This window comes from Anopheles merus, unplaced genomic scaffold (genome assembly GCF_017562075.2).
Source record: "Anopheles merus strain MAF unplaced genomic scaffold, AmerM5.1 LNR4000023, whole genome shotgun sequence".
Lineage (NCBI taxonomy): Eukaryota > Metazoa > Arthropoda > Insecta > Diptera > Culicidae > Anopheles > Anopheles merus.
Window position 1 is genome coordinate 23,897 of NW_024427603.1, and position 144,179 is coordinate 168,075.

General features: G+C 42.3%; 4 protein-coding genes and 1 pseudogene across 4 annotated transcripts; 2 read left to right on the forward strand and 3 right to left on the reverse strand.

Moving 5' to 3' along the window:
• Positions 1 to 18,603: 18,603 nt before the first annotated feature.
• LOC121601084 (pleckstrin homology domain-containing family F member 2-like) lies at positions 18,604 to 44,121 on the reverse strand. Its single transcript, XM_041929895.1, is given in 8 exon segments — positions 18,604 to 18,718; positions 19,990 to 20,103; positions 42,118 to 42,255; positions 42,397 to 42,428; positions 42,431 to 42,502; positions 42,567 to 42,692; positions 43,082 to 43,348; positions 43,867 to 44,121. Coding segments are annotated over 8 exon segments (801 nt in total). The 5' UTR covers positions 43,883 to 44,121; the 3' UTR covers positions 18,604 to 18,682.
• A 21,074-nt stretch (positions 44,122 to 65,195) lies between these two features.
• LOC121601088 lies at positions 65,196 to 80,256 on the reverse strand (annotated as a pseudogene).
• Positions 80,257 to 83,710: 3,454 nt separating this feature from the next.
• On the reverse strand, positions 83,711 to 86,070 carry LOC121601081. Its single transcript, XM_041929892.1, has 3 exons — positions 85,953 to 86,070; positions 84,206 to 84,798; positions 83,711 to 83,735 (listed from the first exon to the last, which is right to left on the reverse strand). Exons 1-3 carry the CDS (start codon positions 85,956 to 85,958, stop codon positions 83,711 to 83,713), a joined length of 624 nt encoding a protein of 207 aa, XP_041785826.1. The 5' UTR covers positions 85,959 to 86,070.
• Positions 86,071 to 87,879: 1,809 nt separating this feature from the next.
• LOC121601082 lies at positions 87,880 to 90,887 on the forward strand. Its single transcript, XM_041929893.1, has 3 exons — positions 87,880 to 88,201; positions 89,456 to 90,102; positions 90,213 to 90,887. The coding sequence occupies exons 1-3, from the start codon at positions 87,880 to 87,882 to the stop codon at positions 90,885 to 90,887; spliced, it is 1,644 nt and encodes a 547-aa protein (XP_041785827.1).
• Positions 90,888 to 105,593: 14,706 nt separating this feature from the next.
• On the forward strand, positions 105,594 to 107,699 carry LOC121601083. The gene has a single exon (XM_041929894.1). The coding sequence runs from the start codon at positions 105,594 to 105,596 to the stop codon at positions 107,697 to 107,699; it is 2,106 nt and encodes a 701-aa protein (XP_041785828.1).
• The last annotated feature ends 36,480 nt before the right edge of the window (positions 107,700 to 144,179 follow it).

Here is a 144,179-nt window from a genome sequence, read left to right on the forward strand (position 1 = left end):
CGCACACACACAGCGCGGGGAAAGTGACAGTTCACTCTATCATGTCGCGATTCCCCACCCCGCCCGGCGCTAGGGATGAGGATGCGCTACATGATAGCTGAACCAGCCTTTCTTCCGATAAGGTAGCCGTACTCGCTCGTGCGTGTGCGTGGGTTCGTAGGTGCGTTCTCGCGTGCGCGCGTTCGTAGGTGCATTATCGCGTGCGCGCGTTCATAGGTGCGTGCTCGGGTGCGCGCGTACGTGCATATGTGTGTGCGCGTATACGTTCATGTGTGTGTGTGTGTGTGTGTGTGTGTGTGTGTGTGTGTGTGTGTGTGTGTGTGTGTGTGTGTGTGTGTGTGTGTGTGGTGTGTGTGTGTGTGTGTGTGTGTGTGTGTGTGTGTGTGTGTGTGTATGAGTATGTGTGTGAGTTTGAGCGCGAGTGTTTGTGTGTTTGGGTGTGTGCGTGCGTTTGGAAACCCCAAAACTATTTGATCCTGATGCGTACATTTTCATCCGCTGCGTCTACAAAATACCACGCATTCTCGATCTCGCTACCTGAGACCTGAGAATACAACCATTGGCATTGGCATCTTTGCGATCGGCTCTGCTGTTGGGGGTATTAGAAAGACACACTGTAGCATCTAAGCAAACGTGCATGCGATATGTTGCACATTTATTTCTAAATCAGCTAGCGGACGCAAGTGGAAACAACATTTTGAATTGAATCCATACAAAAGAGGATTTTGGATTTGTTTATTACGGTGCGCGTATGGTGCTGCACCTGTCCGTCCAGAATCTGATGGCTTGTTGGTTTGGAGTAGTTATCATGACGCCTATTGACAGGCAATGCCTTGGAGTGGGTTCGGATCGGTACGTTCATGTTTTGGTCGAGTGCATTCCGTGCATTTGTCGCGCCACAGCGGTAGACCCTGCAGCACCAAAGTCAAAACAAAAACCTTCCCCGAGTGTGGACTGCTATGCTAAGTTCTTCTTCTTATTATTATTATTATTGGCGTAATAGCCAACGCGATCATGCCGACCTTTTCAAGTCTTGAGTAGCACGTAGCCGGATAGTCAGCCCTTGCTACGGCGGACGGTTCATACGCGGTTAGAACCCACGACGGGCATGCAGATGTGCGGAATGATGGCGTTGCCGCGGGACCGCTCCTATCCAGCGGGTAACTTGCATACTGCCACACTGTCATCTGCCCGGTGCATACGCATACGCGGGGGATGAACCTCCACAAAAACACCGTCATGAACCAGCGGCGGACCTTACGGTAGGCGGACTAGGCGGTCGCCGAAGATCTCTAGTCTGTAGTATGCTGTATGTTTACTGGTGGACAGACTATTAGCGACAAGGGCCCCCGGAAAGATGATCGTTAGGCCCCCTTGGCTGGAGAACCATTTGGAGACCCCTACACCCCCCCCCCCCCCTTTTCCATGCCGGCAATAGTTTTAGGGCCTGTGACTGATGATCGTAGGGGTCCATTTAATTTAATTAATTAATGCTAACATGCCGAAGCCCCCCGCCACCCTCCCTCACTCCGCTGGCAATTTAAGTATACTGTTCAATTTCCCAACAGCTGTGTGCCAGTACCCCCTCCTCCCAGTCATTAGTTACCATTTACAGGGGCCTCAATTCGTCTTTCCGCCTTTCCTGAACACCTTCCTTTTTTTGACCGAGGGATCATAACATTCCGGAAGAAAACACATTTGGCGACAGTTGTGCACACACACGCACGCTCATACCCTTGCGCAGACGGCACAGCATATATGTGTAATCTACAGCATACGAAAGCAAAACCTGGGGAAACAAAGTTATGCTTAATGCTTAACATGTTCAGTTCGATGGCAGGCCCCAGGAACTGCCAGTGAACTTTCCAGGATGCCGGTATCATAATCAGCTTGCGTTCTAGATGCCGGCAGAACGGAAAATTGATGAAAATCAGCGCCGGGCTGAACGTGTCAATGCGAATTAGAGTTCAGCGACTTGCACAGCAAACCCTCCACTTCATCGCCGCAATGTTTGTTAACGGCATTTTTAGGCGCCAAAACAGCTCGCGAGCATTGACCACACGCGAGAAAGAGATAGCGTTATGGAGGGAAAAAGCATGGACGACGGCTGACAGCGATTGGCCGTCTGACGCACCAACACATCCAAACCTTCGACAGCGCGCTCAGGCGAGGGGTATGAGGCGGAGCCAGGGACGGGCAGCTCGACGAGCTGCTCGCTTTGCCGTTGGAGAGAAAAGGAAGGCATGATAAAATTCTCAGAACGCCATAACGCCTTCCGTCGCTTTGCACAGCGGGTGCCATGGAAGCGTTACGCGCTAAGGAAAATTTATATTAAGAGATTTGTCTTCGGTTTCCCCTCCAACCAATATATTGTCCAGATAAGCAATTCCCGGGATATTAATTAATATCTGATTTATAATACTCTATAATCGCCCGCCCCCGCGCCAACGGGGGTGGAGAAAACACGCAGCCTCGGCTCAACACGGACTCTCTAAGGGACATTACTGTCCAACAGGAATTCAAAGCCGCTTTAGAAGAGTCTCTACTACCAGAAAACAGTTATGAAACTACGAGCGAGAGGTGGAACGCTCTAAAAACAAAAATAATAAACTGTGCAAGAAATATACTCCCACCACGTCGTGGCAACACCAAATCTGGCTGGTTCGACGATGAATGCAGACAAGTGACCGAACGTAAGAATACTGCATACCGAGCAATGCAGCAACGGCATAGAACGCGGGCATGCGCAGAGGAATATTCACGGCTCAGACGCGAAGAGAAAAGAGTTCACCGCTCCAAGAAGCATGCTTTGGAAGAGCAAAACATGCGGGAACTCGAGCAAACCAGAGAGGCGTACGGACCGACACGAAAGTTTTACCAAGCGATAGCAGGTCACCGAAACAACGTTGTACCTAAGGTAACCTGCTGTCGCAACAAAGATGGAGATCTGGTCAGTAACCAGCCAGAGGTCCTCTCGCGGTGGGCTCAGTACTTTGATGAACTACTCAATGACCAGTTTAGCGAACAGCTAGAAGCGCCACTAGCAGATAGTGACATGCTACTGCCACCTAGCATAGAAGAAACACGAAAGGCTATCCGTCGGCTGAAAAATAACAAGGCACCCGGAACCGACGGAATTGCAGCCGAACTGGTCAAGAACTGAGGTGCACGACTAGAAAACGAGATTCATCAAATTGTTACTGAGGTGTGGGATAGCGAATCGATGCCTTGTGATTGGAATCTCGGTATCATCTACCCCATATACAAGAAGGGAGATAGGTTGGACTGCAACAACTACAGGGGTATTACGGTGTTGAATACCGCCTATAAAATATTCTCCCTGATCCTTCAGGATCGCCTTGTCCCGCACGTCGAAGAGATAGTCGGAAACTATCAAAGAGGATTCCGAAACGGAAAATCAACCACTGATCAGATCTTTAGCATGCGGCAGATCTTGGAGAAGATGGCTGAATACAGGCACGACACATACCATCTCTTCATTGACTTCAAAGCCGCATATGATAGCATAGCCAGGGTAAAACTGTATGACGCTATGAGCTCTTTTGGAATCCCGGCCAAACTGATAAGGCTAGTTAGAATGACTATGACCAACGTCACATGCCAGATGAGGGTGGATGGAAAACTCTCAGGACCTTTTGCTACCACCAAGGGTCTGCGCCAGGGGGACGGGCTTGCTTGTCTCTTATTCAACCTGGCGCTAGAGAGGGCCATCCGTGACTCGAGGGTGGAGACTACGGGAACCATCTTCTATAAGTCCCAGATCCTGGCATACGCTGATGATATAGACATCATTGGTCTGCGGCTCTCGTATGTAGCAGAAGCCTACCAAGGGATCGAGCAGGCGGCAGAGAGCCTCGGATTGCAGATAAACGAGGCAAAGACCAAACTGATGGTGGCAACATCAGCGGGCCCACCAACAAATAATCAGAATCTACGTAGGCGTGACGTGCAGATAGGTGAACACACTTTTCAAGTCGTCCCACAATTCACCTTGGGTCAAAGGTCAGCAACGACAACAGCATGGAAGCTGAGTAGCGCGCAAGGATGCTGGCTGCCAACCGGTCATTCTACAGCCTGAAAAAGCAGTTTACCTCAAAGAACCTGTCGCGACGGACGAAGCTGGAACTATATAGTACCTATATAGTACCAGTACTCACATACGCCTCTGAGACATGGACACTGTCCAAATCTGACGAAGCCCTCTTAGCCGCGTTCGAGAGGAAGATGCTCAGAAGGATATTTGGCCCCGTATGTGTGGAAGGATAATGGAGGAGCCGCTATAATGACGAGCTATACGAGATGTACGGCGACCTCACTGTCGTACAGCGTATCAAGCTCGCCAGGCTCCGGTGGGCTGGCCATGTTATACGCATGGAAACGGACGACCCAGCCCGTAACGTCTTTTTAGGCCGTCCACAAGGACAGAGGAGGCGTGGTAGGCCCAAATTGAGGTGGCAAGATGGCTTGGCGTCCGCCATTAAGGCCGGGATAACGGACTGGCAGACGAAGGCGCGAGACCGTGAGCGGTTTCGGACACTCCTGAGGCAGGCCAAGACCGCAAAGCGGTTGTAGTGCCGGATAAGTAAGTAGTAAGTAAGTATAATTCTCTTGAATATGGCCGGCGCAGAACTAATGCCTAAAGGCATTCGAGTCCCGCTGCGCAAATTCGAGCAGTTTCCAGCGCAGAAAATGTGCCAAAATCTGCGCTGGCCAGCGCAGATTTTGGCTGGTCTCCCGCGCTGGACTTCAGCGATTCCTGCGCTGGGTCGCGCAGTTCGGGCAGTTCAGGCCAAGTTCGGGCGGCGGCGGAGCAAAACAAAAACGGTCAAAAAATTTAAAAAAAGATATTGGCGCCCATTTTTTCGTCCGCTTCTTCTCCCTCCCTCGCCCTGTCCTGCCTTACTTGCGCTTCTGCCCGTGCCTTCCGCCACCAGCTGATTGGCTGTTGCGGTGTATGCGTTGATACTCATATGTGCATTGCGGATGTGTATTGTTATTGGTGGGTGTTAGCATTTATTAATTTGTGTGTGACCTTGAGACGCCGTGGGAGAAGCTGGTTGGGTTGGTTTGGGATTTAAAGTGTTATCGGTGTATTGATGGTTTATTTTATTTCGTGCCGCTGCTGATGCGACCATTCGATGCCCCTGTCAATTGAGGGTGAAGAAGCCTATTTAAAACAAGCGTAGGAGAACGTCTAACACTAAACTAATATTTTTTATTAGAACATGTTTGATGCTTCAATGACCTTCTAAGCATCATGTAGCACGGCGTATAGTGGCAATATTTTTTTTTTTAATGTGCAGAAATCTGTCTCGAGTTTTGGGTCTCGACACACACATACACGCACACACACAGCGCGGGGAAATTGACCGTCCACTCTATCATGTCGCGATCCCCCACCCCACCCGGCGCTGGATGAGGATGCGCTACAAGATAGCTGAACCAGCCTTTCTTCCGAAAAGGTAGCCGTACTCGCTCGTGCGGGAGGGGGGGGGGGGATTGGTGGTGGGTGCGCGCTCGCCTGCGCGCTTTCGTGGGTGCGTGCTCGCGTGCGCGCATTCGTGGGTGCGCGCTCGCGTGCGCGCGCTCGTGCATGTGTGCGTGCATGCGTGTGTGTGTGTGTGTGCGTACGTGCGGAAACCTCACAACTGCTTCATTCTGATGCGTAAATTTTCATCCACTGCGGCAACAGAGTCCGTGCATTTTTGATCTCGCTACCTGAGAGACAACACAACCATTAGATTGGCACCACCATCTTTGCGATCGGTTCTGCTGTTGGGGGTGTTAAAAAGACACACGATCGAAGCAAACGTGCGTGTGATATGTAGCACGTTTCTTTCCAATTCAGCTAGCGGATGCAAGTGGAAACAACTTTATGAATTGAATTCATACAAAAGAGGATTCTGGATTTGTTTATTACGGTGCGCGTATGGTGCTGCACCTGTCCGTCCAGAATCTGGTGGATTTTTGGCTTGGAGTCGGTATCATGACGCTGTGCGGCCGGCACTGCCTTGGAACGGGTAAGGCTCGGTAGGTTCATGTCCTTTGGTCAAGTGTATTCCGTGCATTTGTCGCGCCACGGCCGCAGACCCGCAGCAACAAAGTCAAGACAATCTCTTCCCCGGTACGGATGGCGCTTCAAAGCTACGCGATCATGTTGGCCTTTTCAGGACTTGACGTACACGTAGCCGGATAGTCAGCCCTTGCTACGGCGGACGGTTCATACGCGGTTAGAACCCACGACGGGCATGCAGATGTGCGGAATGATGGCGGTGCCGCGGGCCCACTCCTATCCAACGTGCAACTTGCATACTGCCACACTGTCTCCTGCCCGGTGCATACGCAGCAGGCAGGAGGAAGTATGCACCTCCTCAACAAAAAAAACACCGTCATGAACCAGCGGCGGATCTAACGGTAGGCGGACTAGGCAGTCGCCGAAGATCTCTAGTCTGTAGTATGCCATATGTTTACAAGTGGACAGAGTATTAGCGACAAGGGCCCGCGGAAAGATGGTCGTTGGGGTCCGGTGGCTGGAGAATCATTTGAACTCATTGTGCTTTTTTGATTTGATTTGTGTAAATGCAACTTCTTCGCCGCAATGTTTGTTAACGGCTTGTTTAAGCACCACAACAGCTCGCGAGCATTGACCACACGCGAGAAAGAGATAGAGCTATGGAGGGAAAAGGCATTGACGACTGCTGACAGCGATTGGCCGTTTGACGCACTAACACATCCAAACCTTCATCAGCGTGCTCATCGAGGGGTATGAGGCGGAGCCAGGGACGGGTAGCTCGACGAGCTGCTTGACAAATTTGCCGTTGGAGAGAAAAGGAAAGCATGATGAAATTCTCCGAACGCCATGATTTCGCCTGCCGCTTTGCGCAGCGGGTTTCCTGCGCTGGAAACTGCTCGAATTTGCGCAGCGGGTTTGCACAGCGGGGTATATCTATACCATTCTTTATGAGTGTTAATTGTACAAACTTCTTGCGACGCTTTTGACAATAGCAGTTGCAAATATGCTCCCAATAAATCTAGCTTGCAGAAATATTTCCAACTTGCAATTTTTGCCAATATGTCATCTATTCGCGGTAACGGTTAATGATCGGTAGATATCATTCTATTAATTCCCCACTTGACAACTGACGTCTAACTGCTCGGTCCCATATCGATGTGCACCGCGTCATATCAATAATATTGAAGTGTATTTTCTAACATACCCAGTTAATACTCATCCAATCGACTACTAAACTGCTTCCTGTTACTGTTGCGTGTTAGTGTTTTATTTCATTGAACCGCGACTGTGTATTAACGTTTTTTGATGCGGGTTAACGGTGGTGTGATCACAACCGCGCATAATTTCGTGATGGCGGCTATCTGTTTCGCGTGTGCTGTGCCACTGGATGCTGCCGACTGTATCGTCGGCTGTGCGTACTGTGAGGCTACTTTTTACCGCGGTTGTTGCAGGCTGCCTCCCGAGCTGATTGATGCGGTCCTGACTCACATCGATCTGCACTGGAGCTGCACTGGGTGCACCAATATCCTAAAAAAATCCGCGCTGCCGATCAGTCAAAGAGATCGGGGCTCAGGTCGGTTTTCAAGCTGCTCTCACCTCAACTGTTGCGGCTGTAGGGAAGCTTATTGAACCGATTATCGCTGAGGTGCGCAGCGGATTTACTCTACTGCAAAATGCATCAATACCTCAGCTTTGCAATACCGATCCTCGGCCCGTTGCGGGTAGTAAGCGGAGGCGTATCATCGAGGATTCTATGTGCCCCGATGTCAACAAAAACGTTAACAATCGTCAAAATAACATTTATGCAGCGTCATCGCCAAGCGTGTACACTAACACTACAGTTGGCATCCCACCCCCATCTACGCTACTGGATGAACTCATGGGAACCGATTCGACATCGTCACCGCTTTGAGCAGCGTTTCCCCAGCCGGTCATAGACAAAATATCGATCCGACTATCTCGCTTGTCCACTGCCGTCACCGTGGAGCAAGTGGTCGCTTCTGTGAAACGCCGTTTAGCCACCGATGACGTCCTAGCATACTGCTTGCTGAGGAAGGGAGTCAGATGAGTTGACAGCGTAACACGTATCGTAGGCTTTCTTTCAAAGTTAGAGTACCGGCCGCCCTTCGTGACGCAGCACTCGCCCGATCATCCTGGCCTGTCGGTATTGCTCCATCCAGCTTCATCAGTTACAACGGGCGCAACGGCAACAATCCGTCTGCGGTATGCGATATTTTTGCCTCGCGCTTTGCCGCCACCTTTCTTCCTACGGTAACTGATTAGAGGCAGATAGCCGACGCATTATCAAACGTACCGGTGGATGCTATGGCCCCAAACTTGCCGATCATCGATGAGCATTCAGTCTCGAAAGCGATTGACAGGCTGAAACCTTCGTTTGCTCCAGGGTCTGACGGGATCCCGGCTTTCACTCTTAAGCGTTGTGGCACCATCATCGCGCCCATCCTGGCCTCGATTTTTCGCGACTCGCTGCGTTCGGGCATCTATCCTGCCTGCTGGAAAACTTCGTGGCTTGTTCCAGTGCACAAGAAGGGATACAAATCAAATGCATGTAATTACCGTGGCATTACATCGCTTTGTGCCTGCGCTAAGGTCTTCGAGCTCCTGGTGTACGAACCTCTCCTCGCAGCTGCCTCCAACTACATCAGCGCAGCTCAACATGGATTTGTCCCTCAGCGTTCAACCACCACCAATCTGGTTGAGTTCGTTAGCCTCTGCCACAGGACCATCGATGCCGGCTCGCAGATCGACGCAGTCTACACGGACATCAAAGCTGCTTTCAATAGCGTTCCACACGCCTTGCTGCTCACAAAGCTCGAAACGCTTGGCCTACCTTGGCTGCTGGCCTGGATGCGTTCCTATCTTGCTGGTCGCACATACTGCGTGAAGATGGGACCCCATACGTCGCGCCGTATCGATGCTTCTTCGGGGGTGCCGCAGGGGAGTAACCTTGGACCGCTGCTGTTTGTCATTTTCCTGAATGACGTAACACGGTTGCTCTCTCCTGACAGCCATCTACTGTATGCAGACGACGCGAAGCTGTTCCTACCTATCCGTGACCGGTCAGACCAACTCCGCCTTCAAGCCACTCTAAGTGCCTTCCAGTCATGGTGCTCTTTGAATGGTCTTGAATTGTGCGTCGAGTAGTGTGTTGTCGTTACGTTTGCGAGAAAGCGGTGCCCCCTAGTGTATGACTATGCGTTAAATGGATCTACCATTAGGCGCAAAAGCTGTGTCACGGATCTAGGAGTGCTCCTTGACGAATAGTTGAGCTTCCACGACCAGCTAGAGCACGTTGTCACTAAGGGCAACCAATTGATCGGCTTACTAAAACAAATAGCACGAGACATCACTGACCCGGTCTGCATCAAGACGCTATACTGCGCTTTGGTGCGGGCAGTGCTAGAATTCGCTTCGGTAGTATGGTGGCCTACAGCTGCTGGCCCCCTAGCTCGTTTTGAGTCGATCCAGCGCAAATTCACGCGGTTCGCTTTGCGCTCCTGGAGTGTCCAACTGGACTATGATGGAAGCTGTGCGTTGCTTGGCATCGAGACTTTGAAGCAACGGAACTGCAACGCTCAGATACTGTTTGTCCCGGGACTTCTTGACAATCGGATCGACTCGCCCGCGCTTCTTTCGAAGCTCAACGTGTATGTCCCGCCGAGATCGCTCCGAGCTAGATCGCGTCTTGACGTGAAGAAACGCCGCACTCGCTTTGGCTCCTCTGATCCGTTTATTCGTATGTGCCGTGAGTTTAATGTCATTTGTGATCGTCATCAACCTGACATGTCGCGCACCGCATTGCTAAATAGTATTCGTGTCGTGCGACCTTTTACGTGTTAATTATTTTACTTTAGACTGAGTGTGACAAATGGATGACCGAAACGTGACCATGATATAATGATTGTAAACGAATTCGCTTCAAGTGGGCCACTCGCGGTCCGTTCAATTTTAATTAATAAATAACAAATAACAAATAACAAATAGTCGCTTTACCGTCCAAACACAAGCGCACCGAACCATCTTTCTTCTTAACAACCACTACTGGGCTTGCCCATGGCGATGACCTGCAGGGAATTAATATCCCATCTTTCACTAACTTTTCTAAATTCTCCTCCACCGGATTTAGTAAGGAATACGGAACAGTGTATGCTTTGTGGAATATCGGCACTCCCGATTTAAGTACCAAATTTGCGGTAAATCCCTCTATTGTGTTGGCCGTATCTGACACTTGTAATATTCGCTTGATTTTTTCTTTTATCTCGTGAACACTATCACTTTCTATCAAATATAAGGCCAACGTTTTTCTCCACTGTAGAAAAATCCAATCTAGAGCATCTCTGCCCAATAAACAGCTAACTGCTTGTGTGGTTGGTACCACGACCGCTATCAAATTGTCTCTTACGCCAGACTCAGTTTCTACTTCGAACGCCATTTTACTAAGTGGTGTAATTCTTTGTCCTGATGTCGATACAAAACTTGGTGAACCTTTGTAACCTTTTTGTACGAATTTTTGTTACGTATACGTATTCCGGAATAACACTCGTGGCCGCTCCGCTGTCTACTTCAAATTCTAATCTGATTCCGCTACGATTCAACAGTTTTTGTGGTAAATTTGCATTTTGACTTGTTACCGTGTGTAAATATTCTATCTCGCCGTTTTCACTTTTGACGGACGCCTCATCAATTTCTTCTGTTGGCTCGATACAACGCATTCCTCGATAACGTAATGTTAAACGCTGTCTCATAATCTAGCGTTCTCTCCGCTAATAGCTTCCTTCTGAGCTCCTGGTCAGGGACCCCAGCTACTAACTGGTCTCGAAGTGCCTTTTGAAGAAATCCTTCAAAATTACACTGCTGTGCCGCCGCTTTCAATTCGATGATGTATTCCTTCATCGATAAATCCTTTTGGTACACCAAACGAAACTTGTTCCTTTCTGCAACCTCATTCACGTTGGCCTTAAGGTGCTTTTTCTGATAAGCACAACCGCTTTCATTTTCTTCGGGTTTTCTGGTGAGCACACCTTGCGGGCCATATCGAACAATTCCGCACCTTCTATCGTTAACAGGTAGCCCGTTTTTCTCGTCTTGTCCACTTCATTCACTTCGAGATACAGCTCCACACGTTCCAAATAGCACTCGATATCGTCACCCAAAACGTATGGTTGAACCGAGACGATCACTTGCCTTGCCATCTTAAAACTTTTATCCTCGTCGCCAACTTGTTGTAACATTACGTGTGTTCAACTTTACTCCTTTATTGCGACTGACCTTACACATATACTTAATTATAACCTATCCTAAACTTATACTACTACCAGTACACACTAGTAATAATACTAACTTATTGTCTACTTTTTTTACTAATACGTCCATAATACACTACAGGAGTAAAAGTGTAAGGGAGGTGATACATTAACACCCACCGCTTGTCCAACATTTACGAAGTCATAAATATCGAACAAATCGTGGGGCGATATGGTTCACTCCACGTCCAGATAACTCTTTTCAGATTAGATAGCGGAGCTGAAAGTTTTCCTGCGCTTCTCGACAGGTGGAGTAAGCGAGATAGTGTCTTTCAGTTTAATTGTTCAATTTATTTCCTTCTTAATTGACAATATTGGAGGCTCGCTTGGGCTTCGGCCGTGGTAGTGGACAGGACGTGGTTGGATTGAAGTGTGTAGTGTACCTCCCTAAGAAGCGTGTATTCTAAAAATTGATCAATGGATTACTGTTGTCACTTGGAGGTGTTATTACAGTGGCGGGTCTAGCCTCTCCGAGGCCCTAGGCGTTATGGTAGACGGGCCCCTTTACCAAATCCATCGAGGGGGGGGGGGGGTGTTAAATGGTGTACGAATCATGCACGGCAAATTTTCTAAGTTTGCTGCAGTAACATTTTTTACTGAAAGTTATTGAGTAATACATGGTTTTGTCGTTTCACTGAATATTTGTAAAACAAATTACTGAAAATGCATTTATTTATTCTGTCAAAACGACATGTAAGTCAGTTTGAGCCTCAAAAGAAAATATAATGCGATGCCCGCTTGCTCGTGATGAACAAAAATTTGATTTGGGTAAGCGGTTACTTCCAGACACCCCGATAAAATTTTAGGTGCATATTCGGCTTGCGGAATTAACGTTTTGGTTGAGAAAAATCTTCACACCACTTTGCTGTTCTTGCTGAAATTTCATGATTACCGTGAGTGCATACCAAATCAACAAACTTGTTTCGACAAAATACAGTTCACATCTGTATAAAACTTTATGAAACAGAAATGAATATGAGCAGAATGGACTGCCATCCAGCGCATCAATAAAAACCCCAATTTCTATACTTTTTTTCGCCAATTTTTAATCGATATCAATGACTAAACAATCAGTAATATCTTTGTGGTATGTTCAAATTTTGGGTACTGTGGATACTGTTTCGAAGCGGACTTTCGACACTTGATCGTCTAGGCGATCATATAAACCTTTAGGACGTTGGAGTTTAGAGGGCTTACCTTGGGTAGGAGGACATAAGTAAACTCCTTAAATGAGAAGTCGATAGATGATGGATGGGCTTAGTCCTATCCTGACAATCCGAACAAATCTGACCTGCCATGATCGGAGTTGGTTTTATTTATACTCAAAAGAAGTTAAAGGTCGGAAAGTTATCGTTTTCGCTAAGCTAGTTACGTTTGTCTTTTATTTTAATTTATTTTGCTTTTACTGTGGTGTTTACCTTTACAATGAATACTGAAGTACCGTCTTGCTTCGAATTACGGCCACTTCATTTTCAATCGGTCAGAGCGATAACTTCTTGCACGCGGGAAAACAATATTTTCATTCGAAAGTAACTGGAAATACCCTGTATTGCAGTATGTTTGTCTAAATTGATCCGCGGACCTCAGGTTGGAGGACACTGCTTTAGATAAGCTGCTTTCTAAATGATCGAGCGTTGAGGGCCAGGAGAATGCATTTTTTTACACATACTTTATTATATTATTACAGTTAATACACAAAATAACTGGTTTATGATATTAAACAATCCGATTGGTTATATTGTTGTTTTTCTTAAATTATTATATCATCCAAGCAAGTTTCAAATTCGTTTTATTAACTTACAATTACTAAAATTGATTGTAAAGATTTTTCAGCCAGGTCAGACAAAATGATAGCGCATTTCCTTAAAAAATACTCCTAGAAAATCGTTGCATCCTTAAAAAGCATTAGTGTGTAATCATTGTTCTCGTAAAATCAACAGTCAGGTTTTTATGGAATTATTCGTTTCTATTTTCTAATTTCTCCTCAAATTTGACCATATTGATTGGTCCGACAATCCATGTTATGGTGATCAAATTTGGAAGAGTTCAACGATATGAATTGTCATATTAAAATATGTTCAGTTAATTTTTAATGAATAGGATCTTCCTATCTTTCAAAATCGCGCCAATATTTTCAGACCGGACCTGACTGCATATTGTGGCGGGCCGAACTTTGCCGACCGCTGCCGACAGCTTAATTAGTTCAAATTTTACGCGATCATTCATATCGATATTTCCTTTCCGTCGACCCTTCCAATTTTGACCCAAACCCTTCAACAGCTTGCCTTTCTACCATCACTTCGTCCAGTCCACAATTTTGACTAAGGCCCCAAAGGTTAGCCGGGGCACGAGTTCTTAGTTTTTGCGAGATAACATAGACACAAGCCAAATTAAAAAGCGCACACATCGACATCGGAATCGATTCATGAATGAAACATCAACAGATAAAAAGAGCGTGCTTGGTGTCAGCCAATTTTTCTTGCTAATTTCTACGGCTACGAACCGTTGTGTTGAGATCGGTTTCGGAGCCTTTTAATGTCGTATGTGCATGTAGTTTGCGTGAGGCAGCTGTTGTAACGGATTTTCGCTTTACCCAACTCGTGCGTAGTGTTCAATGCATTCGATCCAACGCTTTGGGCCAACGATGATGAAATGATGATATTGTTTTGAGCTGTGGGCATGTATCGCAACGTTCTGCGCTTCCAACTAAGGTAAAAATAAATATTGCATATGTTAAAAAGGCAAATGTTTTCTGCTTCTGATAGTAAAATGCTTCTGATTAATAAAATAAATATGCTTCTGATAGGTCTGGTAGTAATAGTAAATCTGATTGTAAACATAACACCCGGAGGGAAATGGGGGTATATTGGGTTGACAACACCAAATGGAAGGGGCCCCTCAATCGACGGGATCATCAACGGGGCCCCCAAATGGCCGAGGCAATGGAGATTGTTCTTCATATTATGGCTGTATATGGCTGTATGTAGATGCAGCTGTAACGGTTTTTGGTCTTGTTGTATTCGCAAAAATTGAAATAGTCGATAAAAACCATATACAGGCGGTCCCCGAGATACACGGTTAATGGGGACCGAAAACGGCCGCAAAAAACCGCGTATCTCGAATTTCCGCGTAAGTCGAATCTCGTGATTTCTAGCCAAAATATCACTAATTTTCGTGTTAATTTGCAACTAGGGGGTGGTTTTAGCCACTTAATCAATCGTTTGATATGATTCTGAATGAAATAACAGTTTCAAACCTTTTGAAATAGTTTTTAACATCCGATCAAAACAGAAATTATTTGGCATTTTACAATAGATGTGTCAAATCAGTACAATTTGCTCAAAGAACTGTCAAATTTAGGAAACCGCGTATCTCTGAATCCGCGTATAAGAGGTACCGTGTATCTCGGGGACCGCCTGTATAAATGAACATGGTCCATAGGTTCCTTGAGTATTTTTATACCCTTCCCCCCTTCCTTCTAACTGAAACCTTTCCCATTTCCCCTTCTCTTCGGTCCACAAACTTGATGTGTTCGATTAGGATCAGAATGAAAATTTTAGTTTTTGCATTAAAAGACACACACAATCCACTATACCAGGCCAGGAATGTGAATACCATTTTTCGTGTGAAACAGCTGTCTGCTTTCGGCACACAATCGCATAGCGGTAGCAGGGGCCCCGTATACAAGAACAGGACACTTCATCCCAGCCAAGAGCGCACACAATGACATCGATTTAACCATTTCTCGAAAGAAACCTCAACCCACTGAAGCACTGTAGACCAAACGACTTTCGTAGGCTTTTTAAAGCGACGCGAGCTTGGTGTCAATTTTTCCTGCTAATTTCTCCGGCTACGAGCCGGTGTATTGAAATTTTGTGTAGGGGCCTTTAAATTTCTGTTGAGTGTGTTTTATGCTTGTGTTGTGTAACGGGTTTTCGGTGGTAGTTAAGCGCAGCGTTCTGTGCATTCCATTTTAGCAGCAAGTTGCTCTGCGTGGTTTTGGGTTTGGGTGTCTCGTGCACAGGCCACCCACACCAGCAAAAATTGACGGTTTCTCGCTCTGCCCAATACTTTGCGCCAACGATGATGAGGTATTGATTTGAGCTGTGCGCGCGTGTCGCAGCGTTCTTCGCTTGCGACTTTGATGCAAGTATTGGCAGATTTCTTAGATCATTTAATGTGCTGCTTTGAGTAGTATGGGGCCCCGGTATTCCGGTTCGGGGCCCTCGACAAAATATAGTGAGTGAAGCGATGGGAAAAATTAATTAATTAAAAAAAAGTCTTTTTGAAATAGATGGTCAAAGCCCCATCCAGGGGGGGGGGGTAGATTCGATACGAAGTCGAACATCCACAATGACGGGGCCCCCTAGATCGCCGGGGCCCCTGGCGGCCGCCCAGTCCGCCCACCGTACTGGCACACAGCTGTTGGGAGATTGAACAGTATACTTACTTACGCTTTCTGGTGGGGGGGGGAGGAGTGCGTGCTTGCGTTCGCGCTTTCGTGGGTGCGTGCTTGCGTTTCGCGGGTGCCTGCCCGCGTACACGCGTACGTGCATGTGTGCGTGTGTGTGTGCGTGCGTGTGGAAACCCCAAAACTATTTGATTCTGATGCGTACATTTTCATCCGCTGCGACTACAAAGTCCATGCATTTTCGATCTCGCTACCTGAGAGACAACACAACCATTGGCATTGGCATCTTTGCGATCGGCTCTGCTGTTGGGGGTGTTAAAAAGGCACACGATCGAAGCAATCGTGCATGTGATATGTAGCACATTTCTTTCCAATTCAGCTAGCGGACGCAAGTGGAATCAACACTTGAATTGAACTCATACAAAAGAGGATTCTGGATTGGTTTATTACGGTGCGCGTATGGTGCTGCACCTGTCCGTCCAGAATCTCGCGGCTTGTTGACTTAGAGTCGGTATCATGACGCCGTGCGACCGGCACTGCCTTGGAATGGGTAAGGCTCGGTAGGTTCATGTCCTTTGTTCAAGTGTATTCCGTGCATTTGTCGCGCCACGGCGGTAGACCCGGCAGCAACAAAGTCATAACAAACTCTTTCCCGGTACGGATGGCGCTTCAAAGTTCTTTTTCTTATTATTATTCTTGTCATTACGGCCTACGCGATCATGTTGGCCTTTTCAGGACTTGACGTACACGTAGCCGGATAGTTAGTTCTTGCTACGGCGGACGGTTCATACGCGGTTAGAACCCACGACGAGCATGCAGATGTGAGGAATGACGGCGGTGCTGCGGGACCGCTCCTATCCAGCGTGCAACTTGCATACTGCCACACTGTCTCCTGCCCGGTGCATACCCAGCAGGTAGGAGGAAGGATGCACCTCCTCAACAAAAAAAACACCGTCATGAACCAGCGGCGGATCTAACGGTAGACGGATTAGGCGGTCGCCGAAGATCTCTAGTATGTAGTATGGCGTATGTTTACAAGTGAACAGAGTATTAGCGACAAGGGCCCGCGGAAAAATGGTCGTTGGGGCCCTGTGGCGGAATAAGCATTTGTCCCCCCCCCCCTCACCCCTCATGCGGGCAATAATTGTAGGATCTGTGACTGATGATCGTAAAGGTCCCATGGCCTAAGCCCCCTCCCCCTCCCTCCCTCCGCTGGCAATTTAGATATACTGTTAAATCTCCCAACAGCTGTGTGCTAGTACCCCCTCCCCCGGTCATTAGTTTACAGGGGCTTCAACTCGTCTTTCAGCCTTTCATGAACACCTTCCTTTCCGATGGATCATAACATTCCGGAAGAGCATACATTCCGCGACAGTTTTGCACACACACGCACACTCACACCCTTGCGCAGACGGCTCAGCATATCTGTGTAATCTACACCATACGAAAGCAAAAGCTTAGTGTAACAAAGTTATGCTTAATGCTTAACACGTTCAGTTCAGTATACTGGTTTCACAATCAGCTTGCGTTCTTGAAGCCGGCGGAACAGAATGTTGATGAAAATCAGCGCCGGGTTGAATGTGTTAATGCGGACTAGGGTTCTGCGCGTTGCACAGCAAACCCTCCAGCGTGAGCTAGCGATTCCTTAGTCATTTTTACTTGACAGCGTTTGAACTCATTGCGCTTATTTGGTTTGATTTGTGAAAATTAAACTTCATCGTCGCAATGTTTGTTAACGGCTTTTTTAAGAGCCACAGCAACTCATGACCATTAACCATACGGGAGAAAGAGATAGCGCTATGGAGGGAAAAAGCACGGACGACGGCTGACAGCGATTGGCCGTCTGACGCACCAGCACAACCAAACCTTCGACAGCGCGTTCAGGCGAGGGGTATGAGGCGGAGCCAGGGACGGGTAGCTCGACAAGCTGCTTGACAAATTTGCCGTTAGAGGGAAAAAGATGGCATGATAAAATTCTCCGAACGGCATGATTTCTTCCGTCGCTTTGCGCAGCGGGAGTTTATTGATGTCCCCCTACCCAAGGTAGGGCGTATAAGGTCCAACATTTACAGAACGGGAAATCCCTTCAAGGTTTCTATAATCGCCAGGACAATCTAGTGTTCAAAAGAACGCTTCGAAACATTATCCACCTCAGTTCAGAAAGCCTCACTGACCAGGGAGTGATAGTTCTAAGTTACTAAATTGGTATTAAAACAAAACACATGATTTAATGACAAAAAGAGTATATTTAATGTTTCCAAAGCAGCATATATCTTATGGACAAAAATAAATGTGGTTATCATATATGTTTTTTTCTACTCATCACTGAAAAAAAAAAGTCTAATGATTCTTATGTTCAATTATTGCTAAGAGTTGATCGTAAATGAATATTCACTACATTTAAGTGAAGCCGTAAGCATTATAGGTCCCTAATCAATTTATCCATCATTCAAATGAAGATACACGTTTCCAGCTACGTTCAAATCTTTTGCCGTTTACGCGCGCCGCTACCATCGAATTGTTGACAGTTAGACGCTTTTGAGATAACTAACAAATTTAAAATTTATGGGATATTCCGAGGTGTCTTTGAGCTAGGTTTTGTTTAATTAATTAAAGGAGTATACGTAATAAAATAAAGTTTAAAAAACGTTTTGAATTAGTAAAAACTAGCCTTGATTTGCACTGTAAACAGAATATTGCTGTCAAAAATCTAATGGTATTGAATCCAATCCAATGGAGCTGCGATTCGATGCAAACGGAGTGAGATTCTTATGTAGCTGGAAACGAGTGTAAGAGTATACAATAAAAATGAAAAACGTGGCTCATACCAAACATACATTCTCCCGAGATAATTACTTTATTATAACAACTGCTGGTATTATATATGAACGGTACATTAAAGCATTCACAGTTCTATTTTTCAAGTTTACCATCAGCGTAAAATTTGGGCTGAAATAAAAGAAAAGAAACTAGAGTTAGAAATCATCCGTACCACTCCTAAGTAACATACAAATTACATTTAATTTGATTAACACACGAGATACGTAAAGATACGTCCTGGTCATCCTTTCGAAAAAAACTAAGTACAAGGATGTGTACATACAATTTAAGGTACATGAAATATTATTTAATTCATCAAATGTATGTATTCAAATATAAAAATACAGAAAAAGGAGTAGGTATAATATAAAATAAGGAATTTCCTTTTGGCCTAACATAGGTACCGGTCTGTAAATCAGAATTTAACATTTTCATTTCCAAATTGCTCACGAGAGCCAAGGTTTATATGTTAGTATGTTTAATGTATTGCTGATGTTGAACAAAAGCAAAGCAACAAAAGAAATTAATACATTAAATATTTAATGAATTAAATTTTTATTTCAACGATTTACTAATTTATTGATTTATTGATTTATTGATTTATTGATTTGATGATTTATTGATTTATTGATTTGTTGATTTATTGATTTATTGATTTATTGATTTATTGATTTATTGATTTATTGATTTATTGATTTATTGATTTATTGATTTATTGATTTATTGATTTATTGATTTATTGATTTATTGATTTATTGATTTATTGATTTATTGATTTATTGATTTATTGATTTATTGATTTATTGATTTATTGATTTATTGATTTATTGATTTATTGATTTATTGATTTATTGGTTTATTGATTTATTGATTTATTGATTTATTGATTTAATGATTTATTGATTTATTGATTTAATGATTTATTGATTTATTGATTTATTGATTTATTGATTGATTGATTTATTGATTTATTGATTTATTGATTTATTGATTTATTGATTTATTGATTTATTGATTTATTGATTTATTGATTTATTGATTTATTGATTTATTGATTTATTGATTTATTGATTTATTGATTTATTGATTTATTGATTTATTGATTTATTGATTTATTGATTTATTGATTTATTGATTTATTGATTTATTGTCAACGCCTACTTCCGAACAATTCTATATCTCGCTGAAAGAGTCTATTACATGCCTGAACGATTCTACAACTCGCTGAACATGTCTATGTAATCCTCGAAAACCCTGTAAGATACTTCTGAATTATACCATGGTATGGAAATGGTAAAAAATTATCGGTAGCAAGGTCGGTACAGCATAATTGTTTTGTTAGTTTTTTTAAATGATATTTAATTTATGAATTAAATGAATTGAAGAATTTGGATATATACCTCGTCGTGGGTCACGTTATCCTTAAGGGTTTCGTCATCATCTCCTGAATCATCTTCACCGGAGCTCTCAGTAGAGTTAGCTGGTTTGTTGTTGTTACCGGCAAGTGCTTTGTTCTGTAAAAAAATTAAAAAATTAACACACATACACACACACACACACACACACACACACACACACACACACACACACACACACACACACACACACACACACACACACACACACACACACACACACACACACACACACACACACACACACACACACACACACACACACACACACACACACACACACACACACACCACACACACACACACACACACACACACACACACACACACACACACACACACACACACATATATATATATATATATATATATATATATATATATATATATATATATATATATACATATACATATATATATATATATATATATATATATATATATACATATATACATATATATACATGTTTTTTTATATGCATATATGACAACCGCTCCACACTATGCTTGCAAAATTCCACAAAACAGTTGCAACACTTCATTTTATGATTGCAAACCCCCACATAATGGTTGCACGATTGGGCCGGTCTCGTGATACAGTCGTCAACTCGTACGACTTCATAATATAACCGTCATAGGTTCAAGCCCAGAATGGACCGCCCCCCGTAGCAAGGATTGACTATTCGGCTACGTGGTAATGAATTAAGTCTCGAAAGCCTGTACAGGCCCGCCTGTATGTCCGCGTAGTACGTTACGCCAAATAGAAGAAGAAGAAAAAGGTTCAAGCCCCGGATGGACCGTGCCCTATACCTAGAACTGACTATTCTCTAATTATAATACATAATTCACTGAAAGCCAAGCCCACTTGTGGTACAAGCAGGCCTTGACCGACAACGGTTGTTACGCCATAGAAGAAGAAGTTATCTTGCATCTTGTTTGGAGCACATTTCGGCTAGATATTTATGCGTCCTGAAGACCTAGCGAAGACCTAGCACAACATGTCTGTCATAATATAGACATGTTAATGAACTGAGTGTGGGGCATAGGTCTAGGCCTAATCTGTAAAATCTCACGCGGTCTTTTCAAGAAAAAGTTAAATAATTTTCGGTGTCGCGGATGGTCGCAGCTAATTTCAACGGTAAAACTGAAATCACTGCTGAAATCGAGTCGATTCATAAAAAATCCCTTTCCAAAAAAAAATAAAAAAAATCGGAAAAGATGTTTGGTTTTCGATCATTGATGAACTTAACAAACATTATTTGCAAAATATTCAGACATAACATAAAAGTATGGCAAAAATCCTTGCCAACGACACATTGTTTATCAATATATGACCATCATTTACTAAAATATGATAGTTTATGTTGGGTCAAAAAATAGCTCAAAAAGGGACAAAAAACACAAAGTTTGTATTTTTATGGCTTATATCTCAGTAAGTGTAAGATAAAAACGTGAAATATTTTGGTTTTAATTAAGTTTTAGTATCTATTTTAAGACATTTTTTATGATGTACATTTAGGTCTATATTGCGTTCATTCGCACGTTCATTATGTTCATTTTTCTATCGTTTTGGTAGCGACGTTTCCCATCGAAAAACCCGTCGGCAAATTCGAGTCGACGAAGTAAAAATCGGACCCGTATCGTTCGAACAGGAAGGTGCATTCAAGAGATTTTCTGCCGACAGCTCAAGCTGTCTGGAACGCGCAAATTTAACCCCACAACTAATTAAAGCCACTGTGTTACGTGTGTAATTCAGTTTAACATTAACTTATCAACACTCTGATCATTCATGTTCACCCCATTTCCAACAAAAATTATGGAAAAAGTAATTCTAAAGAAGTGCTTAATTCTTTTGTTTATACTTACTCCAACCGCCGGTTGCTTCGACCAACTGTCAAACACACAGATGTAAAAACAAAAATGTCGATGGAACCATCGTTGATTAGAATGGCGAAAACGATATCAATTTCTATCCCGCTCGACTCGAGTGCTTCCGACGGAATCGAATATCATTTGAGCAAAATAATAGGCCTGATACTTCCGCACTCCACCAGCCTTCCATACCCGTACACTCGTATCATTGTGGTGATGGGTAAATTTTCGTTCTGAGCGCGATTTTCACACCCGCCCTCTACTGAGCACAGCCTACCTGAAGCCAAAATGCCCCAAGTGCACCATGATAGGCCTGATATACGTCGAACGACTCTCGAATCCGTCGGAAGCCCCAGAATCGAACAGGAGAAAATTTGCCGTATCATATTCGCCATTCGAATCGATGAAGGTTTCGTCGACTTTTTGCTCTTGTTCTAGTGTGCTTGCCAGTTGATCGAAGCAACCGATGAACGGAGTAAGTGAAACAAAGTGATTGAGCACTTCTTTTAAATGAATAATTTCCATATTTTGGTCACGGATGGGTTAAATGAGAGCTAAAAAAGTGTCACTAGACTTGTGTTGAATATAATTACAAATGTAGACAGCGGTCACAACTCATTTAATGGTTGAATTTGCGTGTTTGCGATAGCTTGAACTATCGGTAGAAAATCACAAGATTCTACCTACCCGATCGATATTTATGATACCAATTTAAGCTTCGTCGACTTGAACTGGCGATGGAAAAGCAACTTCTCAAATGATAGCAAAATGAACAAAATGAACGTTCGAGTGAATTTTCTTGAATGCCGAACGCAATATGATAGGCCTGTAATTCGTGGTGAGATGAATGGAACTCGATGATGTGTAAACTGGAACTCTTATCAGCTATTGTTTAGAACTCTCCGTAAGTGTGCTGCCGTTTTTACTTTCATTCAAATCACTTCCTTTGTATCATATATTGCGAAGCAACGGTTTTGTTAGGAATAGATGACCTTCATATCTTGATATCAATCCAAAAACTGGCCATCAAGCAGGTTTTTGGCTTCTTTTTCTAACTATGGGGCCCTTTCCGTTTTAAGTTCGTAGGCTGAACGCTGAACACCTTATCCCAAGAATTAATTTTGTTTATTACTCGTTCAATGGATAACAATGGATCCGTGTGAATGTTCTTAAGTCTAAAATTAGATTAAAATAAGTAGTAAGATCATCTTAATAATTCGCTTCTAAGGCAGTTTTTAAAGGATTGCACTGAGGTTCCAAAATCAAACAAATGACGAACTTCGTTAAACACCCTAATCATGGAGTTGAGGGGGTCTCTAGATCCATATCCAGTTCGACTACGGTTCAGGGCAAGTAACGGACGAGAGCGAAGCTGAACAGCAGGCGCGTAAAAGTTTAACTGCTGGAGTAGGGAAGGACAGTCGATGTTACTTTGCAGTAAACCAGCCACAAATAGTTGTTGTGCGGTACGGCGTCGGATGTGGAGCGGTTGCAGTCCAAGGAGCAGAAGTCGCGTTTCATAAGGTGGTAACTGACTGCCAGGTGGCCAAGGTAACAAGCGTGTTGCGTATCGGGATAAGCGACGCTGTATCGATTCCATTCTCTCAGAAAGTCTTTTCTTCCAGGTTGTTGAGGTTGAGGTTGAGGGCTTCCAGACGACACAGGCGTATTCGAGTACCGGGCGGATAATACCACAGTATAACGCTTTGATGCAGACTGGGTCTTTGAAATCTCTTGTTATCCGAAACAACATGCCAAGCAATTGATTACCTCGGGTAATCACCTCGTCTGTTTGCTGGTCAAATGACAGCTTTGAATCAAGTATGACTCCGAGATCCTTCATAGCATTAGTGCGTTCTATTGGTAAACCGTTAACTGTGTAGCTGGTGTTCTTAAATTCTCGTGCTCGTGTGAATGAAATGACTCGGCATTTTTCAATGCAGAGGCTCAGGCGGTTTCGATTGCACCATTGGTGAAAATCGAGAAGGTATTGTTGTAGCTCGGAGTGGTCTGTGTCATTTTTTATCGTCATGTAGATTTTAATGTCATCTGCATACATTAAATGATTCGCTACTGGTACTACATACGATAGGTCGTTGATGAACAGTACGAACAGTAGTGGACCCAGGTTGCTACCTTGTGGCACACCAGATGATGCAATGAAAGACCTTGAATGGCACCGTGAGAAAGATACAGCTTACGATCGATTGACAAGGTACGATTCTAACCAGCATATTAAATTTCGCCCAAGTCCCAACTTATTCATCTTGGCTAAAAGGATGTTGTGATCGATGCTATCAAAAGCAGCCTTTAAATCCATATAAACTGCATCTGTTTGCATCCTGCTATCCATGTTACGGAGACATTGTGATGTAAAGTCAACAAGGTTAGTAATCGTCGACCGCTTTGGAACGAAACCGTGTTGTTGAGGGCTAATATAGTGATATGAAGCCGTGAGTAAACTTGTTTGGATCACTTTCTCAAAAACTTTGGCTCCAGCACTGAGTGATGTTATGCCTCTATAGTTGGCTGCATCTTCCTTGTCACCTTTTTTAAATATGGGGACAATCCATGAACTCTTCTAAATAGAGGGGAATTCTCCTCGTTTTTGCGTAGAAAAATTAAAAATTTTGGTGAAGATCGGCGCAATGGACTCCCAGCATCGGCTGAGAATGATGGCAGGAATACCATCTGGGCCAGGACTAGCTTTGGGCTTGACTGCTTTGAGCACATTTAGAACAGATTCTTGCGATATATTAGTTAAATTAAGGTCGATGACATCATTAGGAGTATTAATTAAAGCGTTGGTGATAATATTGTCGTCCGTAGTTGAGATTGTGTATGCCTCCTCGAATCTACACGCAAATATATCACAAATGTCTGAAGCAGTTGAACCAGCTCGGTCATTGTGGAAAATCAATTTAGGTGTCACATTTGTACTATTGTGTTTCTTACGAAAACTCCAGAGAGCTTTGGGCCTTTTGATGAAATTCTTCTCCAACCGAGACAAGTAGCCACCGTAGCGTATTTTATTGTAACTACGGTACAAGCGAGTTGTTTCATTTAATATGCTTTTGTTAACAGGTGATCTGTAGTTCGTATATTTTTTTAATGCAGCTTCCTTAGCTCTTTTAAGTTTTTTTAGGTGGCGGTCAGACCAAGCAGGGCCGCTCTTTGGTGTGATAATTAGTACACACGAATCAAACGAGGATAAAAGAAAGCGTATGAATATCGATAAGGCTTCATCAACAGAATTAAACTGGCTAATTCTGAACTGGCTATTAAAATTAGTTATGAGCTCATCAAGCCGAGTAAAATTGGTTTTATAAAAATTCATCCTAGGTCTACTTGCTTGAGTCAGTGTAGGGTTAGGCATTGTGCTTGGAATTCGAACCGTTAAATCGATGGCTGGATGGTACAGGTCAAGAGAGACTAGTGGTGTTGGGCAGGGGTGCAAATCGATGCAGTAAGTTGCGGCAATAAAATTTGCGAATACTAAGTCGAGCTGCCGGTTAAGCGAGTTTTTGATACAGCTTATTTGATAAAGATCGCTAGCGTTAATTTTATCAAAAAACTGGGATCTGACCGAAGATGATGAATTTGCTACATAGTGCGCGAACGATGATGAGTGACCAAATGTTTGTTGTGATAGTGACCACGATACTGCCGAAAAATTAAAATCTCCAAACAAAAATATTAGATCATTAGTTTTTGCATGGTTTACTATTGCACTTACACTTTCAATCACAGATGTAAGAGTATCTGTGTCGTTAGCTCGATTAGGAGGAATGTAAACAGTCCCGATGAATATCGTGCAAGAAGATAGGCGAACGGTAACCCACACTTGCTCAAGTGAGTTACGAGGTAGAGTGAGTTCACGGGTGTTCAATAAGGATGAGCATGCGATCAGTGCGCCACCACCACGAGTATGCATACTATTAGACAAGCTACGATCACATCTATACACCGAATAGCCCGGGTCAAACAGTAGCGATGATGGAATTGAATTGTCAAGCCGACGGTGAGTATTATTATCTGATATTTAGCGTCCAATGTGTTCAATCCGAATTCTGTGAGTTTGGTACGTAGTCCTCTAACATTTTGGTAGTGAAAATGTATATCACATGGTTTCAAAGCAGTGTCAGTCGGTTTGGCATGTGAAATGTTTTTAATATCGCCAACTGAAAACATTTTCAAGTGAGTTGCTGTGTTAGTGCGTGCGTGGTCATTACATGAAGTGTTAGTGTGCGAATAGCGACTGGCTGATGCTTCTTGTGTGCGTAAGCTTCATGAGCTGTGTTCGTGATGAACGTCATTGTTTTGAGCCGTACGATCAGCTGGGATAGGTGAATGCTCCATATCGCGCACTATTGGTTGTACATTACTAGGTGATGAACTATTTGGCTTTTCATTGATGGTTTGCTCGGCCGGTTTCGGAATATTATCAATAGGCACTGCATTGTTGCTTTGAAGTGGGGTTTCATGTGCATTCATCGGTGTGAGACAAGCCAAAGTATGGGATGAGACTGGACGGTTATCACGTAGTATAAATTCACGTACACGTAGATTAGAAGGCCAGACCGAGGACGATAACGCAGTTACACGAAGGTGAGCCGGGATGCGAACCTTAAACGACATCGGTCTAGCCAAAGTAGTGTCGAAATTTTTGCCCATCAAGCTAAATGCAATGACGTCGGTTGTGGCCAGCCGTCGTTTCACAGATTCCACGACTTGTTCACAGGAAGTGCCAGGAGCAATGTTAGCTAAATGAAGCCACATTTTGGGTACAAAGCGGTTTTGAACGGTTGGAGGGTTTGGAGAATCGTTATCCGTGCCATAAATAGCAATTGGCTGGCAAGAAGTGATGTTATTTGTGATGTTAATATTTTTGTGCTCAGCAAGTGACGGTACGGCTATGTTATTGTTGATATTGTTATTATAGATGTTTGTTGTTCTTTTGGCGACAAGCGAGATAGCAGGTGAAGTGTTTGTAGCACTGACCAACTCGGAGAATAATCTCTTCGCTGGTAAAACTCTGCGCAATTTGGCAGGAGGGTGACTGCTCAGTGGTGTTCTCTTCTGCGATTCATTAAGCTGCGATAGACCAGTACGAATTTCTTTTGCTAGAGGTTCAAGTGCAGATTTGAGACTATTGGCAACAGCATCCATTGTTGTTTGTATGCTCGACTGGGCCAAAGCTTGTTTGATGTATTTAGTGCGAGGATTAATAATCACATTGTTGCACGCCAGGCAGCACCAGTGGAGTTGTTGGTATTCGTTGGTTAGCTTCAGTGCATTCTCAGGAATGCGCGAACAGCGGATGTGGAACGGTGAGTTGCAAATATAACAGCTAATCAGGTCTTCGGTGATCTCGGTTGCGCAAGAGTTGCAAGTATGCTCCATTTTGAAAAGGAATCCACAGGTCGATGCCTTGACCGGTTAATAGACGCACTACGCGGGTGATGCGACCGACGAGCAACTGAAGAAGAACCAGCACAAATGCTAAAAGTATGGATAATACGTTGTGGGCAAGCCCACTACACAACTTTTTACTTAGACAAAACTGATTGTTTGTTAAAATAACCGAAATACGGAAAATAAATCACGGAGCTATACGTAAACACGTCGGACTATGCCGATTTGACAGCTCGTTAGAAGGCTTATTTTTATCGCTTCTGTTTCTGAATGAAGATTTTAAGAGTGTTTTATGTATTCGTCAAGTCTCCAGAAAGCTTGTTTGAACAAAAATTTTCATCCATCCTGCCAAAAAGTGATATTTAAATTTGGTTATAAAAAACATGCTATGAGACCACCTGGACTACATACACTTTGTATCTGGATTCCTTCACCAGACCTCTTTAATGCACCTTGGGATAAATGTAAACACTACCTTGTTTTGCCATTTTTCGAGCAGGTACTCGAATCAAATTCTAGCCCGCTGCGCAAATTCGAGCAGTTTCCTGCGCAGGAAATGTACCAAAAGCCTGCGCTGGCCAGCGCAGATTTTGACTGGTCTCCCGCGTGGGACTTCAGCGATTCCTGCGCTGGCCTGCGTAGGGTTAGCGCCATCTGTTGGCGAAATGGACGAACTATTTTTGGCAGCGGAGCAAACAAAAACGGTCAAAAAATTTAAAAATATTGGCGCCCATCCGCTTCTTCTCCCTCCCTCACCCTGCCTTGCCTTACTTGCGCTTCTGCCCGTGCCTTCCGCCGCCAGCTGATTGGCTGTTGTGGTGTATGCGTTGATACTCATACGTGCATTGCGGTTGTGTATTGTTATTGGTGGGTGTTAGTAGCATTTATTTATTTGTGTGTGACCTTGAGACGCTGTGGGAGAAGCTGGATTGGGATTCAAAGTGTTATCGGTGTATTGATGGATTATTTTATTTCGCGCCGCTGCTGATGAGACCATTCGATGCCCGTGCCAATGAGGGTGAAGAAGCCTATTTAAAACAAGCGTAGGAGAACGTCTAACACTAATCTAATATGTTTTTTAATTTGAACATGTTTGATGCTTCAACGACCTTCTAAGCATCATGTAGCACAGTGTATAATGGAAATAAAATAACTTTTTTTAAATGTGCAGAAATCTGTCTCGAGTTTTCGGGTCGCGATACACACACACACACAGCGCGGGGAAAGTGACCGTTCACTCTATCATGCCGCGATCCCCCACCCCGCCCGGCGCTTTGGATGAGGATGCGATACAAGAAAGCTGAACCAGCCGTTCTACTGATACGGTAGCCGTAATCGATCATGCGGGGGGGGGGGTGGTCTGGTGGGGGGGGGCGGGGCGGAGTGCGTGCTTGCGTTCGCGCTTTCGTGGGTGCGTGCTTGCGTTCGCGCTTTCGCGGGTGCGTGCCCGCGTGCACGCGTACGGCATGTGTGCGTGTGTGTGCGTGCGTGCATGTGTGCGTGCATGTGTGCGTGCGTACGTGTGTGCTCGTGTGTGTGTGTGTGTGTGTGTGTGTGTGTGTGTGTGTGTGTGTGTGGTGCGCGCGCGCGCGTGTGTGTGTGTGTGTGGTGTGTGTGTGTGTGGTGTGTGTGTGTGTGTGTGTGTGTGTGTGTGGGTGTGTGTGTGTGTGTGTGTGTGTGTGTGTGTGTGTGTGTGGTGTGTGTGTGTGTGTGTGTGTGTTTGTGTGTGTGTGTGTGTGTGGTGTGTGTGTGTGTGTGTAGAAACCCCAAAACTATTTGATTCTGATGCGTACATTTTCATCCACTGCGGCTACAAAGTCCATGCATTTTCGATTTCGCTACCTGAGAGACAACACAACTATCGGATTGGCACCACGATCTTTGCGATAGTTCTGCTGTTGGGGGTGTTAAAAAGACACACGATCGAAGCAATCGTGCATGTGATATGTAGCACATTTCTTTCCAATTCAGCTAGCGGACGCAAGTGGAATCAACACTTGAATTGAACTCATACAAAAGAGGATTCTGGATTGGTTTATTACGGTGCGCGTATGGTGCTGCACCTGTCCGTCCAGAATCTCGCGGCTTGTTGACTTAGAGTCGGTATCATGACGCCGTGCGACCGGCACTGCCTTGGAATGGGTAAGGCTCGGTAGGTTCATGTCCTTTGTTCAAGTGTATTCCGTGCATTTGTCGCGCCACGGCGGTAGACCCGGCAGCAACAAAGTCATAACAAACTCTTTCCCGGTACGGATGGCGCTTCAAAGTTCTTTTTCTTATTATTATTCTTGTCATTACGGCCTACGCGATCATGTTGGCCTTTTCAGGACTTGACGTACACGTAGCCGGATAGTTAGTTCTTGCTACGGCGGACGGTTCATACGCGGTTAGAACCCACGACGAGCATGCAGATGTGAGGAATGACGGCGGTGCTGCGGGACCGCTCCTATCCAGCGTGCAACTTGCATACTGCCACACTGTCTCCTGCCCGGTGCATACCCAGCAGGTAGGAGGAAGGATGCACCTCCTCAACAAAAAAAACACCGTCATGAACCAGCGGCGGATCTAACGGTAGACGGATTAGGCGGTCGCCGAAGATCTCTAGTATGTAGTATGGCGTATGTTTACAAGTGGACAGAGTATTAGCGACAAGGGCCCGCGGAAAAATGGTCGTTGGGGCCCTGTGGCGGAATAAGCATTTGTCCCCCCCCCCCCCTCACCCCTCATGCGGGCAATAATTGTAGGATCTGTGACTGATGATCGTAAAGGTCCCATGGCCTAAGCCCCCTCCCCCTCCCTCCCTCCGCTGGCAATTTAGATATACTGTTAAATCTCCCAACAGCTGTGTGCTAGTACCCCCTCCCCGGTCATCAGTTTACAGGGGCTTCAACTCGTCTTTCAGCCTTTCATGAACACCTTCCTTTCCGATGGATCATAACATTCCGGAAGAGCATACATTCCGCGACAGTTTTGCACACACACGCACACTCACACCCTTGCGCAGACGGCTCAGCATATCTGTGTAATCTACACCATACGAAAGCAAAAGCTTAGTGTAACAAAGTTATGCTTAATGCTTAACACGTTCAGTTCGATGGCAGGCCCCAGGGCGGTGCCAGTGAACTTTCCAGTATACTGGTTTCACAATCAGCTTGCGTTCTTGAAGCCGGCGGAACAGAATGTTGATGAAAATCAGCGCCGGGTTGAATGTGTTAATGCGGACTAGGGTTCTGCGCGTTGCACAGCAAACCCTCCAGCGTGAGCTAGCGATTCCTTAGTCATTTTTACTTGACAGCGTTTGAACTCATTGCGCTTATTTGGTTTGATTTGTGAAAATTAAACTTCATCGTCGCAATGTTTGTTAACGGCTTTTTTAAGCGCCACAGCAACTCATGACCATTAACCATACGGGAGAAAGAGATAGCGCTATGGAGGGAAAAAGCACGGACGACGGCTGACAGCGATTGGCCGTCTGACGCACCAACACAACCAAACCTTCGACAGCGCGTTCAGGCGAGGGGTATGAGGCGGAGCCAGGGAAGGGTAGCTCGACAAGCTGCTTGACAAATTGCCGTTGGAGGGAAAAAGATGGCATGATAAAATTCTCCGAACGGCATGATTTCTTCCGTCGCTTTGCGCAGCGGGTAGGATAATCTAAACTGAAAATTGCAGGCTACCCGCTGCGCAAATTCGAGCAGTTTCCAGCGCAGGAAATGTACCAAAAATTTTGGCCCGATCCCCGCGCTGGACTTCAGCGATTCCTGCGCAGGCCTGCGCAGGGTTAGCGCCATCTGTTGGCGAAATGGACGAACTATTTATGGCGGCGGAGCAAAAAAAACGGTCAAAAAATTTAAAAATATTGGCGCCCATTTTTTTGTCCGCTTCTTCTCCCTCCCTCGCCCTGTCCTGCCTTACTTGCGCTTCTGCCCGTGCCTTCCGCCACCAGCTGATTGGCTGTTGCGGTGTATGCGTTGATACTCATATGTGCATTGCGGATGTGTATTGTTATTGGTGGGTGTTAGCATTTATTAATTTGTGTGTGACCTTGAGACGCCGTGGGAGAAGCTGGTTGGGTTGGTTTGGGATTTAAAGTGTTATCGGTGTATTGATGGTTTATTTTATTTCGTGCCGCTGCTGATGAGACCATTCGATGCCCCTGTCAATTGAGGGTGAAGAAGCCTATTTCAAAAAAGCGTAGGAGAACGTCTAACACTAATCTAATATTTTTTTATTTGAACATGTTTGATGCTAAGTATGATGCAGCACGATGTATAGTGGCAATAAAATATGTTTTAAATGTGCCGAAATCTGTCTAGGGTTTTCGGGTCTCGATACACACACGCACACACACAGCGCGGGGAAAGTGACCGTTCACTCTATCATGTCGCGATTCCCCACCCCGCCCGGCGCTAGGGATGAGGATGCGCTACATGATAGCTGAACCAGCCTTTCTTCCGATAAGGTAGCCGTACTCGCTCGTGCGAGTGCGTGGGTTCGTAGGTGCGTTCTCGCGTGCGCGCGTTCGTAGGTGTGTTATCGCGTGCGCGCGTTCATAGGTGCGTTATCGCGTGCGCGCTTTCAAGGGTGCGTGCAGATGTGCGGAATGATGGCGTTGCCGCGCGACCGCTCCTATCCAGCGGGTAACTTGCATACTGCCACACTGTCATCTGCCCGGTGCATACGCATACGCGGGGGATGAACCTCCACAAAAACACCGTCATGAACCAGCGGCGGACCTTACGGTAGGCGGACTAGGCGGTCGCCGAAGATCTCTAGTCTGTAGTATGCTGTATGTTTACTGGTGGACAGACTATTAGCGACAAGGGCCCCGGAAAGATGATCGTTAAGGCCCCTTGGCTGGAGAACCATTTGGAGACCCCCACACCCGCCCCCCCCCTTTTCCATGCCGGCAATAGTTTTAGGGCCTGTGACTGATGATCGTAGGGGTCCATTTAATTTAATTAATTAATGCTAACATGCCGAAACCCCCCCCCCGCCACCCTCCTTCACTCCGCTGGCAATTTAAGTATACTGTTCAATTTCCCAACAGCTGTGTGCCACTACCCCCTCCTCCCAGTCATTAGTTACCATTTACAGGGGCCTCAATTCGTCTTTCCGCCTTTCCTGAACACCTTCCTTTCTTTGACCGATGGATCATAACATTCCGGAAGAAAACACATTTGGCGACAGTTGTGCACACACACGCACGCTCATACCCTTGCGCAGACGGCACAGCATATCTGTGTAATCTACAGCATACGAAAGCAAAAGCTTAGGGTAACAAAGTTATGCTTAATGCTTAACATGTTCAGTTCGATGGCAGGCCCCAGGGACTGCCAGTGAACTTTCTAGGATGCCGGTATCATAATCAGCTTGCGTTCTAGATGCCGGCAGAACGGAAAATTGATGAAAATCAGCGCCGGGCTGAACGTGTCAATGCGAATTAGAGTTCAGCGACTTGCACAGCAAACCCTCCAGCGTGAGCTAGCGATTCCTTGGTCATTTTTACATTGCAGCGTTTGAACTCATTGCGCTTTTTTGGTTTGATTTGTGAAATTCAACTTCATCGCCGCAATGTTTGTTAACGGCATTTTTAGGCGCCACAACAGCTCGCGAGCATTGACCACACGCGAGAATGAGATAGCGCTAGGGAGGGAAAGAGCACGGACGATGGCTGACAGCGATTGGCCGTCTGACGCACCAACACAACCAAACCTTCGACAGCGCGCTTAGGCGAGGGGTATGAGGCGGAGCCAGGGACAAATTTGCCGTTGGAGAGAAAGGAAGGCATGATAAAATTCTCAGAACGCCATAACGCCTTCCGTAGCTTTGCACAGCTGGTAGTTTTATGTGTGGTTTTGTATGGAGTATTTACATGATTTCAACCTCCAACTGTCAAACACCATACAAAAAAAAAAGCTGACTAGAATCGTGAAAGGCCCCTATTCCAGAGTAACACTATCTACCATTTATGCGATACACCGTTTTATCTTCAAGGCATAATAGACTTTGTTATGGAACGAATTGTCAAATCGTGTGTCGATGTATTTGCGACGAAGAATATCATAAACCCACCTGATAAATACACTAACTTGAGTCGTCTAGAAGCAGTGTAACACTTTCAGGCCTATTATTTCGCACGAATGACATTTGATTCCATCGGAAGCTCGAGTCGAGCGGAAGAAAAATTGGTATCATTTTCGCCATTCGAATCGATGAAGGTTTCGTCGACATTTTTGTTCTTGCATCTGTATTAGACATGGGCAAGGAGAGCGGGAATCATAAGGTTCGCTCGCTCCCATTAGTAAGCTCGCCGCTCTTCATTCCAGAAAAATATGATTCGCCCGCTCGCATAAAAATTAAAAAAAAGCTCGTTTGAAACAAGTTTCCCCGAGAAAAAAACCCAAATCTAAAAAAAATTCAAAAGATACTGTCGTCGAACCACACAACCTTTACGAAACACACGTATAAAACATCGTAGAGCGCGAGCGCATCGTATGTGCGGAACACACAGAGAAAACCGACCTGGCCAAGGTAGCTCGCAAGCGTATATGCTTAAAATCCATGCAGAAAAAAACAGCCTAGCTCGCAAGCGCACTGCCTGTCCAAAATCCATTCAGAAAAACAGCCTGGTTCGCGAGCGCACTGCCTATCCATACGTAGCAAGAACAGGGAAGCTCGCGAGCGTCCTTGGTCCAAAACCCATGCAGAAAAAACAGCCTAGCTCGCGAGCGCCAACATGCATAGTGAGAGTATCAAGCTAGCTCACGAGCGCGCTGCCTGCACAAAATAGGTAGTGAGAAGAGAAGGGGCGCTCCCGAGCTACCTTGTTCTTGATAGCTACAGTGGCCGGCAAAATAAAGTGGCCACTACTTACAATTTTACATTTTTTTATTTTTTTCTGGCAAAAATGAAGTTATTGTACTGCTTTATTTTTTTAAACATTGTTCTTCATATGCTTAAGAATGCGCCGTACCATAGCATGATAAAAATGAAAAGTTTGCTTCAAGACAAAATATTTTTTTCAAAATTGATCGAAATCATTGTGCCAAAATAAAGTGCCCACTTTATTCATTCTACAGAAAATATTTTTATGAACAAATATACCACCAAATTATATTTATATGCATTTCTCTCCCATTCTTTACATGCTCGAGGATCTTTGACGTAATTTATTTTGTTTTTATCTGCACATATTTGGCATTGGTTCTTCCTAAGAGTATTTCAGAGCTTTAACATATTTTGGTTTTCTTAATCACGTCACCACATTTGCATTAAAATGTGCACACTAAATCTCGATAAGATTAAAAGTACTAAGACTAAGTGAGAGCCATTAAAGGAGTTTTATTCGATTTGATTAAAAAAAAATCTTCGTGTATAACTTGAGTCGTCTTCTTGTTGTAACATCAATTTATTTACTAACTCCGTATTTTTCACAGAAAACAGATAAATTCACATAGTATGCTTATATAGGTATTAGCTTTCATTACGCCGTCGATTTAAAGCATGCTCCCCACTTCTCGTATAGGAATCCCCTCCCTGGTCATCACATTGCACATTTCATACATATTGGTTTGTTGGATCGCGTCTAGATATTTTTTGAACATCAGTTCTAATTTGGACTCATCTGTCCAAATATCAGTTTAACGATATATCTGCATGTTCTTGATCATATTGAAGCCAATTGGCTTTGTTAGTCTTGCTGTAGATCGGACGAGGACCTTGGAGGACGCCACATCTAACGGACAGTAAATTACGAAAATGGCAATGTGATAGCTAGGGGGTGTTAATCTTTAGGAGTAGCGGGAAAACTGGTATGAATCGAAAATACAACTATGGCTGATACCTATTTTAACATTCTTCATCAATACTTTGGGAAAAAATGGGTTTTGGAAACTAAAAACATGTTCCTACAGGCTAACATCTCAACACACATAATCAATACAAAAAACATTTCTCAACTAGTATCGTATAAAAAACACTTGCATGTCCTCCATAAAGTCTAAATCTTGGTGCCATCGAGAATTTGTGGCAGATTATAGGTGCGAAGGTGGATAAAACTGGTGTAACAAACAAATAAATTTAAATTTAATGCTCTTGATAACGCTTGAGAAGAATCAGATGCAAAAACTAGATGCAGAACTAGATAAACCTTTAGAAATTGAAAAAAAATACGCCAAAGATCCTCGAACATGTAAAGAATGCGAGAGGAACGCATGTAAATTATTAGTTGGGTGTTATATTTGTTCATAAAAATATTTTCTGTAGAATGAATAAAGTGGGCACTTTATTTTGGCATAGTGATTTTTATCAATTTTGGAAAAAATATTTTTTCTTGAAGCAAACTTCTCATTTTTGTTATGCTATGGTACTGCGCATTCTTAAGCATATCACAAACAATGTTTCAAAAAATAAAGCAGTACAATAACTTCATTTTTGCCAGAAAAAAATAAAAAAATGTAAAATTGTAAGTAGTGGCCACTTTATTTTGCCGGCCACTGTACGTATTTTTGATAGACAGTGCGCTCGCGAGCTAGGTTGTAGAGCCTTGCCATATTGCTTAAAGACTTACTATTATAATGATATGTGACCATTCGTTCACAGAGTGACATTTTGTTTTTTCTTCCTGCCTGATTATTGCTATTGTCTAAAAACATCATTATTTCATTAATGAAAGGATGCCATGGATGCAAAAAACGGGGAGCACAATTAATGAAAAGAAAACTCATTAGTGATTGTTTTGCTTTTACTCCCAGCGGACGCAGCGAGCGGACGAAAAGAGCCAGCTCGCTCCAATCGTCGTAAAGAATCAATTTGCCCATGTCTAATCTGTGTGTTTGACAGTTGGCCGAGGCAACTGGTAATTGGAGTATGTGTAAAAAAACGGATTCAGCACTTCTTTAGAATTATTTTCCATAATTTTATTAGAAATGGGGTAACTATGACTGATGAGAGTGTTGATAAACTAATTATAAACTTAATTACACACGTAACACAGTGGCTTAAACTCTTTGTGAGGTTAAATTTGCGCGTTTCTGACAGCTTTAGCTGTCGGTATAAATCTCTCTAATGCACCTTCCTGTTCGAACAATACGGTACCAATACAGTACGGGTTACTCGAAGGGGAACGTCGCTACCAAAACGATACGAAAATGAATATAATTAACGTGCGAGTGAATCTTCTCGAATGCCGAACGCAATATACTATGCCTGTTTGAGTGCCAGACCATTTTTGTTAATGTTTCTCTGGGTGCCAAGCACTTTTTGTTTACATTTTGTATGGCTATCATACATGATAGCCATGGCCCCCAGGAAAGTGATACACGGTTCACCAAGTCTATTTGCGATGTGAGCTGAACAATTCATCTCACTTAAGACGTATTTCTTTTCTGACGTGCTACTTCATTTGGCCCGAAATAATTTTCTATTCCGCCGCATTCATTTGCATCCATTATATGAAATCTTTTCGCTAGAGCCGTCCACGATGGTTACTTTTTTCATTATTTAGTGTTAGGGCTTTTAATGCTGGTTTGTGATACAATTATGATGTTTAACAAAAAATAGAAGTATATCTTTGCTCCGCTGTAGCATTCTAGCCGAAACATGGATAATTAATTGAGTTATTAGCACCTGCTCAGTCAAACGTTTCAACGGGGTGCTTCATTGAAAAGCGATTATGTAAACAAAGTATGTTGACGTTTAGATGATATTTTAACTAATATCTGCTGTTCATTAGACGGTTTGAAAACTCACATTATAACAAAAATACATGGGGCTGCATTATATTGATCTACAGAATTGTTATTTTGCATTTATATTCTCAACCATTTATGGGTATCAATGAATTATTCTATAAAAATTAAATAATAAAAATTTGCCACAACCGCATACATTACAAACTGGTTTAAAATTTGTTTTATGTTTTTGCAAAATTGATTGATGCCCTATCGGTTATACGACATTATGATTTAAAGTTAATTATTCCTGGCTATCATATATGATAGCCTAGCACCCCGGGAAACATAACTGGCTATCATATATAATAGGCATGACACTCAAAGTAAATATAATTTAAAATTTGCACCGATGTATGCCATCCTTCTGAGAAAAATACACTATGGGTTTATGGCAGTCGTGTACTGTAATCGTATTTCATGGACTGTAATTGTATTTAACAAACTGCTTGGTCGCATAGTTAGCATGCGAGTGAATCTTCTCGAATGGCGAACACAATATAATAGGCCTGATAGTGTCATTTACGTGTTTTTTCCTTTTTTTCTCTCATCCTGCGCTTAGAACGCTCGACAATCTTTACCAGAACGGATTTGAACTCTATTTGGAGATGTATAGTGCCATTTAGTGCGCTAAATTTAGTGTTAAGTATATTACTTAATTATATTACCTGTTCTCACTTTCCTCTGAATCTTTATCCGGTTGCTATGGATCGCATTCCATAAGAATGGATCGCAATCAACTACGTCTGAATCGTCTTCAACTACGTCTGAACCGCTTTCAGCTACGTTTGGATCGCTCTCAGTTACCTTTGGATTTAGCTACAGCTCGCGCAAATTTTGTTGTGGCGCAAAGTTTAGAGACCGCTCGGCGTACCTCACGATTCTCCTCATAACAGACGATTTGATAAGTAACAATTTCATATTGTTCTATGTTTGAACCCAATTGAGAATTGTGTTGAAACCCCATTTTTAAGCAATGAATAACATTTGACAGATTTGTCGGCTTCTACGCATCAGAATAGATTCCCAACCAGACCGTTCCTCCATAGCAAAGAAGGAATATCCGGCTAAATCTCGAAAGCCTAAACAGGACTAAAAGTCCACGAAGGTCGTTACGCCAAAAAGAAGAAGATTGTGCAGGATTGTTTGGAAAACTTAGTCAAATAATGAATAAAGTATGAATGATGATGTAAGATTCACATAAAAAATGTAAATAGATTTTACAATTTAATGAATTAATTATGTAATGCTTTCCTTGGGATGCAAATGTGTACCGCAGTCACTGAATAAACGGTTGCGCTGCAACGAAATTTGCGCGAGCTACCGCAAAATCCAAAGGTAGCTGAGAGCGATTCAAACGTAGCTGAAAACGATTCAGACGTAGCTGAAAACGATTCAGACGTAGTTGATTGCAATCCATTCTCATGTCATATAATGTAAGGCCGCGGGGCCATGGGGATTCTCAACGCTCATTTTCTCAACCACTCATGAGTGCTTTTGAGAAACCCTCGTTCTCAGCGTTTGTCGAATCGGAACAAAATCGGTTTTGAGAATCTTTGAGAATCTTTGAGAAAGTTGAGGATGCAGCGATTGGCTTATTGAAATAGGAGCAATTGTGCTATTCGTTTTTCGGTAATCACTTTGCACAATGTTTATGTTTATAATGTAAATGTTTATAATTAAAAAAGTAAAAAAAATGCGATAAAAACTTATTTTCTATTCAAAGCTTCAAACAAAGCTTGAGTGGCTATATCAGTTTCTCAGAGTGAGAAAAATAGACAACGGCCACGGGCTCGCGCCTGAGAACAAGTTTTGAGTGCTTGAGAAATTAAATGGGTGCTTGAGAATGTTTTCTCAGCTTGAGAAAGCCCCGTGGCCCCGCGGCCTAATAGTTCAACCGGTTAAAGTAAATGTTTCAAACGGGTAGAGGAATCGTGCTAGCATTCTGTGGAGGTTTGCAATCATAAAATGGAGTGTTGCAACTAGTAATGACTCAAGCAGCACTGTGGCACCACGCACACACAGCACAGTAAAATCACAGGCACACTTTTTGTGCTCCACACACTTTGTGTGACCCGCAAAGGTTTTTGTTCCACACAGTTATTGTGCGCGCACAGTACGCTCTATTTTAAGCGCAATGTACGCTCTGGCAACAATCGGACAAGACACCAGACATTAAATTGTTTGGAATTAGATACGTTTGAAACGATCGGCCGTATCGAGGAGCTCGTTTGTCGAAGAATGTTCGTCGCTCATAAGTGGACAGGGTTGTACCAGGGTTTTCTAATTTTTGATCATAGAGGGCTATGAAGTGAGTGAAAATGAGCGTCGCGGTGAACGTTCCCGGGAACGAACGAGCTCCCTGATACGGCCGGATGTCTGTCTTGTTTCTGCAAAATGGAAAATCAATACGCTTGTTCGAATCTAATATGCGGATTATACCAGCGACACAGGAAGCTCAAAAATTTTACGCTTGATTTGTATGAGAGAGCGTAAACCTCCCGTCAAAAGATAATAGGATTGTATGGCTGAAATCCAGGTTACGCCTCGTGTAACGTCCGTATGATAACTGGTGCGAGAGCGCGATGTAACTGTGCGCGCACAATAACTGTGCGTCAGTACAGTATCTGTGAGCTCACTAAAATTGTTCCTTAACACAGTAACTGTGTACGCGAACAAAAACTGTACGGCCGCTCAGTAACTGTGTGCGCGCGCGCAAACTGTGCGGGAACTCAATAACTGTGCGCCCACAAAAATTGTGCTGCCACATATTAAGTGTGGTACAGTGTCGGACAATAAGATAGGGCTTTTTTTCATCGCACCGTGCACTTGTTTACCACGTTACTGTGTTTGTGTGTGTGTGTGTGTGTGTGTGTGTGTGTGTGTGTGTGTGTGTGTGTGTGTGTGTGTGTGTGTGTGCGTGTGTGTGTGTCTGAGTGTGTGTGTGTGTGTGTGTGTGTGTGTGTGTGTGTGTGTGTGTGTGTGTGTGTGTGTGTGTGTGTGTGTGTGTGTGTGTGTGTGTGTGTGTGTGTGTGTGTGTGTGTTTTTTAATGTTCTTGTGCGTGCATCTTCGAGTGTGCGGGTTTGTGTCTGAAAAACGTAGCTTGCCATGATGTCATATTGCGTTGAAAGTATTCTGATAATGTGTGTTATCATGTGAAACAGCGTGCGTACACACTTAGATAAAAGCTAAAGTTTGCATCGGCAGCAGCGCTTGTTCTACGGACGAGAACGCAGGTGTGCTGATTGATGAATGTGCATGCGACAGCGATGCGAAATGGACACGCGCACAATAGCAATGAACTCGGCATTCCCTCACAGGTGTTTCTCCAGTGTACGCCATTGAAAGGCCTGCGTGCATCTCTGCGTTGAAGCTCGTGTGTGCATAGGAAACTTTGTGCGTGCATTGAGTAAGCGCGCAGTTGTTCTTTTCAATGGGCGTTTTGTTTCATGAGCGCGGCAGTATTCTGTTCTCGATTTAAATGGGTAAACGCTCACTCGCTTACTCATAGATAGTTTTTATCTTTACAGGTGTCCCCCGAGATACGTCTGTATTTGGGACCGAAAAAATGTCCCAAAGCGAGGCGTAAGTTGAAAAAGTCGTATGTCGAATATCTCTGAATATAAAGTTTATAACTGAAGTTGAAGAGTTGAAATTTATGATATCGTGTATTTTATTTAAAATAATGTTCGATAATGTAATAATTATATTTTAAAACCGTACACAATAAAGATATTCAAGATCGGGCAGTTTTGGAATCTTTGGAAATGTGTGTATAACGTTTATCAGCCCAGATATTCAAAACAATACATCAATTTATTGTCAATGACAACTTTTAACTGTCAAAATCAAAATCGTCGTATCTGCGAATCGTCGTAACTCGAGGGGGTCGTAACTCGGGGGACGCCTGTACACTGTTTTCGCTGCTCTACAACGATGTAAGTCATCACGTGTAGAAGCAGAACGCAGGAAGAGCACGGGATCAGCCGTGTCCAACTTTTTAACCAGCGCGTTCTTGACGGTCCAAGCAAGCAATGTTAGTAACAATGGGTCGAGGTAAACATTGTACCGATTATCAGCGCCATATCATAAAGCGAAAGACAGCTGCTGGCATTAAGCACAAAACGATCGAGTTCGTGATGGAACGATCGAGCACTTTTGTGGCAAACGCGCTTCGGACAACCGAAACGTGCAAGTCACCCGGACGTCCTAGGAAAACCACGGCGGAGGAATACCGTGAGATTGTTAATGTATTGAAGAAACACTGATCACGAAGGCGGTGGTCCTGCTAATAACAACAAAAACCTACTCCAAAACACACAAAAAACTACTTACAAATCGATCCGAAATGACATCTTTGTGCCACAAACACACACACAAATACACACTCAAAAATACACACACACATAAAAACATACAAACACACACATACAGACACACATGCACGCACACACAAAAACAAACAAATACAAACCACACATAAACCTGTCCCAACGGGTGCATGGTGCGTTGAAAAAAAAGGCCCTATCTTATTGTCCGATACTGTACCACGCACACACACCACAGTACACTGTGCGTTGTACCCCATAAAAAGTGCGAATTAACCCATCACTACCTTGAAGTTATTTTTTCCAGAACAGACGGGGCGATGATAAAACCAAAAACTAGTGTTTGTACAAACAGGCATTGTGTATGGAATTCAAATGTCCTCAAAATCGATCGATACATGATGTATTGAAAATATGACCGAAGCCGTAATAATATTAATTTAAATAAAAAAGGATTTGTGCTATCATATTGCTGTGGTGTTGATGTTGGAGTTCCGATCCAAATGAAAAGAAGACGGTAAAACAAAAACGTGTGACCATGTGCTGAACTGAATCAAGCATTTCTTTTGAGTATTTCTGGGAAGGATTCCACATAATATTGACAAATTCAAGAACTGGGCAAACAATAGAACAATACAGGAGTTTCACATTAAAAGAATTTCTAAAGTCATTAGAAATAGCCGAGCACTCGAAATACTTCAAATAATGTATGAGTAATAATGTTGCCTACTGTGCAACAAATATTTTTAGTATCAATACTTACTCCGTCACGCTTCATTGATGTCAGATTGTCATAGCAATCCAGACATACTCGCAGAGGTTTATTGCTCTGACCTGGTAGAATAAATTTTTTCGACGAACAAGGACCACATACTACTGCTCCACAATTTCGACAATGATGCTAAAATAATTTAAAAAAAAAATTACCAAGTGCTCAATGTTCTTAAAATCCCGTATCTTAAGTGTTGTGCAAGTGACTTTTCAATTAAATGAATTGATAATTTACATGTTTGATAACTGGCTATTTCTGTAATAAACGTACCCGTCTGTTAATCATGGTAAAATGAGTTTTTTACAATGCATGCAGATGTTAGCTTCACTATCCGGAACCCATACAGCAGCATGTGTTTCAACTGGTTTCTTGCCGCCTGTTTAATAAAAAAATCTTGATAAGGGAATGTGTCATTTACTGAAATCCAACCTTCACCATACTCTTGCGCAATAAATCTTCTATACACTTGTTGATGTGTGCCATCCATTCCTGCTTCTCTGTTTGTGTCGCAGCATACACAGCAAACGACTTAGTGGCTGTACGTATCAACCATCCATTCCGGTACTCTGTGTGGAGCAGAATATTTGACGAACAAAAATGGGTGAATCACAATATTTGCTACTATAAAAAATATCCTATATGATATCGACTATGGCAGCGATCTCCAACCTGTGGTCCGTGGCGATAACAGACGTAATCCGCGAAAGATTTGGGTTTTTTTTAAAAGAAAAGCTTATTACAATAAACATTGTAATTTTTCCTCCACAATCCAGATTAAATTTGCAACAGGCATGTCTAGAATAATATTTATCATATTTTTTATCAAAAGGCTTAGAACTTAGTCTACTAAACATAAGTACTTAATGTATCTGGGTCGCGGCAAATCTATTTTCAAACACAAATGGTCCATTATCCTAAAAAATGTTGGAGAGCACTGGCCCATAGTATTACTTACGACCATTATCTTCCAGTGCTTGCAGTTGGACTTCTTCGAGCGGTATTAAGTGTTGTTTGTTGTACTTCTTCTTGCCAATAACAATATTGCCATACACCAAAATATCATTAAATAGGAAAAATTGACGAGCTTTCGGTCGTTTACGACACATCTTTGTAAGAACACCTTCACCTACGAGGACCCGCCCGGGAAGAAACAATGGTTGGCCAGATGTTCCGAAACAGTTTTCCACCATCTGTATTCGGCGAGCATTGGCTTCGCTGTTAACTGAAAACAAAGAAAAATGAAATATTAATTAAATTGAATAAATGTTTCAATATTGGTTTCCTAATATCAAGAAAGATTGTTTTGTAATTTGCTATACTTGCTGTTTAAATGTTTTAATTTTTAGTTGGACTGTATTTGGTCCAGTGAAGTGAAGATCAAATGGCAGTGTTGAAAAACATGGCTTGAACGGTCTTGTTATTGTACTAAGGCATTTAAAATTCGTTCGGTGAATGCATTTGTTGACAATAACAAAAGTTAACCAAAGACCGAATGCGGCTGATACAGCTAAACATGGATGAGTCATATTCATACCTCATCATAACTTGATCAAGTATTAAGAATGTTAATTTATATATAAATATCATAGATGCGCACGACTTTTTATAAATACTATATTTTTTTAATACTCAATTAAACGTTCATGAATGACTTAAGCAAGCTAATACGTTTTAAAAACATTGACATTGGCGCACAAAGAACAATTCATGACGATATTAAATGCAACAAAGTCGACTCACCTAATTTGTCAACCATATTTGAGCAGCAATAATTTCAATGTTTTTAAAACAATGCAAAACACACACCCCAACTATATTTCAAATTGCCAAGAGAATCCACTGTATAATAAAATGAAAACGCGCACAGTATTTAAGCAGTATGATTTGATAAATATCCTTTTCGCTCTTTTCCAGCTCTCTGTTTTGCTAATTGATCAGTCGCTGCTGTTGCTGACACAAGAGTGCTGCATATTATACGGACGTCATACGAAGCTTAAACTTTGGCGTAAACCAAGGTGGAATTAAAAATATCAGGTGGTGGAATCTAGTGCATTTTGACAATTCGTCACTTAGCGTTAGGTCCCCAGGATTCAAACATTGTTTACATTTTTTAAAATTGTTCATTTAATTTATCTACCACATTTTTTCGATATAATGTTTTTTAAATATATATTTTGGGCTTTGCGAGTTCGCATTTAACATTAAAACATAGATTTAAGTGTGTTCTTTCTTGTTATTCCGTAAATTTATTCTATAATTCATTGTTTTTTTTTCTACATTTTTGAGGATAAAAACTAAGAAATTATTGTTTTTGCAATTTTCACGTTAATTACTCATTATATACGAGCAGCATGGACAATTTACGTAAGATTCGAACTCTTACTCACATGATTTTACATTTCGTGCATAAACAAATCATCAAATCTTTTGTTAATACATCTGTTTTTTCAATAAAATCAATAGAAACAATAAATTGCACTTAGTAACAAATCAATCTTTTCTATTTGCTATGCTTTGTGTGCGGAAACCATTGGTTAACGGTTTTATAATGACGTAAAATCCCTCAACTATGGCGACCCCCCAAAGGCCCTTATCAACCACCTGATATTTTTAATCCACCTTGGGCGTAAACCAAGGTAGATTACACATACCATGTTAGGCCCATGTCTGCACTCCATCGGATGCGATTTTATCGGAAGGCCCAAAGTGGGTTTATTATACAGGTGGGCTTATCCCGAACAAATTGACAGCATTGCTGTAAAAAAATGAAAACGAAATGACAGGAGGGGATTCGATCATTTGTTGATGTATGCGTGTGAATTCCAATGGCTATTTTGGTTGATGTGTCGTAGTGTGGGTGAAGAACTACGTATCCCAATCGAATCCCCTCCTGTCATTCGTTCGTCCAATTTGGCCTTCCCGCCAAACCTATAAGCTCACCTAGTCCCTATACCCACTTAGGGAAGGCCTGTCAAAATGTTATAGGAGATTTGACAAATAACGTCGGACGTGCGATTTCGTCGTACGACGGAATAAAAAAAATGATTCCGTCGGACGCCGCATCCAATGATATCTTTCAGACTAAGGCCCGTGACAGCGCTCATCCGATGCGATTTTGTCGGACGAGATTTATATGGAATTTGACAGATAACGTCGGGCGTACGATTTCGTCGTACGTCGTACGATTTTAAAGAATATTTAATCGAAACAATGATGTAAAAAAATAAATGAACCAATTCAAAATATGTAAACAAAGTTTGAATCCTGGGGACCTTATGTCAAGTGACAAATTGTCAAAATGCACTAGATTCCACCACCTTTTATTTTTAATCCACCTTGGGTAAACCAACTCGTGTGGCGTTCCTATTACAGGTATCCCCCAAGATACCCCTACAAACAACGAGCGGGATATTTTATCATGGGGTGTGTAAAAACCTAGAGTTAAGCGGAGAATCGGTGTGAAATACACGGAGGCGAGAGCGCGTTTTGGTTTCGACACAGTTTTGGCACTAATACAGTTACACATGTGGAAATGTGTGCGTTCATTTTCGGCCAGCTCGCTCAGTTTGATCTGCTCGCAGCGCTGTGCTGATGTCGGTGTCTCGCTTGCACTGTTGTACCGAAAGTTCCCCTGTGTGCTCTCGTTCTTGCTACCACACTAAATCGTCAGTACAGCTCAAGGATCGGCAGCGAGCGGCCGCACGTGCGTCAGCCTAAGTCCTGGACGGTTGATGTTATGATTTTGTAAAGTGTTCAAGTGTTCAAGTGTTGTGCGAATTCAAATGAAGCTGCGCGAATGATTCGTAATGCATGTTATGTACATCGCGCAGCTTCATTTCGTACCTTTTTTACAGTAATCAACGTGTACAAAAGGATCTACGCAGATATTCGGCCATTTTAACGTTTGCATCGATGGAGCGATCAATTTTATTTTAGTCAAATATTGTGTATCAACTTACGTAAATTTGTGAAATCGTGTAAAGTTAAAATGTAAATGTTTCAATAAAGTGATGAAAAAAAATCTACGCGTGTTTACTTTTTTGTTTAGCTTTAGGCCCGTGTCTGTGCTCCATCGGATGCGATTTTATCGGAAGGCCTGTCAAAATTTTATATGGGATTTGACAGATAACGTCGGACGTGCGATTTCGTCGTACGACGGAATCAAAAAAAATTGATTTCGTCGGACGCCGCATCCGATTTTATCGGTCAAACTAAATGTGTGGTGTTTGTAGGAACAATCTCAACTTAATTTTTCATAATCGTTATATTATTAAAATCATCCAAATAATCGCAATATTATACGAAAAAGCGTTTGACAGCACGTGCGATAAAATCGCATGCGATGGAGCACAGACACGGGCCTTAGATAACAAAAAAATACGCAGCGAGTGTGAGCGATCGCTGAACGAAAGAAACGCACACAGCGCAACACGAAAGAAACTAACACCAGCACACGAAAGGATGCTCGCGTATGGGCGCGAGCATTGAGAGAGCGCACCGTGTATTTTACATGGGAGCGGGAGAGAACCGTGGTACCCGTTCCCGCCCCCTTTTTTAAGCCCAGAAAATTTTCCATCGGCTTAACTCTAGGTTTTTACGCACACCATGATAAAAATTACCCGCTCTTTGTCCGTAGGGACGACTGTATTTGGGACCGAAAAAATGTCCCAAAGCAACGCGTAAGACGAAATAGTCGTATATCGAATATCTGTGAGTATAAAGTTTATAACCAAATTTGAAGAGTTGGAAATTATGTAATCGTTTATTTTATTTAATACTACAAATAATGTAAAATAATGTATTAATTTTCCTCCAAAATCAGTTTACACGATATAGATATTCAAGATCGGATAGTTGTGCAATCTTCAGGAATGTGTGCATAACAGTAAATTAAAAAAAATACATCAATTTCTTGTCAATGACAACATTAAACCACCGACAAACCGACGTGACACTGGCGTTACAAAAGTGTCCCACACGAAAGTACTGTCATTTGCTAGTGAGGCGATCACTTCTGTCAAAGTAAGCTCTGTTCACGGCATCTTAAATTTAAACAACTTTTCTAAATACAAATTGCAAAGGAAGTGTTAGGCAAGATTTTGTGAGAATTATTGGACAAAGCCCATATAACCAAGATACCGAAAACGCCACCAATTTCTTGTACTAAAAATCCAGTTCCATCAAACAAAGCTAATAAACTATCAGTTTGGTGGGTTAAGCCACATGGCCACAGAAGCAGCCACTTCAATGTTGTTGAAGTCAGATTTTTATGCACGGGCAATTTATTTGCTCAACATGTTTCACCTGTGTTTAAATGTTATTTAATTTTGCAAAGGAAGCAATTAAACGTGTGTGTTTAAGTTGGTTTGTTGTAAAACAAACATATTTTATGTATATGTGTATATGTGTGTTTGTTTACTTGCGAATGAGCTTTTCCATTTCGCTGGTCAGTGCATAGTTTATAGACTAATAATATTGCTGGAGTTGAAGTGCAGTGATGTAAGTGAATGAATTTAATCAACCTAGGAGTTAAAATCCTGTCCAGCATATTGACCTAAGCCAACCTTTGATCAAACTTTTCCTCAAAGCATTTTTGGAAAAGGTGGCTTAAGGGTGGGCAAGATAAATACATCGGATCGGAACTGGCAGCTCCGATTATTCTAAAATTTGGTGGGTTAACGACTGAATCGACTGAACCCACGTGGGTTTGAAGTGGTTTTACAGTGGGTTAAGGACGATTTGGTTATATGGGGATTTAATATTCAAATTGAAAACAATATGATTTCTTAGTTTTTATCCTAAAAATGTCGAAAAAACAGTATATTACAGACTAAATTCACAGAATAACGCGAAATAACACACTTTAATCTATGTTTTAATGTTAAATACGAGCGCTTATCGCCCAAAATCTATTTTGAAATAATATTTAATCAAAAAATGAGATAGATTAATCATACAAATTATCATTCAATACATGTAAACAAAGTTTGAATCATGGGGACCTTACGTCAAGTGACAAAATGTCAAAATGCACTAGATTCCACCACCTAATATTTTGAGGTTCAGGATACAAGAGAGCGTTTATTCGTTATTTTCACATCGAGGCGCATAAGGACAAGTATCTTATGCGCCTTGTTTACGCCCACGACTAGGGAGAATATATTATAATCCCGCTGCGCAAATTCGAGCAGTTTCCTGCGCAGGAAATGTACCAAAAGCCTGCGCTGGCTAGCGCAGATTTTGATTGGTCTCCCGCGCTGGACTTCAGCGATTCCTGCGCTGGCCTGCGCAGGGTTAGCGCCATCTGTTGGCGAAATGGACGAACTATTTATGGCGGCGGAGCAAACAAAAACGGTCAAAAAATTTAAAAATATTGGCGCCCATTTTTTCGTCCGCTTCTTCTCCCTCCCTCACCCTGCCTTGCCTTACTTGCGCTTCTGCCCGTGCCTTCCGCCGCCAGCTGATTGGCTGTTGCGGTGTATGCGTTGATACTCATATGTGCATTGCGGTTGTGTATTGTTATTGGTGGGTGTTAGCATTTATTAATTTGTGTGTGACCTTGAGACGCTGTGGGAGAAGCTGGATTGGGATTCAAAGTGTTATCGGTGTATTGATTGTATATTTTATTTCGCGCCGCTGCTGATGAGACCATTCGATGCCCGTGCCAATTGAGGGTGCCCGTGCCCGAACGTCTAACACTAATCTAATATGTTTTTTAATTTGAACATGTTTGATTCTTCAACGACCTTCTAAGCATCATGTAGCACAGTGTATAATGGAAATAAAATAACTTTTTTTAAATGTGCAGAAATCTGTCTCGAGTTTTCGGGTCGCGACACACACACACACACAGCGCGGGAAAAGTGACCGTTAACTCTATCATGTCGCGATCCCCCACCCCGCCCGGCGCTTTGGATGAGGATGCGATACAAGAAAGCTGAACCAGCCGTTCTACTGATACGGTAGCCGTAATCGATCATGCGGGGGGGGGGGAGGGTGGTCTGGTGGGGGGGGGGGCGGAGTGCGTGCTTGCGCTCGCGCTTTCGTGGGTGCGTGCTTGCGTTCGCGCTTTCGCGGGTGCGTGCCCGCGTGCACGCGTACGTGCATGTGTGCGTGTGTGTGTGCGTGCGTGCATGTGTGCGTGCATGTGTGCGTGCGTACGTGTGTGCTCGTGTGTGTGTGTGTGTGTGTGTGTGTGTGTGTGTGTGTGTGTGTGTGTGTGTGTGTGTGTGTGTGTGAGTGTGCGTGTGGAAACCCCAAAACTATTTGATTCTGATGCGTACATTTTCATCCACTGCGGCTACAAAGTCCATGCATTTTCGATTTCGCTACCTGAGAGACAACACAACTATCGGATTGGCACCACGATCTTTGCGATCGGTTCTGCAGTTGGGGGTGTTAAAAAGGCACACGATCGAAGCAATCGTGCATGTGATATGTAGCACATTTCTTTCCAATTCAGCTAGCGGACGCAAGTGGAATCAACACTTGAATTGAACTCATACAAAAGAGGATTATGGATTGGTTTATTACGGTGCGCGTATGGTGCTGCACCTGTCCGTCCAGAATCTGGCGGCTTGTTGGCTTAGAGTCGGTATCATGACGCCGTGCGGCCGGCACTGCCTTGGAATGGGTAAGGCTCGGTAGGTTCATGTCCTTTGTTCAAGTGTATTCCGTGCATTTGTCGCGCCACGGCGATAGACCCGGCAGCAACAAAGTCATAACAAACTCTTCCCGGTACGGATGGCGCTTCAAAGTTCTTTTTCTTGTTATTATTCTTGTCATTACGGCCTACGCGATCATGTTGGCCTTTTCAGGACTTGACGTACACGTAGCCGGATAGTTAGTTCTTGCTACGGCGGACGGTTCATACGCGGTTAGAACCCACGACGAGCATGCAGATGTGAGGAATGACGGCGGTGCTGCGGGACCGCTCCTATCCAGCGTGCAACTTGCATACTGCCACACTGTCTCCTGCCCGGTGCATACGCAGCAGGCAGGAGGAAGGATGCACCTCCTCAACAAAAAAACACCGTCATGAACCAGCGGCGGATCTAACGGTAGACGGACTAGGCGGTCGCCGAAGATCTCTATTATGGCGTATGTTTACAAGTGGACAGAGTATTAGCGACAAGGGCCCGCGGAAAAATGGTCGTTGGGGCCCTGTGGCTGGAGAACCATTTGCCCCCCCCCCCTCACCCTTCATGCCGGCAATAATTGTAGGATCTGTGACTGATGATCGTAAAGGTCCCATGGCCTAAGCCCCCTCCCCCTCCCTCCCTCCGCTGGCAATTTAGATATACTGTTAAATCTCCCAACAGCTGTGAGCAGGGGCTTCAACTCGTCTTTCAGCCTTTCATGAACACCTTCCTTTCCGATGGATCATAACATTCCGGAAGAGCATACATTCCGCGACAGTTTTGCACACACACGCACACTCACACCCTTGCGCAGACGGCTCAGCATATCTGTGTAATCTACACCATACGAAAGCAAAAGCTTAGTGTAACAAAGTTATGCTTAATGCTTAACACGTTCAGTTCGATGGCAGGCCCCAGGGACTGCCAGTGAACTTTCCAGTATACAGGATTCACAATCAGCTTGCGTTCTAGATGCCGTCGGAACAGAATGTTGATGAAAATCAGTTTCGGACTGAACGTGTTAATGCGCATTAGGGTTTTGCGCGTTGCACAGCAAACCCTCCAGCGTGACCTAGCTATTCCGTAGTCAATTTTACATTGCGGCGTTTAAACTCATTGCGCTTTTTTGGTTTGATTTGTGAAAATGCAACTTCATCGCCGCAATGTTTGTTAACGGCGTTTTTAAGCGCCACAGCAGCTCATGAGCATTAAACATACGCGAGAAAGAGATAGCGCTATGGAGGGAAAAAGCACGGATGACGGCTGACAGCGATTGGCCGTCTGACACACCAACACATCAATAGCTGTCACAGCGTGCTCAAGTGAGAGGAATGAGGCGGAGCCAGGGACGGGCAGCTCGACTGGCTGCTTGACAAATTTGCCGTTGGAGAGAAAAGGAAGGCATGATAAAATTCTCCGAACGGCATGATTTCTTCCGTCGCTTTGCGCAGCGGGTAGTCCCGCCCCGCTGTGCAAAGCCATGGTGTATGGAAAGTAGGTGGTGAAGGGCGGTGGCAACGCTCATCGGATGCGATTTTATCGGACGCGATTTATTTGGAATTTGACAGATAACGTCGGACGTGCGATTTCGTCGTCCGACGTTATCTGTCAAATCCAAGGATAATGTTATTAGAAGGTTGATTTTTATCGCTTTTGCTGGGCGACATTGTGGGGGACATCTGTCACTCACGCATACAAATTTCATTACCCCGCAACAGCCCACCACGATTTTTATACCTGAGCCACCGGAAGAGATATGTCAAGTCGAGAAATGTCATTTTCCTCTGAACAACTTCACCTCGTCATTTATAAGACCTTGGTCAAATCCCATATGAATCTCGTCCGATAAAATCGCATCCGATAAGCGTTGCCACCGCCCGAAGTGCTTATTAGCAAATTGACATTTCACGACTTGACATAACAATACTGGTGGCTCCGGTATTAAAATCGGGAAGGGCTGGAGGAGGGTATAGTAAATAGCAAAGTGGATAGAAAGGAGGTTTCGTCATGTAGAACAATTGGGCATCGAGGCTTTAGAAAAAAGCACAAAACCAGGATCGACGGCAGTTGTCAAATGCGACGAATGTTGCTGGTATTTAGATATGATATATGAATTGTTTTCGTTTAATACACATGTTTTTAGCATTAAAAATTCGTATTTTGCATCCACACTCCATAAATCGACATTTTACACGTTATAATGTAGCTGCTGCTTGTAAACAAATATCGACGGCTGTTGTCAAACTGAATATTAAAATGGCAACATGCCAAACGCTAAGAAGACACCTCCTCTATATTCCACCTTGAGTAAATTGTATGCGATTTGACATTACAATACTCAATGATGGCGCCCGGAAAACGCGCTAATATTCACCTTCTTAATAAACACACCTTGGTGCAAAGCCAAAGTGGGCAGAAAGGAGGTGTCGTCATACAGATTATTTGGCCATCAAGGCTTTAGGAAAAAGCACAAAACCAGGATCGACGGCAGTTGTCAAATGCAACGAATGTTGCTGGTATACGGGTATGATAAATGAATTGTTTTCGTTTAACAAATATTTGTATAGCTCTAAAAACTTGTATTTTGCATCTACACTTTATAAATCGGCATTTTCAACGTGATATTGCGGCTGCTGCCTGTATACGAATATCGACGGCTGTTGTCAAACTGAATCTCAAAATGGCAACATGCCAAACGCTAAGAATACACCTCCTCTATATTCCACCTTGGTGCAAAGCGACATTTATCATGCCTTCCTTTTCTCTCCAACGGCAAATTTGTCGAGCAGCTCGTCGAGCTGCCCGTCCCTGGCTCCGCCTCATACCCCTCGCCAGAGCGCGCTGTCGAAGGTTTGGATGTGTTGGTGCGTCAGACCAAGGTCCTTGAAAGAGAACAGGTCGAAGCGCTTAGAGTAAATTGACAGAAAGCCATGGGAAAATTTTGACAGTTAAAGTGAACATTGTTTATGTTTAGCGATGGACGTTGCTATGGAGTGAATGAGAGTTTTGTTCAGCATTCTACATTCAATTCCAGTTAGAATATTTGATGAATTAGAATCTAATTAGAATATTACATGACTGATACAATCCAAGGATCTCATTAATCATTCGTAGCCGGATTATAAGTAAATGACGGTATGCATATTGTGCCAGTGTGTGTCGATTGGATGTTTCATTTTACTCACAGTGTTCAATTGAAAGTAAAAAGGACTTCTTTAACCCAGTTGAACATGTTAAACATTTCGTTTTTCCAGCAGGACCGTTGCAAACGGTAGTGGTTTGTGGTCACGGAATGGCAAACAATGAAAAAGGTTATCAATGTTTCTGAACACAGAGTAGACTGCAATTACTTCTCCTTTATTGTCCAGAAGTGATTGACCGCCAGAAATTTAACCAATATAACCTTCCTAATAGTAAATTCGTCCACTTTTGCGCGTTAACTATTAGCCGTTTGTTTGCAAACACTTTTTCATGAAACTGTCCAAAGCGTGATAAAAATGGCAACCTAGCAACGGGCTTTGCATCGACCTGTTCTCCTTAATAGATCTTGCGTCAGACGGCCAATCGCTGTCAGCCGTCGTCCGTGCTTTTCCGTGCTGTTAGCGCCATCTCTTTCTCGCATGTGGTCCATGCTCGCGAGTTGCTATGGCGCTTAAAAACGCCGTTAACAAACATTGCGGCGCTGAAGTTGCATTTTCACCAAGCAAACCAAAAAAGCGCAATGAGTTCAAACGCTGCATTGTAAAATTGACTACGGAATCGCTAGCTCACGCTGGAGGGTTTGCTGTGCAACGCGCAAAACCCTAATGCGCATTAACACGTTCAGTCCGAAACTGATTTTCATCAACATTCTGTTCCGCCGGCATCTAGAACGCAACCTGATTGTGAATCCTGTATACTGGAAAGTTCACTGGCAGTCCCTGGGGCCTGCCATCGAACTGAACGTGTTAAGCATTAAGCATAACTTTGTTACACTAAGCTTTTTTGCTTTTGTATGGTGTAGATTACACAGATATGCTGAGCCGTCTGCGCAAGGGTGTGAGTGTGCGTGTATGTGCAAAACTGTCGCGGAATGTATGCTCTTCCGGAATGTTATTATCCATCAGAAAGGAAGGTGTTCATGAAAGGCAGAAAAACGAGTTGAGGCCCCTGTAAATGGTAACTGATGACCGGTGGGAGGGGCTACTGGCACACAGCTGTTGGGAGATTGAACAGTATACTTAAATTCCCGGCGGGGTACGGGAGGGGGGAGTGTGGCCATGGGACCCCTATGATCATCAGTCACAGGCCCTAAAATTGATATTGGCATGGGGAGGGGTGGAGGGGGGAGTGCAAATGATTCTCCAGCCACGGGGCCCCTAAAGATCATCTTTCCGGGGCCCTTGTCGCTAATACTCTGTCCACTTGTAGACATACGGCATACTACGGCATAGACTAGAGATTTTCGGAGACCGACTAGTCCGCTTACCGTTACATCCGCCGCTGGTTCATGACGGTGTTTTGTATTGTGGAGGTGCATTCTTCCCCCTGGGTGCAGCGTATGCATCAGGCAGAAGACAGTGTGGCAGTATGCAAATTGCCCGCTGGATAGGCACCGCCATCATTCCGCACATCTTAACAGCATACCCGTCGTGGGTTCTAACTGCGTACGAACCGCCCGCCGTAGTAAGAACTGACTATCCGGCTACGTGGTACTCAAGGCCTGAAAAGACCAACATGATCGCATAGGCCGTAATGACAAGAATAATCATAAGAAAAAGAACTTTGAAGCGCCATCCGTACCAGGGAAGGGTTTGTCTTGACTTTGTTGCTGCCGGGTCTGCCGCCGTGGCGCGACAAATGCACGGAATACACTTGAACAAAGGACATGAACCTACCGAGCCTTACCCATTCCAAGGCAGTGCCGGCCGCACGGCGTCATGATACCGACTCTAAGCCAACAAGCCGCCAGATTCTGGACGGACAGGTGCAGCACCATACGCGCACCGTAATAAACAAATCCAGAATCCTCTTTTGTATGAATTCAAGTCAAAATGTTGTTCCCATATACGTTCGCTAGCTGAATTGGAAAGAAATATGCTACAGATCACATGCACGTTTTGTTCGATCGTATGTCTTTTAAACACTCCCAACAGCAGAGCCGGTCGCAAAGATGGTGATGGCAATCTTATCATTTAACACAGCGTATAGTGGCAATAACTTTTATTTTTTTAATGTGCCGAAATCTGTCTCGCGTTTTCGGGTCTCGACACACACACAAGCATACACACAGCGCAGGGAAAGTTACCGTTAACTCTATCATGCCGCGATTCCCAACCCCGCCCGGCGCTTTGAATGAGGATGCGATACAAGAAAGCTGAACCAGCCGTTACCGTTGGCCGTTGGTTGTGTTTTCTCTAAGATAGCGAGGTCAAAAATGCATGGACTTTGTAGCCGCAGTGGATGAAAATGTACTCATCAGAATCAAACAGTTTTGGGGTTTCCACACGCACGCACACCCCCGCCCCCCCCTCTTGCACGAGCGAGAACGGCTACTTTATCGGTAGAACGGCTGGTTCAGCTATCTCGTAACGCATCCTCATTCAAAGCGCCGGGCGGAGTTGGGAATTACAGGAAACGGGCACAGAATAAAGCAAGTCGGAAAAACCTTGCTCCGTAAAAAACTCGTTTGGAATAAAACCTTAGTTTACATCTCAGAAGTGGGATTAATCTACAAGTATGCCTACAACAGAAGAAATAAAATGGCTATTAGACGCAGCTGGTATTGAATACCCAGAGACGGCAAAGGCGACGCAGCTATGACAATTGTTTGCAGACAACGTGAAGAAGACACCAAGTCAGGAAATGGCGGCTGATAAAACACGCAGAGATGGTGATGACATAACCACAAATGATGAAGCCGCTGCTATAGCCTCACTCGAAATGAAAGTAAAACGCCTGGAACTAGAAAAAAAAACTTTTATCTTTGGAAAAAGAAATAGCTGAGCTTCAACCAACTCACCTTAAACCGATATCAATGAATACTATTCAATATATAGAAACAAATGTGCCAAAATTCACTGGGGAAGGCGGTGAAGATGTGTGTGCTTGGATAAGTTCCCTTGAGGACATTTTCGTCATGACAAACGTCCCAGAGCCTCAAAAACTGCCGCTTTTGCGTCGATCGTTAACGAGCACAGCTGTTTTATTGGCACAAACTTCTCTTCTTCTTTGGCTCAACAACCGATGACGGTCAAGGCCTGCCAACACACTTGTGGGGTTGGCTTTCAGTGACTTATTGATTTCCCCCCATAGCAGGATAGTCAGTCCTACGTATGGCGGCACGGTCTATTCGGGGCTTGAACCCATGACGGGCATGTTGTTAAGTCGTACGAGTTGACGACTGTACCATGAGACCGGCTCAACTACTAACCCAAAAACTTACGAAGAGTTGAAGGGCGAATTGCTAAATGAATTTAACAACAAGCCTTCTAAAGAAGTCATCTATAAAAATCTTAGAGCACGCCATCTGAACGCTAACGAAACAACACTAAGATATTTGTTAGACATGCAACATCATGTTAGACATGCAGCTTCAATTCCGGAAACTGAACTGGTGCATATCATCATTGACGGTCTCGGTGACCCCATACATACTGAATCCATGCGATTCATGGCAAAATCGATCGAGATGCTGAAACCTTTATTGAAAGAGTATGAATATATACGAACGCGTGTACAGACAACGGTCCAGAAATCGTCTGTTCAACAACCACGAGTCCATGTTGCGCGAGCTGAACCAAACCAGTCGGCTCCCAGATGCCTTAATTGCCGGAAATATGGACATTCGGAAAACTTCTGCCGCATGCCGATTCGACTTCCGGGGTCCTGTTTCAAGTGCGGTCAGACTGATCATGTCTATCGAAATTGTCCTCAACGGGTTCAGCAGATTGCTGTTACTACAAATGGTCCTAAACATCTAGAAACAACGCCTGTGACGGAACCAGTTTTTACTCTTAACGCCAACCAAGAGGTAAGTGTTGCCTATAAGAGTCAAGATGTATGGAGCAAATCACTAAAATTAGTTTCTCTTTTGGATAGTGGTAGCCCTAAAAGCTTTGTTAATGAAAACGTTCTCCCTAAATCTCTTGTTGGAAAACCTAGGACGTCCATGTTGCGAGGAATAGGAGGCCCAAATTTGTTAACGTTAGGATTTGTGGAGATGCGAGTACAACTTGCCAAGACCACGATACGTCACACCTTTATCGTCCTTCCAAAAATATACATGGAATGGCCAATGATCCTTGGTAGAGATGCATTATCCATGTTAAATATTCAACTTCATCAAATACAAAACGCGTACACTATAAACACTTTATTGAACTTCAATAATATGAAAAAGCTGCCTTTAATAAAAACGAATTTATATCTAAAGCTCCATACACTTGACATTGTAAAGAAATCAATCGCACGCCGGGAGGGAGATTGTTCATTTTCTGCTTTAGCTCATGAGTCGATCGATGTGTTTACCGATGCGTTTTCTTCTTTGTGTATGATAGATGTTGTTGATCAAACAAATCCCATTGATATTGGTAAAAACCTTACAAAATACCAAAGTGAAGGCGTAATTGAATCGATAACAAAACATTATTTAGAATTTCCTACAAATGAAATCGTACCCTCAACTTATTCTATGAAAATAAATCTTTTACATGACACTCCTATTTCTACCAAACCAAGACGGTTATCATTTGCCGAAAGAGAAAAAGTAAAAGTAATAGTAAAGGACCTGCTAGAAAAAAATATCATACGCCCAAGTAATTCACCATACGCATCTGTCTTAGTCCTGGTTCGAAAGAAAAATGGCGAAGTTAGAAAATGTGTTGATTACAGACCATTAAATAAAGTAACCGTTCGTGATAATTTTCCATTGCCTCTTATAGACACTTGCCTAGAACATTTGGAACATAAACAATACTTTACGTTATTAGATCTCAAAAGCGGATTTCATCAGTTAGTTATGCATGAAGAATCGATTAAATATACGGCGTTCGTTACTCCTGATGGGCAGTACGAATATACTCGCATGCCATTCGGATTGATAAATGCTCCGGCTGAGTTCCAACGCTTTATTAATTCGATACTTAGAGAATTTATAGATCGAGGGGAATTGGTAGTGTATATAGACGACATTTTGATTGCTTCAAAAGATTTCGACCAACATCTCGAACTGATCGGACAAGTGTTAAGCGCGATACGCAAGAATGGTCTGGAATTACGACTCGACAAATGCAAAATTGCCCAAAGGGAACTAGAATACCTTGGTTATACTGCAAACTGTTTAGGAATACGTCCGAGTGAACATCATATAAAATCAATTAAAAACTACTTTCCTTTCCTCATAACAAGAAACAAGTTCAACAGTGCTTAGGCTTATTTTCATTTTTTCGACGGTTAGTTCCATCTTTTTCAAGTATTGCAAAACCGCTAACAAACCTATTAAAAGAAAAAGTATCATTTGAGTTTACTAATGAATGCATTCAATCATTCGAGACTTTACGAAATAAACTTATTCAATCACCTGTGCTGTCAATTTACGACCCTAGTAGAGAAACGGAACTACATTGCGATGCAAGTTCTACTGGTTTTGGATCGGTTTTACTACAAAAACAAGACGATGATAAGTTTCACCCAATTGCTTACTTTTCTAAAACAACATCAGACGATGAAGCCAAATTACATAGTTATGAGCTAGAGACACTTTCAGTAATTTATGCACTCAAAAGATTTCACACTTACGTCCATGGCATTCCCATAAAAATAGTGACAGATTGTAACTCACTGGTCCAAACACTGCAGAACCGCAATTTATCAGCAAAAATTGCTCGTTGGTCATTATTCCTAGAAAATTATGACTATTCAATGCAACATAGGCCGGGATCATCTATGCCTCATGTAGATGCGTTAAGTCGAAAAGAACACGTAGCAGTGATAGACGATCTTGATATAGATTTCCAATTACGGATTGCACAAGCTCGTGATGTAAATATTCAAAAATTAAAAACTGAACTACAATTAAGGTCAGTAAGTGATTTCACTCTTCGTGATGGAGTAGTATACAAAGAGTCTTCACCTGGTCGATTTAAATACTATGTTCCATCATAAATGATTAACAATGTAATTCGCTATATTCATGAAAAAATAGGACATCTGGCAGTAGATAAATGCTATTTATAAGTCAATAAGAATTATGATTTTCCACAAATGAAAACTAGAATTCACAATTACATTAAAAACTATATGAAATGTGTAATATATTCTGCCCCCGTAAAAACCAATAACAAAAACTTATACTTCTTCTTCTTTGGCACAACAACCGTTATCGGTCAAGGCCTGCCTTGTACCCACAGGTAAAGTGAGCATGGCTTTCTTTGACTTATTATAACCATAGCAGGATAGTCAGTCCTACTTACGTATGGGGGCACGGTCTATTCGGGACTTGAAGCCATGACGGGCATGTTGTTACGTCGTACGAGTTGACGACTGTACCACCAGACCGGCCCCAAAAACTTATACACTATACCTAAAATTGCCAATCCCTTTGATACATTACATATCGATTTCATAGGTCCTCTTCCTTCAATAGATTCAAAGAAGAAACATTTGCTAGTAATTATAGATAGTTTCACAAAGTTTACAAAGTTATACCCAACAATATCTACAAGCATTCGTGAAGTGTGCAATGCTCTTAAATTATACATGTCATATTACAGTCGCCCTAAGCGAATATTTAGCGATAGAGCTACATGTTTTACGTCCGACGATTTTTCAAATTTTGTATCATCACGAGGAATTACACATATACTTAACGCAACAGGATTACCTCAGGCAAATGGGCAAGTAGAACGGGTCAACCGCGTCCTACGACCTATTTTAAGCAAACATACGAATCCGACTAATCATGCTGATTGGACAGTTCAAATTCCATCGGTCGAATATGCGCTCAATAATACAATTCACGCATCTACTCACTTCTCTCCATCCGTACTTTTATTTGGAACAGAACAACGAGGACCGATTCTAGATTAACTGACAGAATACCTAAATGATCAAAATCAAGCTTCACTTAGGGATTTCAATACAATACGAACCATAGCATCGAATAATATTACCAAGCATCAGGGGATTAATGAACGACAACATGCAATCAAATCTAAACCAGCACCTGTGTTTAGTGAAGGGGAATTTGTGGTCATACGCAATATAGAAAACACCGTTAATTCAAACAAAAAATTTATTGCTCGATACAAGGGCCCCTATGTCATATACAAAAGACTTCCAAACGACCGGTATGTCGTCCGTGACATTCGTGGGTGTCAAATGACTCAAATAGCTTATGACGGAATCTTGGAAACTGATAAAATAAGACGATGGATAGTCCCTCTCCCTGGTAGCAATTGACTCTTTACAAACAATCTTGGGCAACACTAATAGCATAGGAATTGAGGGTAATTAATGAAGTCCGGAAAGGCCGAGCTGTAGACGTATCATAAATATTAACCTTGGTCAACCTCACCTCAAAATGTACACCTTATCGTTAGCTGTCAAAAGGACATGACAACGGCTATCATTCGAAAACGGGCACAGAATAAAACAAGTTAGCGCGTGGCCACGGAGCTGAAAAATGTTGAAAAAATTTTCAACTTTGTCAAAATTGCCTGTCAACTGCAAAAAAGAGCTCTTCTCGTGGCCGCACCAAAAACATACACAAGAGCGACAAAAAGCTCCAACATCTGAATATTATCGATATTTTGTTTAAGAAGTACTAAATAGGTACATAAATCAATTAGAATCATGCATTTTAGCATTATTATCATAACAATGGCTCACAACTGCGTCAAATAGCTGTTTGTTTACGCTTTTTCACGAACGTCAAATTTTGTCACTTTTTGTCAACTTTTGTCAACTTTTTTTCCTGACTGCTCCAGGTAACAAAATTTTGACAAAAGCTCAAAAAAGTGACAAAAGCTCACGTTTTGAAAAAAAATTCAGCATTTTGTCACTCCCATGGCCTTCCGCTTAGTCGGAAGAACCTTAGTTTACATCTCAGAAGTGGGATTAATCTACAAGTATGCCTACAACAGAAGAAATAAAATGGCCATTAGACGCAGCTGGTATTGAATACCCAGAGACGGCAAAGGCGACGCAGCTACGACAATTGTTTGCAGACAACGTGAAGAAGACACCAAGTCAGGAAATGGCGGCTGATAAAACACGCGGAGATGGTGATGACATAACCACAAATGATGAAGCCGCTGCTATAGCCTCACTCGAAATGAAAGTAAAACGCCTGGAGCTAGAAAAAAAACTTTTATCTTTGGAAGAAAAAATAGCTGAGCATCAACCAACTCACCTTAAACCGATATCAATGAATACTATTCAATATATAGAAACAAATGTGCCAAAATTCACTGGGGAAGGCGGTGAAGATGTGTGTGCTTGGATAAGTTCCCTTGAGGACATTTTCGTCATGACAAACGTCCCAGAGCCTCAAAAACTGCCGCTTTTGCGTCGATCGTTAACGAGCACAGCTGTTTTATTGGCACAAACTACTAACCCAAAAAATTACGAAGAGTTGAAGGGCGAATTGCTAAATGAATTTAACAACAAGCCTTCTAAAGAAGTCATCTATAAAAATCTTAGAGCACGCCATCTGAACGCTAACGAAACAACACTAAGATATTTGTTAGACATGCAACATCATGTTAGACATGCAGCTTCAATTCCGGAAACTGAACTGGTGCATATCATCATTGTCGGTCTCGGTGACCCCATACATACTGAATCCATGCGATTCATGGCAAAATCGATCGAGACGCTGAAACCTTTATTGAAAGAGTATGAATATATATGAACGCGTGTACAGACAACGGTCCAGAAATCGTCTGTTCAACAACCACGAGTCCATGTTGCGCGAGCTGAACCAAACCAGTCGGCTCCCAGATGCCTTAATTGCCGGAAATATGGACATTCGGAAAACTTCTGCCGCATGCCGATTCGACTTCCGGGGTCCTGTTTCAAGTGCGGTCAGACTGATCATGTCTATCGAAATTGTCCTCAACGGGTTCAGCAGATTGCTGTTACTACAAATGGTCCTGAACATCTAGAAACAACGCCTGTGACGGAATCAGTTTTTACTCTTAACGCCAACCAAGAGGTAAGTGTTGCCTATAAGGGTCAAGATGTATGGAGCAAATCACTAAAATTAGTTTAGTTAAGAACATATGCGTTCGAATTGTATTAAAAAAATATTTTTTTTTTCAATTTGTCGCGTACATATTCTGAGTTCAAGATGTTGATTTGAACTGCCTAACCTTTCCTGATTTCATGTTATATATGTTCGGTTCCCTACTTTACATTGTTTATGCTATGGTTATTATGTTTATGCTACGGTTATTAATTTATGTTAGATTTGGCCAGATGTTGGTGCGTGGTGCTGGTTCTGATGATTACTTTGTTGATCATAGCATATTATGCCATGAATGGTGTTCCATTGTTTCGGTGCTGTGATGTCGTGTTAACTGTTTCTCTTTTGGATAGTGGTAGCCCTAAAAGCTTTGTTAATGAAAACGTTCTCCCTAAATCTCTTGTTGGAGAACCTAGGACGTCCATGTTGCGAGGAATAGGAGGCCCAAATTTGTTAACGTTAGGATTTGTAGAGATGCGAGTACAACTTGCCAAGACCACGATACGTCACACCTTTATCGTCCTTCCAAAAATATACATGGAATAGCCAATGATCCTTGGTAGAGATGCATTATCCATGTTAAATATTCAACTCCATCAGATACAAAATACGTACACTATAAACACTTTATTGAACTTCAATAATATGAAAAAGCTGCCTTTAATAAAAACGAATTTATATCTAAAGCTCCATACACTTGACATTGTAAAGAAATCAATCGCACGCCGGGAGGGAGATTGTTCATTTTCTGCTTTAGCTCATGAGTCGATCGATGTGTTTACCGATGCGTTTTCTTCTTTGTGTATGATAGATGTTGTTGATCAAACAAATCCCATTGATATTGGTAAAAACCTTACAAAATACCAAAGTGAAGGCGTAATTGAATCGATAACAAAACATTATTTAGAATTTCCTACAAATGAAATCGTACCCTCAACTTATTCTATGAAAATAAATCTTTTACATGACACTCCTATTTCTACCAAACCAAGACGGTTATCATTTGCCGAAAGAGAAAAAGTAAAAGTAATAGTAAAGGACCTGCTAGAAAAAAATATCATACGCCCAAGTAATTCACCATACGCATCTGTCTTAGTCCTGGTTCGAAAGAAAAATGGCGAAGTTAGAAAATGTGTTGATTACAGACCATTAAATAAAGTAACCGTTCGTGATAATTTTCCATTGCCTCTTATAGACACTTGCCTAGAACATTTGGAACATAAACAATACTTTACGTTATTAGATCTCAAAAGCGGATTTCATCAGTTAGTTATGCATGAAGAATCGATTAAATATACGGCGTTCGTTACTCCTGATGGGCAGTACGAATATACTCGCATGCCATTCGGATTGATAAATGCTCCGGCTGAGTTCCAACGCTTTATTAATTCGATACTTAGAGAATTTATAGATCGAGGGGAATTGGTAGTGTATATAGACGACATTTTGATTGCTTCAAAAGATTTCGACCAACATCTCGAACTGATCGGACAAGTGTTAAGCGCGATACGCAAGAATGGTCTGGAATTACGACTCGACAAATGCAAAATTGCCCAAAGGGAACTAGAATACCTTGGTTATACTGCAAACTGTTTAGGAATACGTCCGAGTGAACATCATATAAAATCAATTAAAAACTACTTTCCTTTCCTCATAACAAGAAACAAGTTCAACAGTGCTTAGGCTTATTTTCATTTTTTCGACGGTTCGTTCCATCTTTTTCAAGTATTGCAAAACCGCTAACAAACCTATTAAAAGAAAAAGTATCATTTGAGTTTACTAATGAATGCATTCAATCATTCGAGACTTTACGAAATAAACTTATTCAATCACCTGTGCTGTCAATTTACGACCCTAGTAGAGAAACGGAACTACATTGCGATGCAAGTTCTACTGGTTTTGGATCGGTTTTACTACAAAAACAAGACGATGATAAGTTTCACCCAATTGCTTACTTTTCTAAAACAACATCAGACGATGAAGCCAAATTACATAGTTATGAGCTAGAGACACTTTCAGTAATTTATGCACTCAAAAGATTTCACACTTACGTCCATGGCATTCCCATAAAAATAGTGACAGATTGTAACTCACTGGTCCAAACACTGCAGAACCGCAATTTATCAGCAAAAATTGCTCGTTGGTCATTATTCCTAGAAAATTATGACTATTCAATGCAACATAGGCCGGGATCATCTATGCCTCATGTAGATGCGTTAAGTCGAATAGAACACGTAGCAGTGATAGATGATCTTGATATAGATTTCCAATTACGGATTGCACAAGCTCGTGATGTAAATATTCAAAAATTAAAAACTGAACTACAATTAAGGTCAGTAAGTGATTTCACTCTTCGTGATGGAGTAGTATACAAAGAGTCTTCACCAGGTCGATTTAAATTCTATGTTCCATCATAAATGATTAACAATGTAATTCGCTATATTCATGAAAAAATAGGACATCTGGCAGTCGATAAATGCTATTTGCAAATGAATAAGAATTATTATTTTCCACAAATGAAATTAATTATATTAAATTAATTAAATTCAACAAATTAATTAACACAATCACATTAAAAACTGTATGTGTAATATATTCTGCCCCCGTGAAAACTAATCATAAAAACTTATACACTATACCTAAAATTGCCAATCCCTTTGATACATTACATATCGATTTCATAGGTCCTCTTCCTTCAATAGATTCAAAGAAGAAACATTTGCTAGTAGTTATAGATAGTTTCACAAAGTTTACAAAGTTTTACTTAAATAAGCGAATATTTAGAGATAGAGCTTCATGTTTTACGTCCGACGATTTTTCAAATTTTGTATCATCACGAGGAATTACACATATACTTAACGCAACAGGATCACCTCAGGCAAATGGGCAAGTAGAACGGGTCAACCGCGTCCTACGACCTATTTTAAGCAAACATACGAATCCGACTAATCATGCTGATTGGACAGTTCAAATTCCATCGGTCGAATATGCGCTCAATAATACAATTCACGCATCTACTCACTTCTCTCCATCCGTACTTTTATTTGGAACAGAACAACGAGGACCGATTCTAGATGAACTGACAGAATACCTAAATGATCAAAATCAAGCTTCACTTAGGGATTTCAATACAATACGAACCATAGCATCGAATAATATTACCAAGCATCAGGGGATTAATGAACGACAACATGCAATCAAATCTACACCAGCACCTGTGTTTAGTGAAGGGGAATTTGTGGTCATACGCAATATAGATAACACCGTTAATTCAAACAAAAAATTTATTGCTCGATACAAGGGCCCCTATGTCATACACAAAAGACTTCCAAACGACCGGTACGTCGTCCGTGACATTGATGGGTGTCAAATGACTCAAATAGCTTATGACGGAATCTTGGAAGCTGATAAAATAAGACGATGGATAGTCCCTCTCCCTGGTAGCAATTGACTCTTTACAAACAATCTTGGGCAACACTAATAGCATAGGAATTGAGGGTAATTAATGAAGTCAGGAAAGGCCGAGCTGTAGACGTATCATAAATATTAACCTTGGTCAACCTCACCTCAAAATGTACACCTTATCGTTAGCTGTCAAAAGGACATGACAACGGCTGTCATTCGAAAACGGGCACAGAATAAAACAAGTTGGAAGAACCTTAGTTTACATCTCAGTAGTGGGATTAATCTACAAGTATGCCTACAACAGAAGAAATAAAATGGCCATTAGACGCAGCTGGTATTGAATACCCAGAGACGGCAAAGGCGACGCAGCTACGACAATTGTTTGCAGACAACGTGAAGAAGACACCAAGTCAGGAAATGGCGGCTGATAAAACACGCGGAGATGGTGATGACATAACCACAAATGATGAAGCCGCTGCTATAGCCTCACTCGAAATGAAAGTAAAACGCCTGGAGCTAGAAAAAAAAACTTTTATCTTTGGAAGAAGAAATAGCTGAGCTTCAACCAACTCACCTTAAACCGATATCAATGAATACTATTCAATATATAGAAACAAATGTGCCAAAATTCACTGGGGAAGGCGGTGAAGATGTGTGAGCTTGGATAAGTTCCCTTGAGGACATTTTCGTCATGACAAACGTCCCAGAGCCTCAAAAACTGCCGCTTTTGCGTCGATCGTTAACGAGCACAGCTGTTTTATTGGCACAAACTACTAACCCAAAAAATTACGAAGAGTTGAAGGGCGAATTGCTAAATGAATTTAACAACAAGCCTTCTAAAGAAGTCATCTATAAAAATCTTAGAGCACGCCATCTGAACGCTAACGAAACAACACTAAGATATTTGTTAGACATGCAACATCATGTTAGACATGCAGTTTCAATTCCGGAAACTGAACTGGTGCATATCATCATTGACGGTCTCGGTGACCCCATACATACTGAATCCATGCGATTCATGGCAAAATCGATCGAGACGCTGAAACCTTTATTGAAAGAGTATGAATATATACGAACGCGTGTACAGACAACGGTCCAGAAATCGTCTGTTCAACAACCACGAGTCCATGTTGCGCGAGCTGAACCAAACCAGTCGACTCCCAGATGCCTTAATTGCCGGAAATATGGACATTCGGAAAACTTCTGCCGCATGCCGATTCGACTTCCGGGGTCCTGTTTCAAGTGCGGTCAGACTGATCATGTCTATCGAAATTGTCCTCAACGGGTTCTACAAATGGTCCTAAACATCTAGAAACAACGCCTGTGACGGAACCAGTTTTTACTCTTAACGCCAACCAAGAGGTAAGTGTTGCCTATAAGAGTCAAGATGTATGGAGCAAATCACTAAAATTAGTTTAGTTAAGAACACATGCGTTCGAATTGTAATAAAAACATTTTTTTTCAATTTGTTGCGCACATATTCTGAGTTCAAGATGTTGATTAGAACTGCCTAACCTTTCCTGATTTTATGTGATATATGTTCGGTTCCCTACTTTACATTGTTTATGCTATGGTTATTATGTTTATGCTACGGTTATTGATTTATGTTAGATTTGGCCAGATGTTGGTGCGTGGTGCTGGTTCTGATGATTACTTTGTTGATCATAGCATATTATGTACCATTGTTTCGGTGCTGGTGTTTTGCTTTCGGTGCTGTGATTTCGTCCTCTTAAATGACTTTGTCCTCGAAGTTTCCAGATGCTCTCGTTGACTTTATGTTGTTTCCCTTGATGCAGATGGTAATATAAACCAAATGCTTAGATATCTGTAAATATTTATCAATACGGCTATTACGATAAACACAATGAATACAATTGAACCACTTATTGATCCAAAAAAATAACTTTCCATGACAAAGATTTGTTCTCGAGTTTGTTTTTTTTCAATATTTCTCTATGCGCAATGGTTAGATTGTTTAGATATTTTGATGGTGGTATGTCGATGACGTCGGTTTCGGTTGCTATTAACCCCAGTGTTGGTTGAAATGCTTTGTTTGGTATTGTTACTTCCAGATTTGGAAATTCTTCTCCGTTGATTTAGATGTTGCATTTTTCAAAATGTATTATATATGAGCCTGTGAGAAATTATGTGTCATTGTTGCAACTCGATGAAATTCTGACTGTGGCATTGTTAATGAGTATAACGGCATCATGAATAGGTTTAATTATTCCATCGGAATATACTTTTTCAAAAGTACAATCGGAATGATATCCATGTACTAGTTTTTGAATACACTTACTTGATGGTTCTAGGTGTATGCTGTCACAAAGATAATTACCATTATCTATTTGTTCGCAGAGCTGTGATGATTCAAATACTTGAGTGTTGTTCTTCAGTATATAGTTGTGATGCAAGAGAATTCTTTTGTCATTCTTTATAATTGAATCAATATAATTGTATTCAAAAGTATCTTTGGATTCAAATGGGTATTTCAACATATATATGATATGTGTTTTGTTCATTCTTACCTGGGCTGTGGATCTTATCAACATTTCTTCGGTTGATGATACATGTATGTTGTGCTCAGCTAAAAACTTAACCATTTGGTTCAGGTCGTCAAGAGATAATAGGTTGCTGCTGGGTATTCCATGTTTTGCTAGTAAAATAGCATCTTCCAGTGTTTCTAAATAGTTTTGCAGAGTATTTCGAGATTTGCGATGGTAATTAGTTGGAGGATTTCATTCGATCTTTGATGAAATCTTTCTTCTTCCAGTTGGAGTACGCTGTTTGCAATTCAGGTTATATCATACAAGCGTTTATCAATTTCTTCGTTAATCAGTACTTGTTGATTATTTTGCTCAATCAAAGAGTTAATAGTGGAGTTTATAACACGTAAATCTTCAGCATCAGGTGTTCCTGCGATTCACTTCCATATGGTGCCAATAGTATCCCATCGTCGTTCTCTGTTCGTGTTTGGCCTAATCTTGTTAAATATTTCATGCAATTTATTAACCTTTAATTTTATAATATTGTAAAGAGGATTATCGTTCACATGGTGTTTTAATTCTGCATCATTGTTTATGAGAACTTGTTCTAAATGATCAATCTTGATGGGGTGTATGATTCTTATGTTTCCTGTCTTGACTCGTGCTTGACCTAATGGAATTACTGCTAAAGGGTTGTTGGTTATATCATGTATTCCTATGTTAGCATAAACAATTGTAAATGACACGCAAATGGCGAGTATAAGTTTCATTTTAGGGGATACCTCCAAATGATTATGAAAATTCCGCCTCGTGCCTCTTACGGTGATGGTCTGGAATTCTCTGCGAAGAAAATCAGTATCTATCCTCTTACGACGATGTTTCTGAAATTCTTATGACGACTGCTGCTCCTGTCCTCTTACGGTGAAAGTCATTCAGTCGTGGCGTTGACCGGATAATGTTGCGGTACTTCTCGATTCGTAGATAATGGCTCCTTTTTTCAACAAGATGAGCTTTTAACCACTTGTTGATGTAGAATCCACTGTTTATTCTGTCGCTTATCCAACACTTGTATAATTCACCGCTGAAGCACACACGTCCGTTGCGCTCGATCGCTCACGCTTGTCTGCCCCGTTTGCTCTGTCTCCGAACTATCTCCTGTCAAGTACGTCTCGATCTCCCTCTCTCTATATCCTCTCTCTCTATTCATATTCCTACATCCCTTCCCTGTCCGCAAATGTGAAATGAAAATCATGTGAAAAAAAATCTATTCTATGATGTTTTGCGTAAAGTCCACTATGCATCGCTTTCACTTAATTTGAGTGCAACTTATTACTACTAGTTCCAGTCCGGGCCGTCCTTCATCTATACCGCCGTTATTTGATTTAGTTTTTCTCTCTCTTTCCTTGTGGGTCAAATCTAGAACGAGAAAAAAAAGGATTTATTGGTATCTGGATGGTAGTTTAGTCGTTCTTTTTGGGCGTGAATGTTCGCCCAAATTGTTATCCTGATTTTGTCTGCTCTGAGTAGGAGTACTGCTTGTGGGAGTTTCTCCTAGCATCGATGTTCCACTATGTTGATATTTATTATCCGCGTAATCCGTTTTTGGATGTATCTTCTTTAAATGGGACACTGGTCTTCGGAATTTGATGCCCTGTTCGTTGACTATTATTGTGTCATTCCCCGAGTGCTTTAGGACAATGTATTCATCATTGCGGAACTTGGGTGCACATTTGTCAGGTTCGTAGTTCTTTATGAGAACTTTGTCACCAATGACGATGTTGGAAGGTCTTGCATGCCTTCGATTTTCTGCATAGATTTTCCCTTTTTGTTTCTTAATAGCGTCTTCGTCTTTTGTTGCCTCGTCCCGATTCCAGAAGGGTTCAGTTCTGAGCGATGGTAGCAAGTCTTTCACGGGTCTATTTGTTAATAGTTCTAGTGGGGCTTTACCTGTTATGGTATGCGGTGTTGTATTATACGAGTAAACATATTGTTTAATGTCCTCTCTCCAGTCGGTTTTCTGTGATTTGGCTATACGTAGGGATCTTAAGATGCCGCGGTTCGCTCTTTCAACAAGGCCATTCATTTGAGGCCAGTACGGAATTGTGTGTACGAGGCGAATATTCTTTTTTGTACAGTATTTTTTAAATTCTTCACTAGCGAATGGAGGGCCATTATCACAACGGATTGTCTCTGGGTATGTGTGTTCCGAAAATACTGATTCTAGCGCTTCTATAGTTTTTGCTGCATTTGTTAGCTTCATCTCGATTACTTTTGTAAAGCGGCTATAGTAGTCAATGACTACAAGAAATGTAGCAAACTCTTTCGCGGAGAAAAAATCGATGGCGAGGTCTTGCCACGCTCGGTCAGGCATTTCTTTCCTTAGCATAGGTTCGGCTGGAGTTTGGGAACTAACGGCAGTGCAACCCGCGCATTCTTGTATTCGTTCGGTGACATCACGGTCCATGTAAGGCCACCAAACATTTTCCCTAAGGTATCGACGCATACTCACGACTCCAGGATGTCCTCTATGTGCTATGTCCAGGGCCTTTTTACGCAGGATGGCAGGAAGAACTATCCTGTCGTTTCTAACTACGATGCCATTGATCACACCTAACTCTTTAGAGAATGCTTGGTATCTAACAAGCGTTGGAGGCCAGTTATTGTTCTCTATAGCTTGCATAACATCTTTCAATGTATCATCGCAGAGTGTTGCTTCTCGGATTTCTTTTAAGGTAATTGCTGACGCCCCTTCACTAATATTGCAAAGGTAGTGTTCTGAATCCTCGTCAAACGGTTTTTCTGTGTCTGGAGATTGGAAGCATAAACGGGATAAACTATCAGCTATATTAATTTTGCCGGGAATGTATTTCACATGAAATTTGTAAGCGAAGTGCCCACCCTTCAGCTCTCGAGCACGCTCTTTTCCCATCTTGATATTTCCCTTCGAATATGTACTCAAGGCTTTTATGGTCTGAAAATATTGTGAATTCTGTGCCAAATAGGTATAGATAAAATCTTTCTACGGCCCACACTACTGCTAAGGCTTCTCGCTGAGTTTGGGGGTAAACTCTTTCAATTTTTGTAAGTACTTTGGACGCGATGCTTATTATTCGGGGTATATTCGAAGGGTTTCTTTGGCATAGTACTGCTCCAAGTCCCACAGGTGAAGCATCAACGTAAAGTTCTATCGAGTCCTTTGGGTCGAAGAAGCCTAACCGATGGACGTTTTCCGAAAGTTCATTTTGAAGGCTAATGAATGCCTCTTTTTGTTCTTTACCGAATATTTCAACGTCTCCTCTTATAAACTCGCGCAAAGGTTCTGAACGAGTGGATAAATCGGGAATAAATTGCCCCACGAAATTTATCAAACCCAAGAAGCTACGAACCTCTTCCTTAGTTGCCGGAGTTCTAAAATTATTTATCGCTTCTATTTTCGAGTTTGAGGGGCTAATACCATCAGCACTTACATTGTATCCCAGAATATTGAGGTAATTAGTTTACTCTTCGGTCATGTTCTTCTTCGGTTTCACCTGCGATTATTATGTCGTCAATGTATATGATAACTCCGCTTATGCCCTCCAACATTCTCAAGAACTCTGGAATATTTTGGGTGCGCAGTTAATGCCAAATATGAGCCTAGTAAACCTCATGAGCCCTCTACTTGTCATGAATGTAGTTATGCTGCGAGATTTGGGGTGTAACTCTATATGATAGAATGCTGATGTAATGTCCAATTTTGAGAAGAACTTTGACCCTTTTAGTTTGTTCAGAAGCGTGTCGATCATGGGTAACGGGTGGTGTTCCCTTTGTATGGCCTGATTCGGGTATTTCATGTTTATGCAAAGTCTGATGTTGTCCTTCCCTTTTGGGACCACCACCATGGGCGAAATCCATTCTGGTGGTCCTGTAACGGGTTCTATAATTTCTTGTTCCAACATTTCTTGAATTTTTGCATCTACTTTCTCTTCCATAGCCGCTGGGATTCGGAGATAAGCAATTTTTTTTGGAGTAATAGATGTATCAATGCAAAGTTTTACTTGTATGCCTGGAAATTTGGGGAAAGGGTTACACTTGCTGTGTAAGCTGTTGACGTTTAGACCGACTTTAAGAATTTTTAGTTCTTCCGCTGTTCGTTTACTTAACAGAGACTTGTGCGCCCCTTTTACTACAAAAAACTCTGCATAAGCTGTAGGTTTTGCTTCATTAACAGAAATGACTGCTTCGAAGACGAGAATGACCTCCAAGGGTTTATGACTGGCGTAAGCAGTTATTTGGCGATCGCAGCCATATTTCTTTTTGTAAATTGTGATGCCAGCAGTAAGAAGGGATTTCCATACGATTTCCGTAACCGTATTGATTGCTGCTCCAGAGTCAATAAGGAATTCTACTGGGTAAGTATCAATTTTTTCAAGTTATTATACAGCTGTCACTGCGATTAGCCTGTGGTGGGGTATAAGTCATTTCCATATAATTAGTGAATTCATCAAGCTCAGTCGTGCCGAAACTCAGGTTAACATATTAATATGATTCTACTAGCCCTCGTATGATCATTTCTACTTATCCAATTATCTTATCAGATATTCCCCCTCCATCAAGTACTTACGTTATCATGTTGTGCGTTTACCTCTCTTGTAGGACGCGTCTCTCGTGCAGTAGAACGATCCATCTCTCGTATGTTGTTTGTTGATCTTGGTTGCTTCCAAACATAGGGAGAATAAGGCTGTCGTCGTTTGTTGCTGCATTTCCGGGCAAAATGTCCTATCTTTCCACATTCGTTACATTGGGCTTTCCGGGCAAAACAACCGGTGGGTTCTCTTGTGTGCTCACAAGATCCGCACCGATCACATTCCGGTGACATTGCGGACGGCCTTTTGTTTCCTGTGCGATCGTGTCTAATGTGTGACACAGACGCTGCTTCGTGCTCATTATTAGAAATTGCTTTCTGCTTTGCAAGGATTTCCCTGTTGAGAGCGAAATTGGCTAATTCGTCCAACTTCATGACATTTTCAAGCCCTTTATCTCGGACTTTAATGTCTCTAGCACCTGCCGTAATTTGATGAAGGATTTCTTTCTCTTCGCGCATTCCGAAATCGCATTTCTTCGCCTGAGTGCGTAGTTTCAGCATGAACCGATTGAAGGGCTCATCTGCCTGCTTAATATTTCTAAACATCTCCAACTCTTTGCGTTCGTTTCGTTTTCCTACGAAGAATTTGTTTAGGCGTTTGATGGCGTTGTCAAATTCAGGTGTTTCTTGAGCCGCAAATGGCACCTGCGTCTGTGATGGGATGATCTCGTCCTCAGCTTGGCCTAGGTTGAAATATATGCGTTGAAGATCTCTTCCTCCTCGGGCCAGCATATACACAAATTTCTCATGCTGTGAAAGTGGCCCTTTTAGCTCCAATATTAGGAGAAGAGCTCGCAACCACTCTTCCCATTCCGTACGTAAATCAGAACAGTTTACGTCGGAATTGAAGGGTTCTAGCGGAAATTTTTCAGGATCCATCTGGAAAAGCATTATTAAATATATGTACTGTTGAAACCTTTGGTACGATCGACGTACGATTGTGTTAGGCCATTTATTTGATTATCAAAATTTTAACTAGTTTCATCTCAACAACATTATAGGGGTTAATTGATTACATGGGCTTGTTTCTTAAGCTGAGGTTAAGCCGGTCTCACTATTTCTGTGTTACTTCCATCTCACTTCGACGCTGCGGGTACATCCGGACTCCTCTTGTGCATTTCAATCATGCCGTTCTCACTCGTGAATACTCGTTCTCACTTCTAAATAATCCTTCTCACTTCTACGCTGCGGCTATCGCCGGGCTCGTCTGTTTTACTTTGATAGTATCGGGCTCACTTGTGAGTGAGCTTTCTCACGTCGACGCTACGGCTACCACCGGGCCCATCCTTTGTGCTTCGGTTGACCCGGACTCACTTCTCGAGAATCGTTTTTTCTGACACTACGGGTACGTTCCACCGGTCTTGTCTTTTGTAGTATTAGTATGATTGTTCTTTTTTTCCCCTTGCACGCTACGGGTACCACCGGGCTCGTCTCTTGGTGGGTTGGTTTTATCTGCTTCTTATTTACCTTCTTCTTTTCCTCGTTTGCTTCGACGCTACGGTTACCACCAGGCTCGTCCTTTGTGCTTCGGTTGAACCGGACTCATTTCTCGAGAAACGTTTTTTTTTCTCTAACACTACGGGTACGTACCACCGGTCTTGTCTTTTGGAGTATTAGTATCATTGTTTTTTTTTTCCACTTGCACGCTACGGGTACCACCGGGCTCGTCTTTTGTGCTTCTGTCATACCGGGCTCACTTCTCGAAATTCGTTACCTTTTTTCCCCGACGCTACGGCTATCACCGGGCTCGTCTTTTGTGCGCGCTCACATTCACCTATACAAAGCTCACTCAGAGCATTTATTTTTTTTGCTGCGAGTAATACCGGACTAATCGCATGTGCTACGGCCAAGCCGGTCTCACTATTACGATGTTACTGCTTTCCAAAGCCTTAACTTACCCGTTTGAACAATTTACGAATGCAAAGCAAACTTTCCTAATTTCCGTTTTCCTAGCAACCATTGTCACTTTGTACATGTATACTCTATTTCTAGCTATTTCACCGGTGATTAGGATGATTACGATCATGCGTTACTTACTTTCATACCTCGCCGGGGTTCTATGTATGTGTATATAAAAAAGGAATACCGGCTGCGCCAATTGTAGAATCCACTGTTTATTCTGTCGCTTATCCAACACTTGTATAATTCACCGCTGAAGCACACACGTCCGTTGCGCTCGATCGCTCACGCTTGTCTGCCACGTTTGGTCTGTCTCCGAACTATCTCCTGTCAAGTACGTCTCGATCTCCCTCTCTCTATATCCTCTCTCTCTATTCATATTCCTACATCCCTTCCTTGTCCGCAAATGTGAAATGAAAATCATGTGAAAAAAATCTATTCTATGATGTTTTGCGTAAAGTCCACTATGCATCGCTTTCACTTAATTTGAGTGCAACTTATTACTACTAGTTCCATTCCGGGCCGTCCTTCATCTATACCGCCGTTATTTGATTTAGTTTTTCTCTCTCTTTCCTTGTGGGTCAAATCTAGAACGAGAAAAAAAGGATTTATTGGTATCTGGATGGTAGTTTAGTCGTTCTTTTTGGGCGTGAATGTTCGCCCAAATTGTTATCCTGATTTTGTCTGCTCTGAGTAGGAGTACTGCTTGTGGGAGTTTCTCCTAGCATCGATGTTCCACTATGTTGATGTTAAATGGGACACTGGTCTTCGGAATTTGATGCCCTGTTCGTTGACTATTATTGTGTCATTCCCCGAGTGCTTTAGGACAATGTATTCATCATTGCGGAACTTGGGTGCACATTTGTCAGGTTCGTAGTTCTTTATGAGAACTTTGTCACCAATAACGATGATGGAAGGTCTTGCATGCCTTCGATTTTCTGCATAGATTTTCCCTTTTTGTTTCTTAATAGCGTCTTCGTCTTTTGTTGCCTCGTCCCGATTCCAGAAGGGTTCAGTTCTGAGCGATGGTAGCAAGTCTTTCACGGGTCTATTTGTTAATAGTTCTAGTGGGGCTTTACCTGTTATGGTATGCGGTGTTGTATTATACGAGTAAACATATTGTTTAATGTCCTCTCTCCAGTCGGTTTTCTGTGATTTGGCTATACGTAGGGATCTTAAGATGCCGCGGTTCGCTCTTTCAACGAGGCCATTCATTTGAGGCCAGTGCGGAATTGTGTGTACGAGGCGAATATTCTTTTTTGTACAGTATTTTTTAAATTCTTCACTAGCGAATGGAGGGCCATTATCACAACGGATTGTCTCTGGGTATGTGTGTTCCGAAAATACTGATTCTAGCGCTTCTATAGTTTTTGCTGCATTTGTTAGCTTCATCTCGATTACTTTTGTAAAGCGGCTATAGTAGTCAATGACTACAAGAAATGTAGCTAACTCTTTCGCGGAGAAAAAATCGATGGTGAGGTCTTGCCACGCTCGGTCAGGCATTTCTTTCCTTAGCATAGGTTCGGCTGGAGTTTGGGAACTAACGGCAGTGCAACCCGCGCATTCTTGTATTCGTTCGGTGACATCACGGTCCATGTAAGGCCACCAAACATTTTCCCTAAGGTATCGACGCATACTCACGACTCCAGGATGTCCTCTATGTGCTATGTCCAGGGCCTTTTTACGCAGGATGACAGGAAGAACTATCCTGTCGTTTCTAACTACGATGCCATTGATCACACCTAACTCTTTAGAGAATGCTTGGTATCTAACAAGCGTTGGAGGCCAGTTATTGTTCTCTATAGCTTGCATAACATCTTTCAATGTATCATCGCAGAGTGTTGCTTCTCGGATTTCTTTTAAGGTAATTGCTGACGCCCCTTCACTAATATTGCAAAGGTAGTGTTCTGAATCCTCGTCAAACGGTGTTTCTGTGTCTGGAGATTGGAAGCATAAACGGGATAAACTATCAGCTATATTAATTTTGCCGGGAATGTATTTCACATGAAATTTGTAAGCGAAGTGCCCACCCTTCAGCTCTCGAGCACGCTCTTTTCCCATCTTGATATTTCCCTTCGAATATGTACTCAAGGCTTTTATGGTCTGAAAATATTGTGAATTATGTGCCAAATAGGTATAGATAAAATCTTTCTACGGCCCACACTACTGCTAAGGCTTCTCGCTGAGTTTGGGGGTAAACTCTTTCAATTTTTGTAAGTACTTTGGACGCGATGCTTATTATTCGGGGTATATTCGAAGGGTTTCTTTGACATAGTACTGCTCCAAGTCCCACAGGTGAAGCATCAACGTAAAGTTCTATCGAGTCCTTTGGGTCGAAGAAGCCTAACCGATGGACGTTTTCCGAAAGTTCATTTTGAAGGCTAATGAATGCCTCTTTTTGTTCTTTACCGAATATTTCAACGTCTCCTCTTATAAACTCGCGCAAAGGTTCTGAACGAGTGGATAAATCGGGAATAAATTGCCCCACGAAATTTATCAAACCCAAGAAGCTACGAACCTCTTCCTTGGTTGCCGGAGTTCTAAAATTATTTATCGCTTCTATTTTCGAGTTTGAGGGGCTAATACCATCAGCACTTACATTGTATCCCAGAATATCGAGGTAATTAGTTTTGAAAACGCATTTCTCTTTGTTGAGGGTCGCGTTGTTTTCCTTTAATATCGACAACACTTCCGATACTCTTCGGTCATGTTCTTCTTCGGATTCACCTGCGATTATTATGTCGTCAATGTATATGATAACTCCGCTTATGCCCTCCAACATTTGGCACATCACTCTCTGGAATATTTCGGGTGCGCAGTTAATGCCAAATATGAGCCTAGTAAACCTCATGAGCCCTCTACTTGTCATGAATGTAGTTATGCTGCGAGATTTGGGGTGTAACTCTATATGATAGAATGCTGATGTAATGTCCAATTTTGAGAAGAACTTTGACCCTTTTAGTTTGTTCAGAAGCGTGTCGATCATGGGTAACGGGTGGTGTTCCCTTTGTATGGCCTGATTCGGGTATTTCATGTTTATGCAAAGTCTGATGTTGTCCTTCCCTTTTGGGACCACCACCATGGGCGAAATCCATTCTGGTGGTCCTGTAACGGGTTCTATAATTTCTTGTTCCAACATTTCTTGAATTTTTGCATCTACTTTCTCTTCCATAGCCGCTGGGATTCGGAGATAAGCAATTTTTTTTGGAGTAATAGATGTATCAATGCAAAGTTTTACTTGTATGCCTGGAAATTTGGGGAAAGGGTTACACTTGCTGTGTAAGCTGTTGACGTTTAGACCGACTTTAAGAATTTTTAGTTCTTCCGCTGTTCGTTTACTTAACAGAGACTTGTGCGCCCCTTTTACTACAAAAAACTCTGCATAAGCTGTAGGTTTTGCTTCATTAACAGAAATGACTGCTTCGAAGACGAGAATGACCTCCAAGGGTTTATGACTGGCGTAAGCAGTTATTTGGCGATCGCAGCCATATTTCTTTTTGTAAATTGTGATGCCAGCAGTAAGAAGGGATTTCCATACGATTTCCGTAACCGTATTGATTGCTGCTCCAGAGTCAATAAGGAATTCTACTGGGTAAGTATCAATTTTTCAAGTTATTATACAGCTGTCACTGCGATTAGCCTGTGGTGGGGTATAAGTCATTTCCATATAATTAGTGAATTCATCAAGCTCAGTCGTGCCGAAACTCAGGTTAACATATTAATATGATTCTACTAGCCCTCGTATGATCATTTCTACTTATCCAATTATCTTATCAGATATTCCCCCTCCATCAAGTACTTACGTTATCATGTTGTGCGTTTACCTCTCTTGTAGGACGCGTCTCTCGTGCAGTAGAACGATCCATCTCTCGTATGTTGTTTGTTGATCTTGGTTGCTTCCAAACATAGGGAGAATAAGGCTGTCGTCGTTTGTTGCTGCATTTCCGGGCAAAATGTCCTATCTTTCCACATTCGTTACATTGGGCTTTCCGGGCAAAACAACCGATGGGTTCTCTTGTGTGCTCACAAGATCCGCACCGATCACATTCCGGTGACATTGCGGACGGCCTTTTGTTTCCTGTGCGATCGTGTCTAATGTGTGACACAGACGCTGCTTCGTGCTCATTATTAGAAATTGCTTTCTGCTTTGCAAGGATTTCCCTGTTGAGAGCGAAATTGGCTAATTCGTCCAACTTCATGACATTTTCAAGCCCTTTATCTCGGACTTTAATGTCTCTAGCACCTGCCGTAATTTGATGAAGGATTTCTTTCTCTTCGCGCATTCCGAAATCGCATTTCTTCGCCTGAGTGCGTAGTTTCAGCATGAACCGATTGAAGGGCTCATCTGCCTGCTTAATATTTCTAAACATCTCCAACTCTTTGCGTTCGTTTCGTTTTCCTACGAAGAATTTGTTTAGGCGTTTGATGGCGTTGTCAAATTCAGGTGTTTCTTGAGCCGCAAATGGCACCTGCGTCTGTGATGGGATGATCTCGTCCTCAGCTTGGCCTAGGTTGAAATATATGCGTTGAAGATCTCTTCCTCCTCGGGCCAGCATATACACAAATTTCTCATGCTGTGAAAGTGGCCCTTTTAGCTCCAATATTAGGAGAAGAGCTCGCAACCACTCTTCCCATTCCGTACGTAAATCAGAACAGTTTACGTCGGAATTGAAGGGTTCTAGCGGAAATTTTTCAGGATCCATCTGGAAAAGCATTATTAAATATATGTACTGTTGAAACCTTTGGTACGATCGACGTACGATTGTGTTAGGCCATTTATTTGATTATCAAAATTTTAACTAGTTTCATCTCAACAACATTATAGGGGTTAATTGATTACATGGGCTTGTTTCTTAAGCTGAGGTTAAGCCGGTCTCACTATTTCTGTGTTACTTCCATCTCACTTCGACGCTGCGGGTACATCCGGACTCCTCTTGTGCATTTTAATCATGCCGTTCTCACTCGTGAATACTCGTTCTCACTTCTAAATAATCCTTCTCACTTCTACGCTGCGGCTATCGCCGGGCTCGTCTGTTTTACTTTGATAGTATCGGGCTCACTTGTGAGTGAGCTTTCTCACGTCGACGCTACGGCTACCACCGGGCCCATCCTTTGTGCTTCGGTTGACCCGGACTCACTTCTCGAGAATCGTTTTTTCTGACACTACGGGTACGTTCCACCGGTCTTGTCTTTTGTAGTATTAGTATGATTGTTCTTTTTTTCCCCTTGCACGCTACGGGTACCACCGGGCTCGTCTCTTGGTGGGTTGGTTTTATCTGCTTCTTATTTACCTTCTTCTTTTCCTCGTTTGCTTCGACGCTACGGTTACCACCAGGCTTTTTTTTTTTCTAACACTACGGGTACGTACCACCGGTCTTGTCTTTTGGAGTATTAGTATCATTGTTTTTTTTTCCACTTGCACGCTACGGGTACCACCGGGCTCGTCTTTTGTGCTTCTGTCATACCGGGCTCACTTCTCGAAATTCGTTACCTTTTTTCCCCGACGATTTCCCCCGATAGCCGTAGTATCACCGGGCTCGTCTTTTGTGCGCGCTCACATTCACCTATACAAAGCTCACTCAGAGCATTTATTTTTTTTGCTGCGAGTAATACCGGACTAATCGCATGTGCTACGGCCAAGCCGGTCTCACTATTACGATGTTACTGCTTTCCAAAGCCTTAACTTACCCGTTTGAACAATTTACGAATGCAAAGCAAACTTTCCTAATTTCCGTTTTCCTAGCAACCATTGTCACTTTGTACATGTATACTCTATTTCTAGCTATTTCACCGGTGATTAGGATGATTACGATCATGCGTTACTTACTTTCATACCTCGCCGGGGTTCTATGTATGTGTATATAAAAAAGGAATACCGGCTGCGCCAATTGTAGAATCCACTGTTTATTCTGTCGCTTATCCAACACTTGTATAATTCACCGCTGAAGCACACACGTCCGTTGCGCTCGATCGCTCACGCTTGTCTGCCACGTTTGGTCTGTCTCCGAACTATCTCCTGTCAAGTACGTCTCGATCTCCCTCTCTCTATATCCTCTCTCTCTATTCATATTCCTACATCCCTTCCTTGTCCGCAAATGTGAAATGAAAATCATGTGAAAAAAATCTATTCTATGATGTTTTGCGTAAAGTCCACTATGCATCGCTTTCACTTAATTTGAGTGCAACTTATTACTACTAGTTCCATTCCGGGCCGTCCTTCATCTATACCGCCGTTATTTGATTTAGTTTTTCTCTCTCTTTCCTTGTGGGTCAAATCTAGAACGAGAAAAAAAGGATTTATTGGTATCTGGATGGTAGTTTAGTCGTTCTTTTTGGGCGTGAATGTTCGCCCAAATTGTTATCCTGATTTTGTCTGCTCTGAGTAGGAGTACTGCTTGTGGGAGTTTCTCCTAGCATCGATGTTCCACTATGTTGATGTTAAATGGGACACTGGTCTTCGGAATTTGATGCCCTGTTCGTTGACTATTATTGTGTCATTCCCCGAGTGCTTTAGGACAATGTATTCATCATTGCGGAACTTGGGTGCACATTTGTCAGGTTCGTAGTTCTTTATGAGAACTTTGTCACCAATAACGATGATGGAAGGTCTTGCATGCCTTCGATTTTCTGCATAGATTTTCCCTTTTTGTTTCTTAATAGCGTCTTCGTCTTTTGTTGCCTCGTCCCGATTCCAGAAGGGTTCAGTTCTGAGCGATGGTAGCAAGTCTTTCACGGGTCTATTTGTTAATAGTTCTAGTGGGGCTTTACCTGTTATGGTATGCGGTGTTGTATTATACGAGTAAACATATTGTTTAATGTCCTCTCTCCAGTCGGTTTTCTGTGATTTGGCTATACGTAGGGATCTTAAGATGCCGCGGTTCGCTCTTTCAACGAGGCCATTCATTTGAGGCCAGTGCGGAATTGTGTGTACGAGGCGAATATTCTTTTTTGTACAGTATTTTTTAAATTCTTCACTAGCGAATGGAGGGCCATTATCACAACGGATTGTCTCTGGGTATGTGTGTTCCGAAAATACTGATTCTAGCGCTTCTATAGTTTTTGCTGCATTTGTTAGCTTCATCTCGATTACTTTTGTAAAGCGGCTATAGTAGTCAATGACTACAAGAAATGTAGCTAACTCTTTCGCGGAGAAAAAATCGATGGTGAGGTCTTGCCACGCTCGGTCAGGCATTTCTTTCCTTAGCATAGGTTCGGCTGGAGTTTGGGAACTAACGGCAGTGCAACCCGCGCATTCTTGTATTCGTTCGGTGACATCACGGTCCATGTAAGGCCACCAAACATTTTCCCTAAGGTATCGACGCATACTCACGACTCCAGGATGTCCTCTATGTGCTATGTCCAGGGCCTTTTTACGCAGGATGACAGGAAGAACTATCCTGTCGTTTCTAACTACGATGCCATTGATCACACCTAACTCTTTAGAGAATGCTTGGTATCTAACAAGCGTTGGAGGCCAGTTATTGTTCTCTATAGCTTGCATAACATCTTTCAATGTATCATCGCAGAGTGTTGCTTCTCGGATTTCTTTTAAGGTAATTGCTGACGCCCCTTCACTAATATTGCAAAGGTAGTGTTCTGAATCCTCGTCAAACGGTGTTTCTGTGTCTGGAGATTGGAAGCATAAACGGGATAAACTATCAGCTATATTAATTTTGCCGGGAATGTATTTCACATGAAATTTGTAAGCGAAGTGCCCACCCTTCAGCTCTCGAGCACGCTCTTTTCCCATCTTGATATTTCCCTTCGAATATGTACTCAAGGCTTTTATGGTCTGAAAATATTGTGAATTATGTGCCAAATAGGTATAGATAAAATCTTTCTACGGCCCACACTACTGCTAAGGCTTCTCGCTGAGTTTGGGGGTAAACTCTTTCAATTTTTGTAAGTACTTTGGACGCGATGCTTATTATTCGGGGTATATTCGAAGGGTTTCTTTGACATAGTACTGCTCCAAGTCCCACAGGTGAAGCATCAACGTAAAGTTCTATCGAGTCCTTTGGGTCGAAGAAGCCTAACCGATGGACGTTTTCCGAAAGTTCATTTTGAAGGCTAATGAATGCCTCTTTTTGTTCTTTACCGAATATTTCAACGTCTCCTCTTATAAACTCGCGCAAAGGTTCTGAACGAGTGGATAAATCGGGAATAAATTGCCCCACGAAATTTATCAAACCCAAGAAGCTACGAACCTCTTCCTTGGTTGCCGGAGTTCTAAAATTATTTATCGCTTCTATTTTCGAGTTTGAGGGGCTAATACCATCAGCACTTACATTGTATCCCAGAATATCGAGGTAATTAGTTTTGAAAACGCATTTCTCTTTGTTGAGGGTCGCGTTGTTTTCCTTTAATATCGACAACACTTCCGATACTCTTCGGTCATGTTCTTCTTCGGATTCACCTGCGATTATTATGTCGTCAATGTATATGATAACTCCGCTTATGCCCTCCAACATTTGGCACATCACTCTCTGGAATATTTCGGGTGCGCAGTTAATGCCAAATATGAGCCTAGTAAACCTCATGAGCCCTCTACTTGTCATGAATGTAGTTATGCTGCGAGATTTGGGGTGTAACTCTATATGATAGAATGCTGATGTAATGTCCAATTTTGAGAAGAACTTTGACCCTTTTAGTTTGTTCAGAAGCGTGTCGATCATGGGTAACGGGTGGTGTTCCCTTTGTATGGCCTGATTCGGGTATTTCATGTTTATGCAAAGTCTGATGTTGTCCTTCCCTTTTGGGACCACCACCATGGGCGAAATCCATTCTGGTGGGCCTGTAACGGGTTCTATAATTTCTTGTTCCAACATTTCTTGAATTTTTGCATCTACTTTCTCTTCCATAGCCGCTGGGATTCGGAGATAAGCAATTTTTTTTGGAGTAATAGATGTATCAATGCAAAGTTTTACTTGTATGCCTGGAAATTTGGGAAAGGGTTACACTTGCTGTGTAAGCTGTTGACGTTTAGACCGAATTTAAGAATTTTTAGTTCTTCCGCTGTTCGTTTACTTAACAGAGACTTGTGCGCCCCTTTTACTACAAAAAACTCTGCATAAGCTGTAGGTTTTGCTTCATTAACAGAAATGACTGTTTCGAAGATGAGAATGACCTCCAAGGGTTTATGACTGGCGTAAGCAGTTATTTGGCGATCGCAGCCATATTTCTTTTTGTAAATTGTGATGCCAGCAGTAAGAAGGGATTTCCATACGATTTCCGTAACCGTATTGATTGCTGCTCCAGAGTCAATAAGGAATTCTACTGGGTAAGTATCAATTTTTTCAAGTTATTATACAGCTGTCACTGCGATTAGCCTGTGGTGGGGTATAAGTCATTTCCATATAATTAGTGAATTCATCAAGCTCAGTCGTGCCGAAACTCAGGTTAACATATTAATATGATTCTACTAGCCCTCGTATGATCATTTCTACTTATCCAATTATCTTATCAGATATTCCCCCTCCATCAAGTACTTACGTTATCATGTTGTGCGTTTACCTCTCTTGTAGGACGCGTCTCTCGTGCAGTAGAACGATCCATCTCTCGTATGTTGTTTGTTGATCTTGGTTGCTTCCAAACATAGGGAGAATAAGGCTGTCGTCGTTTGTTGCTGCATTTCCGGGCAAAATGTCCTATCTTTCCACATTCGTTACATTGGGCTTTCCGGGCAAAACAACCGGTGGATTCTCTTGTGTGCTCACAAGATCCGCACCGATCACATTCCGGTGACATTGCGGACGGCCTTTTGTTTCCTGTGCGATCGTGTCTAATGTGTGACACAGACGCTGCTTCGTGCTCATTATTAGAAATTGCTTTCTGCTTTGCAAGGATTTCCCTGTTGAGAGCGAAATTGGCTAATTCGTCCAACTTCATGACATTTTCAAGCCCTTTATCTCGGACTTTAATGTCTCTAGCACCTGCCGTAATTTGATGAAGGATTTCTTTCTCTTCGCGCATTCCGAAATCGCATTTCTTCGCCTGAGTGCGTAGTTTCAGCATGAACCGATTGAAGGGCTCATCTGCCTGCTTAATATTTCTAAACACCTCCAACTCTTTGCGTTCGTTTCGTTTTCCTACGAAGAATTTGTTTAGGCGTTTGATGGCGTTGTCAAATTCAGGTGTTTCTTGAGCCGCAAATGGCACCTGCGTCTGTGATGGGATGATCTCGTCCTCAGCTTGGCCTAGGTTGAAATATATGCGTTGAAGATCTCTTCCTCCTCGGGCCAGCATATACACAAATTTCTCATGCTGTGAAAGTGGCCCTTTTAGCTCCAATATTAGGAGAAGAGCTCGCAACCACTCTTCCCATTCCGTACGTAAATCAGAACAGTTTACGTCGGAATTGAAGGGTTCTAGCGGAAATTTTTCAGGATCCATCTGGAAAAGCATTATTAAATATATGTACTGTTGAAACCTTTGGTACGATCGACGTACGATTGTGTTAGGCCATTTATTTGATTATCAAAATTTCAACTAGTTTCATCTCAACAACATTATAGGGGTTAATTGATTACATGGGCTTGTTTCTTAAGCTGAGGTTAAGCCGGTCTCACTATTTCTGTGTTACTTCCATCTCACTTCGACGCTGCGGGTACATCCGGACTCCTCTTGTGCATTTCAATCATGCCGTTCTCACTCGTGAATACTCGTTCTCACTTCTAAATAATCCTTCTCACTTCTACGCTGCGGCTATCGCCGGGCTCGTCTGTTTTACTTTGATAGTACCGGGCTCACTTGTGAGTGAGCTTTCTCACGTCGACGCTACGGCTACCACCGGGCCCGTCCTTTGTGCTTCGGTCCTTTGTTACTCACTTCTCGAGAATCGTTTTTTCTGACACTACGGGTACGTTCCACCGGTCTTGTCTTTTGTAGTATTAGTATGATTGTTCTTTTTTTCCCCTTGCACGCTACGGGTACCACCGGGCTTGTCTCTTGGTGGATTTGTTTTATCTGCTTCTTATTTACCTTCTTCTTTTCCTTGTTTGCTTCGACGCTACGGTTACCACCAGGCTCGTCCTTTGTGCTTCGGTTGAACCGGACTCATTTCTCGAGAAACGTTTTTTTTTCTAACACTACGGGTACGTACCACCGGTCTTGTCTTTTGGAGTATTAGTATCATTGTTTTTTTCCACTTGCACGCTACGGGTACCACCGGGCTCGTCTTTTGTGCTTCGGTCATACCGGGCTCACTTCTCGAAATTCGTTACCTTTTTTCCCCGACGCTACGGCTATCACCGGGCTCGTCTTTTGTGCGCGCTCACATTCACCTATACAAAGCTCACTCAGAGCATTTATTTTTTTTTGCTGCGAGTAATACCGGACTAATCGCATGTGCTACGGCCAAGCCGGTCTCACCATTACGATGTTACTGCTTTCCAAAGCCTTAACTTACCCGTTTGAACAATTTACGAATGCAAAGCAAACTTTCCTAATTTCCGTTTTCCTAGCAACCATTGTCACTTTGTACATGTATACTCTATTTCTAGCTATTTCACCGGTGATTAGGATGATTACGATCATGCGTTACTTACTTTCATACCTCGCCGGGGTTCTATGTATGTGTATATAAAAAAGGAATACCGGCTGCGCCAATTGTAGAATCCACTGTTTATTCTGTCGCTTATCCAACACTTGTATAATTCACCGCTAAAGGACACACGTCCGTTGCGCTCGATCGCTCACGCTTGTCTGCCCCGTTTGGTCTGTCTCCGAACTATCTCCTGTCAAGTACGTCTCGATCTCCCTCTCTCTATATCCTCTCACTCTATTCATATTCCTACAGTTGATACTACGGTATCACACGAACTGCTGCCACTGAAAAATGTCACTTTTTTGCGGGGCGATAGGTAACACTCGTTTTTAACAAACTGTCCTGTTGCAACATTACTCTTACGTAGTCACTTCACAAAACAATTTTATAAAAACTTCACAATATCGGGTCCCTATTCGGGCGCCAGTTAAGAACATATGCGTTTGAATTGTATTAAAAAATATTTTTTTTTCAATTTGTCGCGCACATATTCTGAGTTCAAGATGTTGATTAGAACTGCCTAACCTTTCCTGATTTCATGTTATATATGTTCGGTTCCCTACTTTACATTGTTTATGCTATGGTTATTATGTTTATGCTACGGTAATTGATTTATGTTAAATTTGGCCAGATGTTGGTGCGTGGTGCTGGTTCTGATGATTACTTTGTTGATCATAGCATATTATGCTATGAATGGTATTCCATTGTTTCGGTACTGGTGTTTTGCTTTCTTTTCTGTGGTGTCGTGTTAACTGTTTCTCTTTTGGATAGTGGTAGCCCTAAAAGCTTTGTTAATGAAAACGTTCTCCCTAAATCTCTTGTTGGAGAACCTAGGACGTCCATGTTGCGAGGAATAGGAGGCCCAAATTTGTTAACGTTAGGATTTGTAGAGATGCGAGTACAACTTGCCAAGACCACGATACGTCACACCTTTATCGTCCTTCCAAAAATATACATGGAATGGCCAATGATCCTTGGTAGAGATGCATTATCCATGTTAAATATTCAACTCCATCAGATACAAAATACGTACACTATAAACACTTTATTGAACTTCAATAATATGGAAAAGCTGCCTTTAATAAAAACGAATTTATATCTAGAGCTCCATACACTTGACATTGTAAAGAAATCAATCGCACGCCGGGAGGGAGATTGTTCATTTTCTGCTTTAGCTCATGAGTCGATCGATGTGTTTACCGATGCGTTTTCTTCTTTGTGTATGATAGATGTTGTTGATCAAACAAATCCCATTGATATTGGTAAAAACCTTACAAAATACCAAAGTGAAGGCGTAATTGAATCGATAACAAAACATTATTTAGAATTTCCTACAAATGAAATCGTACCCTCAACTTATACTATGAAAATAAATCTCTTACATGACACTCCTATTTCTACCAAACCAAGACGGTTATCATTTGCCGAAAGAGAAAAGTAAAAGTAATAGTAAAGGACCTGCTAGAAAAAAATATCATACGCCCAAGTAATTCACCATACGCATCTGCCTTAGTCCTGGTTCGAAAGAGAAATGGCGAAGTTGGAAAATGTGTTTGTTCGAGCAGCTACGCGAATCGTGCAGATTTGAACTGCGGATCGGATCACATCCGCGCCCGTTGATGTACACATCTCTATCGATGTTAAATTAATAAATAGAGGGCGAAAAGGCTTTTTCTCTCTCTTCATCACCAGCAATTTCTTACAACGGCTTCGGTAATTATTAGCAGCAAAAACCAAAGAAAGAAAAGGAAACTTTATCCGAAAACTATTCGCGACGAAACATTTGTGCCGTGATCAGGATTGTGCCGATATCCTGAATATTCGCAATTTTTTCGATAAAGTGCTAAACGCCCTTGCTTTTCACTGCCCGACCGTTACACTGCACTTTACACTACACTCACGTAAACGATAATCGCAGTTTTAGTAAGATGCCAGCTCAACCGCTTATTTTGTCGTCGACACGAACGATTTTGATTGCCATTTTGGCCCGTTACGAAGAGTTTCTTCAAAACTACCAGCCCGATAGGGATTCTATCGAGGTGGAAACTCGTATGGCCAAATTTGACCAAATATGCAAGGATTTGGAGAGCCTTCAACAGCAGCTGGAGGACAGTGCAACCACTGCTGAAGAGATGACACACAATGCCGCCCTTAGGGAGGATTTTGAACGGCGCTTGATTCGCGTTCAATCGGCATTGAAAGCGAAATATAGAGAAATTCCGCGCAGCGAAGTGTCGCAGCAAGGAGCCGGTAGGAACCCGCTACAAGGCATAAAACTGCCCACCATCGCTCTGCCGGAGTTTGACGGCGATTATATGCAATGGCTGACCTTTAGGGATACCTTTGAGTGTTTGATTCACGATAATGTTGATTTGCCGCCAATTCAAAAATTCCATTATCTACGCGCAGCCCTAAAAGGTGAAGCAGCGCAAGTGATCGAGGCGATTACAATAAGCGCCTCCAGCTATGAATTAGCTTGGAAAACACTCGCTGAGCGATATTCGAATGAATATCTGCTGAAAAAACGCCACTTGCAAGCGATGTTCGGCATCACACCAGCGAAGAGGGAAAGTGTGACAACCCTGCACCAGTTAGTGGACGAGTTCGAGCGTCACAAAAAAACCCTAAATCACTTGGGAGAGAAAACTGACGGCTGGAGCAGCATATTAGAGCATTTACTTTGCACAAAATTGCCCTCTAACACATTGCGCGATTGGGAAGAATTTGCTTCGACCAATGACAATCCGAGCTACGATTCGTTGATTGCCTTTTTGCACCGCCGTATGCGCGTACTCGAGACGCTATTAGTAAACAAACCCGAACCATCACCTATAGACGCACCGATACCACCAAGACGCACTAATTTTCCGCGCACTGCTACCACTGACCGCGATGTTAATAAATGCCCGTTGTGCAATATGCCGCACACCATAACAAAATGCCAGCGATTTAATGCCATGAATCCTGCCCAGCGGTACCGTAAGGTACTTGATGCCCGCTTGTGTTTGAATTGTCTGCGAGACAATCACCGTGCTCGCGATTGCTCCTCACAGTACAAGTGTCGTCATTGTAACTTGGCGCATCACACAATGATTCACACTGAAAGCACTCCAGGCACATCTTCCACTACATTTCCAATGCTAGCTGCGCAAGATGAACCTTCACACACACCACACGCCACTGATGATCACACGGCTAACATACAACGCAGCTACGCAGCTGCAATAAAACAAGCACCTTCACAAATATTACTACAAACTGCACTTCTAAATGTAACCGATGCACACGGCATCCTGCATCCTGTGCGTGCACTCTTAGACAGCGCATCACAGCCCAATTTGATGAGCAATCGCCTTGCTCAGAGGTTGGCTTTGAAAGGTAGCTCGGTTAACATAACCCTCAAAGGAGCAGGACTATCCACCAGAACGGTGAGGAGGTCTGTTCGAGCTCAAATTGCTTCACGTGTTGAACATTTTGACTTGGATGTCGATTTTCTGATAGTAGACAAGGTGATCGCTGATCTGCCGGCGCATGATGTTTCCACTCGTGGCTGGAACATTCCTTCGGAATTTGTTTTGGCTAACCCGCAGTTCGATAAATCAGCCCCGATTGATATCATCCTTGGTGCTCGTCATTACGCTTCCTTCTTTACGAACGTAAAATCGCACGAGCTTGCTCCGAACCTTCCAACTATGCTGAACAGCGTGTTTGGGTGGGTCATGATTGGTCCCACCTCTCCTCAGAATCCTGCATCTACGACCGATTGCACCGCCGCGTCCACAATCGTCTGCATGGCATCCCTGGAGGAGTCTCTCGAACGCTTTTGGAAGCTGGAAGAGTTAAGCGTCAATGATTCGTACTCACCTGATGAGCGGCGATGCGAAACATTGTATAAAGAAACCACTCAGCGCGACGAGTCGGGTCGCTATATTGTACGATTGCCCAAACAGACCGACTTCACGGAAAAGCTTGGCCTGTCTAAAACTACTGCTTTGAGACGCTTCGAGCTGCTGGAGAGGAGGCTAGAACGCAACCCACAGCTCAAGGAAGACTATCATACCTTCATGAAGGAGTATTTGGAGCTGGGGCACATGTCGCTCATGAACAAAGATAGTGGGGATGAACAGGCGTACTACCTACCGCACCATCCCGTAAAGCCTCCAGTACCACCACGAAAGTAAGGGTCGTGTTCGACGGATCTGCAAAAACAAGCACCGGTTATTCCTTGAATGACATTCTATGTGTTGGTCCAATCGTGCAGGACGAGCTGCTTGATATTGTGTTGCGATTCCGCACCTACCAAATAGCACTTGTGGGAGATATAGCTAAAATGTACCGACAAATATTGCTGCATTCTGATGATCGTCGATTGGTGCGCATATTCTTTCGATTTTCGCCGCAAGCTCCGATCCAAGTATATGAGCTCAACACCGTTACATACGGACTAGCACCTTCCTCGTTTCTGGCTACACGCACACTTATCCAACTAGCAGATGATGAAGGGACTGAGTATGCGCTTGCACCTGCGGCCCTGAAACGAAACTTTTACGTGGACGACTTCATTGGTGGTGCCAATAACGTTCGCGAAGCTGTTCAGCTGCGTAAGGAGTTATCAGCGCTACTTGCCAAAGGTGGGTTTGAGTTGCGCAAGTGGACATCAAACAATCTGAGCGTGCTCTCCGGCTTAAGCACCGAGTATATCGGCACACACTCATCGCTGCATTTTATACCCAACGAGACGGTCAAAGCACTCGGCATCTCGTGGAAGCCGGAATCGGATGAGCTGTGTTTTGAATCCAACACTGAGGCTGATGAAGCCACGTCGACCAAGCGATCTATTTTGTCGAGCATTGCCAAAATGTACGATCCGCTCGGATTGATAGCACCGGTGATCGTGCGTGCTAAGATGCTGATGCAGGAGCTATGGCTACTGTAATAACTCGGACCTTTGTGATATTTATGGTAAACGCGGAACAGAACCTTCTCGTTTGTTTCTTGGTTCATCACTGTCTTAGTTCCGGACATGATGCGTTCTATTTATTAGTTTCATTAGTTTCACGTCAGGCGAGATACCTGAAGCCGTTTTGCCGATGTTGCATTTTGTTGTGGGAACCGAAATTGTCATCGGTTCCCTGTTATTTTGTAAGGTGGCAAAATGTGAGAACCATTCGATAGAGTCGCGGACACGCGTCTCTTATTGCACACTGCAACCGCAGTCCGTTTTGGCGTTAGCTATTCCGGTACTGGGCAGTGCGTGTGCGTATCGAAATTAGACCTGTCTAGACGGTGTGGAATGTTCGTCACACCTCACCCCTTTTTAAAGACAAATTTTTGATTTTGAAAATTTGGCTTCAGATACCTTTCCTTGTTTCTGGAATGTATACTTAAGTATATAAGTACATTATATTGTTATGTTTATTTTATGGTTTTCTTATCTCTTAACTATTCTAGATATGTGTACTACTTGTTCTTTGCTATTTTTACCTTTTATAGTGGCGTTAGCTTGATTTATGTTTGTTACTATGTAGGGTCCACTATAGACTGGTTCTAATTTATGTCTATTTTCTATCTTAAGATATACTATATCGTTTATTTCTACGCTTATGTTCCTTTCATCTAGTAGACTGTTTAATAGTATTGTTCTTTTTATTTTTTCTTGTTCTAAAGTTTTTCTTACTGTATCATGGGCAATTTGAAGGCGATATTTCAACTCTTTTTCATATGCATCTATGTTGTATAATGGTTCCGTTTTGTTAATATTGCAAAATTCAAATGCATTCAGCTTTTTCCCGAAAACAAGTTCAAATGGCGTATAATCATGTAGGTTATTTGGTGTGGTATTATAGCAAAAACAGTAAAAAGATAGCCACTCATCCCAATCATTACTACGCTCGTTTCCAAAATTTCTTAAATACTCATTAAGGCACTTGTGGTTTCGCTCTAAGGCTCCGATCGTTTGAGGGTGGTAAGCTGTTGAACATTTGCGATCAATTTTAAGCAATTTACAAACCTCGTCAAAAACACCTTTATATTCTGTTCCTTGATCAGTTTTAATACATTTCATGGGTCCATATATAAGTATGCATTTATTCACAATTTCTTTAGCGATTGTAGAAGCTGATTTGTCTGGTACTGGAAGAGCCATAACATATTTTGAAAGATCGCATTGCAGGGTAATAGCGTAGCGATTTCCTGATTCTGTTATAGGAAAAAGTCCTATAGTGTCTATAGATACTACATCGAATGGTTTATTTGGCGTTGTTGTAACGATTGCAGGGGTTCTCAATGGTATGGCATGTTTGTTTATTTTGCAGCTTAAACATTGTTTAACATAGTCTGTAATTTTTTTTTCATGTTCGGCCATGAATAAATCGATTTTAGTTTTTTATATAGTTTGTTGATTCCGACGTGACCTCCCGTAGGCATGTCGTGGTATCTTTTAATTAACATGTCGATATCATTTTTCTTATAAACCTCGACGGGTTTGTCATAGATTATTACGGCAGTGTTCTGAAGAACAGCGTTGCCAATGTTTTTAAAATCTTCTTTACTAACGTATTTAAAAATGTCATCATTAGCTTGTATTGCGACATATGTTTTACCTCTCGAAGGGTTATCTTTTTCATTATTCTTGCATCTTTCAGCGATTTTAATTTTTTGGGCAGGCCTGCCATCAATGATTTTTAATACCCTTTCTAATTCTTCTTTCATGTTCGTATTTATTGCGAGTACTTCCTCTTCGGCAAGTCTGTTACGAAATCTTTTATCGTAGATATTCAAAAATAGGGGTTTTCTATTTTTGTCCAGGTGAAACGTTAGTTTAGGTAGATCGAATGCTTCTAAACTATTTGTTGCATCATATACATGGAGTTGATCAGGCTCCTTGATGTGAATTAACTCAGTTTCTTGTTTCTTTTGTTTCATAGCCCTGGTAACTATGTGCATAGCGTTCAATCTTTCCGATGTGACCGGAATTCTTGATAAAGCATCTGATACAACGTTTGATTTACCCGGGACGTATTCAACTTCGTAATCGTACTCCTCTAGATCCCATCTCATTCGTGTTGGGTTTGATGAGGGGTTTTTCATTGAGAATAAGTACACCAACGGGCGATGGTCTGTACGAATTTTAAATTTCCTACCATATATGTATGGTCTGAAATGCTGAACTGCCCAATGTATCGCAGTTAGCTCTTGTTCTATAGTTGACTTGTTGGATTCTCCTTTCGTGAAAGCTTTGCTAGCGAAACCTATGGGGAGTTCCATATCATCGTATTTTTGGGCTAGTACGGCTCCATAAGCTATTTTAGAGGCGTCGGTTATAATAACAAAGTTTTTAGTATAATCCGGAAATTTTAAAATGTGTGGTGATAGTAATTAGTTCTTAAGGGTATCGAAAGCTTGTTGACAAATTTCGTTCCAGTGGAAAGTGGCGTTTTTTCTTAACAGTTGATTTAAAGGGTGTGTTATTTCTGCGAAGTTTTTGATAAATCGGCGGTAGTAATTACAAAAAGCGACAAATCTTCGTACTTCGTCACTATTTTGTGGCACAGGATATTTTAGGATTATCGAGTACTTTTCCTTGTCTGGTTGTATACCTTCCTTCGAAATGTTGTGTCCTAAAAATGTCACTTCGTTTTTGAAAAAGTTGTATTTGGAGGGGTTAAGCTTTAGATTATAATCACGCATTGTTTCAAACACCTTGCGTAAATTTTCTATATGTTGATTAACAGAGCACCCCACGACGATGATATCGTCTATGTACAAGAAAGCACATTGTGGTGGTAGTCCGCTTAAAGCGATGGACATCATACGTTGAAAAGAATTTGGACTAATATTGAGCCCGAAAGGTAGCCTATTAAATTCGTAGTGCCCTGTATCTGTTGAAAATGCAGTTTATTTTTTTGAATCCTTGTTTAACGGAATTTGGTGGAATCCTGATTTTAGGTCTAACGTTGAGAAGTATTTTGCACGGCCCAATTTATCTAAAATATCATCTATGCGTGGTAAAGGAAATTTATCGGGGCTAATTATTTTGTTCAGCTGACGATAGTCTATGACCAATCTCCATTTGTTGTCGTTACCGGTTCTTTTTGGTACTAAAAGGATAGGCGAATTATATGGTGAAACAGAATTTTGAATTATGTTTTCATCAACCATTGATTTTATCTGTTTGTTTATTTCCTCTTTTTGAGATTCTGGTGTTCTGTAATTTTTTACATAAATTTGTTTATTGTCATTTACCGTTATATTCTGTTCATAAAAATTATTGCAAGTTAAAACGTCATCTTTTAAGCAAAAAATGTCATTATACTGTGAGCAAAGCTCTATTAGTTTTTTAGCTACATCAGTATCTTTAGTGTTGATGGTTATTTGCTCTTGAAGCTTTTGAATTCTGTTGTTGTTGCTGTGATTGTTGTTGTTATTGTTAGCCTCTTTAATGGAAACGTAATAAAAATTCTTCAGTGGTTCAAAACTGGGGAGAAATGATTTAGGTAATACAAAATCATTTTCGGTTGTATTGATGAACTTTACGAATGGACGGTTTATATTTATGATTGAATTAGCACATAAAATTCCGGGAGCTATCTCTTGAGATAGTATTACACTATCCTCATCTATTTTGATTTTATTTATGTATTTTATGCTTTCACATCTAGCAGGGATGATTATTTTATTTCTTTTGTTGTTCGCGATAGGAATAGAAATTCTTTCAAAATTTATCTTAATGTGAAGAAGCCATGATTCATAGTCTATGTGAGAATTATTATTTTCAAAAAAATCTTTGCCAAGTATGCCATCTACCTGTATTGGAAAATTTTCGTCAACTATATGAAAAGTTTCAGCAATGTTATATCCTCCTATTTGAAGAAAGCCGTTTGTTGTTCCTATTGTTGTAAACGACCCTTTTCCAATGCCTTGTATGTAGCTTTGTTCGTTAGGGTTGTATGCTTTGTTGTTTTTTATACTGTTAATTTTGATTATTGATATATCTGAACCACTGTCTACCATCAGTGATAGCGCGCTCGTCGACATATCACTCCTGAGTAATACGTAGTTGTCAGTTGTTCCGTTTATGGTGTATACTGTTTTGGTGTGGCTTCTAAAAAATTATTCGTGTCATTTTGTTGGTTTGGGGCTTCAACTTGCCTTGATTCTTGTAGGTAAGCGTTGAACTGTGGTCTGTTGTTCAGACTCGTACCTCTATAGCCCTGATTTCTTTGGAATCTCTGGCTTTGATACTGGCCGTTGTTTTGGTATTGGTTTCTTTGGGAATTTCCTCGAAAATTTCCGCGATAATTTCCTCGAAAATTTCCTCTATTATTGTTTCCTCTTCCGTTGTATCGGCTGTTGTACCTGCCTCTCTGCTGAAAGTTTTGGTTGAAGTATTGTGGCTTTGCGTAGAGCACCTGCGCTGGTGTGTAATTAATCTCGTTTTCCTGAAATTTTGTTACTGCTTCGCTTAGCTTCGAGAAGGATCCTGCTTTTAGGATTATTTTTGTTTCATTGTTTCTTGATTTATTTATTAAAGTTTCTATCCCTGCTTTTGTGGCCATTCGATTTGCAGTCTCTACAGGAATGTTTTCGGTGATATATAGGGATCGTAGTTGGTTTGTTATTTTGCTAATATTGTCGCAAAGTTCGGCTACGTTCCCTTTCGACTGTATTGATTTAAGATTGGAAATTAATTGGTCAGTTGTGACCGTAGATACGCAATGTTGCTTGAGTGTTGTTATAATTTCTGAGAGATTTTGGTTATCGTTTACTATTTGTCTAACCGTACCCGAGAGTCGTGTCTTGACTAAACGCGAAATTATATTTTCTGCCATGTTTTTTTGTTCCTGGGTAGCTGATGCAAATTCATCGTTAGTGATAGAATTGAATAGTTCAATTGCGTCGATGAAGGAATGCAGTGTTTCTGGGGACCCATCATACATCGGTATGAGGGTTGTTCCTAATTTAATGTCTACTTTAGCCATTTTGGTATTGATTTTCGCCTTTAATTTTGATGTAAATTGTAATGCATACACAATAGCTGGTAAACTAATTTTATGTGCATATGCTCGTTCTAATTTTGTTGCTATGATTGTGTGGATCTCTCCAAAAATATTCCTTGAACAGTTTAGGAAGAATTTTATTTCTTCGCTTGAAATTGTATGCTCCAAAATTGCCAAATTATCTGTTATATTTTTATAGATTGATTTAGTCTGCTCTAATTTGTTAAGCAGTGTATCCTTTTTATATCTCCTATTTGGGGCCTTTTTTAAATTTTTTAAGACATTATTAAGGTTTTTGACATATAATTCTATTTCTTCTCTTATTACTGATGCTGACATTTCCTATTCATTTTTATTGATGACGTTTGAGTACGTTTGCGACTCATTTTAGTATTACTTATTATTGATATGTCGTTATTACTTAACAATATTGTTAATAATTATTAACGTTAGATTCGATCTGTCGGTGTTATCTACCGTGATTCCCGACAGAGCGCGGTACAAACGCGTAGTGTGGGAAGCATCCAATACCGATCGAGCCGAATATTCCCGATCGCTCAAAGGCTCCCGAACAGCGTGGCTAAGGCAATGACCGAAGGACTCTTTCGCGGTAGCCCGAGTCAAGCGATTGATTTTTAGCGTCGCAATAAAATAATAATATAGACTGCTTAAGAAAACGCTTGTTTTTTAATACCAAATACTACTACGGGCGAAAGAAAGAGTGCTGTTGCAATAGTTTGCAACATTCTAAAAATCAATCGACGAATTAAAAGTTCCTTTTACTTAAAACAGTTTCTCTTTCAACAATTTCACCCGTTGCCAGCTTAGAAAAGTTCCTGAGGTAATTCGGAATTGCTGTGCTGAAGTGAGGAACAGAAAAAGTTACTAGTTGAGGAATTGTTTTATAGCGGTTGTGCGTGTGTTAGTAGAAATGCTAGGAAAAGAAATCAGTTATTGTGTCGGTTCCCTGTTCATCTCATCCGTTGCCGGTGCCTAATAGTTCCTGAGGAAAATCGGAACAAGCCGTGCTGAAGTGCAGTGTATTAGGAAAGCTGATACAAACAAGTGATCTTTTTCGAGGTGTTATTACAATACATGCCAAACGTTAGTATTTCGTGCAATGAACATAGAATATTTATCGGCATTATTTACGTTAGCACAATTGACAACGCTCAGCGATGCAATCTGTTCAGTGAGAAGTGTAACGCCATTTTCTCCAAGGGAGCAAATCCTATAGGCAGGGCAGAGCAACTATGCAGGGCAGAGCAATCAGTCAGGACGTAATAATACGATGCAAAATTCAACAAACTATTATTCAGCCAAATTTCGTAAGCCAGTATTGCGTTCGTATAGAAATAGGAAGCACCGACTGTTAAGATCGAACCAAACCAGGAAGAGTGTTCGTAGGGCTCACAAACACTGGGGGGTAATGTTAATAATTATTAACGTTAGATTCGATCTGTCGGTGTTATCTACCGTGATTCCCGACAGAGCGCGGTACAAACGCGTAGTGTGGGAAGCATCCAATACCGATCGAGCCGAATATTCCCGATCGCTCAAAGGCTCCCGAACAGCGTGGCTAAGGCAACGACCGAAGGACTCTTTCGCGGTAGCCCGAGTCAAGCGATTGATTTTTAGCGTCGCAATAAAATAATAATATAGACTGCTTAAGAAAACGCTTGTTTTTTAATACCAAATACTACTACGGGCGAAAGAAAGAGTGCTGTTGCAATAGTTTGCAACAAATATATTGTTATATTGTCATTAACCTGTATATATTACTCTACTGTTATTATGTATTTGTTGTTATACTGTTGTTGAGTAGCGTTACGATGCGGAAAGTAAATATTTTTGCAAAACCTTTTTTACATGCACTTTTGAAAAGATCGCATAAAAAATTAGTTTATTTGCTTCCGTATCATTCGACTTTCTTTTTGCTACTGACCTTTCTTCCTCTCTCTCTCTCTTTCTATCTCTCACGCTCTCTCGTTTGTCGCTCTCATTTCTATTTTTCTCGCAAATCGTACTTTTTGCGGAAGCAGTTTACCGCGTTCTAGAAAGGCCTATTTACCTCGTCTATAGACCGATATCGGATTCTGCGGTCGTACCTTACACCCCCACCCGTAATCCTGGTCTAGTATCACAGGCCAGTGTTACTTTATATCAACGACCGCTAAATTACATGTCCCTCTTTTGAATATTCCACTTGCAGTTCTTACTAATGCTTGACGGCACCTAGCATCTTTAGAAAGTATAACCTCCTCTATCACTCCTCGTATCCATTGTTTTCTGTTTTTTCCTTCTGCTATGAACACTATATCTCCTTTCTTTAAAGGGTTCGACTCGGCGAACCATTTCGATCTGTTATTTATGCCTGGCAAATATTCGTGTATCCACTTCTGCCACAACTGTTCTACGTATAATTGTGATAGCTTATATTTATCGCGAAGCGCTTCTGCTGTATTAGGGCTTGCTGAGACCAAATGTGGTTCATTTGGAGATACTCCTCTTAAAAAATTGTTCGGACTTAGCGCGTCCGACGATTCATCCGCCACATACGTTAAAGGTCGCGAGTTTACCAGGTCTTCAGCTTCCGTGATCGACGTAAGAAGGACTTCATCTGTCAATCGCTTTCCTTCTTGTAGAACCTCTAAAGCAGCCTTAACAGTCCGCACCATTCGCTCCCATGAGCCGCCCATATGCGGTGTACCGGGTGGAATGAATCGCCAAGAAGTTCGCGCGTTAGTCAGCTCGTTGGCGCATTCTTCGTCGACCGCCTGCATCCGTTCCACTAGTTCCTTACTGGCTGCCTTCAAATTCGTCCCATTGTCTGAAATAAATTCTGAAGGAGGGCCTCGACGGCAGATAAATCTTCTAATAGCCATTAAACATGATGATGCACTCAAATCGTAGGCTACTTCTAAGTGCACCGCACGTACTACTAGACATGTGAACAGGACAATCCACCTTTTTTGACGACTGCGACCTACCGTCACCTCGATTGGGCCGAAATAATCGATTCCGACACTGCTGAATGGGCGTTGCGTGTTGCTGATCCTTTCAGGAGGTAATGGCGCCATTCTGGGAACTGCCGGCCGACTTCGCTTGACTTTACACCAAACGCAACCGCTTACGGTTTTTCTCACTGCTGCATTCATATTTATAATGAAGTAACGTTGCTTAAGATCGTTTTTCACTGCCTCTCGAAAAGCATGTCCATGCTTTTCATGGTACCACTGAATGATTTTTCCGGTGATGGGGTGGTGCCTGTGCAGAATGATTGGAAATCTTAAATCAAAAGGAAGTACTTCTTCATTAATGGTGCGCCCTTCCATGCGAATAATTCCATCGCCGTCGATCAATGGGGTTAGGCGATATAACATGCTCGACTTCTCAAGAGGAATCCAATCTTCTGCTGACAAATTCATGTTATGTCTCAACACCTTTAGTTCATCTCCGAAACATTCCGCCTGAGCCATTTTTAAAAGAATACACTCTGCTTTATAATGCTCTTCTTTAGTTAAAGGAACGTTTACCTTTTTCCAATTTACCGAGATTATTTTCTTCCGCTGTAGTTTGGTCGCTTTAACTGTTTCTAGCTCTTTCCCATCTCGTCTACGTTTACAATTGGATATAAATCTAATCACGCATGCCATAGTGCGAATTAGTATAGTCCATTTCGAGATACGTGTCACATCAATGAGGGGTTTCTGGAGATCTACCTCATGGTACAGGTGAATTGCGCGTAATCCTTCTTCAGTGTTTGCGCCAATACTTGGTTGATCTGGCCATTCTAATTCGTTTTTGTAAAAAAATGCAGGTCCTTTGAGCCATACTGCTTCCGGATCAAAACACCATTCTTTACAACGTTTCGTCAGTTTATCTGCTACATTTTCATTCGAAGGAATCCAGCGCCAATCCATCACACTTGACGTTTCCAAGATTTCACCAATCCGGAAAGCAACAAAGGGTTTGTATCGATGTTGGTCGGATCGTATCCACGATAATACGGTACGAGAATCGCACCAGAGAAATTGCTTCGTAATTGCCAATCTATGCATTTTCTTCACTGTGTTCACTAACCTTGCGCCTAGAACTGCTGCGCATAGCTCCAACTGTGGAATCGTACGTTCTTTGATAGGTGCTACCTTTGATTTGCTCATCACCAAAGCACACTGGATGCTATCAAAGAACACGGCTCTGAAGTACGCTACACACCCATATGCAGATTGACTAGCATCGACAAACACATGCAATTGAAGCTCTTTGATCTGTTTTGTAGAAAATCCACCAAAATATGCTCGTGGGATTTTAATAGCTTCGATTTTTGGCATCAATTGTCTCCAATTTTCCCAATTTTTTAGCGTCGAATAGTCGATGGGGTCATCCCAATCGCATCCAGTTCTCCATAACTCTTGAACGAGCATTTTCCCTAACACTGTGAATGGTGTCAGGTATCCCATTGGGTCAAACAGCGACATCACGCAACTGACAACTATTCTCTTCGAAGGGTGATCATTTTCATAAGCTTTAGAAGGTGCGAATTGAAATGTGTCATCCTTTACATTCCACATTATGCCCAGAACTCGATCAACTTTCGTAATACACTCTGAACATTTTTCTTTAAATTGGATTGATAGCGCAGGATTTTGTTCTCCCATTTCCTCGCTAAATCCTTTTCCATTACTTACCCAATTTCGTATATGGAAACCACCTTTTGAGTGTACATATGTTACTTGCTTTGCCAATCGTACTGCTTGTTCTATTGAATCCGCACTATCATAATTGTCATCAACGTAGTGTCGGTTCTTTATTGCATCGCAAGCTTCAGGATATGTCTCACTATACTCGTCGGCATTCTTATTTTTTACAAACTGTGCCGAACATGGTGAGCATGTTGATCCGAAGGTGGCAACATCCATAACGTATGTTATTGGTTTCTCATTTTCTGGGTCAGGGAACAAGAATCTTTGAGCTTGTTTATCTTCCTTTCTAATTGCAATTTGGTGGTACATCTCTTTTATATCTCCACCAAATCCAATTGGACCTTCTCTGAATGGACATATAACCGATGGCAGAGAGCAAAGCATATCAGGGCCCTTTAGCAATTCCGTGTTTAAAGACACACCTCTAACGGTTGCAGCTGCATCCCAAACTAATCTGAGTTTTCCTGGTTTGTTTGGGTTTTTACCACATTAAGTGGGAGATACCATACTGAAGCAGGGTCCGTTTCATCTAACTCTTTTTTAGTCACCTTATGAGCATAATTCTTTAATTCATACTCTTCTATCATCTTATGTATGGCTTCTTCCAGTTCCTTGTCCTTCGCCATTTTTCGTTTCAAACCATCTAAACGCCCTTTTGCCATTTGGAAACTGTCAGGAAACTTTCGTTCATCTGATTTCCATAGAAGTCCCGTCTCAAATCTGTCACCTATACGCACCGTGGTCGCTTGCAAGATATCGTTCGCTCTGCGATCTTCTTTGGCTACTGGCAGCTTGGCTCCAAGAACGTCAGAATTCTCTAAAGTGTATTGCATTCTTAAAACGTCGTACAGCTCTTCGTTGGTAACTGGAACGATAGTATGGTAATTAATGCGTTCATTTGGTATATTGCTTACCGTACTCTTCGGGCCATAAATTGACCAACCGATCTTGCTTTTCACGGCGATTGGCTCTCCTGGCTTGCCAATTTTCGACTCCATCGGGGCAAATAAATGCAGGTTGTCTAGTCCTAGCAGTATCCTCACAGGCTCATTTGCCGCTTCTTCAATTGGCACACCTTTCAGGTGTGGGTATTGCTGCTGTAGATAACGATAGGACTCTCTTTGAGAAGGAAGCACAAGCTTTTCCACGGTTCGTGCTCCCTTTAGTAGAAAGCTCTCTGATGATCCTCTTGTGGATAAGACGACATCGATTTTCCTTGACTTATCTTCCCGTCGTTCGACGTCTGCACTCCAGCTCACCACTAGCGGCTCATTCACGCCTTGAATGCCAAGCGCATCAGCAACTTCATCCTCAATAAATGTTCCCGAAGCCCCTTCGTCCAGAAAGGCCACCGTATCATAAGTACGATCACCCGCCGATAACGTAACTGGCATCGTTCGAAAAACCGTGGAAGGATATTTTCCACGATGTGCGTTGCACGCAGCTTCCACTAGGGTAGACGTCTGATGCAGCAAAGGATGGTGGTGATCGTTGCATCCCTCAAACCCGCATGCACGCCTAAACCGACACACAGCTCTTCCGTGATTGTTCAGACAGTTCTCGCACAACGAATTTTTCCTTACGTAGTCCAGCCGGCTTAGTACTGAAAGATTCTTAAATTCGTTACATTCTCTCACCTTGTGCGAAATGCTGTTGCAAACGTAACACTTTTTGACGTCCCTGTTTTCGATTGCATGATGATTTAGGTTTGCACGGGTCCCGGAACGGAAATTTCCTCTGTTGGTCTTGTGGCTTCCAAAATCCTTCACTTCCGTGATATCCTCCGTAAGGGCAGTCAGGTAGCTTTAAAACACTTGTAGAGATTTTCCACGCCTATGTCGTTTATATCTTACCCAATCCAACTGGTAACCTGGAGGGAGCTTCTCCTCCAGCTCTTCGACGAGCAACGGATTGCTTAAATGCTCCGTCAGCTTCGCACCCACGATGTGTCCGACCAATTGTTTCACTGCGAGTCCGAACGTTATAAACGTCTCCAGTCGATCAGCATCCGGAGCAGGTACAGCTCGAACCTTGCGTAACAGCGCCTTCAGGATACGACGAGGTTTCTCAAATAAATTTCGCAGCTCCTTTATTATATCCGGAACAGCATCCGCGAGCATCAACGTTCCATTTACCGCTTCCAATGCGTCTCCACTTAGGCTTTGTCTCAATCGTTGTAAGTTTTCGAGGTTAGAAAAGCCACATGCTTTTGTCGTGTCCTCGAAACAGCTAATAAACGCCGGCCAATCCTCGGGGGCACCACTAAACGGGGGTAATGGCATCGATAAACGTTTACGTGCCGATTCTTGACGACGCGTAAGGGGTTTTTCTTCAACCTCCGTTTCCATATCACTTTCAACGAGCTCACGATCACCGCTAGATAAATCCTCACTCGCCGTGCTGCTCTCATCCTCGTCCATCCCCTTTGTTGCACTACGACTTGTCACGCAAGGGTTATCAACGGGACGACGCTGATTGCGTTTCAATTTGGATACCTCCAAACGCAAATTCTCAATCTCGTTATCTTTCACTCGCATCTCTGCGTCGTATTTGGCTACAAGCGCATTGATGCTTTTCTCCTTGCTCGATTTCGTTTTACTTCTTTTCTCACCGTTTAGCTTCAGTTGCTGCGCACCACGTGTCTGCTTAGTGGTGTGCGTCTGCTGCGCCGATTCTCGTTCCTCGATCATCTCCACTCTCGCTGCAACGGCCAATACGGCATCCACAACGTCGCCGGTCTCGTTCTTACTTTCGGGAATACGCTGCGTCGTCGGCTTCGATTCCCGTGACGGTCCAGCCTCTTCGTCGTGCTTCGTTTTGCGTTCCATCATCTGGCAGAACAAGCACTCGATGCAGGTAGAGATTCACGATCACTTTTAGTATTGTGTTAACAAACTAATTTTTTATTGTTGAGTAGCGTTACGATGCGGAAAGTAAATATTTTTGCAAAACCTTTTTTACATGCACTTTTGAAAAGATCGCATAAAAAAATAGTTTATTTGCTTCCGTATCATTCGACTTTCTTTTTGCTACTGACCTTTCTTCCTCTCTCTCTCTCTTCTATCTCTCACGCTCTCTCGTTTGTCGCTCTCATTTCTATTTTTCTCGCAAATCGTACTTTTTGCGGAAGCAGTTTACCGCGTTCTAGAAAGGCCTATTTACCTCGTCTATAGACCGATATCGGATTCTGCGGTCGTACCTTACAACTGTATATTAGTGTATTTTGTATTTATATATTATATAGTAAATATAGTTCACTTACAGTACCTTTATTATGCATCGATGTATTCAGGAATGCTTCTTGGAGTCAGGAATTTTTTTTTCGCACTTCCGTTGCAGTCGGGGATGGTTTCTTAACTTCCGTTGCAGTCAGGAATGGATTGGAACTTCCGTTGCAGTCAGGAATGGTTTAAAACTTCCGTTGCAGTCGGGAATGGTTTGAAACTTCCGTTGCAGTCGGGAATTGTTTCATCATATTTGTCACTCATTACAACTTTGACACTTTTCATCACATCACTTTTCGTTTTAAATGTTTAAATATTTTGCGTACTTGTTCTTAGGTTCACTGCACGTATTGCTTGCCTTCTCATTGCTGCCTTGTACTCTTTCCAGAGTATTATTACGAGCTTAACAACAATGAGTGCAAGTATTAGCCAGAGCTTCCAATCATGCTCTTCGTGATCATGGCTATGTTTTTCAAGCGTGTTAATTACGTTAACTTGGGCATCACCTGTAACGGCGGTGTGCCTGTTATATGACCGACACATTTTAAACGTCAGGGAACCGTTTTCTGACACGATCACTGTTTTTGATTTCATTCCCTTCACAGATAACTATTTTTCACAGGTTTTCAACATTGTTTTTCAAGATAACTATTTTTCACAAATTTTCCACATCGAAATAAAAGTTTATCGTCATACTTATTTCTTGGATGACGTCCGTTGTGGCTTCTTCTATATCAAAGTCTGATTAGTACCGTTGCCACCGCTCTTTTTCACTCGCGTCACTAATTTCTTGGATTCTTACCAATATATCGTTCAATTCGTTCTCCATTTCTGCGCGCGTCATTTTCATTCACTAAGTTTTTACACGTCTTTTTATTCACATCTATATTGTTTTTTTTTGTTTTTAATTATAATCACTATTCTTCCATTGACATGTTCTTGGCGTTACCATTAATCAATTTCACAACACTTGACCACAGTAAATGTGCTCGCACTAGTTGGTGTTGCACTTCTTCTAGTGGCAAGTTATTCTCCATGGAGCTTACCAAGATTGAAATTGCGGTTTCGTGGAGCTCATCTTTAACCTCCTCTTCGAGCTCAGATTTATCGATTCTATTCTTTACTATGTGAAGTACCCAATTGATACTTTTGACTAAATCTGACTCGATAGAGTCACTCATTATGTATGGTTTTTTTTTTTTGCACTTTTCCCCTATACTCAGATTTAAAATCAGCGAACAACATATATTCAACTCAGCTATGCTATAAAAATTTCCGATTACTGAGGAGAGCACATTGCGTACTGTTTCACTTTTTACGTTTCACTTTTCACTGTGTTCACTGTTTCACTGTTCTACAACATCACGTTTACGCGTATGTCCTGTCACGGTCGCCATGTAATAACTCGGACCTTTTTGATATTTATATGATCTTAGTTCCGGACATGATGCGTTCTATTTATTAGTTTCATTAGTTTCACGTCAGGCGAGATACCTGAAGCCGTTTTGCCAATGTTGCATTTTGTTGTGGGAACCGAAATTGTCATCGGTTCCCTGTTATTTTGTAAGGTGGCAAAATGTGGGAACCATTCGATAGAGTCGCGGACACGCGTCTCTTATTGCACACTGCAACCGCAGTCCGTTTTGGCGTTAGCTATTCCGGTACTGGGCAGTGCGTGTGCGTATCGAAATTAGACCTGTCTAGACGGTGTGGAATGTTACCAGATGCAACAGTAGAATTTCACACATTTACCGATGCTTCTGAGGCCGCCTACGGAGCATGTGTCTACGCTCGTTGTGAAAACGCGGCGGGAGAAGTCCGCATCAGCCTATTAGCTTCGAAGTCTCGAGTGGCACCACTGAAGCGCGTCACGTTGCCGAGGCTTGAACTAAGCGCAGCTGTCCTGGGCGCCCATCTGCATCATCGCGTCAAGGAGGCAATGCAGATCGTGTGCGCCGAATCGTTTTTCTGGTCCGACTCAACAGTTACGCTAAAATGGATTGCGTCACCTCCCAACTCCTGGAAGACGTTCGTGGCAAATCGCGTAGCTGAGGTGCAACACTACTCTCATCCAAGGCAATGGAGGCACGTTCCTGGCACATCCAATCCTGCTGACTTGGTTTCCCGAGGCATGTCGGCAGCACACTTCACGCAGAATCAGCTTTGGAATAACGGTCCAGATTGGCTTGTGCAACCTTCGTCCCATTGGCCCAGCTCAGATCCAGAACCAAGCGATGAGGCGGACCTAGAAACACGCCAGGTGAGTGCCGCTTTAGTTTGTACACAAACTCATCCATGGTTTGGCATTTCTGCATCCTTCACTAGAATGGTACGCATCATTGCATACTGCATACGGTTTGTGCGCAACACCAAGCAGAAGGCGCGATCACAGCGACCGATACCGCACACCAATGCATCCAAAACGATCACGCCCAAGTACGTGGATGCTGCAAAAACTGTGCTTTGCAGACTAGCCCAGCAAGATGCATTTTCCGCGGAAATCAAGCAGCTAAAAAAGGGAGAAGCATTGATGAAACAATCACCTTTACGAAAACTTACCTCATTCCTGGATACAGAAGAGGTAATACGGGTGGGAGGACGATTGAACTTGTCGCAACTACCGTATCAGTCCAAGCATCCAGCTGTTCTACCGACGAACCACAAATTCACTCGTCTACTTGCGGAAGATTATCATGAAGAGATGAAACATGCTAGTGGAAGGCTATTGCTATCCCGCATTAGAGAGCTGTATTGGCCACTGGACGGACGTCGCTTGGTAAAAAGCATCGCAAGGAACTGCTTCCGCTGTATTCGGCAAGATCCCATACTCGCCCGGCAGCCGGTTGGCCAGCTTCCACCATCCCGCATCACACCGAGCCGACCTTTTTCTGTAACCGGAGTGGATTACGCCGGTCCATTCTACTTGAAGCCAGCGCACCGGAAGGCAGCAGCTATTAAGAGCTATCTGTGCGTTTTCGTGTGTTTCGCTACGAAAGCTGTGCACTTGGAACTCGTAGGAGACCTCACAACGGCGGGATTCTTAGCAGCGCTACGCCGATTCACATCACGACGCGGATTGCCAGCCCACATCCATTCTGATAATGGGAAAAACTTCGAAGGCGCAGAACGTGAACTGAAGGAGTTTTTTGAGCTGTTCAACGACGAACAACACCGCAACACCGTGGCTACCAGATGCGCTGACCGGGGAATCACTTGGCATTTCAACCCACCAAAGGCTCCACACTTCGGCGGATTATGGGAAGCAGCAGTAAAAACGGCGAAGCGACACCTCTATCGTCACCTGGGCAATACGCGGCTGTCGTACGAAGGCTACTGCACTGTGCTCCACCAAATCGAAGCAGCGATGAATTCCCGTCCGCTGTTGCCTTTGTCCGACGATCCCAACGAGCTAGCTGCACTCACACCGGCACACTTCCTTATTGGTACATCGATGTTCGCCGTGCCTGAACCGGACTACACCCAGCTGAAATCCTGCACGCTGGATGATCTTCAGAAGTGGCAGCTTTTGGTTCAGCGTTTTTGGAAGCATTGGGCCACTGAGTATCTACAAGAAATGCAAAAAAGTTATGCAAGTGGTGGCAGCAACAACAGCAACATACTTCCCGGCAGGTTAGTGATCCTCATGGACGAATCGTTACCCACCACCCGTTGGCCTCTCGCGCGTATCGTTGAAATCCATCCCGGTGAAGACGAGATAGTACGCGTCGTTACGCTTAAGACAGTTAAGGGAATAATTACGCGACCGATCACGAAAATATGCGTTTTACCGCTCAGAACTGATAGCGAAAACCACGTGTAGTCTAGAAAGCAACTTTTTGTTGACATTGGTCAAGGTGGGGAGGATGTTCGAGCAGCTACGCGAATCGTGCAGATTTGAACTGCGGATCGGATCACATCCGCGCCCGTTGATGTACACATCTCTATCGATGTTAAATTAATAAATAGAGGGCGAAAAGGCTTTTTCTCTCTCTTCATCACCAGCAATTTCTTACAACGGCTTCGGTAATTATTAGCAGCAAAAACCAAAGAAAGAAAAGGAAACTTTATCCGAAAACTATTCGCGACGAAACAGTGTTGATTACAGACCATTAAATAAAGTAACCGTTCGTGATAATTTTCCATTGCCTCTTATAGACACTTGCCTAGAACATTTGGAACATAAACAATACTTTACGTTATTAGACCTCAAAAGCGGATTTCATCAGTTAGTTATGCATGAAGAATCGATTAAATATACGGCGTTCGTTACTCCTGATGGGCAGTACGAATATACTCGCATGCCCTTCGGATTGAAAAATGCTCCGGCTGAGTTCCAACGCTTTATTAATTCGGTACTTAGAGAATTTATAGATCGAGGGGAATTGGTAGTGTATATAGACGACATTTTGATTGCTTCAAAAGATTTCGACCAACATCTCGAACTGATCGGACAAGTGTTAAGCGCGATACGCAAGAATGGTCTGGAATTACGACTCGACAAATGCAAATTTGCCCAAAGGGAACTAGAATACCTTGGTTATACTGCAAACTGTTTAGGAATACGTCCGAGTGAACATCATATAAAATCAATTAAAAACTACCCCTTTCTTCATAACAAGAAACAAGTTCAACAGTGCTTAGGCTTATTTTCATTTTTTCGACGGTTCGTTCCATCTTTTTCAAGTATTGCAAAACCGCTAACAAACCTATTAAAAGAAAAAGTATCATTTGAGTTTACTAATGAATGCATTCAATCATTCGAGACTTTACGAAATAAACTTATTCAATCACCTGTGCTGTCAATTTACGACCCTAGTAGAGAAACGGAACTACATTGCGATGCAAGTTCTACTGGTTTTGGATCGGTTTTACTACAAAAACAAGACGATGATAAGTTTCACCCAATTGCTTAATTTTCTAAAACAACATCAGACGATGAAGCCAAATTACATAGTTATGAGCTAGAGACACTTTCAGTAATTTATGCACTCAAAAGATTTCACACTTACGTCCATGGCATTCCCATAAAAATAGTGACAGATTGTAACTCACTGGTCCAAACACTGCAGAACCGCAATGTATCAGCAAAAATCGCTCGTTGGTCATTATTCCTAGAAAATTATGACTATTCAATGCAACATAGGCCGGGATCATCTATGCCTCATGTAGATGCGTTAAGTCGAATAGAACACGTAGCAGTGATAGATGATCTTGATATAGATTTCCAATTACGGATTGCACAAGCTCGTGATGTAAATATTCAAAAATTAAAAACTGAACTACAATTAAGGTCAGTAAGTGATTTCACTCTTCGTGATGGAGTAGTATACAAAGAGTCTTCACCAGGTCGATTTAAATTCTATGTTCCATCATAAATGATTAACAATGTAATTCGCTATATTCATGAAAAAATAGGACATCTGGCAGTAGATAAATGCTATTTATAAGTCAATAAGAATTATGATTTTCCACAAATGAAAACTAGAATTCACAACTACATTAAAACTGTATGAAATGTGTAATATATTCAGCCCCCGTGAAAACTAATCATAAAAACTTATACACTACACCTAAAATTGCCAATCCCTTTTTTTACGTTGCCGTGTGATATGTGGCCGAATAAGTGTTTACGACACAACGTAAATTAGATAAGCTACAATAAATAAAGTTAATTTATTTCCGCCTTGTTACTGACACCACACCACATTCGTTGCTAGCTGTATCCCGACTGCCGCTCGCATCCCGATCGTGTAACGAGTAAGAATCAGGATCGCGGATCGGGACGAATCTCTCGCTAGGACACTCGTGCCCATCAACCGACGAGAGAAAAACTCTCGCAGAGAGGGCGCGTGAGTACCCTGCACGTACGCACCCAACATCTCCCCTCTTTTAAAAACGCCTGTACAGGTCGAACCTACTGGGCGGCCTTCTATGCCTAGAAGAGCGACGTGGTTCTCGGGTTGGAGCTTGTACCGGAATTGGGGAATTCGTTGGATGCAGCGGTTCCGCGTTTGAGGCCGTACGCGGATCGATGACTGCTGACGTTTGTGGGTGTGATGCAGACGATACGCTCGTGTGTGTAGATGTAGTATGCTGTAGCGATGCTGATGATGGTTTGGCTGTTGAAGTCGTCGGTTGCGGAGTAAGGTGGTAGGAATCCAAAAGAATATCTAGCGGTAAACCGTCAGACTCCGATGATTCACGATGACGATGATGATGACGTTCACAGCGCTCGCGCAGCTGGTTCACGTGGCTTCTTATGGTCTTTCTATCGACTGTCCTGACGTTGTACATTACGTTTCCAATGCGGCTAACAATGGTCCCAGCTGTCCAACTCCAACCGTTGCGAGAGTAACACTTAACATATACCAGGTCGGACGGGCGAAATTCCCTGCGTTTAGCTGCTACTGGACTGTCTGTTAACCCTCCTGCGAGTGGTGGACGTAATAGGTCTAAGGTTGTACGCATTGGTCTGCCAAACATTATCTCCGCTGGTGATTTTAGCCCTTCTAACACGGAGCTCGGAGTACTTCGGTAGGACAGTAGGAATGCATCCAGCGCCTCTTGCATCGTTCTCCCATCGGCTGATATTTTCTTAACGGTCCGCTTGAAAGTATCAACGAACCTTTCAGCCTGCCCGTTAGACTGCGGATGATAGGGTGCCGTCGTTATGTGCTCGATGCCGTTCTGGAAGCAAAAAAACTTAAAATCTTCGCTCGTAAACTGCGTACCGTTATCAGATACTAGAGTGGTTGGTACACCGAACCGGGCGAATATTCCGTGTAAGATGCCGATGGTTGCTGCGGATGTAGTGCTGCTCGTTCGAAATACTTCAGGCCATTTCGTGAACGAATCTACTACGATGAGGTAGAAATCTCCATCTAGTGGACCAGCATAGTCCACATGAATGCGCTGCCATGGACCTGCAGCTTTTGGCCAAGGAACGGGGTTTGAGTGAGGGGGTGATCGTGCAACTGCTTGGCACGCGTTACATGTTTTGTCCCATTCCGTGATGTCAGCGTCCAAGGATGGCCAATAAAGGTAGCTTCTGGCCAATGCTTTCATCCGTTGTATGCCAGGATGACCGTGGTGTATTTGTTGCAGACATTGCTGTTGTAGGACTCGAGGAATCACCACCCTCTCCCCGAACAAAATACAACCATCAACGGTTGATAAAGCATCCTTGCGTGCGAAGAAACGAGACAATTCCCCTGTGTAGGTTGCATTACTGGGCCATCCTTCACGTATGTAATGCACGAGCTTTTGCAGTAGGGGGTCTTTCCGTGTTTCTCTGATAAGGTCTGCAAAATGAAGTGGAGTGTTATGAATCGCACTTACCACCATTGCTTTGATGTCTGTTTCTATGCATGCGATCACGGTGTCTTCTTCAGGTTTGGCTTGTGTGTTGATCAGGCGCGAAAGCAAGTCAGCGTTTCCAAAGTCATCGGTGCGTACATACTCCATGCTGAAATCATACGCTAGAAGAGTGAGTGCGAAACGCTGCAAACGGTTTGCGGTGACGGTCGGGATACCCTTCTTCGAGCCGAAAATATGAAGAAGAGGTCGATGGTCCGTTTGAAGAACAAAACGCCTGCCGAAGATCATTTTATGAAACTTTTTTACAGCGAAGATGATAGCCAAGCCTTCGCGATCGATTTGGCTGTAATGACGCTCTGCTTCACTGAGGGCGCGGGAAGCATGTTGAATTACGCGCATTGCACCTCCAGGATACGCGTGGCTAATCGTTGCGCCAAGGCCGATGGACGAAGCGTCTGCAGAAACGATTATCTTCTGCCGTGGATCATAGTGCGTTAGAAGTAGGTCGGACGATAGGAGAGACTTGAACGTTGCGAACGCCTTTTTGCATTCTGGCGTCCAGCAGAATGAATTATTTGCCTTAAGCAAATTGTCTAACGGATATCGCAGCTTCCTCATATTCGGGATGAACTTCCCGTAATAATTAATTGCTCCCAGAAATGATCTCACACCGGATATGTCTTTCGGTTCAGGGAGCTTCTTTATAAGCTCGATTTTTGACGGATCTGGTCGTAACCCGTGGCTATCGATCACGTGTCCAAGGTACGTGATTTTCTGCTGTTTAAAAGCACATTTATCGGATCGTATCGTAAATCCATATTCTTGAAGCCTGTGTAATACTTCTGCCAAATTTGTGTCATGCTCGTGTTCGCTACTTCCTCCTACGATGATATCGTCAAGATATCCTGATACGCCCTTAAGCCCTGCGAGCATTGTATCCATAAGTTGCTGGAAGGCAGCAGGAGCAACTTTGATGCCGGGCGGTAGGCGGTTGTAGTGGTACAAGCCTCTATGGGTATTTATGGTAAGTAGCGGTCTGTATTGAGGATCGATTTCGACTTGGAGAAAGGCGTCCGTTAAGTCGATTTTGCTGAACATGGTGCAGTTGGATAGCCTTGAAAATATGTCCTCTGGGAGTGGTAACGGGTAATCATGTGGTCTTAGCGCTTCGTTCAACCCAGTGGAATAATCGCCACATAGCCGAATTTTCCCGTTTGCCTTCTTAACCACTACTACCGGTGCTGCCCATTCAGAAAACTTTACAGGTGTTATTATGCCCAACTTTTCTAGCCTATCAAGCTCTAGATTTACAGGCTCTTGCATAGCGTATGCAACGGGTCTTTTTGGACGAAAGACTGGACGGCAGTTGTCTTTCAGCGTCAAGGTAACCCCTGCCTTTTTACATAGGCCTATTCCTTGAAAGACTGTTGGGAACCGTTCTTGCCATTGCTTCGGCGTGGTAGACGTACCTGTAACGTGGCAACAAAAACTGTCCATCGGAACCGACCATAGAGCAAACGCGTCGATAACATCAGCACCTAAAAGTAACAAACGCGATTTAGAGACGCGAATCACGGTTTGCTTTGCCTGTCCATTCACTTCGACAGTGCACGGAAACTCTCCTTCCAAGGATAGGTTAGCACCTGAGGCGGTTCTAGCGATTACGGATGGTGCTGCTAACTGGGGACTGCCAATGAGCTTCCACGTTGTGTGATCTATCACAGTAATGTCGGAAGCCGTGTCCAACTGCATACGAACCGCTGTACCATTCATCGTAAGTGACACGAATCTGCGCCGTTGCTGTACACTCTGGACGTTCACTGTCACCATCCTTAATTGTGTTTTAAGCTGCTTCCAGGGGCGTTTGCCGGGCTTACGGGATCTTATGGTGTTGCAATAGCCTTCTTTGTGGCCCGTCCGGGAACAAGTTGTGCATCGGTGTTGCTTGTACGGGCAATCGCGGCTCCAATGCAGCCCTCCGCACGACCAACACGGGGTAGTAGGATTGTCGCGCTTGGGTTGGAACTGACATGGTGCGCGATGCATTTTTGTGTTTACTGCTAGAACACGCTCTGGTACCGGTGCCTCGATCATTGCGCTATCCTTTTTCAGGTTGATTAACCGATGGCACTCTGAAGAAAGCTGTTGCAAGGTCACGCAGGCCTTATCCTCAATGCGGGCTAGCAGTCGCGTCCTGATGTCTGCGTCGATCTCGTCTTTCAACCCGCACACGTACAGCAAACACTTGAACTCTTCCTCGTTCAACTTCTTTAGCTCGAACTCGACACACGCCTTGTTAATTCGACACGCATAGCTGAGATGATCCTCGGTCCGCGTCTTCATGATCTGCAAGCATTTGAACCGCTTGCTCAGCAGTGATTCTTGGGTGTCGAACAGGCATGTAAGTTTTTCCACAGTCTGCTCGAGTGAAAAATCCGGCGGGCGGCTCGGCATGATGAAGCTTAAGTAGCGATCGTGCTCGGATGGTCCCAGTTTGCGCAGCAACAATCGCACTTTGGCTGCGTCGTCGATCCTTGCCGCGTCCTTCTGGAACAGGTCGAGATAGCGTGAAAACCAGCTTTTGAAGGTTATACCAGTCTCCTTGTTGTATTGAAACTCTGAAATGTGGTGAGACAGAGTATCAATTATTTGTTCAGGCTGCAACGTGGTGGGTGGGGCGCATTGGCTCGGCATGCGCGCGTGAAGAAAATCATTAAGCAGCTGCTGCTGCTGTGCCATTTGCTGTTGAAGCAAATTCATCATTTGCAGCATCGTTGCACTATCCGCACTGCTAATGATGCCTGGTGACGCATTGATTAGCGATGGCGTCGACGTAGGCTGCGATGGCGTCGACGTAGGCTGCGATGGCGTCGACGTAGGCTGCGATGGCGGCTGGATTATCATCGGCGGTACTGCTGATGCTCCTTCTCGATGCGCGAAATTTGGCATAGACACGCCTGGTACGCTGGCACGATTTTGCGATAATCGGCGCGGGTCAACGTCCGCAAAAATCCATCTGGTTTGCGTCGGCTTGCTCCATCCTACGACGCTTGCGACACGGTGGTCCTATGTTTGATACACTTGCACACGTTAAACTGAACACACGTTAAAGTAAATTGTTCTCGTCGCCACTTTTACGTTGCCGTGTGATATGTGACCGAATAAGTGTTTACGACACAACGTAAATTAGATAAGCTACAATAAATAAAGTTAATTTATTTCCGCCTTGTTACTGACACCACACCACATTCGTTGCTAGCTGTATCCCGACTGCCGCTCGCATCCCGATCGTGTAACGAGTAAGAATCAGGATCGCGGATCGGGACGAATCTCTCGCTAGGACACTCGTGCCCATCAACCGACGAGAGAAAAACTCTCGCAGAGAGGGCGCGTGAGTACCCTGCACGTACGCACCCAACACCTTTGATACATTACATATCGATTTCATAGGTCCTCTTCCTTCAATAGATTCAAAGAAGAAACATTTGCTAGTAGTTATAGATAGTTTCACAAAGTTTACAAAGTTATACTCAACAATAGCTACAAGCACCCGTGAAGTGTGCAATGCTCTTAAATTATACATGTCATATTACAGTCGCCCTAAGCGAATATTTAGCGATAGAGCTACATGTTTTACGTCCGACGATTTTTCAAATTTTGTATCATCACGAGGAATTACACATATACTTAACGCAACAGGATCCCCTCAGGCAAATGGGCAAGTAGAACGGGTCAACCGCGTCCTACGACCTATTTTAAGCAAACATACGAATCCGACTAATCATGCTGATTGGACAGTTCAAATTCCATCGGTCGAATATGCGCTCAATAATACAATTCACGCATCTACTCACTTCTCTCCATCCGTACTTTTATTTGGAACAGAACAACGAGGACCGATTCTAGATGAACTGACAGAATACCTAAATGATCAAAATCAAGCTTCACCTAGGGATTTCAATATAATACGAACCATAGCATCGAATAATATTACCAAGCATCAGGGGATTAATGAACGACAACATGCAATCAAATCTACACCAGCACCTGTGTTTAGTGAAGGGGAATTTGTGGTCATACGCATTATAGATAACACCGTTAATTCAAACAAAAAATTTATTGCTCGATACAAGGGCCCCTATGTCATACACAAAAGACTTCCAAACGACCGGTACGTCGTCCGTGACATTGATGGGTGTCAAATGACTCAAATAGCTTATGACGGAATCTTGGAAGCTGATAAAATAAGACGATGGATAGTCCCTCTCCCTGGTAGCAATTGACTCTTTACAAACAATCTTGGGCAACACTAACCGTATTAATACACGATGCGCAATCTCAGATTGCGCATGTATTCGTTTTATCAAAACATATGTCATTTCGCGTAGCCAACCCTGAGCTATAAACGTCATTTCGATACAATTTCACCGTAGCAATAGACGATGCGCAATCTCAGATTGCGCATATATTTATCTGTCAAACGGGTCGGTTTGATATAATTATCTGTCAAAAAAAATTTATATATCTCGGACATATAATCTTGAAAATTTATGCGCAATCTTGGCGCAATCTGAAATTGTATGGAAATGACGTTTATAGCTCAGGGTTGGCTACGCGAAATGACATATATTTTGATAAAACGAATATATGCGCAATCTGAGATTGCGCATCGTGTATTAATACGGTAATAGCATAGGAATTGAGTCAGGAAATGAATGAAGTCAGGAAAGGCCGAGCTGTAGACGTATCATAAATATTAACCTTGGTCAACCTCACCTTAAAATGTACACCTTATCGTTAGCTGTCAAAAGGACATGACAACGGCTGTCATTTGAAAACGGGCACAGAATAAAACAAGTCGGAAGAACCTTAGTTTACATCTCAGAAGTGGGATTAATCTACAAGTATGCCTACAACAGAAGAAATAAAATGGCCATTAGACGCAGCTGGTATTGAATACCCAGAGACGGCAAAGGCGACGCAGCTACGACAATTGTTTGCAGACAACGTGAAGAAGACACCAAGTCAGGAAATGGCGGCTGATAAAACACGCGGAGATGGTGATGACATAACCACAAATGATGAAGCCGCTGCTATAGCCTCACTCGAAATGAAAGTAAAACGCCTGGAGCTAGAAAAAAAACTTTTATCTTTGGAAGAAGAAATAGCTGAGCTTCAATCAACTCACCTTAAACCGATATCAATGAATACTATTCAATATATAGAAACAAATGTGCTAAAATTCACTGGGGAAGGCGGTGAAGATGTGTGTGCTTGGATAAGTTCCCTTGAGGACATTTTCGTCATGACAAACGTCCCAGAGCCTCAAAAACTGCCGCTTTTACGTCGATCGTTAACGAGCACAGCTGTTTTATTGGCACAAACTACTAACCCAAAAAATTAAGAGGAGTTGAAGGGCGAATTGCTAAATGAATTTAACAACAAGCCTTCTAAAGAAGTAATCTTTGTTAGCACACTAACAACAACTAAGATATTTGTTAGACATGCAACACATCGCAGCGGCAGCTTCAATTCCAGAAACTGAACTGGTGCATATCATCATTGACGGTCTCGGTGACCCCATACATACTGCATCCATGCGATTCATGGCAAAATCGATCGAGTCGCTGAAACTTTTATTTATTTATTTATTTATTTATTTAGATACAAATATCTGCCTCAGAGGGCTAAATATAGGGAAACTTACTGACTAAAACTTAAAATTAATGATAACAAACAAATACTTAAATCTAACTAGACAAACATATACTAGACAGCAAGCAATTTGTAACACAGCCAACACAAGTAAGATGAAAGAATTAGGATGGGGAAACAAAAAGGGAGTCAAAGAACTGTAGGAAGAGGGGGCGAAGGGATTGAGGGGGAATATGAAAATCAAACACACCAGAGGCACTGTTGAAGCGATGGAGGGATCGAAAAAACGGATCATTGGTGCCATACAGCGTTCTTCTCGACGGGATTTGAAGGAAATCGCAGCGTCGAAGAAAGCGAGCAGGCGCGTACAGCGGTATTCTGTTAAGAAGTGAAGGACAATCAATCTCGTTCCGAAGCAAACCACTGATAAGCAAAGCTTGAGAAGCAGAGCGACGATCATGCAGGGTCATCAATCCAAGCATACGGCATCGGACTTTATAACGTGGAAGAGAAGCACCCGATTGCCCTAAAAGACGCCTAATGGCAATACGGGTAAACCTGCGTTGAACACTTTCAACCCTTTTAATCCATACCGAGCTGACTGGGCACCACACAATGCTAGCATATTCTAAAATAGGGCGGACTAAGCTACAGAAAAGGGCTTTAAGGCATATAGGGTCACGCACATCATTTGCCATAGCACAAATCATTCCTAGTACCCTATTGGCATGGTTAATGGTACGCTCAATATGATGATTAAATGACAGCTTTGCATCAAGGTGAACCCCAAGATCACGAATGACATTAACACGATTTAATACAACAGAGTTTAGTGAATAATTATGAGACAACACATTTAAGCTCCGAGAGAAAGATATACAAGCACATTTATCGATATACAGGGAGAGAAAGTTAGCAGAACACCAAAAGGAGAAGGAGTCTAACATACATTGAAGAGAGACACATGAATTAGAGTCAGTGATAGGACAAAATATTTTTAAATCATCTGCAAACATAAGGAAGGAATCGGATGGAAGAACAGAGCACACATCATTGACAAATAAAATAAAAAGTAAAGGACTCAAGACACTACCCTGGGGTAAACCCGACGAACAATGAAACTCATAAGAGAAACCGTCATTCAATTTAACACAGCAAAAACGTTTTGATAGAAATGATTGTAGCCATTCAAGAAAGAAAGGAGAGAAGCCAAGTTTCTTGAATTTAGCAATGAGCAGAGAATAGGGAATTTTATCAAACACAGCTTTGAAATCGGTATACACAGCATCAACCTGCATGCCAGAGTCCAGATTTGAGAGTGCTGAGGAAACAAATTCCATAAGATTAGTAGTGGTGGAGCGGCCAGCCATAAAGCCATGTTGATTTTAAATGATCCACGATTTCACCATTTCCATTAGAGGTGAACGAATCACAGATTCAAAGACTTTGCTGAACGCCGAAAAAATAGATATGCCACGATAATTAGAGACGCAACCGCGATCACCCTTTTTAAAAACTGGCCTTATCCATGCTTGTTTCCAAATATTCTGAAAAGTAGCCGTGGACAAAGAAAGATTAAAAAGGAAAGAAACAGGAAGGGCTAGTGCTTCACGACAATGAAAGAGTAAAGCAGCGGGAATACCATCGGGACCCGGCACTGAGGATGGTTTAAGGTTACCTAACGCACGTAAAACAGAAGCAGTGCTTACAGAAACAAATTCAACATTCAGGACATTGAGAGGGGTGAATGAAAGACTGGCTGATCGCGCAAATCCCTACGTTGTGGTATATTTTTAAGAAAACCAGAACACGCTTTCACAATTTTACATACTTTATTTAACGCGCGCTGTCGAGAGCCGTTTCTCCTTCGTGGTCGGTTACAAGAATGAATATCATTATGGCAGCTTATTCCCGCGATCTAATTCCCTACCAATACACACAAAAACAGCACCTGTCAATCGTTTCGTTTATCGGTGAAACGCATATGCAAATAACGCAAGTGAAATATTTCACTCGGAACTATGGGCATTTAAAAACATGAAACGTAAACATACTCCCCGCCTTGATGGGACATCAACAGCAAAACAATAACAAACTTTCACCTGTCAAGGCGGCTCCGCTTCTAATAAACATGTGCTTTCAACTCAACGTTCTTTAAAGTGTGTGATTACTAGTGGGTAAAACGCAAATTTTCGTAATCGGACGCTTAATCGTTCCCTTGGCGGTACGCAACGTTACAACTCGTACAAGTCCGTCCAGTCCGGGGTGAGTATCAGTTATACGCGCTAACGGCCAACGTGTGGTAGGGAGTAGCTCGTCGACCACAATCACCATCCTTCCAGGCTGGATGTCATCAGCTCGTGCGTTCGATCGCGGGACCTTCTGCATTTCCTGGAGATACTCCTTCTGCCAGTGCTTCCAAAACTTCTGCACTAGTAGTTGAAGCTTCTGCAGGTGCTCGTAAGTGTTCATAGGTACGTGTTGGAAATCGGGATCTGGCAAGGCAACCATGGACGTGCCTATTAAAAAATGAGACGGGGTTAGTGCAGCTAAATCATTAGGATCATCAGATACCGGCAATAGAGGACGAGAATTCATGGCAGCCTCGATCTGATGCAGCACCGTATAGTAGCCCTCGAAGGAAAGGCGTGTGCTCCCAAGGTGACGAAACAGATGACGTTTTGCAGTCTTCACGGCAGCCTCCCAGAGACCGCCAAAGTGTGGTGCTCGGGGTGGTATCATGTGCCATCGGATACCTTGCTCAGCACATGATTTTGCGATGGCGCCCATCTCGGCCTCATTGGACAGCCGCTCGAATAACTCCTTCAATTCGTTCCTAGCTCCTTCAAAGTTCTTCCCGTTGTCTGAGTGCAAATGCTCTGGTAAGCCTCTCCTTGCACAGAATCTTCTTAGGGCAGCTAAAAACCCTTGCGTGGACAAATCACCAACAAGTTCCAAATGGACTGCCTTTGTAGCAAAGCAGACAAACACGCACAGGTACGCCTTCAACGATGCGGCACGACGATGTACTGGTTTCAAGTAGAACGGTCCAGCATAATCAACCCCAGTAACTGCAAATGGTCGACTCGGCTGCACTCTTCCGGATGGCAGCTGACCAGTTTGCTGCTCCACAAGTGCAGGTTGGTAACGATTGCATCGATAACAGCTTCTCACAACGCTTTTGACAAGCATTCGTCCATTCATCGGCCAAAACTCCTCACGGATGTGTGAAAGTAATACACGACCTCCACCATGCAGCAATACACGATGCTCATGTTCAGCAATCAAACGAGCCAACGGGTGATGTTTTGGGAGAACCGCAGGATGCTTGGTTTGGAAGGGCAGTTGCGCAAAGTTTAGCCTACCGCCTACTCGGATGATTTCCTTTTCGTCAAGGAACGGGGTAAGTCGATTTAAAACCGAACGTTTTCTCACTTGCTTTCGTTCTTTTAGATCCCGTAATTCTTCGGCGAATACTTCACGCTGCGCAAGACGGACTAAAACGTTGACGGCTTCTACTCGCTCTTGAACGGTGAGCACTTCTGCAGAGATTGCATCCTCATTCACTTCATTCGTCGAAATATCCGCAGAATTGTTGCTCCTTTTTTGCTGAACAAGTTGCCGAAGGTACGTGGCAAATCGTAAACAATATGCAACAACATTTACAAGGCGAGTATACGATGACTAACGCAGGAAAAACCAATTGTAACTCGGCGCCGTATGAATCGATGTCTGCAACACCTTCAGCGCTCTCTCTTCATCATCTCCTTCAGAAGGATCGGATACGGGCCAAAACTTCTCTGAGAGCGCGAGCCACGAAGGCCCATGTTTCCACAATCGACTCTCGTTAAAATCAGCAACTGACATACCACGAGATACTAAATCAGCTGGGTTCTCAATTCCAGCAACGTGTTTCCATTTGCATCCGGCGGTAAAATGCTGTATCTCGGAAACTCTATTGGCAACAAATGTCTTCCATGTATTCGGCGGCTGCTTTAACCAATTTAGACAAATTGACGAATCGGTCCAAAACCACGATCCATCTATCCTCATGTCGATAGCACGCTTAATGCGGTTATGTAAGTGCACAGCAAGGACGCTGGCACACAGCTCAAGTCGAGCGATGGATAACCGCTTCAGTGGCGCTACTTTGCTCTTCGATGCCAGTAGCACAACACGAACAACACCAGCTTCCTCCGACCGCACATAAGTACATGCTCCGTACGCAGCGATGGACGCATCAGCAAACGTGTGCAGTTCCATTTTGGTTACATTAGGAAGCAACACATAGCGATCCATGCTACAATTGGTCAAAGAAGATACCTCGCGTTGAAACTGCTTCCATTTAGCAACAATACAATCAGGCAAAGGATCGTCCCAATCGCACGAAGACACCCACATCTCCTGCATGATGGTTTTGGCGCGAATGATGATTGGAGCCATCATTCCTAAAGGGTCATACATTTTAGCTATAGTGGAAAGTACTGACCGTTTTGTTGCGACTGCACTGTCTGGCTGTATCATGCAATCAAATTGCAACACATCTTCTTGAGGCTGCCAGCTGATGCCAAGGGTTTTCACCGTTTCATGGGTAGCGAAACACAACGATGATTTTGTACCGATCTGCGAATCATCCAAACCCTCAAGCACCTCTAGACGATTGGACGTCCATTTTCGCAGCTCGAAACCTCCTTTGCTCAGTAGAACGCTCAACTCTTTCCGCAACTGGATGGCAGCTTCTATGGATTGCGCTCCACCGATAAAATCATCGACATAAAAATTCTTCTTCAGCGCGGATCCAGCAAGAGCGTAGACAGCACCTTCATCCTCTGCCAATTGCACTAACGTTCGTGTCGCAAGAAACGAAGAAGGAGCCAGTCCATACGTTACGGTATTCAGCTCATATTCTTGCAAAGGGTGTTGTGGTGAGAATCTATACAAAATGCGTACAAGAGCCCGATCATCAGGGTGCAGTAACACTTGCCTATACATCTTGGCAATGTCTCCAACTAATGCAACACGGTATGTGCGAAAACGCAACAATTGATCCAGCAAATCATCTTGCACCACTGGGCCAACGCAAAGCGATTCATTAAGAGAGAAGCCACTTGTGGTTTTCGCCGAGCCATCAAATACTACCCGTATTTTGGTCGTGGTACTTGTTTCTTTAAATACAGGGTGGTGTGGCAAATAATAACATTCTGTAGGTTCCGGCGTTCCTTTACGTACTGCAGTCATGTGCCCAAGATCCAGATACTCTCTCATGAACGCGTGATACTCCTCCTTCACTTTTGAATCGCGTTCAAACCTTTTCTCCAGAAGGTGAAATCTGCGCTGTGCTCCTGACTTAGATTCGCCAAGCCTCAGTCCAAAGTCAGGATGACGTGGCATGCGTACGATATATCGACCTTCTTCATTTCTCTCCGTCGTCTTCTGGTACAGCTCTTCACACCTCTTTTCTTCGGGAGAGTATCCATCTTTATTTTGCAGCGATTCGATCTTCCAAAACCGCTCCATACTTTCTTCCAGCGATAACATGCACACGGCTGCAGATACTTGTGACACAGGAGAATGAGGAGGAAATTGTGCAGTTGCTGAGCCGGCTACGATCCAACCAAATACACTCTCAATCAGCCACGGAAGTTGATCAGATAACTGCAAACGCGCAGAGGAGGGGAACAAAGAGTAATAGTGTTTAGCCCCTATGATCAAGTCAACTGGCTGTGCTTTATTGAATTGAGGATCAGCTAACACGATTCCTTCTGGTATTTTCCAATCAGCGATAGATACGTCTTGAGTAGGAAGGTTAGCAGTTAACTTGTCCATCAACAAAAACTTCATTGTGCAACTAAATGGTTGCTTCTTCGACACCACTTCAGCTACGACCGCTTCTCGAGCATGAGATGTACAACTGCCAGCACCGTTGATTTTTACATTCGCTCTCTCTCGTGGTAGTTGAAGTAAACATGCGAGCCTTTTGGTCATTAAGTTCGGCTGCGACGCGCTATCCAGCAGAGCGCGAACCGGATGTTCCTGGCCAAATGCGTCAACAATAACTAATCGCACAGTGAGAAGAAAAACATGCTCATTTATCTCGATGTCTCCAGCGGCATTTTGGCTGTGCACTACAGTTTCATTTATGGCTTTGTGAGGACCGGGAGAGGCTGACATCGCCATACTAGATTCCATTCGGCTTTCGGGTGCGCTATTCGAACCGCGATGCAACAAAGAATGATGCCTCTCTCCACAATGTTTACAATTATGTACCGCAGGGCAGCTACGTACTACATGTCCTACCTTTAAACAATTGTTACATACCCTCTTCGTATGGACTATCTGCATACGTTCAGACAGCGGAAGGCGGATAAACTTGTAACAGTTTCCCAGCAGATGGTCATGTTGGCAGTGTGGGCATTTTCTCGTAGTACTCGCAACAGACGAGCAAGAAGAAAGATGCGTTGGCGTTCGTCTCATCTGTGGGTAGGTAGGCTCTCTGCTCGATTGATGGTTCATGGAGATTGACTCAAGTATTCTCATTTTTCGTTGCAGGAACTCGATCAAAGTATTGTAGTCAGGCGTTTCTAATGTGGAGGCATGATCTTCCCACGTTTTTAGGGTCTCTTCTGGCAGCTTGGTGCACAGCACATACTCTAGCATGGTGCTCCAATGCTCCGTTTTCTCGCCGAGTTGCTGCAGCATTTTTACATGACGATCAAAATCGTCCACGAGCTTATGCAGGGCCACATTAGATTCCCTAGTTACACGGGCCATACAAAATATTGACTGCAGGTGTCTCTTCTTTTGCAGATAGTCATTAGCGTAGCGATCCACCAAAGACTTCCAAGCTATCTGATAATTTCCTGCGCATAATGGAACCGATTCAATGAGCTTCGCAGCTTCACCCTTTAATGCAGCGCGAAGATAATGGAATTTTTGAATTTCCATTACTTCGGAATTGTTGTGTATAAGCGCTTCGAACGTGTCACGAAAAGCAGCCCAATGCATGTCGTCTCCACTAAACTCCGGTAGGGCAATGGTAGGCAGTTTTATGCCGGACACTGCCACGCTGCTGGCAGATGAAGTAGCGGAGGACGCGTGCGGCAAAAGCGCACTTAACGATGCTCTCGTGACGTACAGCTTCTCTTCGATGACAGCACGAACTTGGCCTTCTTCTCCACGTAACTCTGATGGTGCCAAGTTTTCGATATGCTGCTGAACATTGTCGAATTCGGCCGCCAGATTCTCAAGTTCCGCAATTCGAAACGGTACTTGGGAGCAGTCTCTAGCAGGAACGTAGTTCGACACGAAAACAGATGCTCGGTTCAATTTCTCTTCCAGGGTTAAGCGGCGGGAAAGCAGGAGCTCCATGTTGGCCATTTTTGATGCACTGAGGACGATGAACTAAGATGACGATTTTGCGCGCGAAACCAATCGACACTTAAACCGACGTGTAGAATACGGAAATATCGGACGCGAGACGCGGAACGCGAGACGGGGTTACAACACGAACGCGTAAATGTTCAAAGAATCGTGTCCTAACGTAGAAGACGATTTACACGACGAATAAATCAAACACTCACGGAAAACGTAACGCACAAAATCTTAGTCCTGATTTTTGAAAATGGTGTCCAAAAAAGGTGTGGCCAAAAAACTGTCGCAATTGCTACGCAGCAAACGTACAGACGTAGCAGGACAAAACACGGGCGCACAAACACTTTAAACCAAAAAACGCGAATCAGCAACTAGCGAAATAACGATGTGTAAGGTCCACGATTTAACCGAAAAGAATGTTCACAAATCACGAAGGAGAAAGTAGTGTCACAAATGTTCACAGAAAGACGGTACTGTGAAGGGACGGAGCACCAAATAAACGGACAAACAGGCACAAAAGTTATGTAATTAAATTTCCGCAGCAATCCTGGTCACGGCACCAATTTATGATCGCGCAAATCCCTACGTTGTGGTATATTTTTAAGAAAACCAGAACACGCTTTCACAACTTTACATACTTTATTTAACGCGCGCTGTCGAGAGCCGTTTCTCCTTCGTGGTCGGTTACAAGAATGAATATCATTATGGCAGCTTATTCCCGCGATCTAATTCCCTACCAATACACACAAAAACAGCACCTGTCAATCGTTTCGCTTATCGGTGAAACGCATATGCAAATAACGCAAGTGAAATATTTCACTCGGAACTATGGGCATTTAAAAACATGAAACGTAAACACTGGCCTCAAAGCTTGAAGAGTTATTTAAACCATTTTCATAGACACTCGAGAAATGATCAGCAAAAAGCGAACGAATGTCATTCGGGCACGTAGTAAGCACATCACCAAGTGACATACTAGTATGGAGGCCATTATTGTTTCTCATAGAGTTTATGTAATTCCAAAACACTCGAGGGTTTGAACGGAAACGAGATTGAAGACGCAAAACATATAATTTATGGCGATATCTGTTATATGATCTGTAAGCGGATGCTGCATATTTAAATAACCTACGCGTGTACGGTGAACGCCAAGTCCGGTAAGCACGTGTAGCCCGATTTCGATCTCTAAGCAGAGAGCGCAGATGGCGGTCGGACCATGGAGGGGAAGGAGGTGGTCTGAAGGAAGGAGAACAGGAGTTTAAGGAAGTGATAAGGATAGCATTGAACTGTGTTACAGCCTCATTGATGGACGTACATTCAAACAAAAATGACCAATCAATAGAGGACAAAATTACACGCAGCCTAGCATAGTCGGGCTTCTTATAATTGTAAATAGGACTAAGATTAACACTTTGCACGATACAAGTAAGTTGGCAGTGGATAGATATTCAATTTCAAGAACAAACGGAGGATGGTGGGCATCAATTTTTACAAGAGGAAGATCTGCCTCATAAATGGAATTGAAAGATTATGAATATATACGAACGCGTGTACAGACAACGGTCCAGAAATCGTCTGTTCAACAACCACGAGTCCATGTTGCGCGAGCTGAACCAAACCAGTCGACTCCCAGATGCCTTAATTGCCGGAAATATGGACATTCGGAATACTTCTGCCGCATGCCGATTCGACTTCCGGGGTCCTGTTTCAAGTCAGACTCAGTCGGTCAGACTGATCATGTCTATCGAAATTGTCCTCAACGGGTTCAGCAGATTGCCGTTACTACAAATGGTCCTAAACATCTAGAAACAACGCCTGTGACGGAACCAGTTTTTACTCTTAACGCCAACCAAGAGTTAAGTGTTGCCTATAAGAGTCAAGATGTATGGAGCAAATCACTAAAATTAGTTTCTCTTTTGGATAGTGGTAGCCCTAAAAGCTTTGTTAATGAAAACGTCCTCCCTAAATCTCTTGTTGGAGAACCTAGGACGTCCATGTTGCGAGGAATAGGAGGCCCAAATTTGTCAACGTTAGGATTTGTGGAGATGCGATTACAACTTGCCAAGACCACGATACGTCACACCTTTATCGTCCTTCCAAAAATATACATGGAATGGCCAATGATCCTTGGTAGAGATGCATTATCCATGTTAAATATTCAACTCCATCAGATACAAAATACGTACACTATAAACACTTTATTGAACTTCAATAATATGGAAAAGCTGCCTTTAATAAAAACGAATTTATATCTAAAGCTCCATACACTTGACATTGTAAAGAAATCAATCGCACGCCGGGAGGGAGATTGTTCATTTTCTGCTTTAGCTCATGAGTCGATCGATGTGTTTACCGATGCGTTTTCTTCTTTGTGTATGATAGATGTTGTTGATCAAACAAATCCCATTGATATTGGTAAAAACCTTACAAAATACCAAAGTGAAGGCGTAATTGAATCGATAACAAAACATTATTTAGAGTTTCCTACAAATGAAATCGTACCCTCAACTTATACTATGAAAATAATCTCTTACATGACACTGCTATTTCTACCAAACCAAGACGGTTGTCATTTGCCGAAAGAGAAAAAGTAAAAGTAATAGTAAAGGACCTGCTAGAAAAAAATATCATACACCCAAGTAATTCACCATACGCATCTGCCTTAGTCCTGGTTCGAAAGAAAAATGGCGAAGTTAGAAAATGTGTTGATTACAGACCATTAAATAAAGTAACCGTTCGTGATAATTTTCCATTGCCTCTTATAGACACTTGCCTAGAACATTTGGAACATAAACAATACTTTACGTTATTAGACCTCAAAAGCGGATTTCATCAGTTAGTTATGCATGAAGAATCGATTAAATATACAGCGTTCGTTACTCCTGATGGGCAGTACGAATATACTCGCATGCCATTCGGATTGAAAAATGCTCCGGCTGAGTTCCAACGCTTTATTAATTCGGTACTTAGAGAATTTAGAGCCGGTCTCATGGTACAGTCGTCAACTCGTACGACTTAACAACATGCCCGTCATGGGTTCAAGCCCCGAATAGACCGTGCCGCCATATGTAGGACTTGTGACTATCCTGCTATGGGGGGAAATCAATAAGTCACTGAAAGCCAACCCCACAAGTGTGTTGGCAGGCCTTGACCGGCATCGGTTGTTGAGCCAAAGAAGAAGACTTAGAGAATTTATAGATCGAGGGGAATTGGTAGTGTATATAGACGACATTTTGATTGCTTCAAAAGATTTCGACCAACATCTCGAACTGATCGGACAAGTGTTAAGCGCGATACGCAAGAATGGTCTGGAATTACGACTCGACAAATGCAAATTTGCCCAAAGGGAACTAGAATACCTTGGTTATACTGCAAACTGTTTAGGAATACGTCCGAGTGAACATCATATAAAATCAATTAAAAACTACCCCTTTCCTCATAACAAGAAACAAGTTCAACAGTGCTTAGGCTTATTTTCATTTTTTCGACGGTTCGTTCCATCTTTTTCAAGTATTGCAAAACCGCTAACAAACCTATTAAAAGAAAAAGTATCATTTGAGTTTACTAATGAATGCATTCAATCATTCGAGACTTTACGAAATAAACTTATTCAATCACCTCTGCTGTCAATTTACGACCCTAGTAGAGAAACGGAACTACATTGCGATGCAAGTTCTACTGGTTTTGGATCGGTTTTACTACAAAAAGAAGACGATGATAAGTTTCACCCAATTGCTTAATTTTCTAAAACAACATCAGACGATGAAGCCAAATTACATAGTTATGAGCTAGAGACACTTTCAGTAATTTATGCACTCAAAAGATTTCACACTTACGTCCATGGCATTCCCATAAAAATAGTGACAGATTGTAACTCACTGGTCCAAACACTGCAGAACCGCAATGTATCAGCAAAAATCGCTCGTTGGTCATTATTCCTAGAAAATTATGACTATTCAATGCAACATAGGCCGGGATCATCTATGCCTCATGTAGATGCGTTAAGTCGAATAGAACACGTAGCAGTGATAGATGATCTTGATATAGATTTCCAATTACGGATTGCACAAGCTCGTGATGTAAATATTCAAAAATTAAAAACTGAACTACAATTAAGGTCAGTAAGTGATTTCACTCTTCGTGATGGAGTAGTATACAAAGAGTCTTCACCAGGTCGATTTAAATTCTATGTTCCATCATAAATGATTAACAATTGTAATAAGTTGGTTCGGACGCGACGGGTAGTTCAACAATGCCATACTATAGACATCACTCTTCAGGTATATTTGTAAGCACGAAGGTGGAGTTTTCGGATGTTTCCTGAATACCATCGATGTTTCAGGTAGAGGACAAACACGATTAAATTAATTACACATCTCGCTTTAGTTTTACAAGTCAAGACTTGACCGACAAAGATTTAACAGTATCACTTCACGACTGCACGTACTGTGCGTAACTGTGATTCTAACTGTCTCTGACTGTCCTGGTCTCATCTTGCATCTTTATTTATACGGTACCTTTCTTCAATTCGATTTTGCGTTTACTTTCGCTTTGTGTCGGTTATGCTGAGGGTTAGGTTTTTTGGTTTAACATATGGTTGTAATTATTCTGTTAGGTCAGTTCTTGAGTTCTTATGCTTACGCGGTGTTTTGTTTCCGACGCTTGCAGTTAACGGTTACGTTTGTACACACGAGGGTACGTTGTCTCCTATTTCATTATTTATGAACTGATGGTTGCTATTATGCAATGTTATTGTTTTTACGCTTTACGCACTTGAAACGTTTTGTGCTGGGTAATGTTTTTCTGCTGTTTTCGCACCTACGGGCTGTGTGCGGGTTGTGTGTTTTAAGTGTTTTTGGACAAGGGTTTTTCTGCTGACTTACAATTCCTGGCGTAAGGTTATTTATGTGGTTTGGGTTGTGTTAATTTCTTGAGTGGTTATTTTATCCTTTTTTGTGTGTTGTGTGGTGTTGACAATTTGTGTTTATTAAGTGTGATGAGAATTGCGTGTGAATTGATTATAGACAGTATAGCATGTGCATGTGCATGCTACACCTCCACCCTTTTTGAATAATGTACGATTGAGTTTTTTACGAATGAGTGCATTATTCACTAAAACTGTTTTAATCGGTTTTTATGTACCGTTGTGATTTTTCCTGTCTGATTATGTTTTATAACGCAATTTGTATCCGTGATTTCTACGATTGTAAATGGTCCTATGTAGACTGGATCTAATTTTTTTCTATTTTCGTTTGTTAGGTAAACGTAATCTCCTATGCGTATGTTTAATTTGTTTAAATTTTCATTAAGTTTGGCTTGACGTTGTATTTTTGATGCAATCAGTTTGTTTTTTGCTATTTCATGTGATTTTTGTAATTTAAATTTCATTTCATTGTAGTATTGTTCTATATTGTACACTGGGTCTACTCTTGTTTTGTATAATTCTTGTGGTAAATTTGCTTGTCTTCCAAATACTAATTCGAATGGTGTGAGGTTTGTTATGCTGTGTACTGAAGTATTGTAAACAAACTCATAGAATTTAGTCCATTGATCCCAATCGTCATGGTGTTCATTGGTGTAACTTCGTAAGTATTCGTTTAAATTTCTGTGGTTTCGTTCTAAAGCTCCTATTGTTTGGGGATGATATGCTGCTGCGAATGTTTGTTTGATTTCTAATATTTTTGATATTTGAGTTAAAATTTCATTATTGTATTCAAGTCCTTGATCTGATCTCATCTCTAAAAAGTTACCAAATGTAAGAATGAAATTTTCTACTAAAGCTTTTGCTATTGTGTTTGCTTCCTTGTTTTGAATTGGGATTATTACGATATATTTCGATAACTCGCATTGTATTGTGACTGCGTATCGATTATTGTTTGCTGTTTTTGGTAGCGGTCCTACGGTATCAATCGTTATGATGTTGAATGGTTTAGAGGGTGTTGTCGTCACAACAGTTTCCTCTTTAGTATGTTTTAGGATCTTGTTCGTTGCGCATGCTTTACAACTTTTTACATACTTGATGATATCCGCTTTCATATTTTTCCATTTGTATCTATCTTTTATTTTGCTATATAGTTTGAATTGTCCTAGGTGTCCTCCTGCTGGTGTTGTGTGGAAATTGGACATTATTTGAAATTGTTCTTCTTTTTCTTCTATCCACTTAGGTGGTGTATACACGACGATATGAACGTCTGTTATCATTTTGTTAATAATTTCTTTTATGGTCGACATTGAGTAAAAATCGAATAACTTGTCATTCGATGCAATTGCTAAATTCTTGTGATACTTTCTAGCGATTAGGCATGATTCATGCAGTACAAACTCTAGTGTTTGACTTGGCTTCGCAGAAGTTATGGGTATTTTAAATTTCCCCAGCGCTTTATAATAATTGTGATTGTATATCACGAGCTCAATAATTTCATCATTTCCAATAATATTTGTTTTCATTTTCATCATTTTAGTTGTTTCAGATGGCCTATCTGTTTCGTACATGTTAGTTTGATCATAATTCTCTTTCGTTTCTTCCTTTTCTTTTTCTTTTTCTCCTCTATCTGCAGTTTTACTTTTCCTTGTCATCGCTCTAGTATTCACCATTAAAATAGGATTAGCTAAATCCGTCTTATTTTTAGGGATGGATGCTTTAAGTTCGTCAGAATCCGTAACGATTCTGGATAAAGCATCTGCTACTACATTCGTTTTTCCTGCTAAGAATTCAATTTTAAAGTCAAATTCTTCTAAATCTAATCTCATTCTAGTTAGTTTTGATGTTGGATTCTTCATACCAAACAGATATACTAATGGTCTATGATCTGTTTTAACCGTAAATTTTCTACCGTATAGATATGGTTTGAAATAATTTATTGCCCAATGAATTGCTGTCAATTCCTTTTCAATAATAGGCTTATTTTTTTCTCCTGGTGTGAAGCTTTTGCTTGCATAAGCTATTGGATGGTCCTCTCCATCTGTTATTTGTGAAAGAACTGCACCACATGCCACATCAGAAGCGTCTGTTGTTAATATAAATTCTTTCTTAAAATCTGGATATTTTAAAACTGTTGGTGATAAAAGACTCTGTTTTAAGCTATTAAATGCGTTCTGACATTCGTCTGTCCAAATAAATTTTACATTTTTCTTAATTAGATTATTTAAAGGTTTAGCAGTATTAGCGAAATTCTGTACAAACTTACGATAATAATTACAAAATGCGACAAATCTTCGTACTTCGTCTGCATTTCTTGGTATGGGAAAATTTTTAATTGTTTCGAATTTAGAATCATCTGGGTATATACCCTTATCTGTTATTTTATGACCTAAATAAGTAACTTCTGTTTTAAAGAATGAACATTTTTCTGGGTTTAATTTTAAGTTATAAAATCTTAACCTATCAAAAACCTTAACTATGTTACTGATGTGCTGCCGTGCACTGCAGCCAGTAACGATTATATCATCTATATATACAAATGCTAGCTCAGGAGTTAATCCTGCCATAGCGATAGCCATCATACGTTGAAAACTGTTGGGGCTAATGTTTAGACCAAATGGCATACGTTTAAATTGATAATGCCCTGATCCTGTTGAAAAAGCTGTAAATTTTCTTGACTCATTTTCTAAAGGTATTTGGTGGAATCCTGACATTAGGTCAAGGGTGCTAAAATATTTTGCCCTGCCAAGTTGATCTAGTATTGAGTCAATTCTTGGCAATGGAAATTTATCTGGTATAACCTTTTTGTTTAATTGCCTGAAATCCACAACAAGTCTCCATTTTTTATTACCATCTGTTGATTTCTTTGGAACTAGTAAGATTGGTGAATTATATGGTGACACTGAGTGCTCTATTATATCATTCTTAAGCATTTTGTCTACCTGATTTTGAATTTCATCTGCTTGTGAGTAAATTTGTTTGTAGTTTGGTATGTAGGTAGGGATATTGTCTTTTAATTCGATTTTCTGAGGGTAGAAATTGTTTGTGGTTATTGGATCATCCTCTACGCAAAAAATATCGTTGTATTCTATTACAACCTTTCTTAGATTGTAAATTTCCGAAGTGGGAATTTTATCTATTTTAATTTTTTGTAAGAGTTTTTGTAGTCTATCATTGTTTACTTCTCCTGCTTTGTTGTTTACTTGTTTAGCTTCGTAATTTGATAATGGTTCTGTAATAGGGTTGAATTCTGCGTGCGTTATATAGATATTTCGTTGCCTTGTGTTGATGAATTTAACAACCTGATTATCTTTAGAAATGATTGTACTACCACAAAATACTCCTGGTTGGATTTCTTGAGCGAATACTATGGTATCCTCAGTTATATTCGGAAGGTATATCCTTCGTACTACTTCACTTCTGATGGGTAAAATAAATCCTTTTCCATCATCTTCCTCAATATTATGCTGAATTTCCTCCCCCTGACATGTGAATGTAAGCAATAGTAAATCATAGTTAATAGAACATCTGTAAAGTTTGTAAAAATCTCTACCTAATATACCATCTGCTCCAATGTTAAATTCATCCGGAACTAGTACAAAGTCGTGTTCCAATTCTAAATTGTTAAAAAAAATAGTGCAAGTTGTATTACCTTTGGAATATATTGGTGTGTTAGATATTCCTGTTAATGAAATTGAATCTGAACGTATTGGACTGTGGTTTTTCTTTAATTTGCTTGCTTTGAATAGTGATACTGATGCTCCTGTGTCGACTAATAATATAGATGTTTCGGTATTAGCAAAACTCAGTTTAATTTTTATGTAATCAACTCCATTCAAATCTAGCGCGTATATTGGTCTAGAGTCTGAGTTGATTCCTTTTGGTCTAAAAAATTATTCTCATCCTCCTGTACCTGAGCTGTAGTATGATATACGTTTCTGGATTGTTGCCCTGTTTCTCGATTCGTTATAGCCCTAGGACTTCTATTTGGCCTGTTTTGATAGCCATTATTATTGTATCTTTGATTTTGGTTGTCTCTATTATTGCCACTGCGGTTATTATTTCTTTGATTGCTGTTGTAGCCATCACTGTTATAATTGCGGTTATTGAAATTGTTGTTGTTTCTGTAATTGTCATTGCGTCTGTATGATTGGTTTGAGTTAGGACGGTTATTATACTGATAATTCCTGTTCTGTTGTCTATAATTATTGAATCTACTATTGTTGTATGAACCCTGGTAAGCAAGTACTTGTGCTTTGTCTTGTCGAGATTCGCATTCATCTACTACTTTAGTAGCTTCGTTTATAGTTGTGAATTTTCCAATGATGAGAGCTGTTTTAGCTTCTCGATTTGACACTTTATCTATTAATGAATTTATTCCTTCCCGAATTGCGAATTCATTTGCTACTTCGGTTGGAATTTGTTTTTGAAGGTAGAGAACCTTCAATTTTTCTGTAAGCTCTTCTATTTCTTTGCAAAGTGTCTTTGTATCCTTAGTTTTTAATGATTTCATGTTAGCTATTACTTTGCTTGGTTCTACCTTTTCTTCACAGCGTGATTTTATATCCTCTGCTACTTGCTGTACTGTGGTAAGGTTGGGTTTTATTCCGGTTTCTGCCTTACCAGATAATCTAGTGTAAATGAAGTCTACCAATAGTCCCTCTTGATCATCCGGGAACATTCTCTTTGCAAAATGTATTGCCCTAAGGAAGGATTGTAATTGGTCTGCGGATCCATTATATGTCGGTACTACAGCCGAAGCTTCTTTTAGGTTAAACGTCGCCATTGTTTGGGTTCCTAAACTAACGTTATTAGATGAAACAGTAAACTTTTGTTTGTGAATTGCTAAGAATTTATTTATGTCACTATAAAGTGTTCTAGCAATTTTGGATGTATATGTTAGTTCTTCTTCACTTATTTCATTTTCATATTTAACTAGCTTTTCTTGTAGCTTTTTGAAAGTTTCCTTAGCACTTTCCTCATATGTGCTTATTGCGCACTGTCTGTAGCATCTGTCTATGTGTTTTAAACTATCGTGCAGTTGTTTTAATCTTTCTACTAGTAGTTCTATTTTTTGTTTCATTCTTCATCATATTAGTTTATAAATTAAGGGTTATGCAGTACCTTGGAGTTCTCGTAGGTGGTGCCCTACCCGGTGTCCGGTGTTCCTCTGTCCCTAGGTCCAGGGATGTCTTCTCTCACCTGTCTGTCCGACAGTGAGCCCGTGTGAAGGTTATTTATTTGCAGCTTTCGCTGCTTTTTGTCTTCGTCGTTGAGTCGATTATAGTTGATCCATCATGAGATGCGTCTCAATGAGGATCAAATGTAGCTTCATAGTCTTGGAAATGTTTTTGCCCTTGGAGGCACGTTTCAAAAGGCGCATTGTTGCCTTATGTAGCCTTTTCCTGTCTGTCTCGTCGCGCAACATAGCCGTCATGCGGTGTAGTCTGTCCCACTGATTTTCCATTATGATAAAGTGCCTTCACTGACGTTCACGTATTTATAACACTAGCCACTTCACGGTTAATTGTTTTTGTTATTATGTTTCATTTTTCGACGACTTGCTTGTGCCGTTACTTGTTCCGTTTTGGTTCCACTTTTATTTATTTATATATTTATTTATTTATTTATTATTTTTTTTCACTCTTCCATAAGGCTGTTTGCTTCCATATTATTGTTTTCGCTGTCTCTTGCAGCCGCAACCACAGTGCTCCATAACAAATGAGCTCTCACTAGTAAACCTTGCACTTCGTCTAGCGTGATGGACTGGTTTTTTGATTCAATGAAAATAGTTGCTCCTGTTTCATGCAATTCTGCTTTTATATATTCCCTAATGCATGACCTATCGATGCGTGCCTTAATCATGTGCATCATCCAGTTTATGGTTTGCACTAGATCGAGTTCAATTGTGTCATCCATCATAATGTCTATATATTTTCATGTTAAACTTTTCTGCTCACTATAAACTCGTTTTATTGTCTCTCTTTTTTTTTTTACTTAGGCAGCGATAAAATTTTTAGTGCTCTATCGTGAGCCTGTTTAGATAGAAACTTGTATATGGCCTTTAACACTTTACACACGATTATAATTGAGAGCAAAATTATGAGGATGTTTATTTTAACATCTTGTGATAGATGCTGTTCCGTATGTACGTTTTGAGTTTGTATAATTGTGAGGTCCTCATTGCCTTTTATTTTGGTCTCTGGTTTGGCATTACCATTGCCCATTGTATTATAATCACTGTCACCACTTTTATACCACTTGTCACTAACTTACCGGTCGCGGTATGTCTAGTTTGCGGTGATGCAAACTGTCACGGTCGCCATGTAATAAGTTGGTTCGGACGCGACGGGTAGTTCAACAATGCCATACTATAGACATCACTCTTCAGGTATATTTGTAAGCACGAAGGTGGAGTTTTCGGATGTTTCCTGAATACCATCGATGTTTCAGGTAGAGGACAAACACGATTAAATTAATTACACATCTCGCTTTAGTTTTACAAGTCAAGACTTGACCGACAAAGATTTAACAGTATCACTTCACGACTGCACGTACTGTGCGTAACTGTGATTCTAACTGTCTCTGACTGTCCTGGTCTCATCTTGCATCTTTATTTATACGGTACCTTTCTTCAATTCGATTTTGCGTTTACTTTCGCTTTGTGTCGGTTATGCTGAGGGTTAGGTTTTTTGGTTTAACATATGGTTGTAATTATTCTGTTAGGTCAGTTCTTGAGTTCTTATGCTTACGCGGTGTTTTGTTTCCGACGCTTGCAGTTAACGGTTACGTTTGTACACACGAGGGTACGTTGTCTCCTATTTCATTATTTATGAACTGATGGTTGCTATTATGCAATGTTATTGTTTTTACGCTTTACGCACTTGAAACGTTTTTGTGCTGGGTAATGTTTTTCTGCTGTTTTCGCACCTACGGGGCTGTGTGCGGGTTGTGTGTTTTAAGTGTTTTTGGACAAGGGTTTTTCTGCTGACTTACAATTCCTGGCGTAAGGTTATTTATGTGGTTTGGGTTGTGTTAATTTCTTGAGTGGTTATTTTATCCTTTTTTGTGTGTTGTGTGGTGTTGACAATTTGTGTTTATTAAGTGTGATGAGAATTGCGTGTGAATTGATTATAGACAGTATAGCATGTGCATGTGCATGCTACACAATGTTTATTAACTGCTCTTACCTACCGAGAGTTCCGTGACTATCGGACCAATAATTATAACACTAATACCTGTGCAACAACTGAAACAAATTCGATGCTCGATCAAAACGTTACTCCCGCTACCGACACTTATCATAATCCTCTCTCACATTCTGGAGGGAGTGCCGCGATACCAACTACTACAACAGATACGCTCGCACAGCCCGTTACGATTTCCTCACCTGCCATGACCACTACAGACGCAGCTTTGTTTACAAACGAACCACATCTTGACCTTAATGAGCGAATGCTTGTTACCACCACACCTACTAGGTCACCTCCCGAATGCTTAGCCGCTCCTAAAAAACGACCGAAGTGAAACGCTAAACGGACTGATGAATCTGCTGACGCTGGCCCGTCGGATGAATAGCAATCTTGCACAGCATCCGGCGATGCACCTCGTTCAGCTCATCCCAGTCTCTCTATCTACTACCAAAATGTACGTGGTCTACGAACGAAAACTACAAATCTTCGCCTGGCGCTATCAGAATCAGAATATGATTTTATCATTCTTACCGAGACTTGGCTTACTCAGTCCATACCTTCTTCGCTCCTCACTGACGATCATTATCATATCTACAGGTGCGATAGGAATCTTTCCAACAGTGCCCTCTCACGCGGTGGGGGTGTTTTAATTGCAAGTTCCTCTTCAATACCGACATGTGAAATCGCATCGCCTAATACCATACTGGAACAACTTTGGATCAAAACATTGCTGCCAGGTGTCTCTGTTTACATCGGCGTTGTTTACATTCCGCCTAGTCATGCGAATGACCCCGCAGTGATGAACGCTTTACATGATAGTGTACGTGAAATTTCAAGCCGCATTAAAGAGAGCGATTTATTATACGTCTTCGGAGATTTCAATAAACCTGATATCAGATGGGAGCTGACTAATACATCAGAAGCCACCGATTGCTCTCCATGTTATTCTGTCATGCATTATGCACCTTTATGCAATTCCGTGGCTAATACCGATTTCGTTGATGGGTTGCATAGTACCGGATTATTTCAGTTGAGTGGTATTGCAAATCAATCTGGGCGTCAATTGGATCTGGTCTTCGCAAACCTTGCCGCAACCAATATTTTGTGCGACTCAATCACACCTCTGCACTCTGTGAATGGTACTTCGGCTCTAGAGAACTTCCTCCCATACGTAACACACTGTAGTATTCCACTTCTCAGTGAGGACTTTCATCATCCTTCATTGGATATGATGATTTATTATCCCGTACAACTATCCCACACCACCAACAGTCACACTCGCAGTACAGTCAATAGAAATTTCTTCAAAACGAATGTGGAACGTATGAATGCCCTTATTGTGTCGTTTGACCGTAATTTTGACTGCTCCAACTTTTCCACTATCGACGAAGCCACCGATTGCTTTAGCGTTTTTATGCGCTCAGCGATTAATTCCTGCGTTCCTGTTGCTCAACGAAAGCCTGGCCCCGATTGGTCTAATGCATCTTTAAGACGGTTGAAAAAAATAAAATCAAAAGCCTACGCGGATTACAGTAGAACGAGATCATCGCTGCATAGGAGAATTTTTTTCGATGCACTGAACAATTATCGTCGACATAATCGTGCGCTCTACCGCTCCTTCATTCGCCGTACCGAAAGGCAGCTATTTTCTAAGCCGACACGGTTCTGGAGCTTCTGGAACAAACGGCGCAATATAAGAAGTATCCCTCCGTCAATGAGCTACAATGGCCAAACTAGTATCGATACATCCGATATTTGCAACACTCTCGCCAATCGTTTCGCTGATGCATTCACCCTTCCTGTTCACAATCCTAACACACTAGCAGAGGCCACCCGCAATACTCCATCGGATGCTATCGATTTTATTATACCCACAATTGACGAAGCATTAATTGCGCGCACACTCAACGATATAAAACCATCTACATCATCTGGACCTGACAATATTCCCGCATACATATTGAAGCACTGCCGTCAATCACTCGCACCCATTCTTGCCAAAATATTTAATGATTCCCTTATGCGTGGCACGTATCCTGAGTCCTGGAAACACGCGCGAATGATTCCTATCCATAAAAAAGGCAGTCGACTTCATGCTAGTAATTATCGTGGCATTGTATCCCTATGCGCTTGTGCAAAGGTGTTTGAGCTCATTCTATACAATCCGCTACTCACAGCAGTTCAAAACTATATGAGCCCTAGTCAGCATGGATTTCTCCCAAGGAGATCTTCCACCACAAATCTTGCTGAATTTGTTGGCTACTGCTTCGACAACATGGATCGTGGTACTCAAGTTGATGCAGTATATATCGACTTCAGGGCTGCGTTCGATAGTATTTCTCATGATATTCTACTTTCGAAGCTAAAAAAACTCGGTTTCCTCGACTGGCACATCACCTGGCTGCGTTCATATTTAACTGGTCGTTCGTACTACATAAGTATAGGATCTCATCGTTCTCACTCTTTCACCAGCTCCTCCGGTGTGCCTCAAGGGAGTAATTTGGGACCGCTACTCTTCCTCATCTATATTAATGATCTATCTTTCGTTTTACCGCCAGGCCAACACCTAATGTACGCCGACGATGTAAAAATATTCGCTCCAGTTAGAAACGACAGTGACTGTGTACGCCTTCAAACGATCCTTGAGAATCTGGATAGCTGGTGCAGTAGAAACGCTCTCCAAGTGTGTGCTGATAAATGCCAGTGTATATCATTCAGCAGAGCCCGTCACCCCATCACGTTTACATACACTATGCTCAACACGGCTTTGGCTCGCACGACATGTATCCGTGATCTGGGGGTGCTACTCGATCAGAAGATGTCATTTCGCCCTCACATTGATAGCGTTGTTGCGAAGGGAAATCAGCTACTTGGTTTAATTACGCGGACCTGTAGCGAGTTTACCGATCCCATGTGCGTCAAGTCGATCTTCTGTGCCATCGTAAGGTCGTGCCTGGAGTACTGCTGTCCGATCTGGTGCCCGCTTGGCGTTGGTGACATCAATCGCCTCGAAGCCATTCAACGGAGACTCACCAGGTACGCGGTTCGACTCCTTCCATGGCAATCCCACCACGCTCGGCCCACCTACCATCAGCGGTGTCTGCTTCTCGGACTTGAACCACTCTGCTCTCGACGTAAAAACGCCCAATGCCTTTTCATATTTCGGCTCCTTAACGGAGAGATCGATTCCCCGGCATTACTAGCCAGCATCAATTTGTTCGCTCCCTGTCGGATTCTTAGATCCAATTTCCATCTCCGTGTTCCGCGTACCCGCAACAACCATAGCCAGGGACACCCTATTATACGTATGTCCCTCGAGTTCAATGAAGTGTTAGATTTGTTCGATTTTAGTATGTCTACTTCCACGTTCAAGGAGAAATTGCGTCTACGTCACATGTAATGTTTGCTTATAACTAGATGTTTATTTATATGCTCCTTAATTTAATTATAAGGTTGCCGATTAGACATGATGGTCCGTCGGTTTATATATGAAATAAATAAATAAATAAATAAATAAAACAATGTAATTCGCTATATTCATGAAAAAATAGGACATCTGGCAGTAGATAAATGCTATTTGCAAATCAATAAGGATTATGATTTTCCACAAATGAAACCTAGAATTCACAATTACATTAAAAACTGTATGAAATGTGTAATATATTCTGCCCCCGTGAAAACTAATCATAAAAACTTATACACTATACCTAAAATTGCCAATCCCTTTGATACATTACATATCGATTTCATAGGTCCTAGATTCATAGGTCATAGATTCAAAGAAGAAACATTTGCTAGTAGTTATAGATAGTTTCACAAAGTTTACAAAGTTATACCCAACAATATCTACAAGCACCCGTGAAGTGTGCAATGCTCTTAAATTATACATGTCATATTACAGTCGCCCTAAGCGAATATTTAGCGATAGAGCTACATGTTTTACGTCCGACGATTTTTCAAATTTTGTATCATCACGAGGAATTACACATATACTTAACGCAACAGGATCACCTCAGGCAAATGGGCAAGTAGAACGGGTCAACCGTGTCCTACGACCTATTTTAAGCAAACATACGAATCCGACTAATCATGCTGATTGGACAGTTCAAATTCCATCGGTCGAATATGCGCTCAATAATACAATTCACGCATCTACTCACTTCTCTCCATCCGTACTTTTATTTGGAACAGAACAACGAGGACCGATTCTAGATGAACTGACAGAATACCTAAATGATCAAATCAAGCTTCACTTAGGGATTTCAATACAATACGAACCATAGCATCGAATAATATTACCAAGCATCAGGGGATTAATGAACGACAACATGCAATCAAATCTACACCAGCACCTGTGTTTAGTGAAGGGGAATTTGTGGTCATACGCATTATAGATAACACCGTTAATTCAAACAAAAAATTTATTGCTCGATACAAGGGCCCCTATGTCATACACAAAAGACTTCCAAACGACCGGTACGTCGTCCGTGACATTGATGGGTGTCAAATGACTCAAATAGCTTATGACGGAATCTTGGAAGCTGATAAAATAAGACGATGGATAGTCCCTCTCCCTGGTAGCAATAGACTCTTTACAATCAATCTTGGGCAACACTAATAGCATAGGAATTGAGGGTAATTAATGAAGTCAGGAAAGGCCGAGCTGTATACGTATCATAAATATTAACCTTGGTCAACCTCACCTCAAAATGTACACCTTATCGTTAGCTGTCAAAAGGACATGACAACGGCTGTCATTCGAAAACGGGCACAGAATAAAACAAGTCGGAAAAACCTTGCTGTTGATGCCTTACATTAGGCAATGTGCATGGCACAATTAGAATTAGGACAACTAGGGTAATTAGTACAGAAAGGATTAGATCGTAATTATAAATAAGAAGAATTAGAAGAGCAGTGAATTTGACAGGGAATAAACATTAGCACTTGAAACCTCGGCAAGATAACAACATTATATACAACGATTGAGAAAGCGTCATACATTTTTGGTCCACCGAACCGATCGTTTTTCGCTGGGTCGAAACTTTTGCTACAGAAAATAATGATGCTCATGTATTTTTGGAGCATGGAGATAGGTGTCGACAGAGCCGCATTCGAAGCGGATGTAAACCGTAAAACTGTGATGTCGTTTTACCGTAAAATCCGCTCCGAGTTGATGTATCTCGATCAGTACACCGGATCGATGATTGATGGTCCCGATAAAACTGTCGAGATAGACGAAACAAAGCTGGTCAAGAGGAAATACAATCGCGGCAGAATTAATCCCTCCAACGAAGAATGGTTGGTTGGAGGTATTTGCAGCGAGACGAAAGATATATTCCTCTGTCGCGTAGCCAAGAGGACCGCACCAATATTGGGCAACCTTATACGGTCCAACGTTGCTGCGGGGACCAGGATTTTAACCGACTGTTGGCGCGGTTACAATCAACTGAACCAAGTGGGATATTTGCATGCCACCGTGAACCACACTACGCATTTCATAAATCCAGATGATGACACTGTCCACACGCAAACGGTGGAAAATTCATGGAGGTGGCTTAAGCACTTCCTTAAGAAAAAGGGTACCAATAGGTCTACCCGCTTAAATTTTTACCTGGCGGAGTATGCTTTTCGCCGGAAGCATAAGGACAACGTATTTGCTGCACTCTGTGCAGCACTTACTTTTGCTTGAAGCGCTGTTGCTTCCCTTTTTACCAGCTTTGCTTTCGTCCTTTTCCCCTTAATGAAACTCTTGCTGCCGTTGCCCAGTTGCATTTGAATCAGTAGACTACTTTGATTTCTTTTGGGCTACCGTGAGCAGTCCTGCACATACCATCTGCAGCAGGCCAAAGCCTTAATGCGCTGACGGCAACGCGAGCAAAGTAGTCACTGATTTTCATGTAACTTGGCAAAGGTTGGGAGGATCTAATAGGGTGCATCCGTTAATAAATACAGTGCCAGGAGAAGCGGACTTGTGCTCGGTAGTGTAAGGGTCTCATTAGCCCTTACACTATTTGGTACAAAGTCGTAAGGCTCATACGCCAGACGTCTCTAACCACGACGTCACAGCGCGGCGCCGAGACGATATCTGCTGATTCGTCTATACCATTTTTCTGCACAAAAAAATGGTGCAGGCTCGGGGAGGTTTTAGTCGGAAGGCATCCGACAGTACCCGGGGGGTGGTCCCTGCTGTGCAGCCGTCCAACTGGATGCGGGTCCCTATGCATGGTTTCCTCCCTGATTAAAAAAAAAAAAAAAAAAAAAAAAAAAAAAAAACCAAAATCGAATCAATTAAAACTTACTAATTTGAATGCAAAGTACTTTACTATTCTTCCAGCCAAGCAGATGTCTCATTTGAATCGCCTGCAAGGAGGCTGCCGTGCAAATAAGACGATGGTGCACCAGGTAAGTTGTGTGATGATGACTGTTAAGTCTCGGAGACCCTTAAGGGCATTCTTGCATGCGACCATTTTTGGGTGCAACTCTCGAGAATGAATGGAACCGTACTTTCACGCGAAGAAATTTCCGTGTCTTTCACTTTACATGGTTGGGTTGCATGCAATTATGCCTGTTGCGCAGCGACCACATCGAAGGGAGCTGTTTGAATTTATAATTTAATAATTTTTATTTCGTTCCTAGTAGGCTAAGATAGCTTTTAATTTAAAGTATAAAAGGAGGAAATCATTATAATAAATAAGTCTTACACCAGCATTTGATGAGTGCGTTTTCTTTGTTTGGGGTTAAGATTCTCCCGGGTGAAGCTTTGGGCGAATACGATTACCTTCTCGACAACGCTTAACGAAATCATTAGCGGCGCTACCACGGAATAGACCTCCCAATTTATATTGGAAAAGAGGTAACTAGCCTGGTAGGCCAATACTGAAAGTAGTTTGGTGAAGGAGAGTTAGACCGTTGACGCTCCCGAAACCCTTTGCCCGGGACGTTCTGTTCCGTGGCAGCAGACGGTTTACCAAGCGCTCCAGAACGACCGAAACCTTCACAGTCGGCTTGGCCGTCGGGCTCGGAACAATGCCGTTCGTTGCATGTAGCATCTACTTATCCCTTTATCCCTAGCATCTTTTGTACATTTCGCAGATGAGACGATTGAGACGCACTTATGGAAAAGTAGGTGAACTCACGACGCATAGCAACTTATCAGCAATAGCCAGCGTAAGCAAAGATAGCCACACCGGGAGCCAAAGGCAGGAACACCATATGCGTTAGAGCCCACAACACCAAAAAGAGACAGTTTTGTGACACTCCACACAAAAACACCTCACACTATACCGCACACATTGTAAACCAAAACACATAGAAACACATCGCGGAAAATAGAACGGCCTACAGTATCAAAACCCGAGTTTTGTCCAACACCAAGCAGAAGCTAAACAGTTGGCTTTAAGCAGAACAAAAACACAAACCACAACCAAATGTACGGAATTCATAACTTTTTTTTTTGAGTATAAATAAAACCATATCCGATCAAGGCAGACCAGATTCGTTCGGGCTGTTAGGATTGGATGTTACGCTTGCTGTAAAACTCCTCTACGACTTTCATTTCATAAGCTTGGAAATGTACCCCTAAAACTAATCTCCCGCAAAACGGTCCTGGACGGCCCCGCTACGATCGATAACATTACAGGGACATAACTAATGACAATGACTTAACGATACAAAACAACTGTTGGAGCAACTGCTGGAGTCGAGCAGTTCGGAACGGATCGGAACAAATCCGTTCATTTTTTTGAACTTGTTTACGCTGACATCACTAGCGTTTTAGATTTAATAAATAGATGGCGAAAAGGCTTTTTCGTCCTCTTCTTCTCTGGCAAATCGTCGTTATAAG

What these genes read in the sequence shown, in the direction of transcription:
- LOC121601081 (XM_041929892.1), bottom strand. An exon ending in AATAATGAGCACGAAGCAGC is followed by an intron (nt 83,736 to 84,205) that starts GTCTGTGTCACA and finishes ACCCCACCACAG; the next exon opens with GCTAATCGCAGTGACAGCTG.
- LOC121601082 (XM_041929893.1), top strand. Translation starts at nt 87,880, where the DNA reads ATGCCAGCTCAACCGCTTATTTTGTCGTCGACACGAACGATTTTGATT. An exon ending in AGTGTCGCAGCAAGGAGCCG is followed by an intron (nt 88,202 to 89,455) that starts GTAGGAACCCGC and finishes TTCTGATAGTAG; the next exon opens with ACAAGGTGATCGCTGATCTG. An exon ending in ACTACCTACCGCACCATCCC is followed by an intron (nt 90,103 to 90,212) that starts GTAAAGCCTCCA and finishes CCAATCGTGCAG; the next exon opens with GACGAGCTGCTTGATATTGT.
- LOC121601083 (XM_041929894.1), top strand. Translation starts at nt 105,594, where the DNA reads ATGTTACCAGATGCAACAGTAGAATTTCACACATTTACCGATGCTTCT.